This window comes from Borostomias antarcticus (genome assembly GCF_949987555.1).
Source record: "Borostomias antarcticus genome assembly, chromosome: 11".
Taxonomy (NCBI): Eukaryota; Metazoa; Chordata; class Actinopteri; order Stomiiformes; family Stomiidae; genus Borostomias; species Borostomias antarcticus.
The window spans coordinates 64,146-192,500 of record NC_140244.1 but is presented as its reverse complement, the minus strand read 5'-3'; the positions used below and the strand labels follow the sequence as shown (position 1 = coordinate 192,500).

Sequence of the window (128,355 nt, the reverse complement as noted above, 5' to 3'; positions counted from 1 at the left end):
GAAAATCCTGAAGGATCCCAGCCACCCAGATAACAGCCTCTTCTCTCTGCTCAGGTCAGGAAGGAGGGAGGAGGTAGCGCTACAGGTCAGGGAGGAGGGAGCGCTACAGGTCAGGGAGGAGGTAGTGCTACAGGTCAGGGAGGAGGTAGTGCTACAGGTCAGGAGGAGGTAGAGCTACAGGGAGGAGGTAGCGCTACAGGTCAGGGAGGAGGTAGCGCTACAGGTCAGGAGGAGGTAGCACTACAGGTCAGGAGGAGGTAGCGCTACAGGTCAGGAGGAGGTAGCGCTACAGGTCAGGAGGAGGTAGCGCTACAGGTCAGGGAGGAGGTAGCGCTACAGGTCAGGAGGAGGTAGCGCTACAGGTCAGGAGGAGGTAGCGCTACAGGTCAGGAGGAGGTAGCGCTACAGGACAAGGAGGTAGCGCTACAGGGAGGAGGTAGCGCTACAGGTCAGGGAGGAGGTAGCACTACAGGTCAGGGAGGAGGTAGCGCTACAGGTCAGGGAGGAGGTAGCGCTACAGGTCAGGGAGGAGGTAGCGCTACAGGTCAGGAGGAGGTAGTGCTACAGGTCAGGAGGAGGTAGTGCTACAGGTCAGGAGGAGGTAGCTCTACAGGTCAGGAGGAGGTAGCGCTACAGGTCAGGAGGAGGTAGCGCTACAGGTCAGGAGGAGGTAGCGCTACAGGTCAGGGAGGAGGTAGTGCTACAGGTCAGGAGGAGGTAGCGCTACAGGGAGGAGGTAGCGCTACAGGTCAGGAGGAGGTAGCGCTACAGGTCAGGAGGAGGTAGCGCTACAGGTCAGGAGGAGGTAGCGCTACAGGTCAGGAGGAGGTAGCGCTACAGGTCAGGAGGAGGTAGCGCTACAGGTCAGGGAGGAGGTAGCGCTACAGGTCAGGAGGAGGTAGCGCTACAGGTCAGGAGGAGGTAGCGCTACAGGGAGGAGGTAGCGCTACAGGGAGGAGGTAGCGCTACAGGTCAGGAGGAGGTAGCGCTACAGGGAGGAGGTAGCGCTACAGGTCAGGGTGGAGGTAGCGCTACAGTTCAGGAGGAGGTAGCGCTACAGGTCAGGGAGAAGGTAGCGCTACAGGTCAGGAGGAGGTAGCGCTACAGGGAGGAGGAGGTAGCTCTACAGGTCAGGAGGAGGTAGTGCTACAGGTCAGGAGGAGGTAGCGCTACAGGGAGGAGGTAGCGCTACATGTCAGGGAGGAGGTAGCGCTACAGGTCAGGGAGGAGGTAGCGCTACAGGTCAGGAGGAGGTAGTGCTACAGGTCAGGAGGAGGTAGCGCTACAGGTCAGGAGGAGGTAGCGCTACAGGGAGGAGGTAGCGCTACAGGTCAGGGAGGAGGTAGCGCTACAGGTCAGGGAGGAGGTAGCGCTACAGGTCAGGGAGGAGGTAGTGCTACAGGTCAGGGAGGAGGTAGCGCTACAGGTCAGGGAGGAGGTAGCGCTACAGGTCAGGGAGGAGGTAGCGCTACAGGTCAGGAGGAGGTAGTGCTACAGGTCAGGAGGAGGTAGCGCTACAGGTCAGGGAGGAGGTAGCGCTACAGGTCAGGGAGGAGGTAGCGCTACAGGTCAGGAGGAGGTAGCGCTACAGGGAGGAGGTAGCGCTACAAGGAGGAGGTAGCGCTACAGGTCAGGAGGAGGTAGTGCTACAGGTCAGGAGGAGGTAGTGCTACAGGTCAGGAGGAGGTAGCGCTACAGGTCAGGAGGAGGTAGCGCTACAGGTCAGGAGGAGGTAGCGCTACAGGTCAGGGAGGAGGTAGCGCTACAGGTCAGGGAGGAGGTAGCGCTACAGGTCAGGGAGGAGGTAGCGCTACAGGTCAGGGAGGAGGTAGCGCTACAGGTCAGGAGGAGGTAGTGCTACAGGTCAGGAGGAGGTAGCGCTACAGGTCAGGGAGGAGGTAGCGCTACAGGTCAGGAGGAGGTAGCGCTACAGGTCAGGGAGGAGGTAGCGCTACAGGTCAGGGAGGAGGTAGCGCTACAGGTCAGGAGGAGGTAGCGCTACAGGGAGGAGGTAGCGCTACAGGGAGGAGGTAGCGCTACAGGTCAGGAGGAGGTAGTGCTACAGGTCAGGAGGAGGTAGTGCTACAGGTCAGGAGGAGGTAGCGCTACAGGTCAGGAGGAGGTAGCGCTACAGGTCAGGAGGAGGTAGCGCTACAGGTCAGGAGGAGGTAGCGCTACAGGGAGGAGGTAGCGCTACAGGTCAGGAGGAGGTAGCGCTACAGGTCAGGAGGAGGTAGTGCTACAGGTCAGGAGGAGGTAGCGCTACAGGTCAGGGAGGAGGTAGCGCTACAGGTCAGGAGGAGGTAGCGCTACAGGTCAGGAGGAGGTAGCGCTACAGGGAGGAGGTAGCGCTACAGGGAGGAGGTAGCGCTACAGGTCAGGGAGGAGGTAGCGCTACAGGTCAGGAGGAGGTAGTGCCACAGGTCAGGGAGGAGGTAGCGCTACAGGTCAGGAGGAGGTAGCGCTACAGGGAGGAGGAGGTAGCTCTACAGGTCAGGAGGAGGTAGTGCTACAGGTCAGGAGGAGGTAGCGCTTCAGGTCAGGAGGAGGTAGCGCTACAGGGAGGAGGTAGCGCTACAGGGAGGAGGTAGCGCTACAGGTCAGGGAGGAGGTAGCGCTACAGGTCAGGAGGAGGTAGTGCTACAGGTCAGGAGGAGGTAGCGCTACAGGTCAGGAGTAGGTAGCGCTACAGGGAGGAGGTAGCGCTACAGGGAGGAGGTAGCGCTACAGGGAGGAGGAGGTAGCGCTACAGGGAGGAGGTAGCGCTACAGGGAGGAGGAGGTACAGGTCAGGAGGAGGTAGCGCTACAGGTCAGGGAGGAGGTAGCGCTACAGGTCAGGGAGGAGGTAGCGCTACAGGTCAGGGAGGAGGTAGCGCTACAGGGAGGAGGTAGCGCTACAGGGAGGAGGTAGCGCTACAGGGAGGAGGAGGTAGCGCTACAGGGAGGAGGTAGCGCTACAGGGAGGAGGTAGTGCTACAGGTCAGGGAGGAGGTAGTGCTACAGGTCAGGAGGAGGTAGTGCTACAGGTCAGGAGGAGGTAGCGCTACAGGTCAGGAGGAGGTAGCGCTACAGGTCAGGAGGAGGTAGCGCTACAGGGAGGAGGTAGCGCTACAGGTCAGGAGGAGGTAGCGCTACAGGGAGGAGGTAGCGCTACAGGTCAGGAGGAGGTTACGCTACAGGGAGGAGGTAGCGCTACAGGTCAGGGAGGAGGTAGCGCTACAGGGAGGAGGTAGCGCTACAGGTCAGGAGGAGGTAGCGCTACAGGGAGGAGGTAGCGCTACAGGTCAGGAGGAGGTAGCGCTACAGGGAGGAGGTAGCGCTACAGGGAGGAGGTAGCGCTACAGGGAGGAGGAGGTATCGCTACAGGGAGGAGGTAGCGCTACAGGGAGGAGGTAGTGCTACAGGTCAGGGAGGAGGTAGCGCTACAGGGAGGAGGTAGCGCTACAGGGAGGAGGTAGCGCTACAGGGAGGAGGTAGTGCTACAGGTCAGGGAGGAGGTAGTGCTACAGGTCAGGGAGGAGGTAGTGCTACAGGTCAGGAGGAGGAGGTAGTGCTACAGGTCAGGAGGAGGTAGCGCTACAGGTCAGGGAGGAGGAGGAGGTACAGGTCAGGGAGGAGGTAGCGCTACAGGTCAGGGAGGAGGTAGCGCTACAGGTCAGGAGGAGGTAGCGCCACAGGTCAGGGAGGAGGTAGCGCTACAGGTCAGGAGGAGGTAGCGCTACAGGGAGGAGGAGGTAGCTCTACAGGTCAGGAGGAGGTAGTGCTACAGGTCAGGAGGAGGTAGTGCTTCAGGTCAGGAGGAGGTAGCACTACAGGGAGGAGGTAGCGCTACAGGGAGGAGGTAGCGCTACAGGTCAGGGAGGAGGTAGCGCTACAGGTCAGGGAGGAGGTAGCGCTACAGGTCAGGAGGAGGTAGTGCTACAGGTCAGGAGGAGGTAGCGCTACAGGTCAGGAGGAGGTAGCGCTACAGGGAGGAGGTAGCGCTACAGGTCAGGGAGGAGGTAGCGCTACAGGTCAGGGAGGAGGTAGCGCTACAGGGAGGAGGTAGCGCTACAGGGAGGAGGTAGCGCTACAGGGAGGAGGAGGTAGCGCTACAGGGAGGAGGTAGTGCTACAGGTCAGGGAGGAGGTAGTGCTACAGGTCAGGAGGAGGTAGTGCTACAGGTCAGGAGGAGGTAGCGCTACAGGTCAGGAGGAGGTAGCGCTACAGGTCAGGAGGAGGTAGCGCTACAGGGAGGAGGTAGCGCTACAGGTCAGGAGGAGGTAGCGCTACAGGGAGGAGGTAGCGCTACAGGTCAGGAGGAGGTAGCGCTACAGGTCAGGAGGAGGTAGCGCTACAGGGAGGAGGTAGCGCTACAGGTCAGGGAGGAGGTAGCGCTACAGGGAGGAGGTAGCGCTACAGGGAGGAGGTAGCGCTACAGGGAGGAGGAGGTAGCGCTACAGGGAGGAGGTAGCGCTACAGGGAGGAGGTAGTGCTACAGGTCAGGGAGGAGGTAGTGCTACAGGTCAGGAGGAGGTAGTGCTACAGGTCAGGAGGAGGTAGCGCTACAGGTCAGGAGGAGGTAGCGCTACAGGTCAGGAGGAGGTAGCGCTACAGGGAGGAGGTAGCGCTACAGGTCAGGAGGAGGTAGCGCTACAGGGAGGAGGTAGCGCTACAGGTCAGGAGGAGGTTACGCTACAGGGAGGAGGTAGCGCTACAGGTCAGGGAGGAGGTAGCGCTACAGGGAGGAGGTAGCGCTACAGGTCAGGAGGAGGTAGCGCTACAGGGAGGAGGTAGCGCTACAGGTCAGGAGGAGGTAGCGCTACAGGGAGGAGGTAGCGCTACAGGGAGGAGGTAGCGCTACAGGGAGGAGGAGGTATCGCTACAGGGAGGAGGTAGCGCTACAGGGAGGAGGTAGTGCTACAGGTCAGGGAGGAGGTAGCGCTACAGGGAGGAGGTAGCGCTACAGGGAGGAGGTAGTGCTACAGGTCAGGGAGGAGGTAGTGCTACAGGTCAGGGAGGAGGTAGTGCTACAGGTCAGGAGGAGGAGGTAGTGCTACAGGTCAGGAGGAGGTAGCACTACAGGTCAGGGAGGAGGAGGAGGTACAGGTCAGGGAGGAGGTAGCGCTACAGGTCAGGGAGGAGGTAGCGCTACAGGTCAGGAGGAGGTAGCGCCACAGGTCAGGGAGGAGGTAGCGCTACAGGTCAGGAGGAGGTAGCGCTACAGGGAGGAGGAGGTAGCTCTACAGGTCAGGAGGAGGTAGTGCTACAGGTCAGGAGGAGGTAGCGCTTCAGGTCAGGAGGAGGTAGCACTACAGGGAGGAGGTAGCGCTACAGGGAGGAGGTAGCGCTACAGGTCAGGGAGGAGGTAGCGCTACAGGTCAGGGAGGAGGTAGCGCTACAGGTCAGGAGGAGGTAGTGCTACAGGTCAGGAGGAGGTAGCGCTACAGGTCAGGAGGAGGTAGCGCTACAGGGAGGAGGTAGCGCTACAGGTCAGGGAGGAGGTAGCGCTACAGGTCAGGGAGGAGGTAGCGCTACAGGTCAGGGAGGAGGTAGCGCTACAGGGAGGAGGTAGCGCTACAGGGAGGAGGTAGCGCTACAGGGAGGAGGAGGTAGCGCTACAGGGAGGAGGTAGTGCTACAGGTCAGGGAGGAGGTAGTGCTACAGGTCAGGAGGAGGTAGTGCTACAGGTCAGGAGGAGGTAGCGCTACAGGTCAGGAGGAGGTAGCGCTACAGGTCAGGAGGAGGTAGCGCTACAGGGAGGAGGTAGCGCTACAGGTCAGGAGGAGGTAGCGCTACAGGGAGGAGGTAGCGCTACAGGTCAGGAGGAGGTAGCGCTACAGGTCAGGAGGAGGTAGCGCTACAGGGAGGAGGTAGCGCTACAGGTCAGGGAGGAGGTAGCGCTACAGGGAGGAGGTAGCGCTACAGGTCAGGAGGAGGTAGCGCTACAGGGAGGAGGTAGCGCTACAGGTCAGGAGGAGGTAGCGCTACAGGGAGGAGGTAGCGCTACAGGGAGGAGGTAGCGCTACAGGGAGGAGGAGGTATCGCTACAGGGAGGAGGTAGCGCTACAGGGAGGAGGTAGTGCTACAGGTCAGGGAGGAGGTAGCGCTACAGGGAGGAGGTAGCGCTACAGGGAGGAGGTAGCGCTACAGGGAGGAGGTAGTGCTACAGGTCAGGGAGGAGGTAGTGCTACAGGTCAGGGAGGAGGTAGTGCTACAGGTCAGGAGGAGGAGGTAGTGCTACAGGTCAGGAGGAGGAGGTAGCGCTACAGGTCAGGGAGGAGGAGGAGGTACAGGTCAGGGAGGAGGAGGAGGTACAGGTCAGGGAGGAGGTAGTGCTACAGGTCAGGGAGGAGGAGGAGGTACAGGTCAGGGAGGAGGTAGTGCTACCGCATACTCAAAACCACCTCAGAGAGGCTCAGAGGTTCCTTCCCTCAGTCCATCGGGATCCTAAATGGAGAGACTGCCTGTTGAACTCTGGACTAAACTCAGTAGCTACACTCAGCATAACTGCACTTCATATTTATATTCAGTAGAATATACATAGGCCTACCTGAATTCTGAATATACATATGATATCAATACACTATAGATAAATATAAACTTGTCAAAACAAGTTTGGAAATGTGTGTTTGGTCGATCATCTCTGTTGCCCCTGTATTGTTAGCATGGTGTCTTATATCAATGGAAAGCCTGTTCATGTTCCTCTACAACCATGTCCCCTTTATGAGGATCCTGCTTTTGTGGGACGAGAAGCACAGCTGATATGTGGGTGTGGTCTCAAGTGAAATGTGACGCATTTCCCTGCCAATGTCAAACTGTTTAGTTCAATTGGTATGGACTCTATATTGCTTAGTGTGTCTAAGTAACATGACGTGCCAGATGGTTTGTGGAGTGAAACAATGTGAGCTTGTGAGATCTGGATGGTCTCACAAGGCTACAATCTAGGCTACATGTATCTTTTTCTAATATAAATGGTCATGTTGGCATTCAAGTTAGCTAACTAGCTAGACAGCAGCAGACAGGCTAATCCAGCATAAATGCATGGAAAAGAAAATCACCAGAATGCAGGAAATTAAGTGTTCGACACTCAAAATTTCCTGGGAGATGATCCCCCCAATGTGCTGCAAGATTTTGTACTTATTTGGGGGGCAAAAATGGCTCTTTTGATAGTAAAGGTAGCTGACCCCTGATCTAGGACATGATCTGATCTGAACATTTCACTAGCCTACTCGTTGTACCTGTAACATAGTATCTGACAAAACACACCTGACTTTGAAACCGTAGAAAAACAGTTCACACCATTTTCAGACTGAACTCACCCCAGATTTTCAATGTTACAATATCGCCCCCATGTGGTGTAAAAGTATCAGGAAACTTACTTTTCTTTTAAATGTATTTTTTTTAGTCTTTCGGTCGTGTCGAACTAAGGTGCACTGTGGGCTGCGGGGCAGAGTGGGGTTTCACTCTGCAGTTGAGTTTGTTCTCTGTAGCTAATTCTATCCAGTTAGTAAAATACTAGTAACTTATTCAGGGTGTAGCAGAATACATAGATGGCAGAATTGAGATTTCACTTCCGTTTTCTGTACTTCCTTTGATCTAAGTTACTAGATCGCATTGTCAGACAGCACAGTCTGACGCGACCGACTAGTTCAAATACGATTGTTTAATTTACATTGAATACTTAACACCGTAATGTTCAACTTGATATGTATAAACCGACATCACAGTGCCAGGAAAAGTCTGGCAATCAGCCTCTATAGACGTTTTGGACCCAGCAGCTGTGCCTTCGGTGTATGCGGCCCAGTCCTCGTCTCGGTGGCGGTTTGTCCGCCATGTTGTCTCTGAGACAGCAGAAACCACTCAACACCGGCCAGACGGAAGGAGGGAACTCAAAAGTCAGCTTTGTGTGAAGGACTGGCGTCGTCGATTTGATAAAGAGAGGTAGGTAATAGGTATACATTTGGGAGTTGGCGTTTCTCTTCGTTAAAATGAGTCCCATTCAGCACCGAACCAGCAACCTGTTAGTCTGGCTGAGTGATTAGTGAGCTAGCTGGCTAGGTGCTAGCTATAACGTTCCGTGCTCAACCCGTTGATGCCTATTAACTGGGCTCAGACCCATTAGCTAGCTGCATGCTAGAAAGCTACCTAGCTTAGTGCTAGCTACATGCCCCACGTTGATAAACTCGAGTTTAAATGTAGTTAATTGGTAAGATAATTGGCGTAAGTAACGCGATCTAACCAGCTATCTAGGATGGCTAACGCTCGTCCTGATCAGGATAAGATAGCAGCATAAGAGCTATCTAGAGCTAGTTAGGTATCCTTATCTATCTAGAGCTGTTAGGTATCTATCTAGAGCTAGTTAGGTAGCTATCTATCTAGAGCTAGTTAGGTATCTATCTATCTAGAGCTAGTTAGGTATCTAGAGCTAGTTAGGTATCTATCTAGAGCTAGTTAGGTATCTATCTAGAGCTAGTTGGGTATCTATCTAGAGCTAGTTAGGTAGCTATCTATCTAGAGCTAGTGAGGTAGCTATCTAGAGCTAGTTAGGTATCTATCTAGAGCTAGTTAGGTAGCTATCTAGAGCTAGTGAGGTATCTAGAGCTAGTTAGGTATCTAGAGCTAGTTAGGTATCTATCTAGAGCTAGTTAGGTATCTAGAGCTAGTGAGGTATCTATCTATAGCTAGTTAGGTATCTAGAGCTAGTGAGGTATCTATCTAGAGCTAGTGAGGTAGCTATCTAGAGCTAGTGAGGTAGCTAGCTAGAGCTAGTGAGGTAGCTATCTAGAGCTGTTGGGTATCTATCTATCTAGAGCTAGTTAGGTATCTATCTAGAGCTAGTTAGGTATCTATCTAGAGCTAGTTAGGTATCTATCTAGAGCTAGTTAGGTATCTATCTAGAGCTAGTTAGGTATCTATCTATCTAGAGCTAGTTAGGTAGCTATCTATCTAGAGCTAGTTAGGTATCTATCTAGAGCTGTTAGGTATCTATCTAGAGCTGTTAGGTATCTATCTAGAGCTAGTGAGGTATCTATCTAGAGCTGTTAGGTATCTATCTAGAGCTGTTAGGTATCTATCTAGAGCTGTTAGGTATCTATCTAGAGCTAGTGAGGTAGCTATCTAGAGCTGTTAGGTAGCTATCTAGAGCTAGTTAGGTAGCTATCTAGAGCTAGTGAGGTATCTATCTAGAGCTGTTAGCTATCTATCTAGAGCTAGTTAGGTATCTATCTAGAGCTGTTAGGTATCTATCTAGAGCTAGTTAGGTATCTAGAGCTAGTTAGGTATCTATCTAGAGCTAGTGAGGTATCTATCTAGAGCTGTTAGCTATCTATCTAGAGCTAGTTAGGTAGCTATCTAGAGCTAGTTAGGTATCTAGAGCTAGTTAGGTATCTATCTAGAGCTAGTTAGGTATCTAGAGCTAGTTAGGTATCTATCTAGAGCTAGTTAGGTAGCTATCTAGAGCTGTTAGGTATCTATCTAGAGCTAGTTAGGTATCTATCTATCTAGAGCTAGTTAGGTATCTATCTAGAGCTAGTGAGGTATCTATCTAGAGCTAGTGAGGTATCTATCTAGAGCTAGTGAGGTAGCTATCTATCTAGAGCTAGTGAGGTATCTATCTAGAGCTGTTAGCTATCTATCTAGAGCTAGTTAGGTATCTATCTAGAGCTAGTTAGGTATCTAGAGCTAGTTAGGTATCTATCTAGAGCTAGTGAGGTATCTATCTAGAGCTAGTGGTATCTATCTAGAGCTAGTGAGGTAGCTATCTATCTAGAGCTAGTGAGGTATCTATCTAGAGCTAGTGAGGTAGCTATCTATCTAGAGCTAGTGAGGTAGCTATCTAGAGCTAGTGAGGTAGCTATCTATCTAGAGCTAGTGAGGTAGCTATCTATCTAGAGCTAGTTAGCTATCTAGATCTAGTTAGGTAGCTATCTAGAGCTAGTTAGGTATCTATCTAGAGCTAGTTAGGTAGCTATCTAGAGCTAGTTAGGTAGCTATCTAGAGCTAGTGAGGTATCTATCTAGAGCTAGTGAGGTATCTATCTAGAGCTAGTGAGGTAGCTATCTAGAGCTAGTTAGGTAGCTATCTAGAGCTAGTTAGGTAGCTATCTAGAGCTAGTTAGCTATCTAGAGCTAGTTAGGTAGCTATCTAGAGCTAGTTAGGTATCTATCTAGAGCTAGTTAGCTATCTAGAGCTAGTTAGCTATCTAGAGCTAGTGAGGTAGCTATCTAGAGCTAGTGAGGTAGCTATCTAGAGCTAGTTAGGTAGCTATCTATCTAGAGCTAGTTAGGTATCTATCTAGAGCTAGTTAGCTATCTAGAGCTAGTTAGCTATCTAGAGCTAGTTAGGTATCTATCTAGAGCTAGTTAGGTAGCTATCTAGAGCTAGTTAGGTAGCTATCTAGAGCTAGTTAGGTAGCTATCTAGAGCTAGTTAGGTATATAGAGCTAGTTAGGTAGCTATCTAGAGCTAGTTAGGTAGCTATCTATCTAGAGCTAGTTAGGTATCTATCTAGAGCTAGTGAGGTAGCTATCTAGAGCTAGTGAGGTAGCTATCTAGAGCTAGTGAGGTAGCTATCTAGAGCTAGTTAGGTAGCTATCTATCTAGAGCTAGTTAGGTATCTATCTAGAGCTAGTGAGGTAGCTATCTAGAGCTAGTGAGGTAGCTATCTATCTAGAGCTAGTTAGGTAGCTATCTAGAGCTATTAGGTAGCTATCTAGAGCTATTAGGTAGCTATCTAGAGCTATTAGGTAGCTATCTAGAGCTATTAGGTAGCTATCTAGAGCTATTAGGTAGCTATCTAGAGCTAGTTAGGTAGCTATCTATCTAGAGCTAGTTAGGTATCTAGAGCTAGTTAGGTATCTATCTAGAGCTAGTTAGGTAGCTATCTAGAGCTAGTTAGGTAGCTATCTAGAGCTAGTTAGGTAGCTATCTAGAGCTAGTTAGGTAGCTATCTAGAGCTATTAGGTAGCTATCTAGAGCTATTAGGTAGCTATCTAGAGCTAGTTAGGTAGCTATCTATCTAGAGCTAGTTAGGTATCTAGAGCTAGTTAGGTATCTATCTAGAGCTAGTTAGGTAGCTATCTAGAGCTAGTTAGGTATCTATCTAGAGCTAGTTAGGTAGCTATCTAGAGCTAGTTAGGTAGCTATCTAGAGCTATTAGGTAGCTATCTAGAGCTATTAGGTAGCTATCTAGAGCTATTAGGTAGCTATCTAGCTAGCTAGCCAAGTCAGCCATCCCGATTGCTGCTGCAAATTGCTGATTATCTGACGTAATAACCAGGTTAGCGTTGATAGCTTCTGGCTAATTTATCTAACGTCAGTTTTTCATTCGTTTCATTCCAACAACAATGCCGTCGGTCGTTGGTTCAAAGCCAGCTAGCTAGTGCTAACTAACCAGCTAGCTAGTACTAACTAGCTAAGCAAGGCGCTTGGCAAAGCAATGGCACTGGGCTTTACAATCAAGCCCACTTTGTATCGCTAACGTTGGCTAACCGAGTATAACGTTAGCTATGGGCAGTAAGAACCAGTCTGTAACGTTACCGGCACCTCCACAATGTAACACCCGGCCAGCTACTGACCTCTTTCAGGGCTTATACATTATAATAATATGGGTCCCTGAAATGGGTATAGCCAGCTAATTAGAATCGAATTTTAATGATTTAACTGATTATTGCTAGCACATATAAATAGATGTGTATATGGATATTAGATCTATAGCCAGTATTTTATTTATCATATTTTCAATGGCATGTCGATGTCCACACAGTATATTTGTCAAACTAAACTTCTCTGTTCACACACATTGGCAAGTAAGGGAAAGGCACATTTTCACAGCTTGATTAGAATCACATTTTCTGAACACACTGCTGTAGTCAGTTGACTGTAGACATGATTCTCCCCACCTCCATGTAGAATAATTCTACTACACTCAATAACCACTTAGTATTTTATCAAGAGAAATGACATGTATTGTGTACTCACTCCACTTCCAAGACATAGGCTTAGGCAATGCAATTGATTGGATTACCATGCTACCTTTGGTAGATGATGCATTCTGATGTGTACATCTTGTCAGATGGATCCCGTCCTACCCTAGTAATTAAGTGTGTCAATACTTAACAGATAATACATTTGCAGCTACTTTATGTAGTTAGGCCTGAAATTTAATTAGCCAAGGAGTCAAATTACTTGTATTACACTCGCATTGTTCAGTTTGAGTGCATCAAATACAAGTTTCAACCCATTGTCTTAGCATATGGTAGAATACTAATAAGCCTCATCATCTGCAAATGATGTCATAGGACCATTGGTGTTTAATCTGGTTATGTAATAGAACAGATAACTTTGTTTTTTCTACTATTCTTTTTCCAGAGGCGCCCCTGGTGGCTCCAGAGACGAGGCCCGTCCTTCACCACCTTGTCCTGTCTGGAAGAGTCTCCCCCCCTCCCTCCCCGCCTCCCCTCCCTCCCTCCCTCTTCTCCACCCATCCGTCACTGTGTGGTAAGGGCTCCTCCTCACCTCTGCCAAGCTGTCGGACATGTCAGGCCCCATGCCAAGCCGGGCGCGCGTGTACACGGAGGTGAACACACACCGGCCGCGGGAGTACTGGGACTACGAGTCCCACGTGGTGGAATGGGGGTACGTAGACCGTGACGGGGTGATGCACGCACATTCCAACAGATCGTTACAGGTGCTCCACGAAAACATGAGTGAAGAATAGAAGTCCGCACACTGTCTTAATGCTTCCAAGGGTGAATTTAATGCCACAACGTTTCGGCCGATGTGGCCTTCGTCCAGGCCACGTTGTGCCATTAAATTCCCCGTTGGGAGCATTAAGACAGTGTGCGGTATGTAGAACGTGCACACACAAAGTGAGGGTTAGGAATGATCAGTATGTCTATTTTATGTAATCAAGTTTTGTCATACTATTTAGAGGATAATGTCTTTTGATACGTTATATCTTCAATTTTAGGAATCAAGATGACTTTCAGCTGGTGAGGAAGCTAGGGCGTGGGAAATACAGCGAAGTCTTTGAAGCAGTTAACATCACCAACAACGAGAAGGTGGTGGTCAAAATACTCAAGGTGAGGACACAGTTGCCCCATTTCTACTAGGGAACTTAAGCCTGTGGGTTTAAACCTCAAAATTAATAAATAAAATAACTTCCAAAGTTATCCAACTTCCAAAATCGTTATTGTGTTTCCATTTGCTTGAAGACCCGCTTGTGATCCTCGCGCTCAGAAGAAACTAGGGCTTTTCCTCCACTCTGAATTTTGTGAGTCGAGTCTGATTCGCCTATTCAAACCAGAGATTCGCCTATTCAAACCAGAGATTCGCCTATTCAAACCAGAGATTCGCCTATTCAAACCAGAGATTCGCCTATTCAAACCAGAGATTCGACTATTCGTTCCTCCTTTTTCCCCCCATGTCTACCGTTGGGCTGGGTGGAGACCGCGGGAGTTGGGACAGCTGTCAAACTAACTCAAACTTGCAGGCAGCACAATAAAGACGCCTGTTTTTCTTGCTAAACATGAATCATCTAGCCCACATTGTCCATCTACTTCAGATGCCCCCATATTTTCATGCAGTTTCCCACAGTCTACATTAGGGTTGGGTGATTTGACGACAGTCTCAACTGCGCATTTCAAAGCGTGTGTGAATAGGCTCATGTGTTGAGCAGCAGTCAACAAGGACATGTTTTGGCTTCACTGGAGCATTTTCACAGACGTTAGACCTCAATCTGTCTATGGGAAAAAAATATTTTTCCAGCGGATATCTTGGTAAATACAAGAAGATTGATCTTGGAAAGCAGTTTTGTGTTGTGATATTCAGATTGGGAAATGTGCGTGATTGCTGGCGCACAGTAAGCTAGGCGCACAGGGGAGGGGAGAGGGGTCAGTAAGCTAGGCTCACAGTGGAGGGGAGAGGGTCTCCCTGCCTTCTTCCTCCCTCCGCTAGGCGCACAGTGGAGGGGAGAGGGGTCAGTAAGCTAGGCGCTCAGTGGGGGGGAGAGGGTCTCCCTGCCTTCTTCCTCCCTCCGCTAATATTAACACTCCTTTTACCGCACAACAAACATTTACAGTAACAGGCTAAATCATCCAAAACCAATGATTGGCCGGTCCCTATATACATCACAATGCAGGTGAATGGTCTTAGCCCAGCAGCTCATCTTGACAGTGGAGCAAAAAACCGACGACTCGACTTCAAGAATCTCAGGTGACTTAAGGGTCTCCGACTGATGATTCCACTCATCGACTTTGAGGGGGCAGCCCTAGAAGAAACCATAGCAACCAGGATGCCAGCTGCACTTGTTTGTTGTGATTGTTGCCATTTTATCGGCAGCATTAACAAACTTGGACGACTTCACTCTGAAGCAGGTAGCAACGCTTAGTTAGCTAGCCTGCTAGTAATGTTAGCCTGCCGGATAACTCGATAACACTACCGTTACTATGGCAACCATGGATCTACGTCGTGGTTTACAGATGTGGACCGAGGTGTTGAGGTACAGTAGGCTGGAAGCCCCTGAAATAAGCCCCCCTGAAGGCCCAAGGGACATTGTGGAAACAGAATAGGCACCAGGGCTAGGTTCTCAGGGCTAGGTTCTCAGGGCTAGGTTCTCAGGACTAGGTTCTCAGGGCTAGGTTCTCAGGCTTACGTTCCCTCAGTGGAAACGGTGCTATTGAATCCCAGTGCTTACTGCTGTAGACTTGAGTTATTGTGATCAAAACTGAGACAGTTGTCCTAAAAAAAAGGTGTTTATCCCCATTACAGCCTGTGAAGAAGAAAAAAATTAAGCGTGAGATCAAGATCCTGGAGAACCTTCGTGGGGGACCCAACGTCATCTCCCTCATCGACATTGTCAAAGACCCAGTGGTAGATATGCCTCCTATCTCTCTGTAGTGAGACCCAGTGGTAGATATGCCTCCTATCTCTCTGTAGTGAGACCCAGTGGTAGATATGCCTCCTATCTCTCTGTAGTGAGACCCAGTGGTAGATATGCCTCCTATCTCTCTAGTGAGACCCAGTGGTGGATATGCCTCCTATCTCTCTAGTGAGACCCAGTGGTAGATATGCCTCCTATCTCTCTAGTGAGACCCAGTGGTAGATATGCCTCCTATCTCTGTAGTGAGACCCAGTGGTAGATATGCCTCCTATCTCTCTGTAGTGAGACCCTCCTATCTCTCTAGTGAGACCCAGTGGTAGATATGCATCCTATCTCTCTAGTGAGACCCAGTGGTAGATATGCCTCCTATCTCTCTAGTAAGACCCAGTGGTAGATATGCCTCCTATCTCTCTAGTGAGACCCAGTGGTAGATATGCCTCCTATCTCTCTGTAGTAAGACCCAGTGGTAGATATGCCTCCTATCTCTCTAGTGAGACCCAGTGGTAGATATGCCTCCTATCTCTCTGTAAGACCCAGTGGTGGATATGCCTCCTATCTCTGTAGTGAGACCCAGTGGTAGATATGCCTCCTATCTCCTCCTATCTCCTCCTATCTCTCTGTAGTAAGACCCAGTGGTATATATGCCTCCTATCTCTCTAGTGAGACCCAGTGGTAGATATGCCTCCTATCTCTCTCTAGTAAGATGTCATGATCTTGTGCAGACTGCATAAACCTTCATATATCCCTGTCTTTTCAGTCCAGGACACCTGCGTTGGTCTTTGAACATGTCAACAACACTGACTTCAAGGTAAGACCATGCATTCGTTTGTGGCACTGAGAATATATTTAAGCAATAGACCGTTCGCTTATGTTTGCAAATGTTTAAAGAACACAAAGCTAACTGAAAAAAGATTTAAAATTGTTTGCAAATGTACAAACACAGTAGTTTCCTAGCACAGTGATACTTTGTCAGTTGGTTTAACCGTTCATTTTATATGAATATCAGTACGGTTCAGAATTCCTCTTGACCAATCACAACATGCGGTTGGAACTACTCGTTATATAATAATCCTTAAATATATCCTCTGACTCAAACCTCCTTTCTGGCCTGCCAGTTGTCTCTCTGTACTCTTGTGTGAATGTGTGGAAGCGTAGGTCCAAGAATAATCTGTGTCGTCAGTGCCATGATATTTCTCATCTTCTGGTTCTGTCCTCATTCACCGGTACATGCTGATGGCAGTTAGCTGCAAAAACATTTTTTTTTAATCATAAAAAGACATGACCAAAATGTTGATGTAGCTCTTGTTTGCTTGATCTCAATGTAAACCATGTAAAGTCTGATGCACTTATTTTGTTGACCCACCAGCAACTGTACCAGACCCTAACCGACTACGACATTCGGTTCTACATGTATGAGATCCTCAAGGTGAGAGACCGTCCGTCCCCGTGGAACTACGTTCTACTCTCACATCACAAGTCCCTGAGAGCGTCAGCATTTACACATATATAAGAACCGTACCCGTGGAACTACGTTCTACTCTCACCCCACATCACAAGTCCCTGAGATGCGTCAGCATTTACACATGTATAAGAACCGTACCCGTGGAACTACGTTCTACTCTCACCCCACATCACAAGTCCCTGAACTACGTTCTACTCTCACCCCACATCACACGTCCCTGAGAGCGTCAGCATTTACACATGTATAAGAACCGTCCCCGTGGAACTACGTTCTCCTCACCCCACATCACAAGTCCCTGAGATGCGTCAGCATTTACACATGTATAAGAAAAGTCTTGTTTGGCTTAGTGTGATGATAAACCATCTGTTCTCCTCATGAGTGTGTGTGTGCGTTGCTAGTAGAGACCAGTAGAGACCACAGCTGTTCAGTAATCTCTGCCCTATTGGATTACCGAGGGGAAGTGTTACCGTGTGACTAACAGGGTGGTTTGGTCTCTTGCTCTGCAGGCGCTGGACTACTGTCACAGCATGGGCATCATGCACAGAGACGTCAAGCCACACAACGTCATGATCGACCACGAGCACCGCAAGGTCTGGTTACAGCCAATAGGGAGGATTGAATACATTGCATTTCACTAAGTTGAGCATGCATGTAATTCCCTGTGGAGAGTAATAATAATAATAGCAGTTTTATTAGTCACTAGTCCAGTTCTATTTTGAGTTAATGTCTTTTGGTCTATTGATTGGTTCATCTTCCTGCTCGCTACAGATGACCATCAATTACATTATGAGCTAAGACGGACGATTCAGAGAGAAATGTAAAAATACACGAATAGAGAAATGATATTCAGCTGCAACCCTGTGGTGTTTGTGTCCAGCTGCGCCTGATTGACTGGGGTCTGGCGGAGTTCTACCACCCGGGCCAGGAGTACAACGTCAGGGTGGCCTCGCGCTACTTCAAAGGACCAGAGCTGCTGGTTGACTACCAGGTACGTCATCTCATGAGTGCTTAACCCTTTCGATACGACCACGTCACCGGCAACATTTAAAAAAATATCTAACAAATATTTAATAATATTAAAAAAATATCTAATAAATCTAAAAAATTCCTCACTCCAACACTTACTGAAAGCTGAGAAACTGTGCTTTCTAGTATTATAGGAAAAATCTAATTTATATTTGAAATGTTGTCAATGTACTTTAAGGGTTAAAAGGGTTAAAAGGTGGTTACAGATGGTGGGCAGTTTATTTTATTTATAATAATGAAGGAGCTTTGTCTGCAACCTGTCAGTAGTGAACATCAATGAAGGGAAATAAATGTCCGTCCTGAACACTTTTATACTCGTATTGAGGCCTACAGTGTGGATTGTTAGTGACAATTCTGAGTTTCCCTTGAGTTTTTCCCCCAAAGACCTTAACGAGCAGACTCGCTGCTGTGGTGGGGTAATCTTAACGAGCAGACTCGCTGCTGTGGTGGGGTAATCTTAACGAGCAGACTCGCTGCTGTGGTGGGGTAATCTTACAAGTACTATAAGATCATGGTAGCGTGCCCGTTTGTACCGACACCACCTCCATCTCACACTTGTTGTCTTCCAGATGTATGACTACAGTCTGGACATGTGGAGTCTGGGTTGCATGCTGGCCAGTATGATCTTCCGCAAGGAGCCGTTCTTCCACGGCCATGACAACTACGACCAGGTAGAAGCTCTCCACTGTGTTCTCAGGCCTGAAAGGTCATACTAATTACCGGTAAAGACGAGGACCTGGCAACCCATGACAAGGACCTGGCAACCCATAGCTGCGTGACTAATCAGTGCTCCACTGTGCTTTTCATCCAGCTGGTGAGGATAGCCAAGGTGCTGGGGACTGAGGATCTCTACGACTACATCGACAAGTACAACATCGAGCTGGAGCCTCGCTTCAACGACATTCTGGGAAGGTGTGTGTGGTTCCACTGTTACAAACAACAACAACACATCTGTCCTGATGAAGGTCTAACCGAAACGTTGGCAGAGAGAAAGTGTGTGCGGGAGTCGGTCATTTCTCATTTGGTTCCGGTGTTACGCCAAATGTTTGTCAATAGAAAATACACAGACTTTTTTGAAAAATGTAACTGTAGATCAAACGTTCAATAGTTCAATATTAGTGGTATTGTATGGAACATTAGTCTTAGTCCCGTCACATACATCTCAGGTGTTATTATAGTTGTGGGTTTCCCAGTGTTGGGGAATCACCTGCCAATAAAGGGCTGTTTGTAGTTCAAACCGGCCCGTTTGAACTACAAGAGCCAGAACTGAACTGGGTAAAAAGGCCTTTAAATGTTCTGCCCCCGCTACCTGGAACGATGTGCAGAAGGACTTCAAACCCTCAGATCTCAGAACTCTGGGGGAACTCGTCAGTTTTACAGGACAGAGAAATGAGCTCTCTTGGTCCTGTGATGGCTGTGTCCTGTAATCTCACTATTGTGAGTGTGTAGTTTACCTGTTTGTGTGTTTTGTTGTAACCATGTTTTTATGCTGCCATTTTTGTCCAGGTCGCTCTTGGAAAAGAGGTTTTTAATCTCAACGTTTTTTTTTACCTCGTTAAATAAAGGATATTGATTGGTTGATTGATTGATTGCCCGCCTCTGATTGGTCCTCCAGGCACTCTCGTAAGCGGTGGGAGCGCTTCGTCCACAGTGAGAACCAGCACCTGGTGAGCCCAGAGGCTCTGGACTTCCTGGACAAGCTGCTGCGCTACGACCACCAGGTCCGGCTGACCGCCCGCGAGGCCATGGACCACCCCTACTTCTGTGAGTAAGGGAGCATGGACCACCCCTACTTCTGTGAGTACGGGAGCATGGACCACCCCTACTTCTGTGAGTACGGGAGCATGGACCACCCCTACTTCTGTGAGTAAGGGGGCATGGACCACCCCTACTTCTGTGAGTAAGGGGGCATGGACCACCCCTACTTCTGTGAGTAAGGGGGCATGGACCACCCCTACTTCTGTGAGTAAGGGAGCATGGACCACCCCTACTTCTGTGAGTACGGGAGCATGGAGCATGCATACTGCATACTGCATACTGCATACTCCATCAGCCAGTTAGATATCGGGCTGAGGTCAAACAGGTGATATGCTGATAGTGTGCAGTAGGTGCTGAATTGAAATTGAAATGTATATTGATCTGCATTGATAAATAAGAAATCTGTTCCCAAGTACAAATCTACATTTGTATACAGTCACACGGATACATGCATGAAAGAAAATAAATCCTTTTCAACTATCACAGTTGAAAAACACCACAACAAGGATTCTTCTTGGCTTCTCTCTTGTGATGTGAGTGATGTGTGTGTGATGAGATGTGTACTCATTAGAAGTGTGTGTTTACTCATTAGAAGTGTGTGTTTCTCTCTCAGATCCCATAGTGAAGGAGCAGTCTCGCATGGGGGGGCCGGCCAGCCTGGCGGGGGGGAACCCTGCTGGGAGCACAGCCAACATGATCACGGGTGAGTATTAATACTCTCACTGGCCGTGTGGTTAGTGTCCGTCCTGAGGTTGGGAGGTTGGAGGTTCGATCCCCGGCCGAGTCGGGTACTCAGTCCCTCCCTGCTTGGCACTGAGCCTCGAGGGTTGTATTGGGGGTGAGTCCCTGTAACATACTAGCGGCGTCATGTCCAGGGGGTGGACTTGTACATCAAGCTGCCTCACGCTAAGGAGTCAGGAGATAGGCTCCTCCCCTATGGGCCACTAGGCTCCTCCCCTATGGGCCACTAGGCTCCAGAACCATTGGTCCTTAGGCCTACTTGCCTAAAATATTCTGTATTTCCTACTCTATGGTAGTAGTGAGGGGAAACTTTTCCATTAGTATTCCATGAATACATCCACATGACAAAAGAGTTTGATTGTGCTAGGCTTCTTTAAATCTGCATTTGTTTACAATTGTAATGATGTTCTCTTGACTGAGTCCAGACTGCTTTAAGTCCTGTTTCTCCCCCTTGTAACAATAGTTATGACGTTAATTTGGGATAACTATTTGGTTTAATTCAACCATCTTCCTTGCACAAATCATTGTAATAGATACCAAGCTGTTTTCAATGTAGGTATATTTAGTATCAGAGTATCAGATTTCCAGTACAGTTATTAGTTAATTAGGTTTATGTGTCACATGTCTCGTTCTCTCAGGCATCTCGGCGCTGCCGGCGTCCACGGCCCTGGGTCCGCTGAGCGGCTCGCCCGTCCTCAACGCTGCCACCAACGCCCTGAGCACCCCCGTGCCCGCCGCCGCCAGCGCCCCCCAGTGATTGGATGACGCCCGCCACAGCCAGGGAGAGCAGCCAATGGGGCGCCCCCTGCTAGTCCATCCCACCTCTACTCACTCAGCCACGACTGGTCCCCGAGGCCCCCAGGAACACACACCTCCCCTCCCTGAGGCCCCCAGGAACACACACCTCCCCTCCCTGAGGGCCCCAGGAACACACACCTCCCCAAGGCCCCCAGGAACACACACCTCCCCGAGGCCCCCAGGAACACACACCTCCCCGAGGCCCCCCGGGAACACACACCTCCCCGAGGCCCCCCGGGAACACACACCTCCCTGAGGGCCCCAGGAACACACACCTCCCCGAGGCCCCCCGGGAACACACACCTCCCCGAGGCCCCCAGGAACACACACCTCCCCGAGGCCCCCAGGAACACACACCTCCCCGAGGGCCCCAGGAACACACACCTCCCCGAGGGCCCCAGGAACACACACCTCCCCTCCCTGAGGCCCCCAGGAACACACACCTCCCCTCCCCGAGGCCCCCAGGAACACACACCTCCCCGAGGGCCCCAGGAACACACACCTCCCTGAGGGCCCCAGGAACACACACCTCCCTGAGGGCCCCAGGAACACACACCTCCCCGAGGCCCCCAGGAACACACACCTCCCCTCCCCGAGGCCCCCAGGAACACACACCTCCCCTCCCCGAGGCCCCCAGGAACACACACCTCCCCGAGGCCCCCAGGAACACACACCTCCCCTCCCTGAGGGCCCCAGGAACACACACCTCCCCTCCCTGAGGGCCCCAGGAACACACACCTCCCCGAGGCCCCCAGGAACACACACCTCCCCGAGGCCCCCAGGAACACACACCTCCCCGAGGGCCCCAGGAACACACACCTCCCCGAGGCCCCCAGGAACACACACCTCCCCTCCCCGAGGGCCCCAGGAACACACACCTCCCCGAGGCCCCCAGGAACACACACCTCCCCTCCCTGAGGGCCCCAGGAACACACACCTCCCCTCCCTGAGGCCCCCAGGAACACACACCTCCCCTCCCTGAGGGCCCCAGGAACACACACCTCCCCGAGGCCCCCAGGAACACACACCTTTGATGCAGTGTCGTCTGAACAATATATATTTTTATTTTTTGTTCTTTTGTCTTCGAATGAACGTGTTAAACCCTACATTTGAAATGAATGTTCTGTGTAGTTGACATATACAGGTATTCCTTTCATTTTGACAAAGTGACAAGATAACTGATGTGTATGTATGTGTGCTTGTATGTTTACTGTCCAAAAAGCAGTCACATACGTGGGTGAGGAGGGACATGGTTCCCCCTCCACACGTTGTTTTGTACATTACAGACACTGGTCAGACGAAATAGTTAGCAAAAAGAAGGGACTGTAGCATTTGGACCAAAAGGAGCACATCTGTTTAGTTTACAAATGCAGCATTGTCAAAACAAGACTTGGCAAAACCATCGTAAGCAATTCCTGTATCTAAATAAGAATATAGAGCTCTTCTACATGGAGATCTTCTACTGGAGGTCTTCGCCTCGTTGGGAGAGTCGTCTCCACGGCATATGGAAGTGCTTGGTGCTGTTCTTTGCTCAGATGTGTGTTCACACTGAAGCTGCCTCACTCACCTTATACTAAATGACACGTCAACACTTCTGCCTGAATAGTTTTGTCTTACCTTTCTACTAGACCAGATACCAGTCTTCTTTTGATATACTGTAAGGGTTCCCTGATCATCTGTTCACTTGTTTTTCCAACTGAAATGCTTTGGAGTGCTGGAAGTTATTGGGCTGAAAAGGCCTTGATGACGATGTAGTCAATCCTGTTGAAAGCCAGGCAAAGCAATGTGTTCAGTTTTGTTTTTTTACTTTCTCAAACTTGCTGCTTTCCTGTTCCTTGAATTACTTCAAGTTGTAACCAAAGTTTACTCCATCTTGGGACGAGGAGACTGACCAAACCTTGTTAGTTTTGTTGGATAAATGCTCTTGGAGGTGCTCAGTGACTTGATTACTGATGTGTGGAGAACATATTCTCTTCATATGGGAAGTGTAAAATGAAAAATCACAACATAATACAAAGGCACCAGATGGTTAAGTTGACTGATGTACTATTTCTGTACCTGCTGTTTGGACCAGAGAAGATGAGGCGTAGCATTTTATTTTTTGTATTTAGTTTGTTTCTGAGGTAGGTTTTGTGATCGACATAATATGGCTTCACTTATCCATGGAAGGAGTGAACATGAAGGGTTGAATTTTCCCAGTGTTTTAGTGCCAGAGACGGAGACCCTGTTGTACATACGCCTCCTTTTTTTTCATTGGAAATCTCTCGACATGCAATGATTACAGTACATGCATACATCAACCTGATAAGGTGTACGAGTCCTTACATCACTGTATATATTTTTATGTCCCCATGTAGAAGACTAGTATTTGAAAATATTTGTGTAAATAAACACGTGTTTTATTTATCAAGAATGTCTCCGGTTTGTTCATGCTCTTGATTTCTCTCGCAGCGCTACGCTTGACCTGTCATTTCAATATCTGGCTTTGAATTGTGTGTAGTTACTGATGCGTAGATGTCTAGATGTCCTAAATGTAAATCTAAATATTCTACCGAGTTAACAGGATGGCATCATGACATCAAAACAATTGTGCTTTATTGTTCTGTTCATCAGCGACGAATCAAATATGAATTATACCTAAATACATGTTTGACTACAGTGCAACAAATTAATCGTACACCATGTTACATGGTAACAATGATCTGGGAACAGACGATCCTAGTTGATCGTAATACAGACGACAGCATCATGTCTTCAGTCAAAGTGCATTACAGGAGGCCTAGGCCATAAAATACACTCATTCACCTGCTTTGTATGTTTCACACGTTGCAAACGTGCTTTATAAATAAAGTTGACCTTGACCTTGAACACAACTGCCTCCATCAGTGTGCTGAGCTGACGAGCTGCACTCTCTGATACCCGGGGGAGACCAGCCTCCTGCTGATGATGCTGCAGCACGGCTCGCTCGCCTCCGCCCTGCTGGAGAGAACGGGTTGGGAGGTTGAGCTGAGCTTCTGATCACAATCAAAACAAACGTCTATTTGAATGGGGCCAGTCTGTAGTGTTCAGTCTGTAGTGTTCAGTCCGTAGTGTTCAGTCTGTAGTGTTCAGTCTGTAGTGTTCAGTCTGGAGTGTTCATTCTGTAGTGTTCAGTCTGTAGTGTTCAGTCTGGAGTGTTCAGTCCGTAGTGTTCAGTCTGTAGTGTTCAGTCTGTAGTGTTTGTGGTACCTTTGTAAACAGAGCTCCCTGTCTATCTGCTCTAGAGACTTCCCCTTGGTCTCTGGTAACAGGAAGTAGAAGAACAGCACAGCTGCCGCTCCGATCAGGCCATACACAAGGAATGTCCCGGATAGACCAATCACATCTGGGGACAAAACACTAGACTTCACCTCTTGCTATTGTAACCCCCCCACCCCCCCCCCCAGTAATTCAATTTGTTCCGAGATACCGTTGTAGGAATGGTTAACCTTATTTTCAATATGGATCACCTGTTTTCTACCCTTGACAATGTTCATTGCGATGCGAGCTCAGGTTATGTTTATAATATGACATCAAGTATTCAGAACCCAACAACCAAAGCTTGGCATGCATGTTCTTGTAGATACATTATCTACTTTCAGTGTGAGAATAACACATGAAAATTGGGTAGACTATCCAAGGATAACATTCATTTTTTCTATATATGTTTCTATGAGAGATTTCAGGATTTTGATCCATTCAAAGATACTGTACAATATGCTACTACAAACAGATGACAGTGAGTGACAGAGACTTACCTATGACATTCAAGAAAGAGAAAGTGACCATCAGGTTAGCGGCCCAGTTGAAGCAGCTAGTGAACGCAAACGCTCTCCCTCTTATACCAGCAGGGAATATTTCACTCAGAATAAGCCAGGTCACTGTTAAAAAAACACAAAACAATACACTAAGATTTAGGAACATTTACGTCAAGGGGAATTGTAAAGTTTGCTAAGTTTGTAAAACTATTGGATGCATTTGCTAGATACCAAACCAAAGCTATCAGAAATATTTGGAAAGTTAGCTGGTGTCCCATGCTTGACTCATAAATGTACCAAGGATCCCAGTGCAATCTCTCTAAAACCTGCAATAGCATATTAATGAATGTTATCACTAGGCCTGTCTCTCCCATCTCTCGGTAGATCATTTTAATCTAATAGGATTGCTGGTAAATTGATAGGTTATTCATGTGATTAGCCTTTTTCTTGTTACCCATTTAAATCTTGATGAACTTTTCCTGAACTACAAGGGCACTTACTTGGTCCAAATCCAACTGAATAGGCACTGACCACCGCCATCATACAGATGAGGATGATCCAATTCACCACTCCATTATGAGCATCTGGGGAAGGCACTGAAGTAGGAGAGCTGGTACCATTGAAAGTCTCTGTGAGTTTCCCCACTTCTATCTGGTCCAGGTGTTTAAGACCACCATCAACAGACATGTCAGAGATAGACTTATTGTCCAGGTATAGATGTGACAGAGTTGTGGTGCCATTGATGTTATCCCCAGCGCTACATGGTCTCTTCGCAGTCAGCGCCACGCGTCCACTCAGAAGTCCGATGGTAATCAAGCCCATCGCCATCACAGAACATCCACCAATAAGCAGAGGCCTGCGGCCCACCCGGTCGGCAAACACCATGGAGACCACGGTGGCGATCACTTTCACCACCCCCAAGCCCACGGACGCCAGTACGGCGGAGGCATCGCTCTGGAACCCCACTGAGTGGAAGATGGTGGAGGCGTAGAAGAGCACGTTGGGCTGACCTGTGAACTGTTGGAAGATCACCAAGCCCAGCCCGATGGTGGTCCTGGTCCTCATGTTGTCCTTACGGTGAAAAAGCTGCAGGACACTGTACTGTATGTTATTATCAAGTCTGTTTGAGACATGTTCCGTGTCGTCTACTTCCTGGTTTTCAGTGGATTGAATCAGGCCTCTTTCACCTTGACTGCCTGCCCTTTGGCTTATAGGTGCTCCGGCATTGGATGGAAGAAACCATATGGAGACAAACTGAACCAAACACGGCACAATGGCTAAGTCAAACATATATTTCCAACCTTCCTTGCTATCGGCCAGGATGTAATTTATACCATATGCCGCCAGGATGCCCACAGTAATGCCAGCTTCGTAAAGGGTCACCAACAAGCCCCTGTGTTTGGGAGTGACCATCTCTGACACAAAGATACAGCAGGACATGGAGGAGATGCACATGGCAAAGCCAACTGTCATCCTGCTCACCACCAGGGCCAAGAAAGAGCTACTGACCACAACAAGGCTCCCAACCAGAATGAGGACATTACTCAGGAGAATTGAGTTCCTCCTGCCATAGCGGTCAATGAGACACCCCCCCCCCAGGGAGGCGAGCAGGGCGCCCACTAGGAGGGCGCTGACCACAGTCTCCTGTTGGAGGCAGGTGAGCCTGAATTCTGCCTGGAGCTGGAGTAGGGCGCCTGAGATGATCCCCAGCTCATAGCCAAAGACAAGGCCACCGAGGGCGGATATCACACTGGAGAGGACCAGGATGGAGCAACCTGTAAGATCAAAAGAGTGTGGGTAGAGGTTTAGATTAGTTTTCGCTGACAGTGACAACTTTCAAGAAAGAATTATACATCTAGGTGTACAATTTACCTCTATTGTGATATTTTACATAGAGGGACATTTGGATGAATGTACTTGAAATTTACACCAACATAGGCCTTGTCTACAAGATAGACCTACTTTTGTGGTGGCAATCCTTAAATATATCTGAATACCCAATTCAAACAAATGCCCCGTTCAAAAGACATATTTTTGTAAGTAATCCAGCTACTATGGATAGGAAACCAGTACAGGGTTTCCCAGCAGGGGTGTCTTTGATGTGCAAAATCTGTTTAGAGGTACTGTATGTAAATAAATCTGGCACCCCTGGCAGTAGCTCCCATTGATACAACTAGAGGACGCTCTGCCAATTCTATTTAAATTTTGTAGTTAGTATTTAAAATCTACAAAGTTTTCAGATTACCTGCATGTGAAGTCTTTCCAGTGTTTATTAAAAAAATCTATAGACAGAATAAGGTTGGCTATACATTGTTTTTCTTCAGTGCCGCCAGCGTTTTTATATTTTAACTTTTCACGAGTAGGCTACAAATAGACCAAATAAAATACATTTCACTCACCCATTATTTAAGCAGGTTATTTATCTTTTCCAATAACCTGTACATTTCAATTGAAGCTACCTGCAGGCTGGACAGCGATTTCCCAAATGTCCTCTACAAAAAAAAACAGATCAGCAAATTACAAAATCAGCAAAACAGAGAATAAGAATATGATGCGCACTGTGCGCGTGTCCAGCACACATGGTCCAGCATGAGAGCACCAGTCATGTAGTCATGACAACTCCCTTGTTGATGCACATGATTAGACCACCTGAGATCATCAACAGCCCTGGATCATAATAACAACACTTAGTTGCCCTGGATAATAATAACAACAAAAATGAGCAATGGGATCCAGAATCAATGCTATCGCAGCCTAAGCACAGGCGGCAGAATGACAAGGCGTTGATGAATTTAACGTGTCCTTAAACAGGCTCGCCAACTGCAATATCAATCACAGGCTAGAAGTTTTTAAGTAAAACGACTGATTGTTTAAGCTTTTTTGCACTGTACGCTATGCGAAGCCTAAATATATGTAACCCTAGTAACCCTAACCTATATAGACACATTCCGCGCATTGTCTGCAGGCTACTTACCATCATTCACTTTGACTCTGGCGGAGATGCTCCTCGGACAAGTCAAAGACCCAGACGAGGACAAGTCAAAGACCCAGACGAGGACAAGTCAAAGACCCAGACGAGGACCAGTCAAACCAGACGAGGACAAGTCAAAGACCCAAACCAAGTCAAATCAAACGCATCTTTCACCAGGAAGTCTGAGCTACGTGGCAGAGCAGAGCAGCGTCTCAGATTGCAGGGAACTTTTTGCAGCCAACTTTTCCCCATGACGCCAGAGGCCGACATCTTCCAGACCACATTCACACAGGGCTGCTGGAGCAACTCTAGAGCAATAACGACATGCAAATGTTGTGAATCAGCTTGACCTTGGGAATCAAAACTGTCAGTAACTGAAATGTCTATGGTAGAGTTTAGTCTACATCCACATACTTTCAAAACAGATAACGTCCATGGCTTGGCAAAGATTTTGTAATTGGATTTGGGTGTAGGCTATTCTTCTAAATACTTTATTTCTACACTGTTAAAACAGGCGTATACGCATGAATAACATCAGAAAATAGGCAGATTGAAACAAGTCATTGATGTGTAACCGTGTAGCCTGAGTAGGCCTCGCCTGTTTCTGTCACTGTTTTAATCACGTTGCTGTTAAAGTGCCCTTATGCTACTTTTGAATATGTTTGTACAATTAGGCTACTGCTTAATATGGATTAGATTTGTGTTTTACACTGTTAGTCATATTGTACATATTGCAGCTATTGGTTATTACAGCTGATCCCTAATGGCCTACTGAACTGTCAGTTTGTTTCGTTACACGGGACGAGGAGGCTGTTTCAGAGGGGGGGGGCTTGGGCGGTTTGGAAAGTGAAAGTAACTTGTTGAGGAGCTGCGCCTCCAGACACAGACGCACTTCTTTTTGGAGAGTGTTGTTTTTGGAGCTTATCTAACGCATTCCAGTTGGAAAGGTGAATGTCATTGAAATGGCGAGAGGAAGAAGGACCAGGGAGCTCTTCATCCTTCGAGGGATGCCTGGATCAGGGAAGTCCCGTCTTGCACGCAGGTAAATGTTTAGTTTAGTTTGAGCCTAGGGCTGAATAACGGTCGTAGGCCTAGAGTGTTGCAAAATGGCGGAGCTGAGGGGCATTACAAATGGCGGAGCAGAGAACTTCAGAAAAAACGCGATTCACGCTGTCAACTTCATTTCAGTGTAGCCTAACTGCATTGTGTTGTCCAGTTTGTTGGCTATCTACTGTGCAATATTGATTATCAAATCAATAGAACTTTGTGCAAACGACAATTTGTGAGTGACACTGACATATGTGTGGCCAAATAGTAGCGACGAGGTCAGAGAGCAAGGCGGAAGCTGTGGCTGTGTAGAAAGAGAACCAAAATAGTCATAATAACAGGCTGAATCCACTATCGGGATTACAAACGCATCATTACCACACTACAATTGTTTTTCACTGCCGTTGTTTTCTCGTTTGGAAATACATGGAAGTGAATGCAGCTGACGTCTAACTGGCTCATTCATTTCTAAACGCGAGCATTGTACTCAAGCATTGTACTGTTTGGATTTCAAACACATGATTTTTTAAAATTTTTATTTATTTAAATAATTCCTCTTCCTCTTCAAAAAGCCTGGCCCCGATCCAGTGTTGCGCAACAGCTGTACTTCCTGTTTTCCCCTTCTCATGGTTATGTGTCTGTCTTCCCCTTCTCATGGTTATGTGTCTGTCTTCCCCTTCTCATGGTTATGTGTCCATCTTCCCCTTCTCATGGTTATGTGTCCATCTTCCCCTTCTCATGGTTATGTGTCTGTTTTCCCCTTCTCATGGTTATGTGTCTGTCTTCCCCTTCTCATGGTTATGTGTCTGTCTTCCCCTTCTCATGGTTATGTGTCTGTCTTCCCCTTCTCATGGTTATGTGTCTGTCTTCCCCTTCTCATGGTTATGTGTCTGTCTTCCCCTTCTCATGGTTATGTGTCTGTCTTCCCCTTCTCATGGTTATGTGTCTGTCTTCCCCTTCTCATGGTTATGTGTCTGTCTTCCCCTTCTCATGGTTATGTGTCTGTCTTCCCCTTCTCATGGTTATGTGTCTGTCTTCCCCTTCTCATGGTTATGTGTCTTGCAGCTTAACAGCGAACGAAGGAGAAATATACAGCACAGATGACTACTACGACAGGGATGAAGCCGGGGAATTCGTTGACGTCAGACGGAACCTGCAAGCGGCACACAGCTGGAATCGAGAGAGAGGTTTGTGTGGGACGGGGCTACAGGTTGAAGGTTGTTACGTTTGGCTATGGTCTGCATAAATGTGTCTGTGGCTGTCATGTGACTGGATTCATAAATGTGTCTGTGGGTGTCATGTGACTGGATTCATAAATGTGTCTGGGTGTCATGTGATGTGTCTGGGTGTCATGTGATGTGTCTGGGTGTCATGTGACTGGATTCCCGCAGTTTTCGATGCCGTCAGAAGAAGAGACCAGTTTATCGTGGTGGACAACAGCAATCTTCAGAAATGGGAGATGTGGCCGTACGTGCAGATGGTGAGGACCAGGGGGTGAGGAGGGGAGGGAACTATGGTGAGGACCAGGGGGTGAGAGGTCATGAGGAGGGGAGGGAACTATGGTGAGGACCAGGGGGTGAGGAGGGGAGGGAACTATGGTGAGGACCAGGGGGTGAGGAGGGGAGGGAACTATGGTGAGGACCAGGGGGTGAGGAGGGGAGGGAACTATGGTGAGGACCAGGGGGTGAGGAGGGGAGGGAACTATGGTGAGGACCAGGGGGTGAGAGGTCATGAGGAGGGGAGGGAACTCTAGAGAGTGGACAAGTTTGACATGATTACACTCCGCACTGTCTTCACAGGGATTCTATCATGGGTACTTCATCACAATTTTGGAAACGTCCATCAAGATCCCTCTGCAGACTCTCTTTGAGTAAGAGTGATGATCATTTTATTTTTTATTTAACCTTTATTTCACCAGGGAGCCCATTGAGAGCGAGGTCTCATTTTCAATGGTTCAATGGCTGTTAGTATTAGCGTACTATCTGGCTCAGCTGAGCTTAAAGGAAAGATTTGCCCCATTTGAATTGTTGTTTTGTCTGTCTCTGAGGGATATTCTATCAATTCCCAGGATCATTTTTATTATCAAGTGTGTCTCGAGTTACAGCCAATCACGTCTTCATTAATACAGCTGGTATGATGGTGCATAGTGATAAAACACCTTTCATTATAACAGTAGTTAATAGGAAAGTTTTCAGTAACACTTTATATGAAGGGGTGTGCATAAGACTGACATGACGCTGTATTAACGCTGTCATGACACTCATAACAATGACATGTCACATGAAGAATCTTTCTGAATGTTTTTGAACAAAAACAGTCGTTGTCATTAAGTGTCATTTGGTCAGTTATGTAATTTTTAATGCAAAGCTGCAATGATTGTGTTTCCACCAGATGCGTGAAGTGATCAAACTTGTTTCTTCAGTAATTGAATTTAACGTACAGTAGGTAGTCAGTGTACTATACTCACCAGAACTCACAAGTGCATTTCCTTTCTAAACAAGTGACTAAGAGCATGATGTAGTGGTGAAGCCAAAGTGCATAAGCAGCCAAATCTAAATACAATAGGCTCTTTAAGAGGGAGGATCATGGTAGTACTTATTGAAGAGGTGAGTTTGGAGACTCTGCTGTCCTGACGCCAGTCGTCCTGAGGTAGCCCAGACTGTCACGCTGTGTCTCGAGTTACAGCCAATCACGTCTTCATTAATACAGCTGGTATGATGACACAGTGATAAAACACCTTTCATTACAACAGTAGTGAATAGGAAAGTTTTCAGTAACACTTTATATGAAGGGGTGTGCATAAGACTGACATGACGCTGTAATAACGCTGTCATGACACATAACAATGACATGACACAAATAATCGTTATGAATGTGATGATGTCTTGTTATGACAACTTGACAATAACCAAGACGACATAACATGTCATGTGGAAAAAGTACAAGTCCTACCCCCCCCCCCCCCCCCCCCGACCGCTATGCTCGGCTACCTCAGGACGACTGACGTCAAGACAGCAGAGTCTCCAAACTCACCTCTTCATTAAGTACTACCATGATCCTCCCTCTTAAAGAGCCTATTGTATTTAGATTTGGCTGCTTATGCACTTTGGCTTCACCACTACATCATGCTCTTAGTCACTTGTTCAGAAAGGAAATGCACTTGTGAGTTCTGGCGAGTATAGTACACTGACTACCTACGTTAAATTACATTATTGTAAGTAGCTTTGGATCAAAGTTTGTGCTAAATGACTGTAATAAGTACAGCCAGCTACCTAGCATACGCCAGACACATCAAGTTAAGAGGCTGCGCTACATACGCAGCGTGTCCAAACCTTTTGGACAACCTTGTTTCTCTCCGTCTCAGTGTGTCACTCTGTCAGTGGACATCTGGCTCCAGCCTGGAAACCACAAGCTATAGCCCTGGAACAACTTCTAATCACTGCCTTCTTCACACCCTAAAAGTGAAGGAGCACGCGGACAAGAAACAAGTTTGATCACTTTTCCGGTTCTGTCTGAGCTGTGGCCTTGCAGCAGCCTGATCTCGCCAGCTCACATTCCATTTCCCTCCACAGATCAGTCTGGATGTACAACCGTTCTAACGGAATCCACTAGAACAGAACATTGTTTGTGCCAATCACAACCGTTTATCTAATATGGGGCGGGTTTAATAAGATGACGGAACAGAGGAGCGCCGTAGAGGCATTTTCACTGATTGGTTGTAGGTCGATCCAATTGTGTCCAGAGACTTTTTGATCTACGCCCGTTGGTGGGAATCGGAAGGAACTGTGAGTTTCCAGACCCTTCACATCTTTTTGAATTGGGTCTGTTGAAGCCCGGCTAGCCTCGCAGTCCACGTTGGGCACAAATGAGGGGGAAGTGGGATCGGTGGACACGCTGGTACCTGGACCTCAGAACACAGGGTCACACATGAAACCCCTGACCCACCGGGCCGTCGTGAACATCCGTGAGCGTCTGGACGCTTCTGAGATGCTTCTGAGATCTGGTGGAAACACAATCATTGTCTAGAACGGCCGTGGTCAACTGGCTGCCGTACGGTAACCAGAACGCACCGCAACTGGAGTCAGTGGAATTTGAGCGTTATGCACACCCCTTTTTGATAATTAGCTGCTACAGTAGGTCATGTTAATTACAGGTTATGTTGTCTAGGTTAATGTCAAGTTGTCATAACCGCACACCAAGGCAATGGTTATAACTAGCTAGCTACAGTAGGTAATGCAGTAGGCTCACCTCATGTAGGCTACACACCGTATTTAGATAGGAGAGAGTGGAGCAGTGCAATGCTCTGTGGGAAGTGTAGGAAACAGGCAAGTTGGAATAATTTGTGATTAATTAATTGCACCATCATGAAGGGAAACTAAAAATCTTTTTTTATGAGCAACGGTGCCAAATACTGATTTAGTAATTGTATTTTACTACAATACATAGTAAGTAAGTAAGTAAACTTTATTTATATGGCGCCTTTCACAGCACGAATGCACAAAGCGCTTCACAATACAAAGTATGAGTATACACATATGTATGATAAGAATATGGGTGAATCTTTCCTTTAAGATCTCAACTTATTATTCAGTCTATCTTGTTTGACCTTGAAGGATTCTGGTAGTGTGGAGTTCAGGATTCAAAGTTGAAGCAAACGATGATTATTTGAAAGGTTTTGATAAATGCAGTAAAGTCAGTGTGTCCAGAACAGTGAGCACCTGTCCCCAGCCCGCCTACTACGTTCTCCTCCAAAGCATCGAGGTCTACTGTCTCAGGGTGCGTTCGTTAATGCGCTCGGAGCGCACGGAAATTCAGAGCGCTCCGAGCGTCCCCGTTCGAAAATTCAGAGCACTGCATTCTGGGAGCACTCAGTGCACACACTGGGTGCTCTGGCTGAACAGACGGTTTGTCCGAGCAAACTGACCGTTTTTAAATTAACTGATTTCAGAGCTCTATGACGTTGAAACCTTCTCAGAGCGCGTTTACAACCACACCCTCATTATACGACCACACCCTCATTATATCTACCACACCCTCATTATACGACCACACCCTCATTATACGACCACAGCTCATTATACGACCATACCCTCATTATATCTCTACCACACCCCCATTATACGACCACACCCTAATTATACGACCACACCCTCATTATATCTCTACCACACCCCCATTATACGACCACACCCTCATTATACGACCACACCCTCATTATATCTCTACCACACCCCCATTATACGACCACACCCTCATTATACGACCACACCCTCATTATATCTCTACCACACCCTCATTATATCTCTACCACACCCCCATTATACGACCACACCCTCACTATACGACCACACCCTCATTATACGACCACACCCTCATTATATCTCTACCAAACCTGATAAGACTCGATGGGAAGGAGAACTAGTTATCTTACCACCATTTCTAACCGTAGAGAAACCCTTTGGAAAAATGTAACAGATAAAACCATGTTAGGTCCACAAGGTGCTGTTTGGAACCCAAAAAGGTTCTGTTGAATTTGAATTGAATTGAATTGAATTGAATTTGAATTGAATTGAATTGAATTTGAATTGAATTTGAATTCAAATTTGTTTGACCTGAAAAGGGAACTCATATCAGGACTCTTATCAGGAACTCATATTAGGAGTATTCTTCTACTGTTACAAATGGTAGACCACAATCTAGCTCTCTTTTTTTTAATAGTATTACCTTTAGCAAAGTATTTATTATCCTCCCCAGACGGATTAGAGGACGAATCTCAATGGGTGAGCTGGAGGAGAAGCTCAAAGGGTATGAACGAGCGCGGAGGTTTTGGGACGTCTTCTACAACTTCAGTGGCAAGAGAAGGTGGGGAAAAATGGACGAGGGGCGCGAGAACAACCTCTGGCAGTGAGACGGAAGAAGAAGGCTGATGAGCATTACATTACCCTCAGTTAGCACGCACTTTTATCTAGGGTTGCACATTTCAAGGTATTTCATTAATCGATAACTGTTAACCTTAAAGGTATAATATGTAATATGTGGATTATTTCCCCCATCTAGTGTCTAAAGATAAGAACTGCAACAACACAACGTATTGGTTGCAAAAATGCCAGAGAATGCGCTGTTTCAGTTATACTGTGATAAGATCTTCACTCCGAGAGGAACATAACGTTACACTAATCAGTAATCACAATCAAGTATTTCAGAGGGCCATGTAATAAGTTACGTTAGATGCTGTAGTGTGGAGATAATATTAGGTCTGGCTATGCAGATTCCAAGAAAGATAACGATAGCTAGTTAGCTAGTTTACCGGTCTAGTAGAAAAGTAGCCATGTCACCATGCGACTTTATCCCATGAAACTCTATAAACTCCGTCCAAAGTCTGGCACGATATTTATCCGACTTTTGCTCCTTCTTCCGTCACTGAGCTTTTGAGATTCGTATCGCACGGTTCGCCGGGGCTCAGGCGGAGATGCAGGACGACGAAACTCGGCCATTTAACCAAACTTTTACCAAACGTTTAGCTGAAAAGAGAGAGCGGAAGTGGACGGAAAAGCTGCCGTTTTATAGTCGCACACACACTAACCAACATCTATAATGCTGCTAATTCATGGAAGTATAACATTAGCTGGCTGCTGCTAATCTCACAGTGGTGAAGCTAGAACCTGGCAACCCAGCGCCCAGTACCAACGCTGTAATATTATTGGCTGGTATGATATCAACAGTGTCATTGTCGGGCTGTCAAAATTTCATAATGGAATAATTTCAGACAAAATATAATTTTTTATGGAAAAGCAATACTTTTACTCTGCAGCCTTCGCAAAGCCCTATGGATGTATTATTTTTGAAAAAATGTTTCTTTTAATCCACATATTAGATATTATACCTTTAACAAACGATATTTGATTAATTGATAAGAACGTCCCACGCTGGACTGCGCTTTGCTCGCTTCATTTTTGTGTCGTCTTCCGCTGTGTCGTTGAAATTTCCCGGCATCCCAATTAGCCTTCATGTAGCCAATAAAAAAAAACATTTTTATTAAAGTGTTTGGAAGTAATCATGCTCTTGTATGTTTTTTTGTAGGCTACTGGTCCCTTGTTACGTTGTTGAGCTTTCATATGTTCATCCACAGCAGAGATGCTTTTCTTTTTTTATGTTACAAGAATAAACTTTATTAATCAAAATGTAATATCTAGGCATATATTAAATGCACAAGAATTATTCAGGTTTAAATGAAAATATATTTTTTACAATAATGACAAGATTTAAAGATATATTGTGAACCTGTGAAAGAACATATTCCAGTGGTCTTGCAGTTCACACACAGTAGCTCACCTCTCAAGTATAGAAGGTCAAATCAGGATTCTCTCTGTGGTTCATGAGTAGGGTGACCCCTACCGTGACCCCTAGCGTGACCCCTAGCGTGTCCCTCCGGGCTGGGGACCAGGTGAGGTAGACGTAGACCTAGTTTATATTTTGGTGTTCGCAGATCGAGAAATGTCTCCTTCATGTCGAGGACTACGTCTGTTGCGTTGGTGTTGGGCAGCCTTATTATCACCAGCACCCCCTCACAGCACAGATCCTCTCATCCCCAGAAACAGGTCCTCTCATCCCCAGAAACAGGTCCTCTGTCCCCATATTCCAGCAGAGAAGGTCATTAGTCATCATTGCTTCTATCTCACATGGTCATTTTGAAAGCTTATTGGCCCATCTTATCTTTTGGGGGGCAAGGCCATCTCCCTCTTTGCAGACAATAAATTAGGTTTTCTGGTCCCATTATGAGGCCCAACGTTACGCCTACCCCGAAGCATTAGGGGGCAGTATTTTAAAAGGTCGACTGTCAGACTCCAGGAAGTGCTTTAAGGAGAAACGGTGATAAGTGTAAACATGGCACTCGAAAGAAGCACGGCCCTGTCTCAATTTCTCAGTAAAGTATATTTGTTAAAACAAGGAGCTGAAGCTCGTGTATACCGGGGGACATTTCTGGGCAAGCCGACTATAGTGAAGGAACGGTTCCCAAAACAGTACCGGCTCCCGGTCCTGGACCAGAAGCTCACACACCGGAGAACCGTGCAGGAGGTGCGCGCGATCCTCCGGTGCAGGAAAGCAGGTAAATAAAGATCAGAAAAGCAGGTAAATAAAGCAGGTAAATGAAGAAAAGCAGGTAAATAAAGCAGGTAAATAAAGCAGGTAAATAAAGCAGGTAAATAAAGCCACATTCCGCGCGCCTTTACCGTTGTCCAAATATAGACTACATTCTTTCCATACCGAGAATGCTTGATGTTATTTAGCGTTGTAGTAGGCTATGAATCAACCCATAAGAGGTCGTTGTAGTAGGCTATGAATCAACCCATAAGGGGTCGTTGTAGTAGGCTATGAATCACAACCCATAAGGGGTCGTTGTAGTAGGCTATGAATCACAACCCATAAGGGGTCGTTCTAGTAGGCTATGAATCACAACCCATAAGGGGTCGTTGTAGTAGGCTATGCATCACAACCCATAAGGGGTCGTTGTAGTAGGCTATGAATCAACCCATAAGGGTCGCTAGCTGGTCCAAGCCGCCCTGCTAGAACCATTCATTGCGCAGTCACTCTACATCACCGTCTTTCTACTGATCATATATATGTATATATAATATTATTTCGTTCTTCACCGAAGTGAAGACGGGTTTCGAAAGATGAAATCCTTTTCTCAGTGGATACAGCTGCAGTCTAACACCTTTTATATAAAAACACTTATGCAGAGATCACGTGATCAGTGTTTTTTTTAAATAAAAGCTGGGGGCTGCAACTGCAGTCACCTCGGAGGAAAGGCTTTCATCTTTAGAAATCGATCTTCACGTCGGTGAGTAACTATTAATGCATCCATGGCGAGTAATGAAATATTATCCCATCTGTAGATACGGCAATGCGGCCTCGCGAGACCATCCTGATAACGCAAGATCACATTCTGTAGGCCTCTGCGAAGCAGACCAGCTGGGCGGCAGGTTCACGGTAATGTAGACCGGACAAAAGTCAATGGCGCAATGAATGGTCCCTGGCCCTGCGGTATAGGCTACTCTGGTATAGCCCCGAATAGTATAACGACCAGGGTTAGGAGGTCGCACAGGAAACAAATGTAATCCTAAATATGTTTCCAATCCCACACCAGGCATAGCTGCACCGGTGGTCTACTTTGTGGACTACACCTCCCACTCCATCTTCCTTGAGGACATAGTGGGCTCCATCACGGTCAGAGACCACATCGCCTCCACTCAGCTCGCCCAGAAAAACTCAGAAGAACACCTTGACCAGCTGGCCGTGAAGATGGGCCAGATCCTGGCCAAGATGCACAACGAAGATGTCATCCATGGAGACCTTACTACATCCAACATGCTCCTGAGATCCAGCGCAGAGAGTGGAGAGATAGACCTCGTCCTTATTGACTTTGGCCTGAGCTACATTTCTGCCTTACCTGAGGATAAAGGCGTAGACATGTATGTTCTGGAGAAAGCCTTTCTGAGCACCCACCCCAACACAGAAGCCCTGTTTGAGAAGCTGCTCAAGAGCTACTCTGCCTCATCCAAGAAGTCCCTGGCTGTCATTAAAAAGCTGGATGAAGTTAGGTTGAGAGGGAGGAAGAGATCTATGGTTGGTTGAGGAAAAACCAATCAGATCTTTGACACAAATAGAGGGACACGCCCTGCTTGACGGGCTCTGACGCTCTGTGGATGACAGATTAGACGCTGGAGAAATTCTGTGCAAATAAAGCATTTTGTAAGAATTCACCTTTAGCTCTACTGATTTTGTTTGTGTTTGTTTTAAAATGGTAATCTGACGTGAAACCCAAAGGTGGTCTATATGCTGGAAAGGTGGTCTATATGCTGGGAAGGTGGTCTATATTCTGGGAAGGTGGTCTATATTCTGGAAAGGTGGTCTATATTCTGGTGATTGCACATCCCCATTCCAGGAGGACCACAGTCTTTCAGTCTTTCTCACACACTGAAGGTCCAGTCTAAATGTAAATAATCAAGGATAATTTCCAACATTCCTATGGCGTTTGAGATCATCCCAGCTGTAGAATATGAAACAAAACACCTATGTTTTTATTTATTCTTTATGTTGTACCTTTGCCAATCATTCACTCATACGCACGCAGCTATTATGATCTTTTCCCATGATTCAATAGGAGTGTCAGAGTCTACTCTTAGTCACGCCCCCATTCTCAGTGTTCCTACGACGGATAGAAAACTTTGCAAATGGAACATTTCTGGAATACTGGAACCATTATCAAAATCATGCTCATTCTTTTGCATTACAACGGTAAGAGGACAAAATCCTATAATTGATCTGCATTGTTCTGATATCTGAAAGGTTGGACTGTTGTAGAGCAAAGGTCAAAGAGTCCTGTGCAGGATTTGACTTGGTTGCAAAATAGCCTAGGGGTTTTGTTAGTCTAATCTTAAATGAATGTATTTTACTATCTCAGCCAAATGAACAATAGAATTACAAGTCATCCATGCCTAAAGAGTTGTTCCTGCATGAGAGCTTGAGAGCTTTGTTGCTGCAACAGCTTTCTCTTCTGCTCTAGGTTCACCGACAGAGTCCACCAAGAAGATAAGTGTCCTAGCCGGCAAAGAAGCAACCCTAAACTGCTTATTTAATAAAATGGCGAAGCCTGACAACCTACAGCTCAGTTTTATTAGTGTTAAATGGAACATGGTGGACAAAGACTCAAAGAAACACGTATTGTACATGTATGAGGACGAGAGAGTTCAGGTGAGTCGAGAGGGCCCCCTGGTGGACAAGACGGGGCTACTGCAGGACAACGCCTCCCTCCGCCTTCCCAACGTGACCGTGGGAGACGAGGGTCTGTACACCTGTACCGTGATCATCACCCCCAACTCCCACACGGAGAGCATGCAGCTGGAGGTTTCAGGTGCTAACATGAGGCTTTTTTGTATGTACCACTAAATTGTTAGCTTTCCCGTTGGTAGATTGAGAGATGATCTGCAGATCTCTACCATCTGTTATATCAACTGTTGTAACATAATTATTAAGTATAGTGATTTGAAAATCAATCTGATTGACTTATTTTCTTCCATCCAGCTCGTCCCTCTGTCTCTCTCCCGGAGACGGCGATGGCGCTGGAAGGGGAGGAGAAGACCTTAAGGTGTGACATCACAGGGTTCTACCCACAGAATCTGGGCGTGACCTGGTTGATCCAAAATGGCTCCCATGTTGTCCCGGAAGCTGCATCCCGCCTCTCTCGAATCTGCACCGAAACAGCGGTGCGTAACCCAGACGGCACCTACAACGTCAGCAGCGGCATCACTCTCCACGTGGGCGCGTTGGGAGGCCGAGCGGTGCGCGTGTTCTGTCAGATCAAACACAGGTCTTACCTGGGGCCCTACAACAGGAGCCTCACCCTGACTGCTTTACGTGAGAGGACATTCTACCTTTTCTTTTCTTATGATTCATTTAGACCATGGGTTCCCAAACTCCATCAATGGGGGCCTCCCCTCTGAAAACAGTGACACACCCGCGCCCCCCAACCCGCCAAATGTGCCCATTTTGCAAGGCAGCGTTCGCTAGCTCATAACGTTACACAGCTAAGTTAGCTCGGTGGCAACTGCTGCTAGTTAACGTTATGACGTTTTCGCACAATACATTCATGCCTGCGGGGGGAGGCTCTCTCTGCACTATCCACACATTTAGGATACATCTCTCCCATTATTTATTTCGATCAAATCACCTTTCATTCATAAAAACCATAGACATTTCAAAAATAAAAAACATGTTTTTCCTTTTTTTTTCTAACCATCCCTCCGCGCCTCCCCTGAATTTCTTTGGGGCCCCCCAAGGGAGGCCCGCCTCACAGTTTGGGAATGCCTGATTTAGACCCTCAAGCTCATGATAAAGTGTGTGTTTTTATAGTAGGGTTACAGTAGGGTGTCTCAGTCCATGTTTCTCCTCTCCCTCCAGATCCAGGGGAACTCAACTACCCAGCAGGAACGCTGATCTCTGTTACCAGCGCTGTTAGTGTCCTCCTGGTGTTTGCTGGGATTGGTGGGGTACTGGTGACCTACAGATATTTTCATACAAGTATGTATATCTCAACAACCTGTGACTAGTGTACGGTGCATGCTCATTTTCTGGTTGTTGCCAGGTCTTGGATGAAGGGTTGATTGAACTAAATCAATGATAAATGCTGCATAGTTCAAACTGTTAGTGCTTAGCAAGACCAGTAAGGGCAGGGCTAGGTTTGAACAACGTCTAACATGTATTTCTCTATCATGTTTTTAATGAATAATCTGATATTTGTGTAATGATGGAACATTTCACCAGTTCCTCCGAGTGTGTCTGACATCAGCACACCCACCATCATTCATGCCAAGACGCCTACGGACCTCAAATGCACCATTCGAAGAATAAAACAAAGAGAGCTCAAAGTGAAGTGGTTTAAGATGACAGCCAACAGAGACTTCGCCTCGGCGGCAACCAGCCAATCAGAGACTGACCCGATGTTGCCCAGTGAGGACGTGAGTGACCAAGCTACCATCCAATCAGAGACCACGCATCATGTCTCCATCTTAACTGTCTGTCTGTGCGTCAGCGAGGACCAGACAACATACCAGTGTGTCGTGTGGCACAGAGGCAGAGCGATCATCAAAACCACCACTGTGCATGTTAAAGGTAAAGTCAAACCCTTTTTATACTGCCCCCAAAAACCCGCCAACACCCGCTTACAGCACATCTGGGCTTGGTCTTCAGTATGAAAGGGTTCACTCAGCATTCGGTGCCATGTCTGCTGACTGCAATAGGCTAGTTGTATTCTGACTCGCAAATCACTTTACCTTATACCATACATTACCTCACAGTCTAGGAAAACGCCTGAGGGGATTGCTATATTCCTCTACGACTTTCAAAATCTACACAGGTGCTCCTTAGATAGAATAGAATAGACTTTATTGTCCCCTCAGGGAAATTAGTCTTGGACTCGTCTGCTGCACAAATCAACTCTATACATAGAAACAGAGGAGGACAACACATCACATGTCTCACATACAAATACTACACACAACACATCACATGTCTCACATACAAATACTACACACAACACATCACATGTCTCACATACATATACTACACACAACACATCACATGTCTCACATACATATACTACACACAACACATGTCTCACATACATATACTACACACAACACATCACATGTCTCACATACATATACTACACACAACACATCACATGTCTCACATACATATACTACACACAACACATCACATGTCTCACATACATATACTACACACAACACAACACATGTCTCACATACATATACTACACACAACACATCACATGTCTCACATACATATACTACACACAACACATCACATGTCTCACATACATATACTACACACATCACATGTCTCACATACATATACTACACACAACACATGTCTCACACACATATACTACACACATCACATGTCTCACATACATATACTACACACAACACATCACATGTCTCACATACATATACTACACACATCACATGTCTCACATACATATACTACACACAACACATCACATGTCTCACATACATATACTACACACATCACATGTCTCACATACATATACTACACACAACACATCACATGTCTCACATACATATACTACACACAACACATGTCTCACACACATATACTACACACATCACATGTCTCACATACATATACTACACACAACACATCACATGTCTCACATACATACTGATAGAGATTGACTTGGTCTGATAGTGAACTGAATGTGTGAACTGAGCTGATGTTCAGTCTTCCAGGTGACGGATGAGGGCTCCTCTCACAGGTGTAACAGCTGAACCTTACAGGGCTCAGACGCTCTTTTAGGGAAACAGAGTTTGTGTGGTTACTGAGGCGTGCTGGCGGTCACATTACTGTAGACAGGATTCTGTGGTCGTGAACGGTCTATAACTACTCGTTCAGGCAGCAGGTGCAGACACGCTGTGACCTTTGTACAGACTGCAGGTGTTTTGCAAAGACATCAACTTTGAGTACATTATGTCACTGTATGTACAATACGAGTACAATATGTTCTCATACAAATACAACAATAGTTCCTGCAAGAAGGTTTATTATTGGTGTTATTGTACTGTACATTTTCCATACCACTAGACACATGACACATTACTACAAACCACATGAATACAAATAAAGCGCAGAGGTGCTGAGTGGTAAATATGATCATTATCACTGATCTGTATTTAAAACAATAGTTACAAAAAACGACCAAACTAGCTTTAAAGGTGCTCTGTTCGATTTCCTGCACTTTTTGTAAAAAAAAAAAAAAAAAAAATCCAATACATGCAATAAATAGGTCCAGGGGAGTCATAACTATCTGTACAGAAAATATAGCCAACGGTGTCGTGCTTGTGGAGCAAATGCAGAATTTATTTATAGAGTATATTGAGTGAAAACGGCTACTTGTTTATATCTGAAACGCTGCACCACTGCCCCATCTAGTGGCCGAAAAAAGAAATGGAACTGAGCAACTTTAAGAGTCCAGACGTCACCAGAGAGCGTGCAGTGGCCTCAATCTGTCCTCTTTATCCTTGGGGTCTACAGTAAAGCAGCGCTTGAGGGCAGTAGTTGGAAAGCGTGGTGTAAAGGATGGTGACCAACAGAGAGAATAGACCTGGCTCTGTTGTAATGAAGAGTTCAGCCTACACATTCTCCCCTACTCAATATACACACTCTCCCCTACTCAATATACACATTCTCCCCTACTCAATATACACATTCTCCCCTACTCAATATACACACTCTCCCCTACTCAATATACACACTCTCCCCTACTCAATATACACATTCTCCCCTACTCAATATACACATTCTCCCCTACTCAATATACACATTCTCCCCTACTCAATATACACATTCTCCCCTACTCAATATACACACTCTCCCCTACTCAATATACACATTCTCCCCTACTCAATATACACACTCTCCCCTACTCAATATACACATTCTCCCCTACTCAATATACACATTCTCCCCTACTCAATATACACATTCTCCCCTACTCAATATACACATTCTCCCCTACTCAATATTCACATTCTCCCCTACTCAATATACACATTCTCCCCTACTCAATATACACATTCTCCCCTACTCAATATACACATTCTCCCCTACTCAATATACACATTCTCCCCTACTCAATATTCACATTCTCCCCTACTCAATATACACATTCTCCCCTACTCAATATACACACTCTCCCCTACTCAATATACACACTCTCCCCTACTCAATATACACATTCTCCCCTACTCAATATACACATTCTCCCCTACTCAATATACACATTCTCCCCTACTCAATATACACACTCTCCCCTACTCAATATACACATTCTCCCCTACTCAATATACACATTCTCCCCTACTCAATATACACACTCTCCCCTACTCAATATACACACTCTCCCCTACTCAATATACACACTCTCCCCTACTCAATATACACATTCTCCCCTACTCAATATTCACATTCTCCCCTACTCAATATACACATTCTCCCCTACTCAATATACACATTCTCCCCTACTCAATATACACATTCTCCCCTACTCAATATACACATTCTCCCCTACTCAATATACACACTCTCCCCTACTCAATATACACACTCTCCCCTACTCAATATACACATTCTCCCCTACTCAATATACACATTCTCCCCTACTCAATATACACACTCTCCCCTACTCAATATACACACTCTCCCCTACTCAATATACACACTCTCCCCTACTCAATATACACACTCTCCCCTACTCAATATACACACTCTCCCCTACTCAATATACACACTCTCCCCTACTCAATATACACATTCTCCCCTACTCAATATACACACTCTCCCCTACTCAATATACACACTCTCCCCTACTCAATATACACACTCTCCCCTACTCAATATACACACTCTCCCCTACTCAATATACACATTCTCCCCTACTCAATATACACATTCTCCCCTACTCAATATACACACTCTCCCCTACTCAATATACACACTCTCCCCTACTCAATATTCACATTCTCCCCTACTCAATATACACACTCTCCCCTACTCAATATTCACATTCTCCCCTACTCAATATACACACTCTCCCCTACTCAATATACACACTCTCCCCTACTCAATATTCACATTCTCCCCTACTCAATATACACATTCTCCCCTACTCAATATACACATTCTCCCCTACTCAATATACACACTCTCCCCTACTCAATATACACACTCTCCCCTACTCAATATACACACTCTCCCCTACTCAATATACACACTCTCCCCTACTCAATATTCACATTCTCCCCTACTCAATATACACATTCTCCCCTACTCAATATACACATTCTCCCCTACTCAATATACACACTCTCCCCTACTCAATATACACACTCTCCCCTACTCAATATACACATTCTCCCCTACTCAATATTCACATTCTCCCCTACTCAATATACACATTCTCCCCTACTCAATATACACATTCTCCCCTACTCAATATACACACTCTCCCCTACTCAATATACACACTCTCCCCTACTCAATATTCACATTCTCCCCTACTCAATATACACACTCTCCCCTACTCAATATTCACATTCTCCCCTACTCAATATTCACATTCTCCCCTACTCAATATACACATTCTCCCCTACTCAATATACACACTCTCCCCTACTCAATATACACACTCTCCCCTACTCAATATTCACATTCTCCCCTACTCAATATACACATTCTCCCCTACTCAATATACACATTCTCCCCTACTCAATATACACATTCTCCCCTACTCAATATACACACTCTCCCCTACTCAATATACACATTCTCCCCTACTCAATATACACATTCTCCCCTACTCAATATACACATTCTCCCCTACTCAATATACACACTCTCCCCTACTCAATATACACACTCTCCCCTACTCAATATACACACTCTCCCCTACTCAATATACACACTCTCCCCTACTCAATATACACACTCTCCCCTACTCAATATACACACTCTCCCCTACTCAATATACACACTCTCCCCTACTCAATATTCACATTCTCCCCTACTCAATATACACACTCTCCCCTACTCAATATACACACTCTCCCCTACTCAATATACACACTCTCCCCTACTCAATATACACACTCTCCCCTACTCAATATACACACTCTCCCCTACTCAATATACACATTCTCCCCTACTCAATATTCACATTCTCCCCTACTCAATATACACATTCTCCCCTACTCAATATACACACTCTCCCCTACTCAATATACACATTCTCCCCTACTCAATATACACACTCTCCCCTACTCAATATACACACTCTCCCCTACTCAATATTCACATTCTCCCCTACTCAATATACACACTCTCCCCTACTCAATATTCACATTCTCCCCTACTCAATATTCACATTCTCCCCTACTCAATATACACATTCTCCCCTACTCAATATACACACTCTCCCCTACTCAATATACACACTCTCCCCTACTCAATATTCACATTCTCCCCTACTCAATATACACATTCTCCCCTACTCAATATACACATTCTCCCCTACTCAATATACACATTCTCCCCTACTCAATATACACACTCTCCCCTACTCAATATACACATTCTCCCCTACTCAATATACACACTCTCCCCTACTCAATATACACACTCTCCCCTACTCAATATACACACTCTCCCCTACTCAATATACACACTCTCCCCTACTCAATATACACACTCTCCCCTACTCAATATACACACTCTCCCCTACTCAATATACACACTCTCCCCTACTCAATATTCACATTCTCCCCTACTCAATATACACACTCTCCCCTACTCAATATACACACTCTCCCCTACTCAATATACACACTCTCCCCTACTCAATATACACACTCTCCCCTACTCAATATACACATTCTCCCCTACTCAATATTCACATTCTCCCCTACTCAATATACACATTCTCCCCTACTCAATATACACACTCTCCCCTACTCAATATACACATTCTCCCCTACTCAATATACACACTCTCCCCTACTCAATATACACATTCTCCCCTACTCAATATACACATTCTCCCCTACTCAATATACACATTCTCCCCTACTCAATATACACATTCTCCCCTACTCAATATACACACTCTCCCCTACTCAATATACACATTCTCCCCTACTCAATATACACATTCTCCCCTACTCAATATACACACTCTCCCCTACTCAATATACACACTCTCCCCTACTCAATATACACATTCTCCCCTACTCAATATTCACATTCTCCCCTACTCAATATACACATTCTCCCCTACTCAATATACACATTCTCCCCTACTCAATATACACATTCTCCCCTACTCAATATTCACATTCTCCCCTACTCAATATACACATTCTCCCCTACTCAATATTCACATTCTCCCCTACTCAATATACACATTCTCCCCTACTCAATATACACATTCTCCCCTACTCAATATACACATTCTCCCCTACTCAATATTCACATTCTCCCCTACTCAATATACACATTCTCCCCTACTCAATATACACATTCTCCCCTACTCAATATACACATTCTCCCCTACTCAATATACACACTCTCCCCTACTCAATATACACATTCTCCCCTACTCAATATACACATTCTCCCCTACTCAATATACACATTCTCCCCTACTCAATATACACATTCTCCCCTACTCAATATACACATTCTCCCCTACTCAATATTCACATTCTCCCCTACTCAATATACACACTCTCCCCTACTCAATATACACATTCTCCCCTACTCAATATACACATTCTCCCCTACTCAATATTCACATTCTCCCCTACTCAATATACACATTCTCCCCTACTCAATATTCACATTCTCCCCTACTCAATATACACATTCTCCCCTACTCAATATTCACATTCTCCCCTACTCAATATACACATTCTCCCCTACTCAATATTCACATTCTCCCCTACTCAATATACACATTCTCCCCTACTCAATATACACATTCTCCCCTACTCAATATACACATTCTCCCCTACTCAATATACACACTCTCCCCTACTCAATATACACATTCTCCCCTACTCAATATACACATTCTCCCCTACTCAATATACACATTCTCCCCTACTCAATATTCACATTCTCCCCTACTCAATATACACATTCTCCCCTACTCAATATTCACATTCTCCCCTACTCAATATACACATTCTCCCCTACTCAATATACACACTCTCCCCTACTCAATATACACATTCTCCCCTACTCAATATTCACATTCTCCCCTACTCAATATACACATTCTCCCCTACTCAATATACACACTCTCCCCTACTCAATATACACACTCTCCCCTACTCAATATACACATTCTCCCCTACTCAATATACACATTCTCCCCTACTCAATATACACACTCTCCCCTACTCAATATACACATTCTCCCCTACTCAATATACACATTCTCCCCTACTCAATATACACACTCTCCCCTACTCAATATACACACTCTCCCCTACTCAATATACACATTCTCCCCTACTCAATATACACATTCTCCCCTACTCAATATACACACTCTCCCCTACTCAATATACACACTCTCCCCTACTCAATATACACACTCTCCCCTACTCAATATACACATTCTCCCCTACTCAATATACACATTCTCCCCTACTCAATATACACATTCTCCCCTACTCAATATTCACATTCTCCCCTACTCAATATTCACATTCTCCCCTACTCAATATACACACTCTCCCCTACTCAATATTCACATTCTCCCCTACTCAATATTCACATTCTCCCCTACTCAATATTCACATTCTCCCCTACTCAATATTCACATTCTCCCCTACTCAATATTCACATTCTCCCCTACTCAATATACACATTCTCCCCTACTCAATATACACATTCTCCCCTACTCAATATACACACTCTCCCCTACTCAATATACACACTCTCCCCTACTCAATATTCACACTCTCCCCTACTCAATATACACACTCTCCCCTACTCAATATTCACATTCTCCCCTACTCAATATACACATTCTCCCCTACTCAATATTCAGTGGCCCCTAATCATAAATAAGTCTCTGTGAGTCAGAATAACACCGTGTTTTTATTTATCTAATAATAAATAAGTCTCTGTGAGTCAGAATAACTCTGTGTTTTTATTTATCTAATAATAAATAAGTCCCTGTGAGTCAGAATAACTCTGTGTTTTTATTTATCTAATAATAAATAAGTCCCTGTGAGTCAGAATAACACCGTGTTTTTATTTATCTAATAATAAATAAGTCCCTGTGAGTCAGAATAACTCTGTGTTTTTATTTATCTAATAATAAATAAGTCCCTGTGAGTCAGAATAACTCTGTGTTTTTATTTATCTAATAATAAATAAGTCCCTGTGAGTCAGAATAACTCTGTGTTTTTATTTATCTAATAATAAATAAGTCCCTGTGAGTCAGAATAACACCGTGTTTTTATTTATCTAATAATAAATAAGTCCCTGTGAGTCAGAATAACTCTGTGTTTTTATTTATCTAATAATAAATAAGTCCCTGTGAGTCAGAATAACTCTGTGTTTTTATTTATCTAATAATAAATAAGTCCCTGTGAGTCAGAATAACTCTGTGTTTTTATTTATCTAATAATAAATAAGTCCCTGTGAGTCAGAATAACTCTGTGTTTTTATTTATCTAATAATAAATAAGTCCCTGTGAGTCAGAATAACTCTGTGTTTTGATTCCTCCAGTGGAGCCATCGTTCCTCCAGATCTCCAGCATCCCTCAGGTACCGAAGGTCCAGAGGCTGCTTGTTCTTTGCTGCCGGGTCGAGAGGTTTTACCCCGAGGACGCCCAGCTGGAGTGGTGGAGGAATGACGGGGAGCAGGTGAGGACGGTCACTAACTTTGGGCCGTTCTCTGACCACGAACACCTGTACAGCATGTGGAGTAAGATCGAGCTGACCATGGCGAGGGAGGACGAGAGAGCGGTCTTCACCTGCAGGGTGTACCACTCCAGCTTCCCTGGGCCCGGATATAAAGACGTCGCCTATCATATCAACACGCATGGTAACCAGAGGCCTGGCCTGTTCAGGACCACTGCTTTAGACCGGCACAGATCTCAAGTAAAAGTAAAACAAACAAAAAAGCTTGATAGATTGCTATTCTTGCACTTTGCCTTCAGCACTAGATTATGCTCTTAGTCACTTGTTTTAGAGAGAAGATGCACTTGTGAGTTCTGGCAAGTAGTAGGACATTGGCTCTTCCTACCTTAAATGCAATTATTGTTAGTCGCTTTGGATAAAAGCGTCTGCTAAATGACTTATGTAATGTAAAACATGGCACAGTTGTGCCATTAAAGCTAATAGTTCCTGTGTATGCTTTGAAATGACCTCACGCTACTGTTGGTTGAAAATACTTTTTGTTCTGTTTGTTTTGTGTTTATAATGTACAATCGACCTCCTGAACATATTTCTTTGTATGTCACCATTATGTTGTATTTATGATATGTATTTATGTATCTTGCTCATCAGGTACACCTCCAACTGTGAAGTTCATCAACTGTGAACCACAGCGCCCTCTACTGGGCGAGGACTGCACCCTCAACCTCTGCATCAAAGACTTCTGTTCCAAACACGTCGAGGTCATCTGGTTGAAAAACGGACAGGAAGTTCATAACGGCGTGTTCCAGACCCCGCCGAGCCTCAACGTCAACGGCCTGTACTCCATGTGGAGCTTCCTGAAACTGACCGCGACCAGAGAGGACTGTGGGGCGGAGTTCCGCTGCCGGGTCCGCCACGGCGCCCAGCCCGACCCCGAGGAGAGGACGTTCACTCTGGCAGATCTGCTCCTGGCCGTCAACGGACAGCCTGGGTGACTGTGTTGTTCAGACATGGGTTTGATTTCTATCATTCTTTACATTCTAGACATGGTTATATTTCTATCATTCTTTTGTTATTTTTGTACATTGAGTTGTGTAATAATGTAAGTTGTGAAAAAGGAGAAATGTTGATCTTGATGTAAATCAAGTTGCCTCCATGCTCTTTAACAAGCACTCAGTATCAATAAGCTTCTTATTTATATCTTTGTTGTTGCTATAGTGTTGGGCAAACCATACAGTATGACAGCTAGAGGGAAATAATTCAAGTTGCATCGAACAATTGTAACAAAACTCATTCTTTATTTCCTCTGATGCTGTTTATCATGTCCTAAATGGTTGTGTTTCAATATCACAACTAGTCCTTAATGTTTCTATGGCTTAAAGGTTGCTTTGGCCTCAAATTCTTCTACAGAATTATATCATCAAGAATGAAATACAATATATTCTGATTAAATACTGCAACATATTTCATATGTCATCATGACAAAGATTGAGAGATCTACCCAAATATATGTAAAGAATTATATTTTACACTGTAATGTCAAAAATGTATATATTTGAGCACTGTTAATTGTTTTTGGTGATTATAGCATGTCATAGCTCTGTTATGGTGAGTAAAAGTGCTTCAGTCACTCTGACTTCAGACAGTCGATTGATCCAGTCAATTACATTCATAAATCCCAAATGACATTTAGGACATAAGATTGCACAAATACAGTATTTGACAGAAGCATAAATATTTTTAAATTGATTGTATATCAATTCCAAGAATGTCTTTCTAAACAGTGATTACGAGACTCTGAGACTATTAAGCTTTGCTCTCATATATGAGACGTTTACTATGCAGATATGGAAGCAATGGAGGCGTTCAGTAGCAGCAGTCTATTGAAACTTCTATGCTTCAACTACAATATAAAATCAGGTCGAACCTTTGCAAACTCAATTGCAACTTTTGGCTAAAGACTACAATTAAATAAGCACTTACTGTATAATACTGAAATCTGCAAACTGCAAACGAAACTACTTACACAACACCATAGACTGGACACAATACTACCGTAGGCCAACACTGTGTAAACTATAAAACTACAGTGAGAAATCAAATATCAAGCAGTGATTGTCAGGTAATAAGTTGATAGAAGTGATTTAAGCGCTTTATAACATAATATGAACATACATTGTCACAAGCTACAGGACTAAATATATTTTGTGATAATACCCCAAAATGTTGTCTGCTCACTAAATCATGACTAGAAGACCACCTCTATGGCACCTTGAACCAACGCTGGTCCAATGATTTACCGTCAGTTCTCAGCTCTAGTTTATCCGTCAGTTCTCAGCTCTAGGAGTTTATCCATCAGTTCTCAGCTCAGTTCTCAGCTCTAGGAGTTTATCCATCAGTTCTCAGCTCTAGGAGTTTATCCATCAGTTCTCAGCTCTAGGAGTTTATCCGTCAGTTCTCAGCTCTAGGAGTTTATCCATCCATCAGTTCTCAGCTCTAGGAGTTTATCCATCAGTTCTCAGCTCTAGGAGTTTATCCATCCAGTTCTCAGCTCTAGGAGTTTATCCATCAGTTCTCAGCTCTAGGAGTTTATCCATCAGTTCTCAGCTCTAGTTTATCCATCAGTTCTCAGCTCTAGGAGTTTATCAGTCAGTTCTCAGCTCTAGGAGTTTATCCATCCAAGATGACTTTTAGAAAGATGTCAACGTGGAAAACCATCATTCTGTACGACATGGAGAAAATCAGTCGATTTTGACAGGAATCACATGAAATGTAGGCAATACAGTCAACGTTATACAGTAATGTAAAAAGGTAGAAAAGGAGGAATGAGAAGGTTTGAGAAAGCGCTAGGCTTGCTGGGGCATTTTCAGCTGAAATCGCGGTCGGTGAAGATCATGGGAGCGACCAGGGTCCAGACGTAGAGCGCCAGACACACCCAGCTGGAGGAGATCTTCACCCACACCGCCGACCACTTGCTGGTCATGGCGTTGTAGTCTGCGTCAGGGCTGTTTGGAGAAAATACACACAACTCGATTCATTCTCTTGGTATACGTTTAATGTATTGTCATGTATCACTTTGACTGTTTTTGTATTTATCAGTACCATTTTGTACTGTTATGACTATTTTTTATGTCTTGACATAAGTAGCGGAAATTATTAACATCTTATTAATTGCTGTAATGGACAAACACACATTTCTACTCTTGTATAATAAGCCTTTGGCTTCTGACTTCCTTTTTCGAACATATAATTGTTAACATTTTTACTGTGTGAAATGCATTTGTTTTTTTTGTTTGTTGTTGTTGTGCTGTTTTTGTTCTTGTTTTGTTTTTCTTTGCTGTACTTTCACACAATTTGAAACAGCTTGTTTATGGTCCATTGAGAATGTCCGAAATAAACCAAATAAATCATAAAATCATATAAATATAGTTGTTATTTAGTGAGTACTGTAGTAGTAGTGAAGCCGTTCCTGACCTGTACCAGTTGGTGAGCGTCATCATGATGTAGAGCGACGCCAGGAAGAGCATGAAGTGCAGAGTAGAGTAGCTGTACTGAACCAAGTCTCTCTCGTTGTCCTCCAGCCTCCGGGGCCCGCCGGCCCCCTCCCTGGCCCCCTCCCCGGCCTCGTCCGGGCTGCTGGCGCTACTCGAATCCAGGATGATGGCGTCGTTGGAGGCCATGGTGAGCTTACTCACCTGGCTGGTGTTGGAGGAGCGGATACTGCCAGAGGGAGAGGGAGAACATTCCAGATTAACGTTAACCCTAACCCTGACCCTGACCCTGACCCTAAGTTTCGTCCAGTCCAGAGGGAAATTAGTTCCGTCCAGTCCAGAGAGAAATTCGTTCTGTGTAGAGCGATTCAATAGATCAAATACATTTAGTTTTTGCTGGAAGGAAAGGTGGTGATATACGGTCGGTGCTCTACGGACGTTCTGACCACCCCTCTGTCTACCTGGAGTAGAGGATGCAGAGGATGAAGATGGCCAGACCCACGATGCTCTGGGCGTCCCACCACTGCAGGTAGGGGGCGGAGGGGACGGGCTCCTCCGTGCCCACGATCACCACCGCCGTCTGGTTCTCCGTCTCCAGGGGAGCCGGCGTCGGGGCGACGGTCTGCTGAAAGAGGCTCAGCAGCCGGGGGTTGCACATCCGATCTGGGAGGGGGGGGGGGGGGTCCGGAGGGGGGGGGGGGGGTCCGGAGGTAAGCATTGCACAAGGAAAAAACTAAAGAAGAAGTTCTTAAAGTACTTCCTCCACATTTTGACAAGGGCTGGGTTTCCCGAACGTGGTTAACTCCAAAGTACTTCTTAACTCCCATACAAAGGGTTGCTTAAGAAGGGTTCCTTAAGAAGGTTCTTTATCGGGAAACCCGGCCAAGGACGTTTAAGCTTCGCTAGTTAGTTAGGGATAAAAGTGGATGGTAAAACGAAGGGTCTCACCAGGCTCGTTGGTCATGGCAGACCAGGTCAGATACATGGTGTACAGGGTGATGACGGAGGACTGCAGTAGACCAGACCTCGACTGCGACTCCTGAAAACACACAATTCATATTTCGGTACGGTCAAAAACATGACTATTACTACAACATTACATCCCAAACTGTGGGCCGTGCAAAAAATGGAGAGTTCTGTAAACTTGGAACGATTTTGTCATTCAAATTCAAAATGCACTGCACTCATCGTTATTCAAAATGGATTATACAACGGTTAGTTCTGGTTCTTGATTCTGATTGGCTGGAAGCCGTGTTAAAATACTTTGTAACACACACCTGGGACCGCATATCATTCCATTTTCAGTATTAATGCGCCTCCCATTTGATCCAATGCATTGTAGTTGTTGTTGTTGTTGCTTGGCAACCCATTTGTTAGGGGAACTATTTTGCTCGGCGGAATTGAGGGAATGATGCTTCGTTTTGAATAAGTGTTAATATTTTACATTGCTGTGTGTCTATTTTACACTAATACCTGTAGTAACCGCTGTATAAAAGCAATAAACCACTCGAGGCCGTGTGTTATAGTGATTTTATAACAGCTAGGGGGGTTTTACTCTGCTTCTCGTCGTGCCTAACAACGCCCCCTAGCTGTTATAAAATCACTATAACACACGGCCTCTCGTGGTTTATTGCTTAAATTCAGCGCTGTAAAAGGGATGTCCTATACACTAGGCCTACCTGTACTTTAGGCAGCACAGACACGACTGAAGCCACGAGGCAGAGGAGCATGTTGAAGCTGATGAAGAACTTGTTGATGAGGCATCCCTCAGGCTGGGTGTAGAAGATGAACAACAGGACGACGACGATGAAGGATATGATGTAGTTGAGGACGGTCACAGCCAGCAGGGCTAGGAGAACACAATCAGATAGGACGGTCACAGCCAGCAGGGCTAGGAGAACACAATCAGATAGGACGGTCACAGCCAGCAGGGCTAGGAGAACACAATCAGATAGGACGGTCACAGCCAGCAGGGCTAGGAGAACACAATCAGATAGATGAAGGATATGATGTAGTTGAGGACGGTCACAGCCAGCAGGGCTAGGAGAACACAACCAGATAGATGAAGGATATGATGTAGTTGAGGACGGTCACAGCCAGCAGGGCTAGGAGAACACAACCAGATAGGACGGTCACAGCCAGCAGGGCTAGGAGAACACAACCAGATAGGACGGTCACAGCCAGCAGGGCTAGGAGAACACAACCAGATAGGACGGTCACAGCCAGCAGGGCTGGGCAATGGAGAACACAATCAGATAGGGGCACGTTGTAACATTAAACCCATTCTGCAGTTGGTGCCACTGAAGTCACTGCAAAGACCAATTTTACACAAAGTTATTCAATCAACATTGGAGGAAAGAAAATACAGTAAGCCTAAACCAGATGCTAGCGTGTGTTGCCGGGTTTTGTGTGTAAAATGGGTTTTAGATAAAGTAATAATAATTATCAATTGAATTTTAAGCGAACTAAATGGTAAATAAATGGTAAATGGGCTGCACTTACATAGTGCTTTTATCCGAAGCGCTTTACAATGAAGGCCTCTCATTCCCCCATTCACACACACATTCACACACCAATGGCGGCAGCTGCCATGCAAGGTGCTAACCTGCTCACTGGGAGCAATTTGGGGGTTAGTGTCTTGCCCAAGGACACTTCGACAGGTAGTCAGGAGGAGAAAACGATAAAGATTTTAAGCAAACTGTGAACAGATTAGTATTTATCACCTCTAAGGACTGTGACCTACCTGCATACCATTGCCTGGAGTTTCCTTTCTCCATCCTGTCCACCCAGGACTCATTCCAGGAGTGGGCGAAGTCCACCAGCAGAACCAGCTGGATCAGGATGAAGCAGAAAGCCCCACATTTTCCCACCACAAACCACGCTGCAACCAGACAGTCATGATCAGCAAACTGTCAATGAAAGTGTTTAATAACTATATAACATTATGCACATAAATAATGTTAAGTTAAATAAGTTCAGTAATATTACATAATATTATTAACACATACTTGTAATTAACGGTGTACAATGGCCATTCAAACGGCATGATCATAAACTGTTACTTATATACCGTTATCATACACTTGATTAGAAGAATCATTGCATGAATGAATCATAAGGACTTGACGTAGCTCTTACTGCGTGTGAACGGCCCCTCGGGGATGTAAAAGGCCCCAACTGTCACTGTTACCATGGCAGCAATCTTAAAGAACCAGAACCTGCAGAATGAGGAAGTGTGTCACGTACAGGAGGTCAGCGTGAGGTCACCAGAGCTACGCTACGCAAGATCTGATTTTTCAAAAAGTGTGTTTTCATGGAGCAGTTTGTTCTGCCTGCGTATTTGTACAACGACCCGCGGCATCGTGACATTTCAATATTTCCAATGTTTCCAGAACACGGTGAATATCATGACTAAGAGAAAAATGGTGTGCAAAATCACCTCAAACACTGACATTTTTTCAGGTTAAAAAGTTAAACCAATACATTGCAATTACTGTACACAATGTTCAAGATATACTGTATATAAAGGTATTGATAGTAGGAGTGGAAAAGAAAGAGTGAAAGAGATTAAATAAAGTACTTTTCCAGGTATATAATATTATTTAGAAAACTCCCAATACAGAAAATCCTACTTACCATGGGTCAGTGACCCGACACAGCTCCTAACACTCCTGCAGCAATCTCTCTCAATCTCTCTCAATCTCTCTCAATCTCTCTCAATCTCTCTTATCTTCATTTATCCTATTATTTCTAATTTCTTATGTTATTTCTAATCTTTTGAAGATATGCTGGCATGTAGATCTTCATTTAATTGTATTTTACCCAAATTCCTCTCTGTCTCCTTTAACTTTTAATTGTGAAGGTAAATATTTTGCTCACAAAATGTAAACAAAGATATAATAACGGTAGTGTATGTGTCCGGGGTTCCAGCGCTAGTGTGTACCCGTTATGGACGGCAGCGCGGGGGTCCCGGCTGCTCTTGACGTTGACCATGGTCAGCGCGAGGGCCAGGAAGCACACGCTCATGCCAAAGCACACCCGGTAGACCGCTTTATAGCCCACCAGGATCTCACACTTCAGGTTGGCATGGATACCAGGGATGGAGGACCCTGCTCCATCTTCACAGAACCCCGGAATCTACGGCACAAAACAGTCAGCATTACTACCTACAAACACAGCACACGCACACACACACACACACACACACACACACACACAACACACGCACAACCAGTCAGCATTACTACCTACAAACACAGCACACGCACAACCAGTCAGCATTACTACCTACAAACACAGCACACACACAACCAGTCAGCATTACTACCTACAAACACAGCACACGCACAACCAGTCAGCATTACTACCTACAAACACAGCACACGCACAACCAGTCAGCATTACTACCTACAAACACAGCACACGCACAACCAGTCAGCATTACTACCTACAAACACAGCACACGCACAACCAGTCAGCATTACTACCTACAAACACAGCACACGCACAACCAGTCAGCATTACTACCTACAAACACAGCACACGCACAACCAGTCAGCATTACTACCTACAAACACAGCACACGCACAACCAGTCAGCATTACTACCTACGAACACAGCACACGCACAACCAGTCAGCATTACTACCTACGAACACAGCACACGCACAACCAGTCAGCATTACTACCTACGAACACAGCACACGCACAACCAGTCAGCATTACTACCTACAAACACAGCACACGCACAACCAGTCAGCATTACTACCTACAAACACAGCACACGCACAACCAGTCAGCATTACTACCTACAAACACAGCACACGCACAACCAGTCAGCATTAGGCCTACCTACAAACACAACACATGAAGAATGATCCTAGAAATATGCTTCTTTATAGCACAAAAAGCATGCAGCATTACCATATTCATTTAAAAGTACAATATGTAGGATTATAACAGGCCCGTAACCAGCCTTGTGGAAGGGGGGGGGGTCGTTTTTATCAATAAGTGGACCTTATCGCATATTTCCCCGAAGATCCCACCGCTCAGCAAGTTGTTTACAGGGGGGAGGGGGGGGGGGGCGACCTCTTAAATTCGGGACCTTTGGTCGTGAGGGGGGGTCCGTTTGATCCACCCGATCCCCCCCCCTGGCTACGGGCCTGTTTAAGCAGTGAAATATCTCTATATTGCTGATAAATCCAGAGGTGGTGACACCAGATAAATCATTATACAATGAACCAGATACGACATGCAACCATACTGTTCTTATCTTACACGTGGTATACCTGTATTTATACCTGTATTTATCATTGAAATGCTAAAACGTGAATCATGTTATAAAACGACTCATCGCCATTCAACCTCAGTACATCTCTCAATCAACTATCGGTTCTACTTCCTGTACTCTGTCTGTCACTCAGAGGGAAGCCAATGATTGTACCCGTTTCAGCAGTTGGTCCACCCCTGGAGACAGCATGATGCAGGCTATAATGGTCCCTAGCAACAGGATGAGGGCGTAGATGAGGCGCGTCACCGTGGAGTTCCGGCTGTTGGGACAGCATCTGCACATCAAGCAGGTCGCACTGCTGCAGAGACACGGCGCCTGGCGGGACAGGAGAACAACCATCAAGCAACGTTCAGGTAACGTTCAGGGTCTGCCTAGCAGATATCAAGCAGGCTAGGACTATTCTTTTTTTGTTGTTGTTGTATTTACATTATTCTTTGTGTTTTTTGTCGACCTTTGGTTGACCTTTGGCTTCGAAATGTTTTCTGACATCGGCAGTCTTTATACAATACAATACAATCCAGGAGCTGGGGGTCTTTATTCGTGAGTGAGTGTGTAAAGTGTAATGTGTGTGTGAGTGTGTGTATAAGGTGTGTGCAGCGTGATATGTGAGTGCAGTGTGTCCTATGTACAGTACATTCAGTGGTGACGTGCAAACGTCTCTTCTGTCAGAGGGACACAAGCCTTGTTGATGAGGCTGGTGGCCGTGGGGAAGAAGCTGAAAATACCTCCCCCTCCCGTCTGGGTCCTCTGGGAGGAAATAAACACAACCAACCCCCCTGATAGGCTGTCTAGCCCACTTAGACATGTGTGTTCCTGAGTGCTCCTGAGTGCTCCTGAGTATGTATGTATGTATGTATGTATGTATGTATGTATGTATGTATGTATGTATGTATGTATGTATGTATGTATGTATGTATGTATGTGTTTATGTATGTATGTATGTATGTATGTATGTATGTATGTATGTATGTATGTATGTATGTATGTATGTGTTTATGTATGTATGTATGTATGTATGTATGTATGTATGTATGTATGTATGTATGTATGTATGTATGTGTTTATGTATGTATGTATGTATGTATGTATGTGTTTATGTATGTATGTATGTATGTATGTATGTATGTATGTATGTATGTATGTATGTATATATGTATGTATGTATGTGTTTATGTATGTATGTATGTGTTTATGTATGTATGTATGTGTTTATGTATGTATGTATGTATGTATGTATGTATGTATGTATGTATGTATGTGTTTATGTATGTATGTATGTATGCTTGTATGTATGTATGTATGTATGTATATATGTATGTATGTGTTTATGTATGTATATATGCAGCATCTATCCATCTTTCTATCTATCTATCTATCTATCTACAGTATCTATCTATCTATCTATCTACAGATCTATCTATCTACAGATCTATCTATCTATCTATCTATCTATCTATCTATCTATCTATCTATCTATCTATCTATCTATCTAAAATCATCTGATGTGACACAATCTATCCAGTCTTTTTACTTCTAATTTGTTACACTGCTGATGTTCCATCATCCACACTAATGTCTGCGTTGTGGCCTGAGACACCTGACTCATCCAGGAGGATTGTAAACAAGTTAATCCTCCAAGCAGACAGGGAAGGTCAGCTTAGGCCAGGCCATGTGTTCCAGATCCCCATCCAGCTAGCGCATGACTGAGGGCCGAGACCAGAGGGTCTGCCAGGTGGGTCACAGCCTCTAGAAACCAGGGATACCTGATACTAATATGGATGTTAAGTTATTAAGTAAGTAATAAGCCTATTGTATAGAGACTGTCTGAATGTCTCTGTTGCACCCATGACTCGTGATCTTGTGTAGCATTATAGGCTAGGGGCATGTTTCTAACACAGGGCCTTAACATATTATTTTCAACTGAGGAAGAAACAGCACCACAATAACATTATCTGTGTGTTGCAACGACCAACAGCAAGTGCCAAGAGCAACCTTTGCCCCCGTATGTGGTGCCTAGAAGTTCCTGACATATTGTGTGCCATTAGGCATCAGTATTATAATAACACTACATGAGAAAATATTTAGAAATAGCCTACATATTCCATTATTGTCATTTAGGCCCTAATAGGTAGCTGGGGTCAAGTTTAATTATGCCATGTTGCATTCCTAGAGGATAAGGCAGGAAAGCAAAGTTAATCCATTTAATCACGTGCAGAAACGAATTCTCTTGTACAGTAAACACCAAACGATAAGAGCCTAAATGTTATAGGCTAGTGCTTATTGAAAAGAACGTGTTTGAAACAAACGTGGTATTCAGTTGCACGGGGTTACACGTGTATTCATTGTTGAAATGTATGTTGATTTAACTTGATTGTTCAGAATCGAGCCTGACCTGTTGCTTAGTGCTTATGTGACATCATCGTGTGACATCATCGTCACCATCGCAACGACGCCTTTGAGGCAAAAACAGTTATTCATTCAATAGATCAATAAATAACCACCTGATGTTTGTCTTTAAATAACTTACCCAGCTCGCTACAGACAAGGCTCCCAGTACCCCTCCCATCGGTCCAGCAGGTCACTCAGTCCGTCAATAACCCGCTAGTTCAGCCCCTCCAGGTTCTAGACTGTTCCAAGCGCAAACACAACTAGCCTACTGTCCACTTTCACATTATTACATTTAATTATGTGGTTCTAGATTGTTGTTTCTGTTCTCTATTATCGGAAACCGTCCGTGCGCGTTCTCGCTCCTAGCCTGATACTGCGCGCTTACGGTGTCACACAAAATGACGTCATTACGTCCAGATTGGGAACACTGGCGACTCTGTGACTGAGTGACGCGGACAAGCCTGTTAGTAGAGTAGTTCTATTATACAAGCCTGTTAGTAGAGTAGTTCTATTATACAAGCCTGTTAGTAGTGTAGTTCTATTAATCCATCCATGGGACCAGCCTGTTAGTGTAGTTCTATTAATCCATCCATGGGACCAGCCTGTTAGTAGTGTAGTTCTATTAATCCATCCATGGGACCAGCCTGTTAGTAGTGTAGTTCTATTAATCCATCCATGGGACCAGCCTGTTAGTAGTGTAGTTCTATTAATCCATCCATGGGACCAGCCTGTTAGTAGTGTAGTTCTATTAATACATCCATGGGACCAGCCTGTTAGTAGTGTAGTTATATTAATACATCCATGGGACCAGCCTGTTAGTGTAGTTCTATTAATCCATCCATGGGACCAGCCTGTTAGTAGTGTAGTTCTATTAATACATCCATGGGACCAGCCTGTTAGTAGTAGTAGTTCTATTAATACATCCATGGGACCAGCCTGTTAGTAGAGTAGTTCTATTAATACATCCATGGGACCAGCCTGTTAGTAGTGTAGTTCTATTAATCCATCCATGGGACCAGCCTGTTAGTAGTGTAGTTCTATTAATACATCCATGGGACCAGCCTGTTAGTAGTGTAGTTCTATTAATCCATCCATGGGACCAGCCTGTTAGTAGTGTAGTTCTATTAATACATCCATGGGACCAGCCTGTTAGTAGTGTAGTTCTATTAATCCATCCATGGGACCAGCCTGTTAGTATAGTTCTATTAATCCATCCATGGGACCAGCCTGTTAGTGTAGTTCTATTAATACATCCATGTGACCAGCCTGTTAGTAGTGGTTCTATTAATACATCCATGTGACCAGCCTGTTAGTAGTGTAGTTCTATTAATCCATCCATGGGACCAGCCTGTTAGTAGTGTAGTTCTATTAATCCATCCATGGGACCAGCCTGTTAGTAGTGTAGTTCTATTAATCCATCCATGGGACCAGCCTGTTAGTATAGTTCTATTAATCCATCCATGGGACCAGCCTGTTAGTGTAGTTCTATTAATACATCCATGTGACCAGCCTGTTAGTAGTGTAGTTCTATTAATACATCCATGTGACTGACCCTGGACCAGCAGGTCAACCCTGCAGCTCGCTGGGAATGAAACATGGAGGCAGTCAAAAGTCTTCATAAAGCACAGGTTTATTTATTTGTGCTAAACTTTATTTAACCAGGTTAAGACTAAACTATTTTGCAGAGCTGGCCAAGACAATTACAGACACACATTTCAACATAATACAGTACATTACAGATTAGGCATCTAACAATTAAAGATGAAAAAGAAAAGACACATCTTGTTACATATTGAAGGCAGGCAAGATTATTTCTAGCAATACAGTATTAGCCTACCACTTATTGGTCAAAATTTAATTTCTGCCATAACTTTTAACCTGGCTTCAAAATCTATCAGTGAGACAAGCTCCAGCAGATAAAAATAGGCGCATATCACGACTACAGGAAAATATGGACTGAAACAAAATTCCAAGTCTACAGTGGTCACAAAATTACACTTTATTTGATTTGCAATATATGTTATACATTTTGATGTTTTAAATCGTAAGAGACACAGCTGTTTCTAAGAATAGCCAAACCTCAAAGAAGCCATCTACAAAAAATGCATCCACAGGTGTGATAGCCTAATGGTCTTTATAAGTATGACTGGCGCCCCCTTCAGTTCATCTGCGGTATTGCATACCACGACCCCGCGTCACCAAGACCAAGAGCGATGCCCCTGTAGCATGGCCGTCTCCTAGACAACCACTCCCTGCTGTGTCCACATTCACAACATGGCCGAGCAGTGGACCCCCACACTCCTTCACAATCTAACACAAGAGAAAAAACATGGCGGAGCAGTGGACCCCCACACTCCTTCACAATCTAACACAAGAGAAAAAACATGGCGGAGCAGTGGACCCCCACACTCCTTCACAATCTAACACAAGAGAAAAAACATGGCGGAGCAGTGGACCCCCACACTCCTTCACAATCTAACACAAGAGAAAAAACATGGCGGAGCAGTGGACCCCCACACTCCTTCACAGTCTAACACAAGAGAAAAAACATGGCGGAGCAGTGGACCCCCACACTCCTTCACAGTCTAACACAAGAGAAAAAACATGGCGGAGCAGTGGACCCCCACACTCCTTCACAGTCTAACACAAGAGAAAAAACATGGCGGAGCAGTGGACCCCCACACTCCTTCACAATCTAACACAAGAGAAAAAACATGGCGGAGCAGTGGACCCCCACACTCCTTCACAGTCTAACACAAGAGAAAAGACAGGAACAACAGATTTGTGTGAGAGACTGCTTTTCACAATGAATAAACTGTTTCATTAAAGTAAGGATTATATATGTCTCCCAGAGTGGGAGGCTACAGTTCACAGTGAGTTCAGGAGATTGTAGCCTAAGATGATGTTTGAATACTGTCATCCTTCTTCCCCCCTTCCCGCGGTCATCATGAAGCCATCTCATCAGTCTCCTACAGACCACCTCCCCAGACAGTCTGACGGTCCTCTTTGTCATTCCAAAGAAGAGAGGAACACAGGGTCAGAGGTGTTTGTCATGGCAGGGGACTGGATCAATAGGTTTAAAGAACAAAGGCTGAGATCTGAACGGTTTGAGGCCAGTTGTCTCTATAATCCCATGACAGTAGAGACAGATATAAATGAGTGGTTTTATATTGTCTGTTTATACATGTTAGACTAGGTGAGAGAAGGCCTAAAGGAGGGAGGATGGAGGCTGTTTTGAAGGCGCTAGTCTCACGGTGCGTCGGTCTCCTCTCCTCCAGGCCGTCCTCTCCTCCAGGCCGTCCTCTCCTCCAGGCCGTCCTCTCCTCCAGGCCCTCCCCTCCAGACCGTCCCCTCCAGGCCGTCCTCCCCTCCAGACCCTCTCCTCCAGGCCGTCCTCTCCTCCAGACCCTCCCCTCCAGACCGTCCCCTCCAGACCCTCCCCTCCAGACCGTCCCCTCCAGACCCTCCCCTCCAGACCGTCCCCTCCAGACCCTCCCCTCCAGGCCGTCCTCCCCTCCAGACCCTCTCCTCCAGGCCGTCCTCTCCTCCAGACCGTCCCCTCCAGACCGTCCCCTCCAGACCGTCCCCTCCAGACCGTCCCCTCCAGACCCTCCCCTCCAGACCGTCCCCTCCAGACCCTCCCCTCCAGGCCGTCCTCCCCTCCAGACCCTCTCCTCCAGGCCGTCCTCTCCTCCAGGCCGTCCTCCCCTCCAGACCCTCCCCTCCAGACCGTCCCCTCCAGACCCTCCCCTCCAGGCCGTCCTCTCCTCCAGACCGTCCCCTCCAGACCCTCTCCTCCAGACCGTCCCCTCCAGACCCTCTCCTCCAGGCCGTCCTCTCCTCCAGACCCTCCCCTCCAGACCGTCCCCTCCAGACCGTCCCCTCCAGACCGTCCCCTCCAGACCGTCCCCTCCAGACCGTCCCCTCCAGACCGTCCCCTCCAGACCGTCCCCTCCAGACCCTCTCCTCCAGACCGTCCCCTCCAGACCGTCCTCTCCAGGCCCTCCCCTCCAGGCCGTCCTCTCCTCCAGACCGTCCCCTCCAGACCGTCCTCTCCAGGCCGTCCTCCCCAGACCCCCTCAGTGCCCGCGCTGGGAGGCCAGAGAACGGGTCACACCTGACCGCTGGTCCAGCCTCGGCGCGGCTGCTCTCCAGCTACCGGCAGAGGGGAGGGCCAGGGAGGCCGGGGCGGACCGGGAGCCTCTAGCCGGGAGGGAGGAGGGGGAGGAGGACGAGGGGGAGGAGGAGCAGGAGGAGGAGGATGAGGCCCTCTGGGGCCTGGCTCCCCTCTGACTGAGTCTCTTGTTCATGGTGAAGGCGAATGTCCTCTGCTCCCCACTCAGCTGCCGTAAGCGAATGAGCCGCTGCTGCTCCAGCCTGCTCAGGGTCTGCAGAGCAAGAGGGGGGGGGGGGGGGGGGCAGGGGGGGAGCACGGTGTGGGGGGGGCAGGGGGGAGCAGAGTGGGGGGGGGGGGGGCAACAGCAGCGTCATCATAATGCTGCATGCTGGCAAAGACAACTGAGGGAAAATAGATAGATGATACAGGAACAGATTATTTTTCAATTTCATGATGTGTATGCGGAACTTGAGATACAGAGTACATTCTTTAAATTAAAAAAATCCGTTATGCACCTGTTGAGATAGTATAGCCTGGCTAGAGATAGTGTCAAATCAAATCAAACTTTATTTGTATAGCGCATTTCATACACAGAGGCAACACAATGCGCTTTACAGATAGTAGCCTACAAGAGCTTATTTTTCGTCCCTCCCTGGCTGCCTCCGTCCCGTTGATGACCTGCAGTTCTATGTTGCTACCACAAGAGGCAGATAGACTGCATTTACCGTTTTCGGCCACGGGAGGGCAGCAACAGGCTTAGATAGACTGTGTTCCTTGTTCAGTTTCAGCAATTCAATGAGTATTTGAGTTGGGCTATATAGTTTATTATAGTATAGACCCAATATGACGCGAGGGGGCGGAGTCTTCCCACCACACCACTGTCCACGCCACGGACCCCACAACTCAGCCCCTGAGAGGGCTAGAGAAACACGGTCTTCACCGGTGGGGGCAGGTGGGTAGCCCAGAGAGGGGTCCACTGCCCCGGACCCAATATGACGCGAGTGGGCTAGAGACCCACGGTCTTCGCCAGTGGGTGCAAGGAGATTGCCCTGGGGTCACTGTACTGCGCTCAATCAGCTCTGACCCAAGCGGGCGTAGTCTCAGCACCACGCCACTATCCATGCCATGAACTCCACAACTCAGCCCCTGAGCGGGCTAGAGACACACGGTTTTCACAAGTGGGTGTATGGAGATTGCCCGGAAGTAACTGCACTACACTTGAACCGCTCTGACGTGAGGGGACGGAGTCTCGCCACCACGCCACGGACCCCACAGCCAATGGGCCTAGGATATAGACAATTAACTACCGGTGGAATGGTGGTGCAGCATCCATCGGGGACCCGCTGTAGGTCCGCTAGCCTTGTGTTATCTGGGTTTATCCCTTACCTTTGTCCAGAAACAGAAGTTGAACCAATTGCAGCAAAATAGCTAACGTTACAGGAATCATCAGTGTAACTGCTTTAGCCACTGACCGCTACCATTAATGTTATGGAAGCTGCTGCTAGTTGTTGTGAGCTCATGAGCTAACTGGCTATCCTGCTCTTCTTGTGCTGGATTAGCATTGGAAGCATTGGAGCTGATGTGTCCAGGCGACAAGACATATCTTAATTTATCAGACATCATTTCATGTCATTTCAATTCACAGCTATTTCAGTGGCATGACTAGCTTCCGTCCTACCAGTCCTGAACAGAAACAAGCCAGCCACGCACATGAGCCAGGCTGGACCTGGCCTGGTTTGCGCAGGACGCTATGGTTCAGGTTGGACTCATGAATAAAAACATTCGCAGAAAATGCTGTCCTCATCTCCTTTATGACATGGCCAAGCTGTAGGGATCGTCAATTGAAGTTGTAAATAGTTGGAATGTTTTTGTAGTTTGATTTAGTATAGAGCGGGAGGGTCTAACCCTAACCCTAACCCTAACCCTAACCCTAACCCTAACCCTAACCCTAACCCTAACCCTGCCAGACCCAAAGGGAGCCCCATACATCTAAGGAAAAATGAGTGTCATTATTGAGGCTGTAAATGTGTGACTTTTCCCAGTTGCCATGGCTGTAATTTGCACCACTGAGATCATTGAATGTTGAGCAGGAAAAGGCCTTTCTTCTCCGCCTTTGTAATGAGTCACAATGGTGTAACTCAGTATCTGAGAACTTAGGACGGATGAATTGCCATCTTGCCAAACAAAAGTAAACTAGTACACTTGTAAAATCGTTGTGGGAAAGTATCTTGATAAGATGGCACAAGAAACAGAAAATGTGGACATAAATGCTAAACAGCACACATTGCAATTGCTAAATATTTTTGATTCACAAAATCTGTTTCTGTGAGGAAATTGTGAACTGTTAGGCTATCCAATGTATCAGGCTACAGTACATGTCTGATTAACTTGAGCTTTGGTCATTATTTACATAGTTAACAGAGTAGCCTACTGCACGTCTGGGACTGGAATGGTTCAATATCACGTTATACGCCTTTTGTTTTATTAAGGAATTACATAAATTCAAGTTTTGTTCCCATGATTAGGCTAAAATTGACATATTTTACTTGTTTATTTCTTAAACAACTAGGCTATTTAACACAAAACGTCATTGAATCTCACCTTTGTAATTGAACTTAGAAAAGAAAAACATACAAAACAGAGAAGCTTGTTCATAAAAAACAAATATAACAACAACACCCGAGTAAATAGATAAAGCAGACCATTACCTTCATAAGTTGCTTCTGTTCCTTTATGAAATGATTATTGACCGTTTGAGAGGCAGTCATCAGGTCTGAAGCGCACAGGGAGTAAACAGGGTCACTTCTGTACAGAGCGGACAGCGAGAAGGAAGGACTGCTGTCCATGTCGCATATGCACCGTTAATGATATGAATAAGATAGTTACTTATATGAAGGCGGGAAAGCAAATGTAAGCTACAGAAGAAAGAAAAGCGCTAACACTGGAAGAGAGGCGGGCTAAGTGACAGATCAGAGACTTGGTCCCCCAGGGGGTCATGCGACGCGCAGCGTGCTCAGTATGATGCGTGTTGGGGGCTTCCAGGTCCAGGGTTCATTTGGAAGAAACCAAATTAAAGAAAGAGGGTGTTTGGCTTTTTGAAAGAGGTTATGGTGGCTTTTCGAGGTGGTCTATGACATAATTCAAATAATACATTCAGCTCAGTAGAGAAAATAATCATAGCTCTGAATTGTAAAATTTAATGGTAAACAAACAATAACAGAAATGTAAAAAAAGAAAGAAAAAAGAAACACCCCCAAATCTGAGGGGGCACGTGCCCCCTCAAGTTCTATAGGCATGACGCCTCTGCCCCCCCCCCCCCCCTCCCATCCCAACAACCCACCATCTCTCAAAAGCACAAGCCTCATCTCAGAGCATAGAGATGAATTGTAGGCTATAACTAAAAGCCGTCGCACAAAAGAGACGAAAAAAGATCCTACTTCACATGCATCAATAGTAGTTTTATGGTGGAACTTGTCTTAAAAAAAAAAAAAAAAAACATTCTTCTCAGCTGGAAGAAGACTGGTCTTATTTGTCCCATCAGAATACGTTATTTATGCCAACAGCGCCATCTGGTGGATGCAAGCAAATGCACTGACGCAAACTGGATTGGGTAGTCCATCAAATATTCTGCTTGCTGCATAGCAGTCTTGTGATAGCATTTTAATCATTGCTACAGTATGATGCGTGTTGTTATGCTATTGCCTAGATAGACTATATGTGATATAAGTGAGACGTGTGACATGAGACATGACACTTGATACGTTTATAATTGATTGGTTGGTTTTGCACAGGGTTATCTTGAGTCAGTTGTCAATTTGCACCTGACCATAATGTTTGACATCTTAGGCAATATTCTCTCTGCCGAGTTTTCTCTTGGTGGTCAAAAGGGTGTTACAACGCAATAATATGGGAAGCAGAGAATTGAAACCGAAGCGGCCTACACCTGGACATCCCAGTATGTGTATAACCCCCTTCCCCACCGTCATCACTCTGAGTGACACCCCAGTGGCCACTTCCGTTTCCTGGGCACCACCATCTCCTGGGACCTCAAATAGGAGCTGAACATCAGCTGTATTGGTGCTGAACCCCCAGTCCTTGGCTGGCAGTTGAAGTCGTCAGCATAGAGGCAGTGGTGAGGGAAGACTGGGAGATACGCTGGTGTGATTCACGAGGGTGGAGGCAACGCACGCACAACCAGCGTTCAGTGTCTTGCAATTGCCGGGAGGTGGGATCGAACCGGGGACCTTTCGATCCCCAGCCCAGCCAGTAACTGTCATCTGATCACTGAAAATTCAATTGTAGTCCCTTACATTACAAGGTACTGGAAAAAGAAATCTGATTACAGTAATGTTACTCACAACACTAGCTGCTTATGTAGGTTAATTGCTAAATTCACTAAATATGGTTGTGTATATAACTGCTAATCATCATACTAACATTACAATGGTATCATGGCCGTAATACTAGTATAACTGAACAGGTATATATCTTTATGTGAAATATAACAACCACAGTGTGGCCGTGCAGTAGGTTAGAAACCACCTCAGCAGACCTCTGCTTGGTTCCATCACATCGGTGCTAACAAAACACTGTTCCACCCCATGAAACCCCCTCCTGCTTGGACAAACACACAGAAACTCAACCACAACCCATTACAGGCGCATTACATTACCCCCAATACACAGTCTTATGGACTTGAAGTCTAAATGGCCCAAAAAGCCACAAAAGAAAAGGCAGTGGTTCAAGCCCAGAGAGGGAGGTGGCCAGAGGAAATGGCAACCAGGAATGTGGAATTAGAACTATTTTTGATTCCTGTCCAGTAACTATTTACATTGCAGTCCACCGTCTGTGACATCAGAAGGAAGACTTTATAAATGAATGGACAGAGGCAGAGGGTTTGCTAACACCAGCATTAATGGCATCACAGCTTTCCTGAGGAGAGGCCGAGAGAGAACTGGTTCACGTCTTGTGATGGACAGAAGAAATATTATGCTCATTTGTTCCTTGCTTTTATACATCATCAGTCAGGTGAGGGCGTACAACTCCCACTTTTCTTTTTTATAGCCAGTCAAAGTGAGATCAGCAACGTGATATGTGCTTGGATGAGCAGCAGACAGGAAGCAGGAATCTGGTTGTGTTGTCGGTTGTGGTCCTTCTCAGAGAAGCAGCTCATACATGGAGCCTGGGAGTGTTTGCACTTGTCACAGGGATGTTGGATTGAGCTGTTCTTGTGCTGCGCTGCCATGCAAGGTTTTTAGTTCGGCATTGTTACATAACGTGATGAATGTCTTTGACTGCTGGAGGCAAAGGACTGGAGAACTGTGGGTGACAAAATAGAAATATAATAGAAAATGACTAGAATCTCACAGAACGTCAATGGTACGCATCAATGAGGTAAATGGTAAATGGACTGCACTTATATATCGCTTTTCCACCTTAGCGGCACTCAAAGCGCTTTACAATGGCCTCTCATTCACCCATTCACACACACACTCACACACCAGTGGCGGTAGCTGCATGCAAGGTGCTAACCTGCTCACTGGGAGCAGTTTGGTAAAGGAAATGACTGGAGCCCAGAGGAGGAAGTGATACCATCTGCAGACAAAATGTATTTACGCCTGTAAATGTGAGACTATTTCACACTGATAGGCCTGTAAATGTGAGACTATTTCACACTGATAGGCCTGTAAATGTGAGACTATTTCACACTGATAGGCTACACATTGATACAGATAAATCCTCGGCCTGTTCTCTGACACTAAAACAATTGATCCTGGTTTCCTGACTACTGAGCCAGACATAATAATAAATTAACAGACATAATACATTCTACCTGTGCTGTATATATGAATTTGTTCATGTTTGTTTGACTCCACCTCAACCATAAAACCTCATCCTGCATGTGGCGCACTGTACGTCTCGTAATCACATTCTTTCTCAGAAGTAAAAGGCCTGGCTTGCCTGACTTGGCAGGCTTCCCTTTTGCATTGTTTTCCCTTCATTGCACCTTGTTTATATTCTACAGACTAAACAAAAATCCACAGAGCACATTTCCTGTCTCCTTTAAAGCTTGTCAGAAACGTTGAGCCTTTCATCTTGCCTAACAGTGGAGGAGTGAGGCATTGCAGTCTTGAGAATGTTTAAATACAGTAGACTACAGCTAGACAGATGCAGAGCAGACAACCAGGTTACAAAAGCACATATCCCCCCCCTACCCCACAGCTGTTCATTATTCTGCTGTAACCCCCCCCCATTTTCAGGTTTGGTCCCAGCTGTGTGGGGGCCCATGCCTCTGCCCACGGACCGCGCCACGCTGCCCCCCGGGGGTGGGCCTGGTCCTGGATGGGTGCCGCTGCTGCCGGGTGTGTGCCAGGCAGGAGGGCGAGGCGTGCTCGGAGAGGAACGTGTGTGACAGACAGAGAGCCCTGCAGTGTGACTACAGCACCAGCTTCCCTGGAGGTCCTGGACAATGTGTCCGTGAGTATACAGGATAGACTACTCAGTGAGTATACAGGATAGACTACTGTACTTCAGCGTCAGTGAGTATACAGGATAGACTACTCAGTTAGTATACAGGATAGCCTACTCAGTTAGTATACAGGATAGACTACTCAGTGAGTATACAGGATAGACTACTCAGTGAGTATACAGGATAGACTACTCAGTGAGTATACAGGATATACTACTCAGTGAGTATACAGGATAGACTACTCAGTGAGTATACAGGATAGACTACTCAGTGAGTATACAGGATAGACTACTCAGTGAGTATACAGGATAGACTACTCAGTTAGTATACAGGATAGACTACTCAGTTAGTATACAGGATAGACTACTCAGTGAGTATACAGGATACTGTACTTCACTGTCAGTTAGTTTACAGGATACTGTACTTCACTGTCAGTTAGTATACAGGATACTGTACTTCAGAGTCAGTGAGTATACAGGATACTGTACGGCTACATGTATTGTAATGGTGAAGACGATGCTGATGCAGATGTTGTTGATCTAACCAGTCAGGATTATAATCCCAGTAGGGAGGGGCTCCCTCCACTGTGTCTAGAATACTGTCAGGAAATAACCAGTCAGGATTATAATCCCAGTAGGGAGGGGCTCTCTCCACTGTGTCTAGAATACTGTCAGGAAATAACCAGTCAGGATTATAATCCCAGTAGGGAGGGGCTCTCTCCATGTGTCTAGAATACTGTACTGACAGAGCGGAGCATTAGTGCTTCTCACAGGATGTTTGTGTCTGTGTCCTCTCCAGCCCTGGCCCGGTGCATTATGGGCCGTCTGTCTGTCTCTCATCTGCTCTTCCCCGGTCTCCCTGTGGTCAGGGCAGGACTCGCTGGGCTGTGATGTCAACGGCGTGCGTCTCGGGGAGGGCCAGACATTCCAGCCCTCGTGTGCACAGCTGTGCCACTGCTTGGGCGGCGGACTGACCTGTGTGCCGCTGTGCACGGATGACCTCCAGACGCCCCCCGCGCGCTGCCCCAACCCCCAGCTGGTGCGTCTGCCAGGGAGCTGCTGCAAGACGTGGGTCTGTGACCGCCTGGACAACAGCATCTACCCACACACACTGACCGGTATGGTCGGGATACACCAGGGGGTTGGAGAACACACATACATACATGTATACTGTACAAACCAACATAAATACATATACATACATACATATACATACATACATACATACATACATACATACATACATACATACATACATACATACATACATACATACATAAGCAATAAACCACTCGAGGCCGTGTGTTATAGTGATTTTATAACAGCTAGGGGGCGTTGTTAGGCACGACGCGAAGCGGAGTAAAACCCCCCTAGCTGTTATTAAATCACTATAACACACGACCTCGAGTGGTTTATTGCTTTTATACAATGGTTACTACAGCTATTAGTGTAAAATAAACACACAGCAATGTAAAATATTAAGATTTATTGAAAAACGAAGCATCATTCCCTCAATTCCGCCGAGCAAAATAGTTCCCCTAACAAAAGGGTTGCCAAGCAACAACAACAACTACAATGCATTGGATCAAATGGGAGGCGCATTTAATACTGAAAATAAAATAATATGCGGTCCCAGGTGTGTGTTACAAAGTATTTAAACACGGCTTCCAGCCAATCAGAATCAAGAACCAGAACTAACCATTGTATAAACATACATACATATACATACATACATACATACATACATACATACATACATACATACATACATACATACACACATACATACATACATACATACATACATACATACATACATACATACACACATACATACATACATACACACATACATACATACATACATACATGTTCCTCGTCCATGAGGATAGAACTGTTTCATTGCAGGTTAAAGGTCAGTCATCCTGACCTCTTAGGGGACAAGTGCATAATTTGACCTTTGACTTTGACCTAAATGCATTTTCTTGAATTCTGGTGATTTCAAAAGTATCACCAACTGAATGGGCACCCCCAACTTAGTTGGAAATGGCACCTTCAATGTTATTCTACTGTGTATATATATATATATACCCCAGCATACTGTGTATAGGCCTATATATCCCAGCATACTGTGTATAGGCCTATATACCCCAGCATACTGTGTATATATATATATACCCCAGCATACTGTGTATAGGCCTATATATCCCAGCATAATGTGTATAGGCCTATATACCCCAGCATACTGTGTATATATATATATACCCCAGCATACTGTGTATAGGCCTATATATCCCAGCATACTGTGTATAGGCCTATATACCCCAGCATACTGTGTATATATATATATATACCCCAGCATACTGTGTATAGGCCTATATACCCCAGCATACTGTGTATATATATATACCCCAGCATACTGTGTATAGGCCTATATACCCCAGCATACTGTGTATATATATATACCCCAGCATACTGTGTATAGGCCTATATACCCCAGCATACTGTGTATAGGCCTATATACCCCAGCATACTGTGTATATATATATATACCCCAGCATAGCAGTCTGCTGTGTCCTGCATGGCTCCCGTGTGTCTCCTGTGCTTTCTACTGTGGTTGGTTCCAAAGTTAAGCATGTTGAATATTATTGGCGGCCATCTTGAATTTGACCTCTCCCTGGCCTCAGGGGTCAAATCTGACTTGCCTCCACATCTAAAAATAAATATTATGGTATGTACTAACTATGGTAGAAATGTCATGCTTTTTTCAAAAGGTGCACCATTTATCTGCTAATCCGCCGTACTGTTTGTCAGGATTAAAGATCTTGAGCCTCGTGAGACCGTCCTGATCTAGCGAGATCACATCCTGTTTCTCTCTACAGCTCAGTCAATCCCTCAAACCATGATCGTGGGCGGGACTACTCGCCTTGACAGACTAACTCCTTCAGCCAATCAGCATAACAAAACGTTTTGCCAAATCTAGTTGGAAGAATGTGGAAAACGAACCTGATGCGAGATAAAGATAAAAGTCAAAACGTAATTGGAGAATAGTGGTTGGAGATAGGTGCAAGTCCAGACTGAGCTGTGGAGAGACCCTGAATGTATCTCTAGAGATCAGATGGTCTCATGAGACTCTAGACCAGCTGCTTCTGGTTTCACAATAAAGATTCAACGGTAAGGCTGGTTTGCTTGTCTTATGAACATAATACTGATACTATGTACAATGAAATTCTTTAGGTGTACATGACCATAAAAATATATTACAGCTGTAGATTTGTATCTTAACTCTACCACAGCATAGCAGTCTACACCATAATAGTCTTAAATAACCAATCCCTCTTATATTCTCATTTGATAGAATCATGAGTATTATCAGTAACACTCAGACAGAATGTCCTTTTATGGGAGCAATGAGGAATCTCATCTTTCTTCATTTCAACATTTGTTCCACCGCATTCCAGTGGAGAGAGCGGAGCGGTCCGGTCCACCTCCGGGCCTGAGGTCCAACAGCGTTGATCAGATGACGGCCTGGCGCCCGTGGTCCCTCAGCTGCGGCCCAGGCGTGTCCACTCGCACCTGGAGCTCAAACCGGGCCTGCCGCCCGCTGCCCCTGAACCCACTGTGCCAGATCCGGCCGCGCCAGGCCGCCAGCGCGCCCCACGGTCTGCAGACGGTGAGTGGCTGACAGGAGCCAATCCCTTTACCCTTCTTGACCTTTTCACATACTGTAGAGCCCCTCGATGCTCAGCGTCTGCTTGGTTTGAGAGTTGCTTCTAGTTGAGAGAGGGCTGGCTGGTATAGAGGTGGACTGGTTTCCTGATGCCCTCATACTGTTGCAACTCATACTGTTGCAACATGCTGTTGCAATGTTTCCAACTTTCTCACTTTCAAAATCAGAATCAGAAGTAGGTTTGTTTGCCAAGAACCTTTTAACATAATGAGGAATTTCACTGGGTGGATGATGCACAATAGGTGCTTAATTGTCGATCGTTGTAGTACTTCTTGAAGAGATGAGTTTTGAGCCTGCGATGAAAGATGGGCAGCGACTCTGCTGTCCTGACGTCAGTGGGCAGTTCATTCCATCACTGCGGGGCCAGGACAGAGAAGAGCCGTGACCGTGTCGATCGACCACAGGGGCCTCGGAGTGATGGTAGCAGAGCGTAGCGGTCGGGGGGGGGGGGGTGTAGGATTTGACCATGGCCTGGAGGTAGGAGGAGGCTGTTCCTTTCATTGCCCTGTAGGGTAGTACCAGAGTTTTAAACTGGATGCGAGCCGCTACAGGGAGCCAGTGTAGAAAACAGAGAAGGGAAGTTGTGTGGGAGAACTTGGGGTGGTTGAACACCAGGCGAGCAGCAGCTTTCTGGACAAGTTCCAGAGGTTTAATGGCTGACGCCGGGGCCCCAGCAAGGAGGGAGTTGCAGTAGTCCAGGCGGGAGATGACCAGGGCCAGGGACCAGACAGAAATGCTGGAATAACGACATGGCAACTGGTAGAGGTGAGTCATTGAGGAGGGACGCTATTAGGACGCTATGGCTCAATGAAACAATCTGATATCAGCTAGTTTTAATTAGTTTTGACAATGTGAATAATATCAATGATTGCAGCTTTAACGCGCCACAAAACATGCACCTGACTACGCGTACGCGTTGCTAAACAGCAAGGGCTTCTGGGTTGTCTGACCACTGTTGTGTATTCCAGGACGCTGGCATGCGTGAGGACAGCTACAGGTCTTCCTTGCCTGTCGGTCTGGAGCTCCAGGGCTGCCGGAGCGTGCGGGTTTACAGACCCCGGTTCTGTGGTCTGTCCTGCCCAGACGGACGCTGCTGCAGCCCCTACCGGACCAGGACCGCCCGCCCGGCCTTGCGCTGCCCCCACGGCAGGCTGATGATCCAGTCCTGCTCCTGCCACCACTATAACTGCCCCCACTCACTACTGCCCCCGCCCCCCAGGAGAGGCCTGCCCTGGTCGTAGAGTGGGGTAATATGGAGAAGACCCCTGCATGGGAGATGGGCAGGTCCTGTCACGAAAGATACAATGTTTGGTTGTTTTTTTGTTGTTGTTTTTTTAAACTATGATCCAACTCCCCTAATTAAACTTCAACTCAAACAAACATTTAGAGAATTCAAAACATAGAGTATTCAAGACAACACAATTTGCTTTTTCCCAAAACAATTCTGTTATAATATGCTGCTATAATTCTTGGTTTTTCTACAGTACAGGCTTGATTGAATTCCAGACAATATTTCCCTCATAATTCAACACTGACCATGTTCAAGATTTGAGATAACTTTAGGTGTCATCAGAGGTGTCTGGTTGTGATTGCTTGTTGATATTTTATGCTGTCTATATGTTTTCAAATAAAGTAAATGTACAGTATTGCAGTTGGACTATATGTCAAAACCAAGTGTGTGTGTGTGAGTGTGTGCGTGTATTTATACTTATGTGTAGGCTATTTATAAGTGTGACTATGTGCAACAGTTATAGTAGGGAAACAAGGTGTCTTTGAAACGTCTGAGCAGATGTATGTCTGGAGGAATATTTACTTCCTATAGGAACTAAAGAATAAAAGAGTCTGTAAATCTAAGTGTCCAACCTGATCTTAAGCATATATTTTATATTTTAGTAATTAAACGATTGCATTTGAGTTAGTCGGTTTTCAACAGGCCTTCTAACTTAAACTAAACTAATAAAGTGTCCCTTGAATATCTCGAGCTCAGTTAAACAGGCAATCAGAGTAGAACAACTACAACTGATGAATAACTTTCAACATGCACCATGTTTGTAAACCACGTGTCGTGGCGTCAGTGCATGAAACGAACCTTCAATTTCATAAATTACGTTACAGGACGTCATTCGTGTAGCTCTTCATATGAAAGAGTAACTTTGCTGTTTCCACTCCGCTGTGGAGAGACGGTCGGGACATGTCTGATCCAGCCGGCCGCGCTCTGAACCGCACCTGTGAGGAAATAAATACACATTTTACGCATATGTTTCTGCCCGCGATATACGTGATAGTTTTCGTCGTCGGGACTTTTGCCAACATCTGGGGGTTAAGAAGTGTGTTTACAGGTTGGGGTAAACTCGGAAATATAAACATATTCATTCTTAACCTTGGGATAGCTGACTTGCTGTATATATTCACCTTACCTTTTTTGGTCGTTTATTACGCGCGGAACAGTACGTGGATCTTTGGACAAACATTCTGCAAAATCACCAGGTTTTGCTTCAACCTCAACCTCTACGGCAGTATCGGATTTCTGACCTGTATCAGCATCTACAGATACTTGGGCATCGTACATCCAATGAAAGTGATGGGGAAAATCAATAACTGGCACTCTGTGTCAATCAGCTCTCTGGTCTGGATTCTGGTTTTCATCCAGATACTCCCAGATATGTTCTTTGACAAGACTAAGACAAATTCCTCAGCATGCTACGACACAACAGACGACAACCTTATCGAGGATTACCTGCCATATAGCATCGGCTGGACTATTACTGGATTCATTATTCCCTTGCTTATTATTCTAATCTGCTACGGGCACATAATTGTGGTTCTTGCCACCGATAAAGTAAACGACACTACTCTACTGAAACAACGATGTTTGAAACTTGTCATTATTGTGACCGTTTTATTTTCAGTTTGTTTTATCCCATATCATGTCTTCAGAAATCTCAATTTGAAGACAAGGATTTTGAAAAAGAAGGGAACATGCAACGCAAGCTTCAATGACATTTATGTTGCTCATCAGATCAGCCGCGGCCTCGCCTGCTTGAACAGCGCAATCAATCCCTTAATTTACTTAATCGGAAACGATGACTTCGTCGCACGCTTCCGGGATTTCTGCAAACGAGCCAGGATGTCTGTGGTTCATTGGGCCATGTACCGTAATCCATCTGCAGAAGAAGAGACTCAACCTGCAGACTTAGAGGAACTCGCCTAATCTAACATGTTGAACTGAAGCCTCTTACTACATTGGCGCTTATCAATGCGGCCAGTATACAGCCTACTGTAATTATTCTGTACTTTATACAGCCTACTGTAATTATTCTGTACTTTGATGTGGTTTGTTATTGTGTTGCAGTAGCCTGCAGATAACCCGTAGGGTACTGCATGACCTCTGTGACAACATCATGAGATACATGTGGATTGTGTAGAATAAGCACCTTTTTATGTGCTATCTATCTATCTATCTATCTATCTATCTATCTATCTATCTATCTATCTATCTATCTATCTATCTATCTATCTATCTATCTGTCTGTCTGTCTGTCTGTCTGTCTGTCTGTCTGTCTGTCTGTCTATCTATCTATCTATCTATCTATCTATCAAGGTTATCTTGAATAAAGGTGCAGTGATAAAGGATGTTGTTCCTCACTTCAGACATGTCAGTGGTGTTTGGGCCATTTCCTCTATTTGTGTCCTGGAGTTCAAGAGGTCGTCTGAGTGAGAATAATATGAAAACAATGGTAGGCAGGAAATTAATGTCATAATGATTAATGTTGTATGATTGGTCATTTAAGGTGAGTGTTGGTGGATATGGAGGAAATACAGGAATGTCCCTACTAACACAATCTGGTTGCTGGGCAACTAAGCATGACAAGTTTAGTGAAAGAAGCCCAAACAACATTATCCATGTCTGTACTCCCTAAAGAGCTTTCAACAGGCAGGCATTCAATGATCAATCATTTAGAGAGAGAGAGGGAGAGAGAGAGAGGGAGAGAGAGAGAGAGAGAGAGAGAGAGAGGGGGAGGTGGAGCGGGATTGTTTGACCTCTACCTTAATAAATTTGTGTTCTGGCATAAATAAAGTCCACCTAGTTGATAAAACATGTGCCAACCAAGCAGGGCAGCAACTCCTCGGCCCACGTTGTTTAACATTCACAACAAGTGCCAAGTGAACCTGTTGTCCCCCACCCATGATGTATGACCAGCTGGTTGAATGTGTGGTGGAGTGGACTTTTTTTTTAATCTATAGTGAATTCATATATATGTGATTGTAAGAACAAGCACCACGACGCTACTAAACACCTCAAGCTCTGAACTCTGTGGATCTAGAAAGTAGACCGGCTCTGAGTACAATAAACTATACTTCTACTGACTCACCAGGTATAGTTTCTATATGTACATGTATGTGGTATTTGTTTATTTTCAAAGCCATTATTGGTCAGCTTCCATCTTCCATCTGGTCTCTGTTGGACTGGAGCCTTGGCCCCTATCAGACCTGATCTAATGATGGGCTTGTTCTCAGGGTTCCTCAAGTGCTTTCTGAACTTGGAAGGGCAGCTTTTTCCCATGATGCTCCTTATACCTGGAATACCTTCCAACAGACTCTAAAGCTTGAGGTCCTTCCTTCAGTCTCAGAGTTTAAGTCCATAGCTCTAGACCTACGTACCTCAACCTGTAACTGTTTATTATTATTATTATTATTATTATTATTATTATTATTGTACTTCGCATTTGTTTTGTTGACATTTGTGTCTCTGTGTAAACTCGTCATTACACTATAAGTGAGGGAAACAGTGCTTCACGAGTATAAATAAAGGTTTGAAATATAATTAAAATATATTTATTTTTATTTATCCCTTATTTATTATTTATCCTTTATTTATTATGTATCCTTTATTTTTACAGCATGTATGTCTGATGAGAACTAAGATTATTTCATAAATGATTTTTTCTGAAATCTCATGTAGCTCAAGATATTTCCCTCCAGGCTGTGAGCTTCACACCCCTGAGAGAATTCCTGAGGGAGCCGACACTGATACTGCCAACTGCCAACTGACTAGCTTCCTGTTTGAGGAGATTTGTCCAAGTAGAAGCCTGAATAAAAGGTAGTAGTAGTACAGTAGTAGTACGTTTATTGCCATTTGTGGAAGACCACATTGGAACTGAGGGGCACAGAGCTCCAAAAACAGACATGAACAAACAGACAGAGAAGACATGTGACAGGAGAGACAGCAGCCAGGACAGGGAAACCTGACACACATGTCCTAGTTGTAGTACAAAGAAGTGCAAAGGTACAAGTGCAAGAGTGTCCTTCATCAAGAATACGAGTCCTAAGACAAACATGTCTCAGCAGAGAGCACAGTAAGTAAGTAAGTAAGTAAGTAACAAGTATAGAGATGGGGAGAGGCACACAGGAGGGCCATGCCTGAGAGGCAGCTAGAAGCTCCCATTAGGTTAGGAGTCATTAAGGCTGCGTACTGCACTTGGGAAGAAGCTCTTTGAGAACCGGGTAGAGGAGCAGGTGATAGAGCGGTAGTAGAGCAGGTGATAGAGGGGTAGAGGAGCAGGTGATAGAGCGGTAGTGGAGCAGGTGATAGAGCGGTAGTGGAGCAGGTGATAGAGCGGTAGTAGAGCAGGTGATAGAGTGGTAGCAGGTGATAGAGCGGTAGTAGAGCAGGTGATAGAGCGGTAGAGGAGCAGGTGATAGAGCGGTAGTAGAGCAGGTGATAGAGTGGTAGTGGAGCAGGTGATAGAGCGGTAGTAGAGCAGGTGATAGAGCGGTAGTGGAGCAGGTGATAGAGCGGTAGAGGAGCAGGTGATAGAGTGGTAGTAGAGCAGGTGATAGAGCGGTAGTGGAGCAGGTGATAGAGCGGTAGAGGAGCAGGTGATAGAGTGGTAGTAGAGCAGGTGATAGAGCGGTAGTAGAGCAGGTGATAGAGCGGTAGTAGAGCAGGTGATAGAGCGGTAGTGGAGCAGGTGATAGAGCGGTAGTGGAGCAGGTGATAGAGCGGTAGAGGAGCAGGTGATAGAGCGGTAGAGGAGCAGGTGATAGAGCGGTAGTAGAGCAGGTGATAGAGCGGTAGAGGAGCAGGTGATAGAGCGGTAGTAGAGCAGGTGATAGAGCGGTAGTGGAGCAGGTGATAGAGCGGTAGTGGAGCAGGTGATAGAGCGGTAGTAGAGCAGGTGATAGAGCGGTAGTAGAGCAGGTTATAGAGCGGTAGTAGAGCAGGTGATAGAGCGGTAGTGGAGCAGGTGATAGAGCGGTAGTGGAGCAGGTGATAGAGCGGTAGTAGAGCAGGTGATAGAGCGGTAGTGGAGCAGGTGATAGAGCGGTAGTGGAGCAGGTGATAGAGCGGTAGCAGGTGATATAGTGGTAGAGGAGCAGGTGATAGAGTGGTAGTGGAGCAGGTGATAGAGTGGAAGGGGAGCAGGTGATAGAGCGGTAGTGGAGCAGGTGATAGAGTGGTAGTGGAGCAGGTGATAGAGCGGTAGTGGAGCAGGTGATAGAGTGGAAGGGGAGCAGGTGATAGAGCGGTAGTGGAGCAGGTGATAGAGCGGTAGTAGAGCAGGTGATAGAGCGGTAGGGGAGCAGGTGATAGAGCGGTAGTGGAGCAGGTGATAGAGCGGTAGTAGAGCAGGTGATAGAGTGGTAGGGGAGCAGGTGATAGAGCGGTAGTAGAGCAGGTGATAGAGTGGTAGTGGAGCAGGTGATAGAGCGGTATTGGAGCAGGTGATAGAGCGGTAGTAGAGCAGGTGATAGAGTGGTAGCAGGTGATAGAGCGGTAGTAGAGCAGGTGATAGAGCGGTAGTAGAGCAGGTGATAGAGGGGTAGAGGGGCAGGTGATAGAGCGGTAGTAGAGCAGGTGATACAGGGGTAGAGGAGCAGGTGATAGAGCGGTAGTGGAGCAGGTGATAGAGCGGTAGAGGAGCAGGTGATAGAGTGGTAGTAGAGCAGGTGATAGAACGGTAGTAGAGCAGGTGATAGAGCGGTAGTAGAGCAGGTGATAGAGCGGTAGAGGAGCAGGTGATAGAGCGGTAGTGGAGCAGGTGATAGAGCGGTAGCAGGTGATAGAGGGGTAGAGGAGCAGGTGATAGAGCGGTAGAGGAACCGGGAAGTAGAGCAGGTGATAGAGCGGTAGTGGAGCAGGTGATAGAGCGGTAGTAGAGCGGGTGATAGAGTGGTAGCAGGTGATAGAGCGGTAGTAGAGCAGGTGATAGAGCGGTAGTAGAGCAGGTGATAGAGCGGTAGTAGAGCAGGTGATAGAGGGGTAGAGGAGCAGGTGATAGAGGGGTAGAGGAGCAGGTGATAGAGCGGTAGAGGAACCGGGTAGTAGAGCAGGTGATAGAGCGGTAGTGGAGCAGGTGATAGAGCGGTAGTAGAGCAGGTGATAGAGCGGTAGAGGAGCAGGTGATAGAGCGGTAGTAGAGCAGGTGATAGAGCGGTAGTAGAGCAGGTGATAGAGCGGTAGAGGAGCAGGTGATAGAGCGGTAGTAGAGCAGGTGATAGAGCGGTAGTGGAGCAGGTGATAGACTGGTAGTGGAGCAGGTGATAGAGCGGTAGTAGAGCAGGTGATAGAGCGGTAGTAGAGCAGGTGATAGAGCGGTAGTAGAGCAGGTGATAGAGGGGTAGAGGAGCAGGTGATAGAGCGGTAGAGGAACCGGGTAGTAGAGCAGGTGATAGAGCGGTAGTGGAGCAGGTGATAGAGCGGTAGTGGAGCAGGTGATAGAGCGGTAGAGGAGCAGGTGATAGAGCGGTAGCAGGTGATAGAGCGGTAGTGGAGCAGGTGATAGAGGGGTAGAGGAGCAGATGATAGAGCGGTAGTGGAGCAGGTGATAGAGCGGTAGAGGAACCGGGTAGTAGAGCAGGTGATAGAGCGGTAGTAGAGCAGGTGATAGAGTGGTAGTGGAGCAAGTGATAGAGCGGTAGTGGAGCAGGTGATAGAGCGGTAGAGGAACCGGGTAGTAGAGCAGGTGATAGAGCGGTAGCAGGTGATAGAGCGGTATTGGAGCAGGTGATAGAGCGGTAGTGGAGCAGGTGATAGAGCGGTAGCAGGTGATAGAGTAGTAGTAGAGCAGGTGATAGAGTGGTAGTGGAGCAGGTGATAGAGCGGTAGCATGTGATAGAGTGGTAGTAGAGCAGGTGATAGAGCGGTATTGGAGCAGGTGATAGAGCGGTAGTAGAGCAGGTGATAGAGCGGTAGTGGAGCAGGTGATAGAGTGGTAGAGGAGCAGGTGATAGAGCGGTAGTGGAGCAGGTGATAGAGCGGTAGAGGAACCGGGTAGTAGAGCAGGTGATAGAGCGGTAGTGGAGCAGGTGATAGAGCGGTAGTAGAGCAGGTGATAGAGCGGTAGTAGAGCAGGTGATAGAGTGGTAGTAGAGCAGGTGATAGAGCGGTAGTAGAGCAGGTGATAGAGCGGTAGTAGAGCAGGTGATAGAGGGGTAGAGGCGCTGGTGATAGAGCGGTAGTAGAGCAGGTGATAGAGCGGTAGTGGAGCAGGTGATAGAGCGGTAGTGGAGCAGGTGATAGAGCGGTAGTAGAGCAGGTGATAGAGCGGTAGTAGAGCAGGTGATAGAGGGGTAGAGGAGCAGGTGATAGAGCGGTAGAGGAACCGGGTAGTAGAGCAGGTGATAGAGCGGTAGTGGAGCAGGTGATAGAGCGGTAGTGGAGCAGGTGATAGAGCGGTAGAGGAGCAGGTGATAGAGCGGTAGCAGGTGATAGAGCGGTAGTGGAGCAGGTGATAGAGCGGTAGAGGAGCAGGTGATAGAGCGGTAGCAGGTGATAGAGCGGTAGTGGAGCAGGTGATAGAGGGGTAGAGGAGCAGGTGATAGAGCGGTAGTGGAGCAGGTGATAGAGCGGTAGAGGAACCGGGTAGTAGAGCAGGTGATAGAGCGGTAGTAGAGCAGGTGATAGAGTGGTAGTGGAGCAGGTGATAGAGCGGTAGTGGAGCAGGTGATAGAGCGGTAGCAGGTGATAGAGTGGTAGTAGAGCAGGTGATAGAGTGGTAGTGGAGCAGGTGATAGAGCGGTAGCAGGTGATAGAGTGGTAGTAGAGCAGGTGATAGAGTGGTAGTGGAGCAGGTGATAGAGCGGTAGCAGGTGATAGAGTGGTAGTAGAGCAGGTGATAGAGCGGTAGTAGAGCAGGTGATAGAGTGGTAGTAGAGCAGGTGATAGAGCGGTAGTGGAGCAGGTGATAGAGCGGTATTGGAGCAGGTGATAGAGCGGTAGTAGAGCAGGTGATAGAGCGGTAGTGGAGCAGGTGATAGAGTGGTAGTGGAGCAGGTGATAGGGCGGTATTGGAGCAGGTGATAGAGCGGTAGTGGAGCAGGTGATAGAGCGGTATTGGAGCAGGTGATAGAGCAGTAGCAGGTGATAGAGGGGTAGTGGAGCAGGTGATAGAGCGGTAGTAGAGCAGGTGATAGAGCGGTAGTGGAGCAGGTGATAGAGTGGTAGTGGAGCAGGTGATAGAGCGGTAGTAGAGCAGGTGATAGAGCGGTAGCAGGTGATAGAGTGGTAGTGGAGCAGGTGATAGAGCGGTAGTAGAGCAGGTGATAGAGGGGTAGAGGAGCAGGTGATAGAGCGGTAGCAGGTGATAGAGTGGTAGTGGAGCAGGTGATAGAGCGGTAGCAGGTGATAGAGTGGTAGTGGAGCAGGTGATAGAGCGGTAGCAGGTGATAGAGTGGTAGTGGAGCAGGTGATAGAGCGGTATTGGAGCAGGTGATAGAGCGGTAGCAGGTGATAGAGCGGTAGCAGGTGATAGAGCGGTAGTAGAGCAGGTGATAGAGTGGTAGTGGAGCAGGTGATAGAGCGGTAGTGGAGCAGGTGATAGAGCGGTATTGGAGCAGGTGATAGAGCGGTAGTAGAGCAGGTGATAGAGCGGTAGTGGAGCAGGTGATAGAGCGGTAGTAGAGCAGGTGATAGAGCGGTAGTGGAGCAGGTGATAGAGCGGTAGCAGGTGATAGAGCGGTAGTGGAGCAGGTGATAGAGCGGTATTGGAGCAGGTGATAGAGCGGTAGTAGAGCAGGTGATAGAGCAGTAGCAGGTGATAGAGCGGTAGTAGAGCAGGTGATAGAGCGGTAGCAGGTGATAGAGCGGTAGCAGGTGATAGAGCGGTATTGGAGCAGGTGATAGAGCGGTATTGGAGCAGGTGATAGAGCGGTAGTAGAGCAGGTGATAGAGCGGTAGCAGGTGATAGAGCGGTAGTAGAGCAGGTGATAGAGCGGTAGCAGGTGATAGAGTGGTAGTGGAGCAGGTGATAGAGCGGTAGCAGGTGATAGAGCGGTAGTAGAGCAGGTGATAGAGCGGTATTGGAGCAGGTGATAGAGCGGTAGCAGGTGATAGAGCGGTAGTGGAGCAGGTGATAGAGCGGTAGCAGGTGATAGAGCGGTAGCAGGTGATAGAGCGGTATTGGAGCAGGTGATAGAGCGGTATTGGAGCAGGTGATAGAGCGGTAGTAGAGCAGGTGATAGAGCGGTAGCAGGTGATAGAGCGGTAGTAGAGCAGGTGATAGAGCGGTAGCAGGTGATAGAGTGGTAGTGGAGCAGGTGATAGAGCGGTAGCAGGTGATAGAGCGGTAGTAGAGCAGGTGATAGAGCGGTATTGGAGCAGGTGATAGAGCGGTAGAGGAGCAGGTGATAGAGCGGTAGAGGAGCAGGTGATAGAGCGGTAGCAGGTGATAGAGTGGTAGTAGAGCAGGTGATAGAGTGGTAGTGGAGCAGGTGATAGAGCGGTAGCAGGTGATAGAGTGGTAGTAGAGCAGGTGATAGAGCGGTAGTAGAGCAGGTGATAGAGTGGTAGTAGAGCAGGTGATAGAGCGGTAGTGGAGCAGGTGATAGAGCGGTATTGGAGCAGGTGATAGAGCGGTAGTAGAGCAGGTGATAGAGCGGTAGTGGAGCAGGTGATAGAGTGGTAGTGGAGCAGGTGATAGGGCGGTATTGGAGCAGGTGATAGAGCGGTAGTGGAGCAGGTGATAGAGCGGTATTGGAGCAGGTGATAGAGCAGTAGCAGGTGATAGAGGGGTAGTGGAGCAGGTGATAGAGCGGTAGTAGAGCAGGTGATAGAGCGGTAGTGGAGCAGGTGATAGAGTGGTAGTGGAGCAGGTGATAGAGCGGTAGTAGAGCAGGTGATAGAGCGGTAGCAGGTGATAGAGTGGTAGTGGAGCAGGTGATAGAGCGGTAGTAGAGCAGGTGATAGAGGGGTAAAGGAGCAGGTGATAGAGCGGTAGCAGGTGATAGAGTGGTAGTGGAGCAGGTGATAGAGCGGTAGCAGGTGATAGAGTGGTAGTGGAGCAGGTGATAGAGCGGTAGCAGGTGATAGAGTGGTAGTGGAGCAGGTGATAGAGCGGTATTGGAGCAGGTGATAGAGCGGTAGCAGGTGATAGAGCGGTAGCAGGTGATAGAGCGGTAGTAGAGCAGGTGATAGAGTGGTAGTGGAGCAGGTGATAGAGCGGTAGTGGAGCAGGTGATAGAGCGGTATTGGAGCAGGTGATAGAGCGGTAGTAGAGCAGGTGATAGAGCGGTAGTGGAGCAGGTGATAGAGCGGTAGTAGAGCAGGTGATAGAGCGGTAGTGGAGCAGGTGATAGAGCGGTAGCAGGTGATAGAGCGGTAGTGGAGCAGGTGATAGAGCGGTATTGGAGCAGGTGATAGAGCGGTAGTAGAGCAGGTGATAGAGCAGTAGCAGGTGATAGAGCGGTAGTAGAGCAGGTGATAGAGCGGTAGCAGGTGATAGAGCGGTAGCAGGTGATAGAGCGGTATTGGAGCAGGTGATAGAGCGGTATTGGAGCAGGTGATAGAGCGGTAGTAGAGCAGGTGATAGAGCGGTAGCAGGTGATAGAGCGGTAGTAGAGCAGGTGATAGAGCGGTAGCAGGTGATAGAGTGGTAGTGGAGCAGGTGATAGAGCGGTAGCAGGTGATAGAGCGGTAGTAGAGCAGGTGATAGAGCGGTATTGGAGCAGGTGATAGAGCGGTAGCAGGTGATAGAGCGGTAGTGGAGCAGGTGATAGAGCGGTAGCAGGTGATAGAGCGGTAGCAGGTGATAGAGCGGTATTGGAGCAGGTGATAGAGCGGTATTGGAGCAGGTGATAGAGCGGTAGTAGAGCAGGTGATAGAGCGGTAGCAGGTGATAGAGCGGTAGTAGAGCAGGTGATAGAGCGGTAGCAGGTGATAGAGTGGTAGTGGAGCAGGTGATAGAGCGGTAGCAGGTGATAGAGCGGTAGTAGAGCAGGTGATAGAGCGGTATTGGAGCAGGTGATAGAGCGGTAGAGGAGCAGGTGATAGAGCGGTAGAGGAGCAGGTGATACAGCGGTAGAGGAGCAGGTGATAGAGCGGTAGTGGAGCAGGTGATAGAGCGGTAGTGGAGCAGGTGATAGAGCGGTAGTAGAGCAGGTGATAGAGCGGTATTGGAGCAGGTGATAGAGCGGTAGCAGGTGATAGAGCGGTAGAGGAGCAGGTGATAGAGCGGTAGTGGAGCAGGTGATAGAGCGGTAGTGGAGCAGGTGATAGAGCGGTAGCAGGTGATAGAGTGGTATTGGAGCAGGTGATAGAGCGGTATTGGAGCAGGTGATACAGCGGTAGAGGAGCAGGTGATAGAGCGGTAGTGGAGCAGGTGATAGAGCGGTAGTGGAGCAGGTGATAGAGCGGTAGTAGAGCAGGTGATAGAGCGGTATTGGAGCAGGTGATAGAGCGGTAGAGGAGCAGGTGATAGAGCGGTAGAGGAGCAGGTGATACAGCGGTAGAGGAGCAGGTGATAGAGCGGTAGTGGAGCAGGTGATAGAGCGGTAGTGGAGCAGGTGATAGAGCGGTAGTAGAGCAGGTGATAGAGCGGTATTGGAGCAGGTGATAGAGCGGTAGCAGGTGATAGAGCGGTAGAGGAGCAGGTGATAGAGCGGTAGTGGAGCAGGTGATAGAGCGGTAGTGGAGCAGGTGATAGAGCGGTAGCAGGTGATAGAGTGGTATTGGAGCAGGTGATAGAGCGGTATTGGAGCAGGTGATAGAGCGGTAGTGGAGCAGGTGATAGAGCGGTATTGGAGCAGGTGATAGGAAGGGGGACAGAGAGACCTGCTGCAGGATGACCTGAAGGGTCATTATTTATACCAGAGGTGAGACTATGTTGGATTGGTTGGTGTATTTGTAGATAACTAACATTCAACTAGCAGCAGTAGGCTACAGTTTTTTTGATTTGACAACAGAATGTCACCTGTCATTAATGAGGGTCACTTTCACTTTGAGTTCAACTAGTCTTGCTACACCAGAACTACAGACTACAGAGTAGAGTACTGGAGTTCATCTGTATTGAGCTTCATCTTGGTTGGCAGCAACATTTCACTGTGACTATGGACCACTGTGACATTACATGACAAATAAAGGACTCTTGAATCTGCCTCGTCAGCACAACAACAGCCCAACCCGTTCTCTAAGGTGACTGAAAATGGCAGTAATTCAACCGGATGTAGATTCACATGAATCTGTGTACAATCTGTTCACAGCTGAGTTTGGGTGAAACTCAATGGTAATAAGCACAGGAAGGCTGGGGGGAAGGGGGGTGACTCATTCCTGAAGGTGACTGAAAATGAAAGTCATGTAACCTAAAATAACAATTCCGACTAACCTGTGTATGATCTGTTCACAACTGAGTTTCTGTTTCTTGGAAACTAAATAGTGTTATACAGAGGAAAAGGGGCTTAGGTTTCCGATCCTAATGAATGAATCATATCCTGTATCCTGGCCTGTTGGCCTGGTGGTAAACAAGCCTCACATCTGCCCTGGTCAACAGGATCTCTCTAACTCATTAGTTAATTTGGTTATTAAATTGGAATTATAGCGCATTTCCTCTCTGACGAGCTGAGTAGCTCATGATGCTGCTATAAACAGAAGGATGTGTATTGAGGGAAAGACGTAGACCCCTGGTCAGAGATATGGACTGAGAGAGAGAGAAGCAGCCCCCTGGACAGAGATATGGACTGAGAGAGAGAGAAGCAGCCCCCTGGACAGAGATATGGACTGAGAGAGAGAAGCAGACCCCTGGCCAGAGATATGGCCTGAGAGAGAGAAGCAGCCCCCTGGCCAGAGATGTGCCCTGGACCTGTTCTCATGACTCAGCTGGTTATTGTGGTTGTTTATATGTTATTGTTGTTATTGTGCTGTTTGTATGTATTGTGTGTGGCTATTGAGCTGCTTGCGCGCTTGTGTGTAATAAACTTTGTTAAACTTGGAACTCTCTCTCCTGAACCACTTTGTCCCAGACATGTCCACGCCTCTAGACAGTCATGGCCTCACAGTAGCGTTAGCTCAACTCTAGACAGTCATGGTCTCACAGTAGCGTTAGCTCAGTAGCGTTAGCTCAACTCTAGACAGTCATGGTCTCACTGTAGCGTTAGCTCAACTCTAGACAGTCATGGTCTCACTGTAGCGTTAGCTCAACTCTAGACAGTCATGGCCTCACAGTAGCGTTAGCTCAGTAACGTAAGCTACACTCTAGACAGTCATGGTCTCACAGTAGCGTTAGCTCAGTAACGTTAGCTCAACTCTAGACAGTCATGGTCTCACAGTAACGTTAGCTCAGTAGCGTTAGCTCAACTCTAGACAGTCATGGTCTCACTGTAGCGTTAGCTCAGTAGCGTTAGCTCAACTCTAGACAGTCATGGTCTCACAGTAGCGTTAGCTCAACTCTAGACAGTCATGGTCTCACAGTAGCGTTAGCTACACTTTGTGTCCATCAGTGAAGACTGTCCCATTTTTTCTTCTCGAAGTCGCAGCAGAACGTTCTCAGCACTAATTACACAATACCGTGGGGAATTACAGCTTAAAATTAAAGCTATTACAGTCCCCACCCGGTGTGCCTCTTTACAGGCGGTCAGGATTCAATTTAGTTATTATTTGACCTGCCTGGTTTAATAAAGGATCTAGCAGAAAGTTCATTTCAAACAAAGTTTCATAACAGAAAGTAATGATGTTTGCATGTCAGTCCCAGTTCTCAAGGTCAAGGATTTACAGTATGTTCTGTGTTCTGCTAAATTGAAGCACCTTGCTCAAAAATCTCAACCACATCTTTTATTAGAGAGATAGAAAATGTAAAATGCTTTTTTTTCCCATAGTGCTATGCGTCCATCCACTGTCCATCCACACTACCAGAGATACAGCCTCCTCTTCTTCTACTGGCTACCCATCATGCTCCCTGGGCACGCCGGCGCCGTCCGCAGCACCATGCTCTCGTTCCAGACGCTGTACACCAGGTAGCACGTGTCCACCCGCTTGACCGTGAACTCGTAGTGGCGCTCGGGCAGCAGGTTGTTGATATGGACATAGTAGGCGGAGCACGTGACCTTTCCCACCTGGCTGCCCTCGTCTGCGTTGGCGGGCTGGACGAGCCGGTGGCTGACCTCAAACTGCTCCCCCGCCTCCTGCTGCTCCGACCCGGCGATGTACCAGTGCAGCCGGGTGTAGCTCGCCAGCGCCTCCGACCGCGACTTGTCAAAGAGCACGGGCATCTTGGCGTTGAGGAACAGCCAGATCCGGGGCACCATGGCGCTGTACATGTTGGAGATGAGCGTGTGCTTGGCGTGCAGCGGGCCCAGCGGCAGCGTGGTGTCGAAGTCCACCAGATACTGGGTCAGCTGCTCCACCTGGTGGCGCAACGAGGCGTCGTCCTGGACCGAGCTGGCCGAGCCGCACGGGTTGTGGACGGCCTGCAGGTGGGCGCGGTCTCGGAGGATCTGCTCATACAGCTCCTCCAGGAGGCCCAGCAGGATCTTCACCTGGCTGTTGGCCAGCTTCTTCATGCGCTGGAACTTCAAGGGGTCGATGAGCTGGAGGATGGTGGAGTGGGACAGGGCGGACTGGGGGGTCAGTGACGCGTCCTGGTGGACCTCCATGTAGTAGGAGCACTTCCGCAGGATGTCCAGCCGGTCCTTGTGGGCCTCCAGGTGGGCGGGGCTGAGCTTGGTGGAGAGCAGCTGGAGGATGTGGTGGCGCAGCGCCATGCTGGAGCTGCCGGGGTCACTGGCGGACGTCTGGGGGTCACTTCCTGTCGGGCCGCTGGCGTCGCCGCCGTGGCGCATCTTTGTGGGACTGCGCTGCTCGCTGATGTCATCGCTCGGGTGCGTCACCTTCATTCTTTTCATGTCTAGTGCAACAACAAAAAAAACTGGTAAGAATCCAACCAAGGGCAGTTCAGCGTGTAGTATCGCTTTTAGACACATATGTCTATTTGAATACTGTAGGTTATTAGTCACAATGAGCTGCTTGACTAATATTAGTATCCGTATCACTGACAACAAATAACATTATGCGAGACATCAATTTCTGTTCACTCAAATAAAACCAGCTGTAAAAGTGCAACCAGTGTTTAACGTTAGAGGAAATGACGGGGGGAGTAATAAATAGAAAGCATGAACAGCTTTACAACTAGCCTAGCTTTGATAAGCCTGCTTACTTTCATAACACTGGCACGCACTTCTATGGAAGGGTGTGGAATGTTGTTCAGTCAAAGGTCAGAATGGTTCAAAGATGATTGTTTAATCATCGTCAGATATGTTACTTTTTTATAATTTTTTTGATTTTGAAGAGGGCCTAAGGACCGAAACGTCAATCAAAGAGGCTAAAAGAGAAACATGGAGTCAGGGAGCGACGCTTTTCCCCTATAGCTACTCTCCAGTCTACTTCCAGTGACCCTCACTAACCCTAACCCTAACCCTAACCCTAACCCTAACCCTTTCCCCCATAGCTACTCTCCAGTCTACTTCCAGTGACCCTCACTAACCCTAACCCTTCCAGTGACCCTCACTAACCCTAACCCTAACCCTAACCCTTTCCCCTATAGCTACTCTCCAGTCTACTAGTGACCCTGTGCGTTACTTTCTCTAGCCCAAGCCTACTACTCAATGTCTTACCTGATAAAGTTAGTGCTTCTACTGCATTCCTATTTGCACCACGAAAGGTTTGAAAACATTTGAAAGACTGAAATGTATTTTGGTCAGAATTCCCATGGTTACGAGTAGATGCCACAGAAGCATTGAGTCATAATGAGCCTGTAATAGCCAGGGGGCACGAGACCATTATAGGAAATGTGTTCATTTGAATAAATTTGACTTGGATGTGCAATCCATCAATCTTTTAGCACAATCAGACGTAAAATGGGACAATTATTAATACAATTAATAGTTTTCCCGCAAGAAAGACTGTTGTTTCACACAGATGTGCGATGAAAGAATATTGACTGAGGTATGAAATATTTGTTGTGTAAAGAGTGAACTCCTAGTCTGGATCCAGACATAGCCTAACCCTAACCCAAGCCTACCTAGCCTACCTAGCCTACCCAGCCTACCTAGCCTACCTAGCCTACCTACCTACCTAGCCTACCTAGCCTACCTAGCCTACCCAGCCTACCTAGCCTACCTAGCCTACCTACCTACCTAGCCTACCTAACCTACCTGGCCTACCTAGCCTACCTAGCCTACCTACCTAGCCTACCCAGCCTACCTAGCCTACCCAGCCTACCCAGACTACCTAGCCTACCTGCCTACCTACCTACCTAGCCTACCTAGCCTACCCAGCCTACCTCTACCTAGCCTACCCAGCCTACCTAGCCTACCTCTACCTAGCCTACCTAGCCTACCTCTACCTAGCCTACCTAGCCTACCTAGCCTACCTCTACCTAGCCTACCTAGCCTACCTAGCCTACCTCTACCTAGCCTACCTCTACCTAGCCTACCTCTACCTAGCCTACCCAGCCTACCTCTACCTAGCCTACCTAGCCTACCTAGCCTACCTAGCCTACCTCTACCTAGCCTACCTAGCCTACCCAGCCTACCTCTACCCAGCCTACCTAGCCTACCTCTACCTAGCCTACCTAGCCTACCTCTACCTAGCCTACCTCTACCTAGCCTACCTCTACCTAGCCTACCTACCTACCTAGCCTACCTACCTACCTAGCCTACCTAGCCTACCTAGCCTACCCAGCCTACCTCTACCTAGCCTACCCAGCCTACCTAGCCTACCTCTACCTAGCCTACCTAGCCTACCCAGCCTACCTAGCCTACCTCTACCTAGCCTACCTAGCCTACCTAGCCTACCTCTACCTAGCCTACCCAGCCTACCCAGCCTACCTCTACCTAGCCTACCTAGCCTACCTCTACCTAGCCTACCTAGCCTACCTCTACCTAGCCTACCCAGCCTACCCAGCCTACCTCTACCTAGCCTACCTAGCCTACCTCTACCTAGCCTACCTAGCCTACCCAGCCTACCTCTACCCAGCCTACCTAGCCTACCTCTACCTAGCCTACCTCTACCTAGCCTACCTCTACCTAGCCTACCTCTACCTAGCCTACCTAGCCTACCTACCTACCTAGCCTACCTACCTACCTAGCCTACCTAGCCTACCTCTACCTAGCCTACCTAGCCTACCCAGCCTACCTCTACCTAGCCTACCTAGCCTACCTCTACCTAGCCTACCTAGCCTACCTCTACCTAGCCTACCTCTACCTAGCCTACCTACCTACCTAGCCTACCTACCTACCTACCTAGCCTACCTAGCCTACCTAGCCTACCTCTACCTAGCCTACCTCTACCTAGCCTACCTAGCCTACCCAGCCTACCTAGCCTACCTCTACCTAGCCTACCTAGCCTACCTAGCCTACCTCTACCTAGCCTACCCAGCCTACCCAGCCTACCTCTACCTAGCCTACCTAGCCTACCTAGCCTACCTCTACCTAGCCTACCTAGCCTACCTCTACCTAGCCTACCCAGCCTACCCAGCCTACCTCTACCTAGCCTACCTAGCCTACCTAGCCTACCTCTACCTAGCCTACCTAGCCTACCCAGCCTACCTCTACCCAGCCTACCTAGCCTACCTCTACCTAGCCTACCTAGCCTACCTCTACCTAGCCTACCTCTACCTAGCCTACCTCTACCTAGCCTACCCAGCCTACCTCTACCTAGCCTACCTAGCCTACCTAGCCTACCTCTACCTAGCCTACCTAGCCTACCTCTACATAGCCTACCTACCTACCTAGCCTACCTAGCCTACCCAGCCTACCTCTACCTAGCCTACCTACCTACCTAGCCTACCCAGCCTACCTAGCCTACCTAGCCTACCCAGCCTACCCAGCCTACCTAGCCTACCCAGCCTACCCAGCCTACCTACCTACCTAGCCTACCCAGCCTACCTAGCCTACCCAGCCTAACTAGCCTACCTAGCCTACCTGTCAACATTGGGTGGTGAAAAATAGGGAGATTTTCACGGCATCGGCGTATCGGCCCTCCACCGTTGACGGTAGTCCATTCGCCAATACCGACCCGTATGTAACCTTACATCACATATTAATAGAATGAATACAAGTATGTGAATGTGGGTGGCAACTCATTATCAATAGGAGCATAATGGGAAGTAAAATAGTAGCCTTCAAGCCTCCAGCAGAGCGGTAGATAGACTTGCGGTTCATTGCTGGCTGTCTAAATTCAGTGCATTTACACTACTTGGCCACTAGGCGGCGGTAGGTGCTTGCTGTTACTCAAAAGCACCAAGAGGAGGTGGCAGTTGTTGTTTTTTAAGCCTCTCAGGCCCTCTGTGATTCAGGTCTGGGGTACTGTAGGCATGGACTGTAGGCCACTGCCAAAAAGTACAGGATGCTGACTTTTAAATTCCATTCAAAGAGTTAATATAATCGAATAGCAAATTGTTTAAATATACCTAGCCTATCACAAATAATGCAGGAAGGGGGGTCTTTCCTTGAGTTTAAAGTTGAACTGCATTTGAATTTGTTTCATAAGACTGATTATCCTTTCCAAATACCAGACCTGAGTCATCCTAAATATATTCATGACCATACCACTAAATGTCAGTAAGTCATGCATAATACAAACTCATTTGGAACTAAGGCCTGAGTTACACGGCAATGTTTCGAGGACGAGAATTACCTCCAAGTTTCATCAGCGTTGTCAGAGGTTATCAGGGTTACATGAAAACCATCCATTCATCTTCATCCGCTTATCCAGGGTCGGGTCGCGGAGGCAGCAGCTCCAGCAGGGGGCCCCAGACATCCCTTTCCCTGGCAGCATAAACCAGCTCTGCCTGGGGAATCTTTAGCCGCTCACAGGCCAGTGAGGAGATGTAGTCCCGCCACCTGGTCCTGGGTCTACCCCGTGACCTCCTCCCACCTGGTCCTGGGTCTACCCCGCGGCCTCCTCCCAGCCGGACACGCCTGGAACACCTCCCTAGGGAGGCGCCCAGGAGGCATCCTCACTAGATGCCTGAACCACCTCAACTAGCTCCCTTCGACGCAAAGGAGCAGCGGCTCTACTCCGAGTCTCTCCCGGGTGACCGAACGTCTCTCTCTCTCTCTCTCAGGGAGACCCACCTACCCCCATTCAATCAAATTGCTGGATTTGTCATGACAATGTTTAATATGTACATACATGCACTATCATATTAATATGTACATACATGCACTATCAACCAACCTTATCACCAGGGCTTTAGATATTGTGATGACAGCTTGTAAGACTATATTCATTTATCATTATATATTATAAGATATTATTATATAATGTCACTACCAGCAGTCCACTTGGCATACCAGTTTTAGAAATTTGACACATCTTTATCAATCTATATATATATATACACTGGATTACACAATCCCCAAAACAATTCATGCATTTGTAGCAAATCAATTCTTGATGTGTTTTTGTGTACAGATCAGAAGTACCATATCTTGCCACTAGCTGGCAGTGTTTAGTGTATTTCTAACCCTTTGTTATTGTAGTAAAGACTCTTTGTGTTTTCAGCAGAATCATTGTCTCCAATGATAACCCCCTCTCGCATATAGATTAAACTAAATTAATTGAATAAAATGGATGCAGTCTTTTACTGGTACATATAACTGGTATTGGCACTGTGAGGGGTACGGGTCAGACAAGTCAGGGACACTTCAGTTCAAAGGTCAATCCAAGCAATTTTAAAGGTTACATGGTTTCAGTAACCCTTAAAATCTATTCAGGTGGTACTACAGTTATAAGGTGATGTCCAAATTATATGTTGCCACCCAATAGACACACACACAGACACACCCAGACACACCCAGACACACAGACACACACATACTCTGTATCATCAAACCACAACTATAAAGTAATATTTGTTAGTAATGGACCTGTCATGCACTCTCCTCTGAGGCCCAGAGTGAACTCAGAACCTTCCAGGCATGTTTTGGGCCCATAATGGTGCTGGGAAGTAAGTATTATCTGAAGATAATTACACAGAGCATCACCTGTCATTAACACTGTCTGTCAAATGTTGACCCCAGGGGTAACAGGTCAGTCAGTGGTCAGAACTCATGGCAGACATAACATATGTTTAACAAACGGTTGTTCAAATGTTTCTGCAACACATAGTGGTCATATCTAATCAAAATATCGGCATTAGAACAACAAAGTTCACTGGTGACGAACACACAGCACAGTTATCCAGCAGGGTCCTGAATGCTCTTTACACATGGATCACAAACAAAACATCATTGCAATAGCACAAACATTACGGCTAATATTTAGTATTAGTAATGAATATGGGCCACTTAGATTAAGACCTGTTCAAGTCTGTTATAAACAGGATACAACATATAGATTAAGACCTGTTTAAGTCTGTTATATGCAGCAGGATATGACATTTAGATTAAGACCTGTTTAAGTCTGTTATAAACAGGATATGACATTTAGATTAAGACCTGTTTAAGTCTGTTATATGCAGCAGGATATGACATTTAGATTAAGACCTGTTTAAGTCTGTTATAAACAGGATATGACATTTAGATTAAGACCTGTTTAAGTCTTTTATAAACAGGATATGACATATAGATTAAGACCTGTTTAAGTCTGTTATAAACAGGATATGACATTTAGATTAAGACCTGTTTAAGTCTGTTATAAACAGGATACAACATATAGATTAAGACCTGTTTAAGTCTGTTATAAACAGGATACAACATTTAGATTAAGACCTGTTTAAGTCTGTTATAAACAGGATATGACATATATATTAAGACCTGTTCAAGTCTGTTATAAACAGGATACAACATATAGATTAAGACCTGTTTAAGTCTGTTATAAACAGGATACAACATTTAGATTAAGACCTGTTTAAGTCTGTTATAAACAGGATATGACATATATATTAAGACCTGTTCAAGTCTGTTATAAACAGGATATGACATTTAGATTAAGACCTGTTCAAGTCTGTTATAAACAGGATATGACATTTAGATTAAGACCTGTTCAAGTCTGTTATAAACAGGATATGACATATAGATTAAGACCTGTTCAAGTCTGTTATAAACAGGATATGACATATAGATTAAGACCTGTTCAAGTCTGTTATAAACAGGATATGACATTTAGATTAAGACCTGTTTAAGTCTGTTATAAACAGGATATGACATTTAGATTAAGACCTGTTTAAGTCTGTAATATGCAGCAGGGTTTCCTTTGTCATTTTCACCATATATATTAATGATATTGTCTCTACACTAACTGGCTGCCATGTTAATTTATATGCTGATGATGCAGTATGTCTACTGTATTGCCATTATTGGTCAGCTTCCACCTTCCATCTGGTCTCTGTTGGACTGGAGCCTTGGCCCCTACCAGACCTGATCTAATGATGGGCTTGTTCTCAGGGTTCTCAGGGTTCCTCAAGTGCTTTCTGAACTTGGAAGGGCAGCTTTTTTCCCATGATGCTCCTTATACCTGGAATACCTTCCAACAGACTCTAAAGCTTGAGGTCCTCCCTTCAGTCTCATAGTTTAAGTACATGGCTCTAGACCTATGTACCTCAACCTGTAACTGTTTTTAATTATTATTATTGTACATTGCATTTGTTTTGTTGATTTGTGTCTCTGTGTAAACTCATCATCACTAATGAGGGAAACCTCAAGGTTTGAAATTAAATGAAATATGACATTTAAATGAAGACCTGTTAAAGTGTGTTATAAGCAGCAGGACATGACATATAGATTCAGCCCTGCAGCACATGAAGCTCCTCCTCCCTCCAGGGGATCTTTCATGTTACCTTCCTGAAACTGAGCCTGGCTCTGAACCCAGCGCCGGTAGAGCTGCTGCTTCAGCTGCAGGTCGCTGTGACCAAACCTGAGACCGAACGCCCTGGTCGCATGAGATGGTGTTACGTGGTGTGTTACGTGGTGTGTTACGTGGTGTGTTACGTGGTGTGCTACATGGTGTGTTGGTGTGTTACATGGTGTGTTACATGGTGTGTTGGTGTGTTACATGGTGTGTTACATGGTGTGTTAATGGTGTGTTGGTTTGTTACATGGTGTGTTGGTTTGTTACATGGTGCGTTACATGGTGTGTTGGTTTGTTACATGGTGTGTTGGTGTGTTACATGGTGTGTTGGTTTGTTACATGGTGCGTTACATGGTGTGTTGGTTTGTTACATGGTGTGTTGGTTTGTTACATGGTGCGTTACATGGTGTGTTGGTTTGTTACATGGTGCGTTACATGGTGTGTTGGTTTGTTACATGGTGTGTTGGTTTGTTACATGGTGTGTTGGTTTGTTACATGGTGTGTTGGTTTGTTACATGGTGTGTTGGTTTGTTACATGGTGTGTTGGTTTGTTACATGGTGCGTTACATGGTGTGTTGGTGTGTTACATGGTGTGTTGGTTTGTTACATGGTGTGTTGGTTTGTTACATGGTGTGTTGGTGTGCTACATGGTGTGTTGGTTTGTTACATGGTGTGTTGGTTTGTTACTTGCTGTCTTACATGGTGTGTTGGTGTGTTACATGGTGTGTTACATGGTGTGTTGGTTTGTTACATGGTGCGTTACATGGTGTGTTGGTGTGTTACATGGTGCGTTACATGGTGTGTTGGTGTGTTACATGGTGTGTTACATGGTGTGTTGGTTTGTTACATGGTGTGTTACATGGTGTGTTGGTTTGTTACATGGTGCGTTACATGGTGTGTTGGTTTGTTACATGGTGCGTTACATGGTGTGTTGGTTTGTTACATGGTGTGTTACATGGTGTGTTACATGGTGCGTTACATGGTGCGTTGTGGATTTCGATTGAGAGTAAAGGAGGGCTGTTTCAGTTATTAGAAAAAGGCCACTGATCAGATGTTGTGGCTGGCTGGAGGGAAGTCAAATAACAAGTAAAGTGAGTAAGGTGAGTTAGTGAGGTTGAAGTTGTGTGCCACTGTCCCAATAGGAATAGAATAGAATAGAAAGTTTATTTCGCCATATATAACCTGTAACAGCCACCTGTCATAACACATTATCTTAAATCTCCGGGTAAACAATCTCACAGCAAATAATCATCCAACCTGTTTGGGCTGATGGATGTTTTGTTGGTGTTCTTACCATTAGTGATGCATATAATAGATTGTTAAAAATAATAATAATAATAATTTTAGTGTTGTAATATCCTCCTTACATCATTGTGGTCGTGCATTACCAGTTTGTGTTGGCTAATGTGATACATAATAATACACATGATAATACACATTATGCAATTTCCTTTCCACGTCCTTTGGGTATCAGTCTAGGTGTGGTGAGCACTCAGCACAATAGGCTACACTTACATAAGACATTTAGAGCGAAAGCTGTCACAATAGATGTAGGCTAGCCTCTCTATGTCAAACAAATAAGGGAGTCAAAGAAGCTAGAATAACGATTCGTTCCCTGTTGGTGCGTCTTGCGGTCATATTCTGTACCTTGGACTCAATGATGTTAATCGGTCAGCTGACACAGCAAAACCGTCCCTAGACGAGTGTTCGCGTTGGGCTGTGAAGTGTTGACCGACCCCCCCTGATCCACATTCCCGGGGTGACCCCCCCTGATCCACATTCCCGGGGTGACCCCCCCTGATCCACATCCACATTCCCGGGGTGGCTCGGTCAGTTGCCCGGTCACTGGGTTCACACACGCTCACAGACATGTTCCCACAGGCACCCCTCCTCCTCTCTCTGCCCCTCACCCTCTTATTTCTACTGAAACTAGGCTACCCTGCCCCCCTCCTCTGTCTGGCGGTCTCCCCCTCTCCCTCCTGGTCTCTCTCCCTCCTGGTCTCTCTCCCTCCTGGTCTCTCTCCCTCCTGGTCTCTCTGGGCTCACTGTAAGCTCATGGATTTGGTTCTTCCACGTTTAGCGGAAGTGTGTTGTTCAATCAATCAAAGCTTTATTTGTATAGCGCATTTCATACCCAGAGGCAACACAATGCGCTTTACAGAGAACAGTGAAGTAACAACTTGTTTCAGTGAAGTAACCTCCGTTTTGCGTATAATCCCCTTTCTCACATTGCCCGTGTCTTTCAGGGACTTCTTTCTTGGTCTTCCGTGAAGAACAGTACACGTGGCCTCTAGCGGAACACCTGGCCTGATGACGCGGGTCTGCTACCCGCCTCCCGCTGAGAGGGATGACGTCTGTACGTCACTGACGTGAGATGGAGACTGCACGCTGACAGCAGCGTATTGGGTCATAGTGCAATATGGCTTTACCGGTCATCTTGAAGTCAGTAGGCCATTCACTTGCTCATATGATATGAGTTATAGGTTCTTATAGTGTAACCCCCCCCCCCCATTGTGTCATGCATGTTTACACAGTCATGTTTACATTGTCCCATAAAGGTTAACAGCCTGTTTTCTGCAGGGGGGCTCTGACTCTAGTTTTATGGCCACGTCAACCCACTGTTAGCTACATGTCAGGGCTTTTATTGGGGGAGGGGGGTCCACACTGCACGGGGAGGGGCGGCATAATTATAGCGGGGGGGTCGAACGTGGCTGTGTGACTCACAGGACAGGGCCTCGTTTTCTCCCTGTGATGTTCTTCACTGAAGAGAGGGAAGTGGTTTATGCACAGGGAGCTGATCTGGGTTGACATTATTATTATATTATACATTATATTATACATTATATTATGACATTATATCTTAGAAATACATGAGTTGCTGTAAATTAACATTTCTTGATTGACTGGAAAATCAAAGCGGACATTTTGTTTTTTTTGTGGCTTTGCCTCTGGGGCTCCTGAGAGAGGGACACAGGGGACAGGTGCAATGTCAGATCCAGCCCAGATCACTGAGGCCCAGGGCGGTAGGACGAGCCCAGATCACTGAGGCGCAGGGCGGTAAGACGAGCCCAGATCACTGAGGCGCAGGGCGGTAAGACGAGCCCAGATCACTGAGGCCCAGGGCGGTAGGATGAGCCCAGATCACTGAGGCGCAGGGCAGTAAGACGAGCCCAGATCACTGAGGCGCAGGGCGGTAAGACGAGCCCAGATCACTGAGGCGCATGGCGTTAGGACGAGTCCAGACAGCAGAACACCTGACGGAAGATTTTGTGTTGGTTTATTACACAAAACACCAGGATGACCAACACACACGTTTCACAACTCTCACAAAATGAACAAACCTCACAACTGGTTGAAGATAAAACACAACCCACTTCTGTTTTCCACTTTATTGAAAGAGAACCCAAGGGTGTACAATGTGAACAGTAAAAAAAATCTACTAAAGCCATCAGCCCAAAGACCAAGAACAATTGATTTCCACAGAAAATACAGGAGAAGTCTAATTCCCATGACAACAGGGTGAGATGACCTCTAGTCCCTCTGAGACGAAGCAGAGAACCAGATCTGACCGGCTTCACTGCTTCACTGCTTCACTGCTTCACTGCTTCACTGCTTCACTGCTTCACTGCTCAGGGCTACTGAGGGAGGGGCCGTTGCATAGAAGACTGAACATTACATTACAGCCCCCGTATTAGAGGCCGAGCAGGGCTGTCCAGTATTAGAGGCCGAGCAGGGCTGTCCAGTATTAGAGGCCGAGCAGGGCTGTCCAGTATTAGAGGCCGAGCAGGGCTGTCCAGTATTAGAGGCTGAGCAGGGCTGTCCAGTATTAGAGGCCGAGCAGGGCTGTCCAGTATTAGAGGCTGAGCAGGGCGGTCCAGTATTAGAGGCTGAGCAGGGCTGTCCAGTATTAGAGGCTGAGCAGGGCTGTCCAGTATTAGAGGCTGAGCAGGGCTGTCCAGTATTAGAGGCCGAGCAGGGCTGTCCAGTATTAGAGGCTGAGCAGGGCTGTCCAGTATTAGAGGCTGAGCAGGGCTGTCCAGTATTAGAGGCTGAGCAGTATTAGAGGCTGAGCAGGGTGAAACATCTCCTCACTGTAAATGAACAAGCGTTAGGGAGCCAGTGTGACTCTATCAGACAGGACAGACTACAGGCTTATCAGAGGACACCTACTCTGGGACCCCTATCAGACAGGACAGACTACAGGCTTATCAGAGGACACCTACTCTGGGACCCCTATCAGACAGGACAGACTACAGGCTTATCAGAGGACACCTACTCTGGGACCCCTATCAGACAGGACAGACTACAGGCTTATCAGAGGACACCTACTCTGGGACCCCTATCAGACAGGACAGACTACAGGCTTATCAGAGGACACCTACTCTGGGACCCCGTCAAAACATGGCTTCACTACTGGACCATTCATGAACATTTGTTTCACACGTTCACAAAGAGTTACACTTAAAATTGAATTATTTAAAATAATGATATATATATATATATTAATACTTATATATATATATAATTTTAAACATTAGAAACGCAAAGATCAAAAGGGGAGTGAGGCCAAACGATACAACTGGACATTGATCTCACGGGGGGGGGGGGGGGGGGGGGGGGAGATAAGAGGTATATTTCAGACTTGAGCACATAAACATTAACAAACAAACAACTGGTGACATTTAGACTAAAGGAAAGGAAAGTTAAACTGTACACAAAACCAAAATTACCCTTTCAAAATCATCTGAAAATAAAACTAGGAATATAAGAAACAATACTGTTAGAATGGACACAAAAACGTAGGTTCACTTGATTTTTAACGTGACAACATTTTGCTCCAACTAGGGAATATCTACAATCTCACAACCACCTAGAATCCTGTTTACTAGTTAGAAACCAGAACACAACAGCTGGGAGCACAAAGTGAGTCTGAACCTGCAGTGAAACATGAGGTAGAATAATATTAATAATATGACGGCCCGTCAGACCCTGTAAACTAAAGGGGACTGAGGAAGAAAGGACCATAACTTAAACATGTATGCAAGCACACAACCTCCGTTAGAGTTCGATAAATCTCAGACTAAACTGAGTTCAAATCTGGCATTTTGAATCCCAATAATGATTCTACGTTTCTCAAAATCTAAAGAAAAACAACAACATATACAAACGCTTTTAAGATGGAAATAGCAATTGCATGGCTAAGCAGTAGCCTGTTACCTTGGAGGCATTGGTGTCGGGTCTGTTACCTTGGAGGCGTTGGTGTCGGGAGGCAGCCCATGTTTAATGGCAATCAGAGGAATTTAAAAGCTCTGGCACAGAGATCAAGGTCAGAGGAGAACAGCAGTCAAACTAAACCATCACCACTCAGCTTTAACATATCAATTGGCACCAATTGGCTTTAAATGCGCAACTACTGTACCAACGAAAAATGATCAAATAGGAAAATTTCCACAAGCTTGGCATCGCCTGATCACCTGAGATCACATTCTGTTTCTCTGGCCACCCTCCTGCTTCCCCCAGCCTGGCCAATCACAACCCAGACTTCCCCCAGCCTGGCCAATCACAACCCAGACTTCCCCCAGCCTGGCCAATCACAACCCAGACTTCCCCCAGCCTGGCCAATCACAACCCAGACTTCCCCCAGCCTGGCCAATCACAAGCCAGACTTCCCCCAGCCTGGCCAATCACAACCCAGACTTCCCCCAGCCTGGCCAATCACAACCCAGACTTCCCCCAGCCTGGCCAATCACAACCCAGACTTCCCCCAGCCTGGCCAATCACAAGCCAGACTTCCCCCAGCCTGGCCAATCACAACCCAGACTTCCCCCAGCCTGGCCAATCACAACCCAGACTTCCCCCAGCCTGGCCAATCACAAGCCAGACTTCCCCCAGCCTGGCCAATCACAACCGAGACTTCCCCCAGCCTGGCCAATCACAAGCCAGACTTCCCCCAGCCTGGCCAATCACAACCCAGACTTCCCCCAGCCTGGCCAATCACAACCCAGACTTCCCCCAGCCTGGCCAATCACAAGCCAGACTTCCCCCAGCCTGGCCAATCACAACCGAGACTTCCCCCAGCCTGGCCAATCACAAGCCAGACTTCCCCCAGCCTGGCCAATCACAACCCAGACTTCCCCCAGCCTGGCCAATCACAACCCAGACTTCCCCCAGCCTGGCCAATCACAAGCCAGACTTCCCCCAGCCTGGCCAATCACAAGCCAGACTTCCCCCAGCCTGGCCAATCACAACCGAGACTTCCCCCAGCCTGGCCGTGGTCGAGCCAATCACAACCGTCTTCATCTCATCTGTGGTGTATGTGATGGGATGACTGGATCCATGGACGCGCTATACCCACTTCATTTGATGACTAACAAATGTTTTGATGCTCTGATTGGTCGTAGGTATATTTGATTGACTCTGATTGGTCATAGGTATATTTGATTGACTCTGAATGGTCGTAGGTATATTTGATTGACTCTAATTGGTCGTAGGTATATTTGATTGCATCCAGAGCTATTATAGTCTGCGCCCGTTGATAACGCCTCTTGGAAATGAAATGAACTGAGAATTTAGACTCCTTTGCATTTCCAAATGAGGTCTGGCGATGCCAGGTTAAATTTATACTGCACTCAAAACACAAAGAATCCAAATAAAGATAAAAATCTCAATCTCATCTGATTACGATGTAAGGCACTGTGAGCATACAGAGAAAACATATCAAGGTTTTAGGAGCTTTAGACTTCTTTCTACATGTCACTTCTGATTGAGTGGCAGCAAAGATGCTGTGAGCATCCAAATAAACAGCTAAATCAAAAGGGAGTCAAACCTTCAGCCTACTGGCATCTGGGCTTCCAGAGAGATCCGGGGTTAGGGGAGAACTACTGGATGAGAACCGTCTATGAGCTGGTTCTGCTGGGGGAGGAGTTCTCAGTGGAGGGGGGGGGCACAGCGGCATGGGCGGGGGGGTCAGATGGAGCATGAGTCCTGGGAGGAGACCACAGCAGCAGAGCCCTGTCTGGACACAGACCCACGCCAGCCATGCCCTGCATCAGGGGGCAAGAGGCCACAACAGAAACATTCAATTCAATCAAACATGGCCGCCCTACCGAGCAGCAGGTAGAACAAACATGTACACTACATCAATACAAAAACAACATGTCAAATCATTGTCATCATCTCTTTATCGCACCGTCTCAGGCCAAATAAAACATTCCCTGCATCGAAATTGGTGACAAATTGTAAACAAAAGGAAAACAATGCCATTTGTGTTTTTCCAAATTGTAGAGTCGAACGCTTGCTTGTCTTCACATTTATCACGACTGACACTTCACAGTTTTCAGAGGTTGGAAGGTTGGACGTCCCTTTCACTGACTCAGCGGGTCCAAGAAGGAGGAAACATCTGATGAAAAAAGGAAAAGAAAAAATAGAAAGTTAATGTCAATGAACACATGCCTGAGGAGAGACCGCCTCAGAGACCGCCTTCTTCACCAGGGCCACCAGACTCCTCCCTCTCTGACCCATGCCCCGCCCCCACAACAGACTCCTCCCTCTCTGACCCATGCCCCCCCCCCACAAGACTCCTCCCCCTCTGACCCATGCCCCGCCCCCCACACAAGACTCCTCCCCCTCTGACCCATGCCCCCCACCAGACTCCTCCCCCTCTGATCCATGCCCCGCCCCCCACACACCAGACTCCTCCTCCTCTGACCCACTCTCTGAATCCACAGCCAGGCGTAAACAAACAAACAAACGGATCCTCCTCTGTACACAACCGGGCGTAAACAAACACGGAGGACCGCCAAGCTCCTTTCCACGCGGCGTTGAACAGGACCGGCTGCTCCCTAGCGACGCCCCGAGGGCATCTGAACAGGCCCGGCCGCTCCCTAGCGACGCCCCGAGGGCATCTGAACAGGCCCGGCCGCTCCCTAGCGACGCCCCGAGGGCATCTGAACAGGCCCGGCCGCTCCCTAGCGACGCCCCGAGGGCATCTGAACAGGCCCGGCCGCTCCCTAGCGACGCCCCGAGGGCAGCTGAACAGGCCCGGCCGCTCCCTAGCGACGCCCCGAGGGCAGCTGAACAGGCCCGGCCGCTCCCTAGCGACGCCCCGAGGGCATCTGAACAGGCCCGGCCGCTCCCTAGCGACGCCCCGAGGGCAGCTGAACAGGCCCACCGCTCCCTAGCGACGCCCCGAGGGCAGCTCAACTCTGACAGGGCGTTGACACACACAGCAGCCCGCCTGTACGCCTGCATGGGAAACTAAACCTACTGAGCTCTAGCCCAGCTCAACATGAGTACTGAGGAGTGAATGTGGGAGCGTATCACTGTGCTGCTCTCTCTGGGAGCGTATCACTGTGCTGCTCTCTCTGGGAGCGTATCACTGTGCTGCTCTCTCTGGGAGCGTATCACTGTGCTGCTCTCTCTGGGAGCGTATCACTGTGCTGCTCTCTCTGGGAGCGTATCACTGTGCTGCTCTCTCTGGGAGCGTATCACTGTGCTGCTCTCTCTGGGAGCGTATCACTGTGCTGCTCTCTCTGGGAGCGTATCACTGTGCTGCTCTCTCTGGGAGCGTATCACTGTGCTGCTCTCTCTGGGAGCGTATCACTGTGCTGCTCTCTCTGGGAGCGTATCACTGTGCTGCTCTCTCTGGGAGCGTATCACTGTGCTGCTCTCTCTGGGAGCGTATCACTGTGCTGCTCTCTCTGGGAGCGTATCACTGTGCTGCTCTCTCTGGGAGCGTATCACTGTGCTGCTCTCTCTGGGAGCGTATCACTGTGCTGCTCTCTCTGGGAGCGTATCACTGTGCTGCTCTCTCTGGGAGCGTATCACTGTGCTGCTCTCTCTGGGAGCGTATCACTGTGCTGCTCTCTCTGGGAGCGTATCACTGTGCTGCTCTCTCTGGGAGTGTATCACTGTGCTGCTCTCTCTGGGAGTGTATCGCTGTGCTGCTCTCTCTGGGAGCGTATCGCTGTGCTGCTCTCTCTGGGAGTGTATCACTGTGCTGCTCTCTCTGGGAGTGTATCGCTGTGCTGCTCTCTCTGGGAGCGTATCGCTGTGCTGCTCTCTCTGGGAGTGTATCGCTGTGCTGCTCTCTCTGGGAGTGTATCGCTGTGCTGCTCTCTCTGGGAGTGTATCACTGTGCTGCTCTCTCTGGGAGTGTGTCACTGTGCTGCTCTCTCTGGGAGCGTATCACTGTGCTGCTCTCTCTGGGAGTGTATCGCTGTGCTGCTCTCTCTGGGAGCGTATCGCTGTGCTGCTCTCTCTGGGAGGCTGCTGAGTCAATGCTGCAGCACTTGGCTCTGCTGCAGTCAATTAGGAGTTCCTCTTTCCTCTGCGCCAGTAAGCACTGCAGTGAGACGCGGGGGGTCTGGAGCACCTGCACAAGTGAGTTTGGTTTAGGGATTGACCAATGGGTTTTCTTCGGGGCTGATAACCATACATATTATTAGTAATCAAGGAGACCGATAACCGATATTTGGAATCCATACATATTATTAGTAATCAAGGAGCCGATAACCGATATTTGGAATCCATACATATTATTAGTAATCAAGGAGCCGATAACCGATATTTGGAATCCATACATATTATTAGTAATCAAGGAGACCGATAACCAATATTTGGAATCCATACATATTATTAGTAATCAAGGAGACCGATAACCGATATTTGGAATCCATACATATTATTAGTAATCAAGGAGACCGATAACCGATATTTGGAATCCATACATATTATTAGTAATCAAGGAGACCGATAATATGTATGGATTCCAAATATTGGTTATCGGTCTCCTTGATTACTAATAATATGTATGGATTCCAAATATCGGTTATCGGTCTCCTTGATTACTAATAATATGTATGGATTCCAAATATTGGTTATCGGTCTCCTTGATTACTAATAATATGTATGGATTCCAAATATTGGTTATTAGTAATCAAGGAGACCGATAACCGATATTTGGAATCCATACATATTATTAGTAATCAAGGAGACCGATAACCAATATTTGGAATCCATACATATTATTAGTAATCAAGGAGACCGATAACCGATATTTGGAATCCATACATATTATTAGTAATCAAGGAGACCGATAACCGATATTTGGAATCCATACATATTATTAGTAATCAAGGAGACCGATAACCAATATTTGGAATCCATACATATTATTAGTAATCAAGGAGACCGATAACCAATATTTGGAATCCATACATATTATTAGTAATCAAGGAGACCGATAACCAATATTTGGAATCCATACATATTATTAGTAATCAAGGAGACCGATAACCGATATTTGGAATCCATACATATTATTAGTAATCAAGGAGACCGATAACCGATATTTGGAATCCATACATATTATTAGTAATCAAGGAGACCGATAACCAATATTTGGAATCCATACATATTATTAGTAATCAAGGAGACCGATAACCGATATTTGGAATCCATACATATTATTAGTAATCAAGGAGACCGATAACCGATATTTGGAATCCATACATATTATTAGTAATCAAGGAGACCGATAACCAATATTTGGAATCCATACATATTATTAGTAATCAAGGAGACCAATAACCGATATTTGGAATCTATAAACATTTGCAGTAAAAATGAAAATATTGGTGTCAAAATGTAGAATAGCAAACTCCAACACCTAACTTTGTAGAAATGCCTTTAAGCATAAAGCATAACGGGTATTAGGCACCTTGAAACCAAATTCAGCTTGAATGTGCGACTGGCCTGCCAACATTAGGCTACCGCTGCCCCTGAGGTACCTGTGGATCGCTGCCCCTGAGGTACCTGTGGATCGCTGCCCCTGAGGTACCTGTGGATCGCTGCCCCTGAGGTACCTGTGGATCGCTGCCCCTGAGGTACCTGTGGTGAGGGGAACGCTATGCAACGCTATTGTAAGTAAAGCCCAATAGTCCGTCAACTTTTCGCGCCGCGCTCAGCAAGTAATGCCTGGCCTGTCTGGTGCAGCAGCCCACTGAAGAGGTTGGTGGCTCCGGCGCTACTACTTGAAAGGTCAGTACACAGCTGTGTGTGGGCTCCCTGGTTTCACTAGGAGGGAGCTGTGGGCTCCCTGGTTTCACTAGGAGGGAGCTGTCGGCTCCCTGGTTTCACTAGGAGGGAGCTGTGGGCTCCCTGGTTTCACTAGGAGGGAGCTGTGGGCTCCCTGGTTTCACCCTAGGAGGGAGCTGTGTGCTCCCTGGTTTCACTAGGAGGGAGCTGTGGGCTCCCTGGTTTCACTAGGAGGGAGCTGTGGGCTCCCTGGTTTCACTAGGAGGGAGCTGTGTGCTCCCTGGTTTCACACTAGGAGGGAGCTGTGGGCTCCCTGGTTTCACCCTAGGAGGGAGCTGTGGGCTCCCTGGTTTCACCCTAGGAGGGAGCTGTGGGCTCCCTGGTTTCACTAGGAGGGAGCTGTGTGCTCCCTGGTTTCACTAGGAGGGAGCTGTGGGCTCCCTGGTTTCACCCTAGGAGGGAGCTGTGGGCTCCCTGGTTTCACTAGGAGGGAGCTGTGGGCTCCCTGGTTTCACTAGGAGGGAGCTGTGTGCTCCCTGGTTTCACACTAGGAGGGAGCTGTGGGCTCCCTGGTTTCACTAGAAGGGAGCTGTGGGCTCCCTGGTTTCACCCTAGGAGGGGTTCACCAGGGGTCACAGTCTGGGGGCCGATCCTGCTCAGCTGAGGCTGGGGGCTGACAAACTGACTGGTGTGTGTGTGTGTGTGTGTGTGTGTGTGTGTTGGGGGGGGTCCTGGAATCCAATACAGAGTGTATAGAATACCGTCTATTCTGACTCACTTGGTCTTCGTATGGGTTAGGAGGTGATGCATTTTCAACATTGTATACAGTCTATCCTGTAGCAACTCAAAAGAAGCCTGGCTCCATGTTGGCAGTCTAGATCAGCACTGAGGACTGTGTGGATGATGTCATTGTTTTGTTTGCCTCAAGGCAGATACACGTATGGCCAATGATGTCATGAATTTCCCACCAACCTGCTATGTAACTGGTAATAATCTCCAAGTTTAAAGGTGTACTTGAAGGGATTAATAATCTCCTAGTTTAAAGGTGTACTTGAAGGGATTAATAATCTCCTAGTTTAAAGGTGTACTTGAAGGGATTAATAATCTCAACTCCACCGCCCATAGAGTTGTTACAGTGATCGCTGACGGACTCATCACTCTCGTAGGAACTTGGAGATTGGAGATTGGCGCACACAGAAGCTAGGGTCTCTATCGTACTAACTACTGATAACAAAGCTCTTCTGTATCTGAATACAGCTATAGTTTATCTACAGTACATAAGGTGTTGTTCTTTGCACTCAGCCTAATCTCTCTTGCATTGCTGTGTGGCTTTCCTCTGTCCTAAATGAGGCATTGATCATTTCTGAGCCTACAACCAATAATCATATTATGGAGTTTAGCCTATGCTACGTCTTGTTAAATCTCACCCCAGTAATGACTTCATTCTTAATAATGATACATTTTGAACCACTGTGTTCCAGCCAACAAATAAGATTATTGTAGCAATAAATAGCACTAGAGATGTAAAGGTATGGAAATTTCACTAAAGTGACCAAAATGATTATGGTTATCAGTATTATCACAGTATTATAAAATGTGCTGAACATTTTCAAAAACTACTGATACACACTGAAATCATTACACTGAAATCATTTCACTAAGTTTTATACTGAATACCACAAATAAAATTAGCAGCACAACAGCAAACATTAAAATAATGCGTCTTGGAGACGGTTGCTAACTTTGGTTGATGCTGGACAGTACTCTTTTAAGAACGGAAATCAAACACGGTTTTAATGATAATTTTATCACGATAAATTGAATTGAATTTTATTGCGGTATCATTATACCGGTTATTGTTACATCCCTAAATAGCACGCCAATAAAACCAAGGGTGCCACAAAAAGTAAGTTGGTGCTGCTCTGGTAGTACTGGGTTCAGATAAGTGAAGAGTGCTGGTCTGGTAGTACTGGGTTGAGATAAGTGAAGAGTGCTGGTCTGGTAGTACTGGGTTGAGATAAGTGAAGAGTGCTGGTCTGGTAGTACTGGGTTGAGATAAGTGAAGAGTGCTGGTCTGGTAGTACTGGGTTGAGATAAGTGAAGAGTGCTGGTCTGGTAGTACTGTGTTGAGATAAGTGAAGAGTTAGCCTATTACATAGACCCCTAACAAATACCAGCTCCACCTGGGTAATAAAATAACTCAACTCAAGCAAGATCACCATGTAGTGTTTTGAAATCCCACAGTCCAGGCCTATGCAAATGAGCCTGGTGTGTCCTGCAGAGCCGGAGCGGTCTGGGGGAGACTGGGGGAGAAGCGCCGGTGGGGTGGGGGATGGAGAGAGGGGGAGACACGCCGGTGGGGTGGGGGATGGAGAGAGGGGGAGACACGCCGGTGGGGTGGGGGATGGAGAGAGGGGGAGACACGCCGGTGGGGTGGGGGATGGAGAGAGGGGGAGACACGCCGGTGGGGTGGGGGATGGAGAGAGGGGGAGACACGCCGGTGGGGTGGGGGATGGAGAGAGGGGGAGACACGCCGGTGGGGTGGGGGATGGAGAGAGCATAAATGGAGGGGGGGAGGGAGGGGGGTTGAGGACGAGGGACAGGCACAACAAAAGAGGGAGGGGGCTCCTCTCAGAGAGATAACAAACCCTCCACCCTCCCTAATCTGTGGTAAGACGAGACTTAGGAAGCAGGACAACGCGATGTTATAAATGTTATACTCTCCCAGCACCACGTCGACTGGGGAGAAGAACCAGATTCAACCCAAACATAAAAACGCCCGAGAGACGTTAGAGACAAAGAGAGCTTGTGAGCATCCACTCCACCTCTTCTAAACACTCAGGCATTTGACGGATTTCTCCCCCTCGGGCCAAAGGGGGGGGAGGTTGCTGCATAAGAGGTATCCCAGCATGCTCAGGGAGAAGCACACAGACAGCCTCTAACCAGCTCATGCAAGCCGACAGCGTGAGAGCAGCTGCAGACGGAAAAATGCTGGGGTCAAACCAGCCCTCAGCGCATGCGTCACGTTGGCGCGTGCGTCACCTGTCGTGCCCCGTAGGGACCTGTCCCGTTACCACCTGGATCCTGACACAAGCACATCCAGAGAAACACCTTTGAGAGCTGCCGGTTTCCCAACTGACCAGATATTAGCTGTATAAAAGTATGTTTATTGTTGTTTATGATCCAGGAGACCCCAGCACTGGCCGACCCATAGAAAGCCTCGGACATTGATACTGGACATGGAGTTGTGTCTTTGTTTGGACTTGGTGGACTGATCTTTGCTAATGTGTGCCATTTTCCAATGCTTTGTTCCAGGGCAGAGTGAGTATGCAATGATACAGGTCGAAGGTCGGCCCATATACTGAGGTTGTGGTGAAGACATGGAGGAAAGATGATGAATACATCAGAGTGGACGACCCCAGCTGGGGTCACTCATAATGCTGTTAGGAGTCCTGGTATCTAGTGTGTCTGGGGGGATTTAAAAACAAAAGCACTACGTCGACTCGAAACAAGTTCAAATTGAGAATGGTATCATTACCAACCTGCATAATGTAGCTAACACAGGTGAATGACAGCCAAGCAAATATTACGAAGCAGTGTCCTGGTCTGGTTGTTTCCAGGAAAGCCGTGCTAAGAGTCTCCTAGAACATGACAATGTTCCTCTGGTTAAGACTTTCATTCAAAACACGTCGGTGAATAGTAAACAAAGAACACAGAGAAAACTCCGGTCCATGTGCCTCATAAAAAACCTAAACACCAGTCTGTGTGCCTCATTAACAACCTAAACACCAGTCTGTGTGCCTCATTAACAGCCCTGAACACCAGTCTGTGTACCTCATAAACCCTGAACACCAGTCTGTGTGCCTCATTAACAACCCTGAACACCAGCCTGTGTGCCTCATTAACAACCCTGAACACCAGCCTGTGTGCCTCATTAACAACCCTGAACACCAGTCTGTGTGCCTCATTAACAACCCTGAACACCAGTCTGTGTGCCTCATTAACAACCCTGAACACCAGTCTGTGTACCTCATTAACAGCCCTGAACACCAGTCTGTGTGCCTCATTAACAACCCTGAACACCAGCCTGTGTGCCTCATTAACAGCCCTGAACACCAGTCTGTGTACCTCATAAACCCTGAACACCAGTCTGTGTGCCTCATTAACAACCCTGAACACCAGCCTGTGTGCCTCATTAACAACCCTGAACACCAGTCTGTGTGCCTCATTAACAACCCTGAACACCAGCCTGTGTGCCTCATTAACAACCCTGAACACCAGCCTGTGTGCCTCATTAACAACCCTGAACACCAGTCTGTGTACCTCATTAACAACCCTGAACACCAGCCTGTGTGCCTCATTAACAACCCTGAACACCAGTCTGTGTACCTCATTAACAACCCTGAACACCAGCCTGTGTGCCTCATTAACAACCCTGAACACCGGTCTGTGTGCCTCATTAACAACCCTGAACACCAGTCTGTGTACCTCATTAACAACCCTGAACACCAGCCTGTGTGCCTCATTAACAACCCTGAACACCAGCCTGTGTGCCTCATTAACAACCCTGAACACCAGTCTGTGTGCCTCATTAACAACCCTGAACACCAGCCTGTGTGCCTCATTAACAACCCTGAACACCAGCCTGTGTGCCTCATTAACAACCCTGAACACCAGTCTGTGTACCTCATTAACAACCCTGAACACCAGCCTGTGTGCCTCATTAACAACCCTGAACACCAGTCTGTGTACCTCATTAACAACCCTGAACACCAGCCTGTGTGCCTCATTAACAACCTAAACACCGGTCTGTGTGCCTCATTAACAACCCTGAACACCAGCCTGTGTGCCTCATTAACAACCCTGAACACCAGCCTGTGTGCCTCATTAACAACCCTGAACACCAGTCTGTGTACCTCATTAACAACCCTGAACACCAGCCTGTGTGCTTCATTAACAACCTAAACACCAGCCTGTGTGCCTCATTAACAACCCTGAACACCAGTCTGTGTGCCTCATTAACAACCCTGAACACCAGCCTGTGTGCCTCATTAACAGCCCTGAACACCAGTCTGTGTGCCTCATTAACAACCTAAACACCAGTCTGTGTGCCTCATTAACAGCCCTGAACACCAGTCTGTGTGCCTCATTAACAGCCCTAATACGCGATGCAGTCCAGATCATCAAAAAGGGTTGAAAACTTAAAAGGTCAATGGTGGAGAAAAGGGGCAGTTACCTGCAAACAGACTCTGGTCTCCAGGGGTCAAGCAGCACATCTGACCTGGTCCACCCGGGTCTGCAGTTCGAAGGCATCGGGGCGGTCCTGAGGGTTGACAGCCAGCATGTCCAGCAGCAGCTTCTTCACGCCGTCCGACATGGTGGACCGCCGTTTCTGTGGGATGTTCAGTACCATCTTTGGGTTCTCCAGAAGCGCCTCTCCCACGGGCACGATGTCGGCGCCCTGCCTCACGTACGTCCCCAGCAGCTCCCGCTTGGACTCGGCGTCGATGAAGGTGATCCGCTCTAGCATGGCCCAGATGATGATGCCCAGGGCAAAGATGTCCGCCTTGGCCGTGTAGTGGCCCTCCCACACCTCGGGCGCCATGTAGAAGTCCGAGCCGCAGGCGGAAGACAGCCAGTACTTGTTGACGTTGACGCCATTTTTGTTCTTGTCCTCGCCTCCTTCCCTGTCCTGTCCGGCGCCACCGAGGCCGGCGCACACCTTGCTGAGGCCGAAGTCTGCAACTTTGAGAACCGGCGCCCCTGACTTCTCTGAAATGAGGATGTTGTCGGGTTTCAGGTCGCGGTGGACAATGTTGTTTTGGTGCAAGAAGGCCACGGCGCTGGTGAGCTGGAGCATGAAGCTGCTGTTGGTCCGGGGGTCGGGCTGGCGGGACAGGATGAACTGGTTCAGGTCGCCCCCTTCACAGAACTCCATGACGAACCACAGGAAGCAGGGCTCCTCTGGGCAGCCCAGCACGCGCTCGCCTGCAACCCACCCACACCAAGGATGGTCAAGCAAAATGTACAGAACAAAAAAGAACGACAAAAAACTAGGCTACACAAATAAGACTACAGCAACGCACTGCTCCATTTGATCTAATCATTAATACTCACATCACAGACTAGGCTACATGGTAAATGTACATGCTACAGGCTACATGTTAAATGTACATGCTACAGACTACATGGTAAATGTACATGCTACAGACTACATATTAAATGTGACCCGACAGCTAATTAATATTGGATATATTTCTAAGTAGCACAAAGGATCCAGACTACATATGTAAAGTTTCTCCCAATACTTCCAACTCTCTTTACAGTTTAGGCCTTTCGCAGCTGTTTGGATTCCCATCATAGTGGAATAAATCACATATTGGCTAATTGTTTCTGTGTGCATGAGGTTCCCATGTGTTTTTCAGAAAAAAGCATAGCCAAGCTCTGTCTAAACCGCCTGTAGGTTGCATGCTGGGTAAACAAGCCTGACTGTCTGTTTCTACTGCAACACCTGATAACCGAGGGGGGAGTAGGCGGGGCTACAGTGACATACCAATCTACTCTACCTGAACAAAGGGGTCAAAAACCTGTTTTGAATAACCAATTAATTGTTGCCTGCACTGTGGCACACTTAGATACTATACTACAGGGAACTGGGACCCTACATCAAGTAATTAGTAAAACCTGAATGCTTAATCTTCAGAATAGATTTACATGATTGACCAAACTGAGGATGAGAGAGGTGAGAAGAGGGTAAAACAGATCAATCAGGCAAATCACAACAAGCATTTCTGGCGTTACACATCAGATTCGGTATACCCGGTAAATGGCAGTGGTATATCGACATTGCGTTTTCCTACAATATATGCCACCATCTATTATGAATACAAATCAACGAATATGTTATGTTACTGTTTAGGTGGTCTGGTCTCAACAACTTTCACAAGGGCCTTTGAAAACAACATGGCAGCACACAGCCATATCGACCTCCTGCAGCTGAGACTCACCCCATGAAGGCGACCCCCTCACTAGAGACCCTCAATCCTCACTAGAAGACCCTCAATCCTCACTAGAAGACCCTCAATCCTCACTAGAAGACCCTGAATCCTCACTAGAAGACCCTGAATCCTCACTAGAAGACCCTCAATCCTCACTAGAAGACCCTGAATCCTAACTGTGCCACATCGCACCTGTCATGGATATCAGGCGTTGTAATAAGGGATTCATGTCGAATAATTATGTAGACAAATATAGACTACCGGGAAAGGCGAAACGTCAATAATTGATAAGCTACAATATAGCACCAGCTGCAATAGACATGCTAATTCCTAGCTCAGGCTAGCCTACATAGCTACTCTAACATTAGCCCGTAGTGGATAGCCTATGCTAGGTAGTAGATAGCCTATGCTAGGCTCTATAGAGTAGTAGATAGCCTATGCTAGGCTCTATAGAGTAGTAGATAGCCTATGCTAGGTAGTAGATAGCCTATGCTAGGTAGTAGATAGCCTATGCTAGGCTCTATAGAGTAGTAGATAGCCTATGCTAGGTAGTAGATAGCCTATGCTAGGTAGTAGATAGCCTATGCTAGGTAGTAGATAGCCTGTGCTAGGTAGTAGATAGCCTGTGCTAGGTAGTAGATAGCCTGTGCTAGGTAGTAGATAGCCTATGCTAGGTAGTAGATAGCCTATGCTAGGTAGTAGATAGCCTATGCTAGGTAGTAGATAGCCTGTGCTAGGTAGTAGATAGCCTATGCTAGGTAGTAGATAGCCTATGCTAGGTAGTAGATAGCCTATGCTAGGTAGTAGATAGCCTGTGCTAGGTAGTAGATAGCCTGTGCTAGGTAGTAGATAGCCTGTGCTAGGTAGTAGATAGCCTATGCTAGGTAGTAGATAGCCTGTGCTAGGTAGTAGATAGCCTGTGCTAGGTAGTAGATAGCCAATGCTAGGCTCCATAGAGTAGTAGATAGCCTGTGCTAGGTAGTAGATAGCCTGTGCTAGGTAGTAGATAGGCTATGCTAGGTAGTAGATAGCCTATGCTAGGTAGTAGATAGCCTGTGCTAGGTAGTAGATAGCCTATGCTAGGTAGTAGATAGCCTATGCTAGGTAGTAGATAGCCTGTGCTAGGTAGTAGATAGCCTATGCTAGGTAGTAGATAGCCTATGCTAGGTAGTAGATAGCCTGTGCTAGGTAGTAGATAGCCTGTGCTAGGTAGTAGATAGCCAATGCTAGGCTCTATAGAGGCTCTATAGGTTAGCATGATAGCTACTCAGAGAAGAGTCTTGACAATCGAAAGTAAAACACGTTACACAACCAACCTCATTGCGTCACCTGCAGAGACAATGCATTGTTTCAACTTGCTGGCTTTCTAACAATGTCCGTGAAATACAACATACTTAGGAATATGAACACGACATATAAACGTTATTCGAAGGTGTTGCATAGAAAATAATAAACAGAATGCACAATAGCTACCTTTGAGGGAGGTCTCAACCAAGCGCAGGTACTGCTTGGACCGTTTGTTCCCGTGACTGATCTTCTGAGCCATGCCGTTCCTCTGTAACACGCATTCCTCCAGGTGAACCACGTTCTCGTGTCTCTTCTCCAGGCTGGCCAGAGCCCAGAGCTCCTGCAGGGCCAGCTCCACGGTCTCAGGGGCATCACACCGGAGCCTCTTCACCGCTACCCTGGTCCCGGACCCCCGGGCCAGCTCCACGCTCTCAGGGGCATCACACCGGAGCTTCTTCACCGCTACCCTGGTCCCTGACCCCCGGGCCAGCTCCACGGTCTCAGGGGCATCACACCGGAGCTTCTTCACCGCTACCCTGGTCCCGGACCCCCGGGCCAGCTCCACGGTCTCAGGGGCATCACACCGGAGCTTCTTCACCGCTACTCGGGTCCCGGACCTCCGGGCCACCGCCTCATACACCACGCCGTAGCTGCCCCTGCCCACCTCCCGGAGCAAGCTGTACCGGGGAGCCATGACCCTCTGCTCTAAGGGCCCATTCTTCAGAAAGCCACTGTCGTCCTCCATGACATCTTTGTCATCTATATTCCCGACGCTGAGGGACCTTAGCACGGTTGGGTCAGGGTTAGGGTTAGACTTGTCCCTTCTCACGCTGAGAGACCGGAGGACGGTTGGGTCCCTTCTCACGCTGAGGGACCGGAGGACGGTTGGGTCTCTTCTCACGCTGAGGGACCGGAGGACGGTTGGGTCAGGGTTAGGGTCAGGGTTAGGGTTAGGGTTAGCCTGGGTTGGGTCCCTTCTCACGGTCGCGTCCTGCTTCACGGTCCCTTTAGCAGCTCGCGCGCTCCTCGTGCGCCTCCGCCTGCTGTCACCCGTCTCCATGACTACATCCGCTCTTGGAAACCACAACTCTCTTTATTCATACCGATAAGATTATAGATAAACTGACCATTGTTTACCGAAATCACTTGATTTGCAGTTCTCGAACTGTGACTGCGTTCAAACCAACTGAGTTTCATACAGAGCTGCTGGGCACGAGAACAATTCAAGGAGGAAAGGGCGGGACTAGACGATACCATTTCATAAACGGGGGGTACTGGAATAGATCATTGTTCTATCATTCTTTTATGTTTGTTTACATTGTCATTTTATTAATTTCTACGAGTAAAATGCAATGCAAACAAGACAGTATTTATATAATGTTTGGGTCACCACAAAATTGATGTGTGTCACATTTGTCACCACCTCGTGTTTGTTCCAAATAGTTTCTCCGGTCCTGCATGGTACTTCACGTGCGGAAAGCCATCTGGATGCTTTGGACGTTCACGCCCCGAACTAATTTCATTGGTCGATGAGTGACGGTTAGGTTTATGCAAGCCCCCAGGATTCGAAATCTAAAGTGAAGGCCTATCATGGATGTATTAATAGAACTGGATACAGCCACTCCATTCACTGACCGCTAACAACAATGAAGCCCTATTGAACCGCGCCATCTTGGCAAATTTGTAGTCATTTGACCATTTCCGGTGACTTTTGTACTGCGCAGTTGAGCTTTTCTGTCCCACGCGCGTCCACGAAAAAGTTCACCTTTATGTGAAATGTAGACGCACGTTCCCGGCTCTCTCGGCTCTCCCCGCTTTGATTTAGCAATGAAAACCGGCTTGCATATTAACCTGTTTTTGTCAAATATATCCATTGGAGAAATTATTTTTTCATCCAGGCATCTTAGTTTTAACAGGTTAAATATAACTGAACATGTTTTGTTTGCTAGTAGATGGTATTCATTCCGTTCGCGATAACGTTCTTGCAGCCAGGCTGAATTCCTCCAGGGAGCCAGTGACAGGCGAGTTGAAGAGCTTCACTCCCCGCCAGCAGGAGCTTTGGCCGCGGCTACCGCATCTCGGATAACCCGCTGAGTTCCTGGCTGCTATTTCACATTCGCCCTTGATCAATCCCAATACCGATCCATGGTAATAATGAATCAATCGTTCAGATCAGATGGGCAGTGCTGCATGCATGTTACAACATCATTGTTAGCTTTATTAACATAACCATAGCCTACATTTATCTCTCTAACGTTAGGCTATCCATCTTACACCAGTCGGCCATTCGATAGCTAGAAGCGGTGCCAACGTTGACTGAAAACACCCAAACTCAGTGTATCGTTTCATCTTCATGCTACACATCAACTCCTTTCCATTGTATGTGAATAAATTACTGTTATTCTAAAAATATCCCATTTCTGTCCATTCCTGGAAAAGGCTAATAATTGCTGTCAAATGATCACTCCAGTTTATCACCGTATCCCACTACCATTTCAACTATGCACAAGAGGTTGTCTTGTGGTCATTTTCATTAAAAAATGATTAGCCTGATCAGTTTGTTGTATGTATTAAGCCCTTTTTGAGCGGTGTGCTTTGACTACTCTCCTTTTTTGTGGTCATTTTCATTAACACATTTGATTAAACATCCGCACTGGCCTATGAACGGCTAAAGATTCCCCAGGCAGAGCTGGTTGATGCTGCTAGGGAAAGGGATGTCTGGGGCTCCTTGCTGGAACTGCTGCCTCCGCGACCCGACCCCGGATAAGCGGATGACGATGGATGGTATTAAAAGACTTTAGCCGGGACCCCGTTGATGTTAGAATTAATAGGCTACCTTTATTTGTGGTACGTGTGTGTGTCTGCGTTTCTGGCTTGCCATCATGGATGTATTGTTCATAGGCTATGTTTATCGGATGAGATGCAGTTGTCCGGGCAGGTCAGCTAATGTGATTTACGAATGGAAATACATGCTTGGGAATATTTAGACATTTCAAACTTCCTCTGTTAAGGTGGTGCTGGGGACAGCGCAGACGGCCTGCATGGCAGTAAATTATCAAAAATTAGGCAAAATCTATCTATGAAAATAATCTCAGATTGAAACATATTTTGTGGTGAATGAGGCGATATAGGCTTAATGTGTATTTATACGGAGATAAGATTCGATTGATCAAGGGCGAATGTGAAATAGCAGCCAGGAACTCAGCGGGTTATCCGAGATGCGGTAGCCGCGGCCAAAGCTCCTGCTGGCGGGGAGTGAAGCTCTTCAACTCGCCGGTCACTGGCTCCCTGGAGGAATTTAGCCTGGCTGCAATAACGTTATCGCGAACGGAATGAATACCATCTACTAGCAAACAAAACATTATCAGTTATATTTAACCTGTTAAAACAAAGATGCCTGGATGAAAAAATAATTTCTACAATGGATATATTTGACAAAAACAGGTTAATATGCAAGCCGGTTTTCATTGCTAAATCAAAGCGGGGAGAGCCGAGAGAGCCGGGAACGTGCGTCTACATTTCACATAAAGGTGAACTTTTTCGTGGACGCGCGTCGGACAGAAAAGCTCAACTGCGCAAGTCAAAAGTCACCGGAAATGGCCAAATTACTACAAATCTAGCCAAGATGGCGCGGTTCAATAGGCCTTCACTTTAGATTTCGAATCCTGGGGGCTTGGGGGTTTATGCAACAAAAAGCCGACTGGTGGAGGTAAGGGTTAGGGGCGGGGCAGAGCGCTACAACAGTGACACACGACCAATGAAATTAGTTCGGGGCGTGAACAATCCGTTGCCATCATAGGGAGAAAAAATCTTCCCAGCGATGCCATTCAATATTCTAATCTGGAGACGGACTATCGATATGGGAAATGTACGAAATGTAGCTAGAGAACGTATTTATTTGCTTAAAATGCGGACGGTTATACATTTTGCTATTGGCCCTATGAAACAGTTTAGCGTACTTATAAATTGTATTGTGTGATTGCGGGGTATTAGTTAGTTTAATCACTCATGATGAATGATTCCATAAATACAAGTTCTCGCACATAAACAGCATCATTGATAAAGTTGTGTGTTGTTCTTAGGACATACACATAAATCACCGAGAAGCTGATTGAAGTCATTCATAATATGAATGTAATGAAATGCATACAACCAAGGATAGTAATCACAGGATAAGGACTCATCACAGGATAAGTTGGGGGTTGGGGGTAGTAGTAGTAGAGGGAACAACCCTTTCTTTATGTGCATGTCATGTGCCCGGGTGACAGATTGGAGTCTGGAGATGACATGTATTCTTTTGGAAACTAATTTTAACAGCATCAAGCTAACATAGTTTCCAGGATTTAACAAAATGCATATGTTTGGGTAACATAGGCCTACTGGTATGCTGCTTTTTAAACCCAATACTTAAAACAATCTAATATAACTCAATAGAGAGACAATTTAAAAACTGAGTTTAAGTTATAAAATAATCTTCATGATTATGTTTTCAGAGGCGGTAACAGAGTGCACATTCTTTGGTATTGTTTGCACCAATGTTTATTTTTTATTGTCCTAAGTGGTCTTGGCTATTGCGTTTTCACGAATGGATGGAACTTATAGGGGCCTAACGCCCCCCTGTGTACATTAAAAGAACTGCATCTTCAGTCTTGTCAGGGTCGATTGAAAGAACTTCACATGGGCTCCTATTTCTCTTTTTATGAGCTTAATGTGAAAGGTACAGCAGGAGTAATGTTAATTAAATCAACAAATCGATGAGTCAGAGAAGCTTCAATACGAATGAAAATGGTTGAAATGGTTGCTCTTAATTGCAAGAATACAAAAGCCTGGGCAGCATTTCTTTCCAAAGAATCAATAACAATTTCCCAGAAAAGTCTCATAAAGGCTCCTTCTCTTTGGTCCCTGCAGCTGTTATCAGCTTGAACATGGCCACAGCTATAGTTTCTGTCATTACATCTATACACTGAAAAATGCTTTCCATCAACTTGTAAGGGAGTGAGAGAGAGGGGGAGAGAGAGGGAGAGGGAGAGGGAGAGAGAGAGAGAGAGAGAGAGGGGGGGGAGGAGAGAGGGAGAGAGAGAGAGAGAGAGAGGGAGAGAGGGAGAGAGGGAGAGAGAGGGAGTGAGAGAGAGATAGAGAGAGATAGAGAGAGAGGGAGAGAGAGAGGGAGAGGGAGAGAGAGGGAGTGAGAGAGAGGGGGAGAGAGAGGGAGAGAGAGAGAGATAGAGAGAGAGGGAGAGAGAGAGAGAGAGAGAGAGAGGGAGAGAGAGAGAGAGAGAGGGAGAGAGAGAGGGAGGGAGAGAGAGAGAGAGAGGGAGAGAGAGAGAGAGAGAGGGAGAGAGAGAGAGAGAGAGGGAGAGAGAGAGGGAGAGAGATAGAGAGAGATAGAGAGAGAGGGAGAGAGAGAGAGAGGGAGAGAGAGAGAGAGAGAGAGGGAGAGAGAGAGAGAGAGAGGGAGAGAGAGAGAGAGAGAGAGAGAGAGAGAGAGAGAGGGAGGGAGAGAGAGAGAGGGAGAGAGAGAGAGGGAGAGAGAGGGAGAGAGAGGGAGAGAGAGAGAGAGAGGGAGAGAGAGAGGGAGGGAGAGAGAGAGAGAGAGAGAGAGAGGGCGAGAGAGGGAGAGAGAGAGAGAGAGAGAGAGAGAGGGAGAGAGAGAGAGAGAGGTGGGGGTGTTGAGAAGTGTGAGAGAAGTGTAATGAGAGGAGAAAGAAGGGTCCAGAGAGACAGAGGAAGGGTTTATATTGGTTAACAGGCGATAACAACCCTCACTGTTATAAAAGAACTGGACATTGGCTGTTCTGGTCAAAAGAAATGAGAGGACTGTCTCAATCAAGTCTTCTGAACAGTTTAAGGGCATTCAAGAAAAGAAAGGAAGAAAACCTTAATAGAACATCTACACATATTCAACAAACAACACCTGCTGTAATACAACTGATTATGCTAATCTGGGTTTCCTAATAGGCTACCTAAACTCAAATACTGTTTAATAGGCTACTGTATAACATATGCCTTGTGCAATTAGAATAAGGACATCTATTTAATCAATTTGACTTAGGCTACTGTATATATGGCATGTGCAATTAGAATACAGAAATCTATTTGTTCAATTTATCCAAATTAAAATCTCTATGTTTCAATTTCAGGCTTTCAAAGACAAGTGAGAGAGAATAAATGCTGGTGTTCTATCCTGCAGTAGCATTACTACTGCTCTTCCCTTGGTTTGCTCTTCTCAACCCAACATGAAGACTTCTCTTCCCTTGGTTTGCTCTTCTCAACCCAACATGAAGACTGCTCTTCCCTTGGTTTGCTCTTCTCAACCCAACATGAAGACTGCTCTTCCCTTGGTTTGCTCTTCTCAACCCAACATGAAGACATGAAGACTGCTCTTCCCTTGGTTTGCTCTTCTCAACCCAACATGAAGACTGCTCCTCCCTGTCTTCCACCTGTATTCTCAACCCAACATGAAGACATGAAGACTGCTCTTCCCTGTGTTCCCCCTGTATTCTCAACCCAACATGAAGACTGCTCTTCCCTGTGTTCCCCCTGTATTCTCAACCCAACATGAAGACTGCTCTTCTCTGTGTTCCACTGCTCTTCTCTGTGTTCCACTGCTCTTCTCTGTGTTCCACTGCTCTTCCCTGTGTTCCATTGCTCTTCCCTGTGTTCCACCTGTATTGAAGACATGCCCAACCTAAACAGACTGGAATTATTTCAATAGGAGAATCATGATTTTGGTCAACTTTGAACAGACTTTTAAAGTATATACTGTAATTTCAGAATAATGTATTAATAAATGTGTACAAATAAATAGTGAGTACAATACAACTCAAGAGCCATCACTACCATGTACTTTTGTTTTCTTTGTTTCATGTATTATGAAGTGTGTTGTCACAGTAAGGCTTAGAGTAAGCCTACTTGTAAATTAAATATTCTAATAATGAAGCATGCAAAATTATATAGTAACATCATATTTGTGTGAGTACTGACTTATTAGCCGCACCTATGATTAAAACAGGAAATATGCTTTAATGTAGAAGTGTTCAAAATCATCAACATACAAAACATCAGATTGGTCCGGTTGTCTACACTCAACAGATATTTACTAAACATACAACTATAACATACATAACTATAACAGTGCATTGCTTTTTAAGTGATTTACATTTCAGTAGTTCACTGTTTCATCTCAACACTCATTACCTTAACAGTAGTATAATAATCATATTCAATAATAATGTGGTATGTACAGTGCATGATACAGCCCTACCCGCGTACCAAGGAAATCTGATCTGTACCCAATGTGGGACTCATATCTACGACCTTGAGATTTACAGTCTCTGCTACTCATATCAAATTCATCATCATCAATCATATCGTTGTGAAGTTAATAACAGTCATATTCACATACATTGTTATAAAACTATACACAATATTCACATCATATTTATTTATACACAGTTATCAGGTTCACTCAGTCATTATGTAGATGTAAAGTTCCACTTGGATTCATGTCTCAATATCAATTAATTAATTTAAATGTTACTTATCTAAAAACCTCACACACATATCATGTCTCAGATCCTCATTTCCTATTTTTCAGCTGTTTCTTAGTTGTGTTTGAGTTGTGTTTGACCTGAGGCTTTAGAACTTGAATGTCCCTGGCAGGATCCATCACACAGCCATGGTGTTGGTAGTGAGTCAGGAGCCTATTCCACAGAGAGTTGCACCCCAACAGAGCTTTATTACCTGGGGAAGAGGAAGTTGTGTTGAAACCAACAATTGCCAACATCTTTCAAGCTACTGCTAGAATCTGTGAAACCAGTTAATCTGTGTAACATTATCATAGCCAACTATTTATGGCTACAAATCATATTTTGAAAAAGTAATTGAGTGTGCCTTCTTGAGGTTGTTCCAGCTATAGCTAGCCCCTTCAGTATATCACGCCCCGACTGTCAATATAAAGGCAGGGATAGGTGCTGGGATGCTTGAAACCTCTCTAGTTTTGGGTTAAGAAAAAAAACACACATCTGGTCTGACTAGTGCTTGTAAAGTTGGTAGATAATGCACTCAATTTATAATTTGCAAAGAAGTGAAAAACATTATCATCATATTGTAGCCAGCATGTGATTGTTGTCATTAAAAGCAATGTTCCAAATGTGTTTGCACATTGTTACATGTTAAATGTAAAAATAATTGATAGAATAGCATTAGCCACTTGGTAGCATGCTGTGAGCTAGGCAGTAAGTATGAGTATGCACTTTGCTAGGTGGCGATAGATACCAGCACCTTTCTGTGGAATCATACCCTTTTGTGTATATCGCCTGGAATTTCTTTGATTAAAGGGGTGATCCAGGCGCAAACATGCTACTACGGTGCCTTGAGGGCGCTGCCTCGAGGATCAAGATCGCCAACATCTGACTATCTAAATCTGACTTTTCAGATTTTCTCGTGGTGGAATCAAAAGCGAGAGATTTACAAATGACGGAATGGGTCCAGCGTGTGGATGCTGGTCTGCAGGGTAAAGGACCTGTACTTCCTAATAACAAAACCAAGTCAATTGTATTTCCATAGTGTACAAAACTAGTTTGTCTTGCTTCAATGTATGATGATGCTAAGGTGTGTATAAGTGTAAGATTAACCTATCAACAGACCATCATTTATTTTCTCTCAATTGAACCTAGGTTTATACAGTTGTTACCGATGATGCAGAGCCCTTCCTGGGCGCGAGTGATGCCCACATTGACTTGGTTGCGATCCATCATGAAACCAAGCATCTTGATTTGCCAGGATAAGGGTGGTTTTCTGTCAATTTGAGCCTCAGGACAAGAGCGCACCGTGGACACGATCACATAACGCCACTCACTGCCTAAAGGGGAAGAAATTATACACATGCATTTCAGCAAACTTTCCACATCAGGGTGATCAATATTTACATTTTCTAATACATTATTACTTATAATGTCCAATACTGTAAAATTAGAAAAATGTTTTCTCCAACAATAATTCTTGATCCCCAAATTCACAGCCTTAAGCTCTTGGTAAAGGGGCAAGTTATGGTTATGTAAATATTAAAATCCATGTGGCCCTGAAGAGCTGTAAAATTCTATAGTAATTACATAGTAACTAGTGTCAAGTGTGACCTGATGTAGCGACTACTATCAAAGAAGGGTTGCTCAAGAGGCTTTGTGGGCTCGTTACTGTGGCTTGTTCCATGAGTCCATACTTGATTCCGAAATTCAATGTTTATGGTGTTTATTAATGAAATACTAACAAAATGATAGTTGTACAAAAAATAATGGTGAAGCAAAAAGGAAAACGGTCAACAGAACGTATCAGAGCCGACTGAGCCCTTTGTCTGTTTGTATCCCCCCAGGATGTGACATCAATGATCAAAGGTTTAACAAAAGAAAAAACATCCATATATAAGCTGAATAAACATTATGGCTCATACACCTGACTTGCTCTCCGCTTTACCTTGACTTTTAGTGATGGTGCTCACGGTAACGCTAAGGACCGCCCTCTCGCTCGTCTTTGACAGGGTTTCTTTGATCTTGGACACCTGGGCGTTGTACGGCGTTAGGATGGCGATGTCGCTGGCTTTCACCCGCGCCTTCGTGATCAAGAGTGAGGCAATGCGAACCTGGCAAACAAATATTTGCTTCACTGTTAGTATGAAATGTGGATTGACAGTTGCGACGTGCAGCATGCGTTTTTATAGCTCACCACTTGCTCAGCTTCCTCTACGTTGGCCTTTGAGTTTTCGTTTCCTCTTTCGGTGGAGACGACTAGGCTGATTTCCTTTCCTCCAACGTGCCCAAAAAGAATGGGCGTTGGCTTGGCAGACCTGTTGAGCAGGACACTAGCCCTCCGCTGAACCCCCGTTTTGAGACGACCATTGTAGAACTCTATAGAGGGGAACTCGCAGATTTGCTGATGCTGGAAAAAATCATCACACATCATACAGGATTTCATTAGCAGTGGGGCTTTACATTAAAACAAAATCTAAAATGTAAAAATTAGAAAACCAACTATCTTTTAACAAAACCACAAACAATATACAATATAATAACAAATATCAAAACATAAAATAAACATTGAACAGTACAATTTTTCCCAACACATTAGTATCAATCTTATCAAATGCCCTCTTACCATTCTGTACTGGGTGTCAAGCATCAAGGCGTTCTCCATGTAGCGCTCAAACAGAGATTTCTTCATGCCTAGTCTGGCCACCAGATCACAATGGACGATGGGCTGCAGCTGCATATGGTCTCCAAGTAGAACAATCTGGAAGGGATATACTGTACGGTCAACAACACTTTACTTGCTGAAATCTAAATGCTGTTATTTGCATCTTATCACTACAGCCATCAACATTTACAATTATAGTTAATTATAGTGGAATTATAGTTAATTATAGGTAATTATAGTTGAATTATAGTTAATTATAGTTAGCAGTATATTCAGAATCAAGCTATCTACTGCAGTTCATTGTCCTGGTTTACTGAATTGTTTGAAAGAAATTCTAGAAATGTAATATAATCCCTAAGAAAATCATTTTATCCAAAAACAAAATGTTTGAAATCTTCAAATCTGTTTTGCTGTGATACATCAATGACCAGTTCCCTGCTATAACACATTTGTACCTGACTCAGTTATTCCTGCTACTCACCTTTCTAGGCGTGTGGGTAACCAGGGGGATAAGAGCTTCAGGCTCTGTTGCCATGGCGCACTCATCGATGATGATTTGCTGCAAGTCCAGCTTGGAGAGGTTTGGATTTGATGCCGCAGTGCAAGTACAGAGGACCACATCATGTCTCATCAGCTCATGATGCCGAGCTTTGCTCAGGAGGATTTTGTAGCTGCAAAAACAAATGAGAATGCATTTAAAGACAGAGGAAGAACTGCACTCGATCTTCTCACACATGCAATGCACTTGTTTTTAAATATCACACTTTTAAAATACCTTTTAATCTCTTCATCTGAGAGGTGATCTTCCATCGCAATTCTTTCATCAAAA

The 128,355-nt window shown here is 46.3% G+C and overlaps 11 protein-coding genes, 1 long non-coding RNA gene and 1 gene segment (V, D, J or C); 6 read left to right on the top strand and 7 right to left on the bottom strand.

The window, feature by feature from the left end:
- Positions 1–7,836: 7,836 nt before the first annotated feature.
- csnk2a4 (casein kinase 2, alpha 4 polypeptide) lies at positions 7,837–21,012 on the top strand. The gene is made up of 13 exons (XM_084446326.1): positions 7,837–7,924; positions 12,352–12,618; positions 12,953–13,064; positions 14,752–14,853; positions 15,621–15,671; positions 16,230–16,289; positions 16,832–16,915; positions 17,203–17,313; positions 17,921–18,022; positions 18,163–18,263; positions 18,967–19,115; positions 19,723–19,812; positions 20,489–21,012. The coding sequence occupies exons 2-13, from the start codon at positions 12,518–12,520 to the stop codon at positions 20,605–20,607; spliced, it is 1,182 nt and encodes a 393-aa protein (XP_084302452.1). The 5' UTR covers positions 7,837–7,924; positions 12,352–12,517; the 3' UTR covers positions 20,608–21,012.
- Positions 21,013–23,530: 2,518 nt separating this feature from the next.
- slc2a10 (solute carrier family 2 member 10) lies at positions 23,531–26,861 on the bottom strand (the record flags this gene model as incomplete). Its single annotated transcript, XM_084445689.1, has 5 exons — positions 26,824–26,861; positions 24,925–26,199; positions 24,425–24,547; positions 23,877–24,012; positions 23,531–23,624 (listed from the first exon to the last, which is right to left on the bottom strand). Exons 1-5 carry the CDS (start codon positions 26,825–26,827, stop codon positions 23,531–23,533), a joined length of 1,632 nt encoding a protein of 543 aa, XP_084301815.1. The 5' UTR covers positions 26,828–26,861.
- Positions 26,862–28,268: 1,407 nt separating this feature from the next.
- LOC311314876 (NEDD4-binding protein 2-like 1) lies at positions 28,269–35,450 on the top strand. The gene is made up of 5 exons (XM_084445398.1): positions 28,269–28,437; positions 29,508–29,629; positions 29,834–29,922; positions 30,242–30,312; positions 34,197–35,450. Exons 1-5 carry the CDS (start codon positions 28,358–28,360, stop codon positions 34,348–34,350), a joined length of 516 nt encoding a protein of 171 aa, XP_084301524.1. The 5' UTR covers positions 28,269–28,357; the 3' UTR covers positions 34,351–35,450.
- Positions 35,451–36,326: 876 nt separating this feature from the next.
- tp53rk (TP53 regulating kinase) lies at positions 36,327–38,108 on the top strand (the record flags this gene model as incomplete). The annotated part of the gene is made up of 2 exons (XM_084445428.1): positions 36,327–36,549; positions 37,591–38,108. 2 exons carry the CDS (start codon positions 36,327–36,329, stop codon positions 38,076–38,078), a joined length of 711 nt encoding a protein of 236 aa, XP_084301554.1. The 3' UTR covers positions 38,079–38,108.
- A 1,029-nt stretch (positions 38,109–39,137) lies between these two features.
- LOC311315086 (immunoglobulin heavy constant mu-like) lies at positions 39,138–50,466 on the top strand. The segment is given in 6 exons: positions 39,138–39,357; positions 39,528–39,860; positions 40,404–40,523; positions 40,767–41,114; positions 49,341–49,658; positions 50,123–50,466.
- A 1,856-nt stretch (positions 50,467–52,322) lies between these two features.
- On the bottom strand, positions 52,323–60,957 carry serinc3 (serine incorporator 3). Its single transcript, XM_084445918.1, has 10 exons — positions 60,779–60,957; positions 58,405–58,566; positions 56,906–57,099; positions 56,101–56,180; positions 55,706–55,843; positions 54,642–54,811; positions 53,911–54,001; positions 53,424–53,625; positions 52,946–53,191; positions 52,323–52,476 (listed from the first exon to the last, which is right to left on the bottom strand). The coding sequence occupies exons 1-10, from the start codon at positions 60,815–60,817 to the stop codon at positions 52,338–52,340; spliced, it is 1,461 nt and encodes a 486-aa protein (XP_084302044.1). The 5' UTR covers positions 60,818–60,957; the 3' UTR covers positions 52,323–52,337.
- A 1,294-nt stretch (positions 60,958–62,251) lies between these two features.
- Positions 62,252–64,033, bottom strand: LOC311314901. Its single transcript, XR_014630648.1, has 2 exons — positions 63,824–64,033; positions 62,252–63,643 (listed from the first exon to the last, which is right to left on the bottom strand). It is a non-coding gene; the product is annotated as an uncharacterized lncRNA (long non-coding RNA).
- Positions 64,034–64,604: 571 nt separating this feature from the next.
- Positions 64,605–67,760, bottom strand: LOC311315285 (uncharacterized protein). Its single transcript, XM_084445919.1, has 2 exons — positions 67,465–67,760; positions 64,605–65,027 (listed from the first exon to the last, which is right to left on the bottom strand). Exons 1-2 carry the CDS (start codon positions 67,600–67,602, stop codon positions 64,719–64,721), a joined length of 447 nt encoding a protein of 148 aa, XP_084302045.1. The 5' UTR covers positions 67,603–67,760; the 3' UTR covers positions 64,605–64,718.
- A 2,372-nt stretch (positions 67,761–70,132) lies between these two features.
- Positions 70,133–76,195, top strand: LOC311315085 (CCN family member 2-like; the record flags this gene model as incomplete). The annotated part of the gene is made up of 5 exons (XM_084445685.1): positions 70,133–70,150; positions 71,017–71,233; positions 72,094–72,342; positions 74,686–74,897; positions 75,923–76,195. The coding sequence occupies 5 exons, from the start codon at positions 70,133–70,135 to the stop codon at positions 76,193–76,195; spliced, it is 969 nt and encodes a 322-aa protein (XP_084301811.1).
- Positions 76,196–77,145: 950 nt separating this feature from the next.
- LOC311315084 (P2Y purinoceptor 1) lies at positions 77,146–78,165 on the top strand (the record flags this gene model as incomplete). Its single annotated transcript, XM_084445684.1, has 1 exon — positions 77,146–78,165. The coding sequence occupies one exon, from the start codon at positions 77,146–77,148 to the stop codon at positions 78,163–78,165; it is 1,020 nt and encodes a 339-aa protein (XP_084301810.1).
- Positions 78,166–90,098: 11,933 nt separating this feature from the next.
- LOC311315083 (fibronectin type III domain-containing protein 11-like) lies at positions 90,099–91,067 on the bottom strand (the record flags this gene model as incomplete). Its single annotated transcript, XM_084445683.1, has 1 exon — positions 90,099–91,067. One exon carries the CDS (start codon positions 91,065–91,067, stop codon positions 90,099–90,101), a length of 969 nt encoding a protein of 322 aa, XP_084301809.1.
- A 13,816-nt stretch (positions 91,068–104,883) lies between these two features.
- LOC311314767 (serine/threonine-protein kinase PDIK1L-like) lies at positions 104,884–118,398 on the bottom strand (the record flags this gene model as incomplete). The annotated part of the gene is made up of 3 exons (XM_084445252.1): positions 104,884–105,415; positions 114,290–115,041; positions 117,525–118,398. The coding sequence occupies 2 exons, from the start codon at positions 118,396–118,398 to the stop codon at positions 114,317–114,319; spliced, it is 1,599 nt and encodes a 532-aa protein (XP_084301378.1). The 3' UTR covers positions 104,884–105,415; positions 114,290–114,316.
- A 6,519-nt stretch (positions 118,399–124,917) lies between these two features.
- Positions 124,918–128,355, bottom strand: part of helz2a (helicase with zinc finger 2a) — a gene marked incomplete at both ends in the record, with an annotated part of 17,886 nt that continues 14,448 nt past the window's right edge. The window contains 7 exons of the mRNA XM_084445682.1: positions 124,918–125,081; positions 126,034–126,201; positions 126,810–126,975; positions 127,059–127,271; positions 127,488–127,622; positions 128,008–128,197; positions 128,302–128,355. The exon at positions 128,302–128,355 is cut by the window's right edge and continues 63 nt beyond it. Of these exons, the coding sequence (XP_084301808.1) occupies positions 124,918–125,081; positions 126,034–126,201; positions 126,810–126,975; positions 127,059–127,271; positions 127,488–127,622; positions 128,008–128,197; positions 128,302–128,355 (1,090 nt within the window). The remainder of the gene's footprint in view (positions 125,082–126,033; positions 126,202–126,809; positions 126,976–127,058; positions 127,272–127,487; positions 127,623–128,007; positions 128,198–128,301) is intronic.

Coding starts and splice junctions, on each gene's coding strand:
- csnk2a4 (XM_084446326.1), top strand. CDS start 12,518: ATGTCAGGCCCCATGCCAAGCCGGGCGCGCGTGTACACGGAGGTGAAC. Junction 13,065..14,751: donor TGGTGGTCAAAATACTCAAG/GTGAGGACACAG, acceptor TCCCCATTACAG/CCTGTGAAGAAGAAAAAAAT. Junction 17,314..17,920: donor AGCTGCTGGTTGACTACCAG/GTACGTCATCTC, acceptor GTTGTCTTCCAG/ATGTATGACTACAGTCTGGA.
- LOC311314876 (XM_084445398.1), top strand. CDS start 28,358: ATGGCGAGAGGAAGAAGGACCAGGGAGCTCTTCATCCTTCGAGGGATG. Junction 29,630..29,833: donor CAGCTGGAATCGAGAGAGAG/GTTTGTGTGGGA, acceptor GGATTCCCGCAG/TTTTCGATGCCGTCAGAAGA. Junction 29,923..30,241: donor TGTGGCCGTACGTGCAGATG/GTGAGGACCAGG, acceptor CTGTCTTCACAG/GGATTCTATCATGGGTACTT.
- serinc3 (XM_084445918.1), bottom strand. CDS start 60,817: ATGGGAGGGGTACTGGGAGCCTTGTCTGTAGCGAGCTGG. Junction 57,100..58,404: donor TGGACCAACTGCTGAAACGG/GTACAATCATTG, acceptor TTTGTGCCGTAG/ATTCCGGGGTTCTGTGAAGA. Junction 54,002..54,641: donor CTGTGCTGCCTAAAGTACAG/GTAGGCCTAGTG, acceptor GTGTGTTTTCAG/GAGTCGCAGTCGAGGTCTGG.
- LOC311315285 (XM_084445919.1), bottom strand. CDS start 67,602: ATGGACAGCAGTCCTTCCTTCTCGCTGTCCGCTCTGTACAGAAGTGAC. Junction 65,028..67,464: donor AACAGAAGCAACTTATGAAG/GTAATGGTCTGC, acceptor CTTGCTCTGCAG/ACCCTGAGCAGGCTGGAGCA.